The 144,179-nt window shown below is 40.4% G+C and overlaps 2 protein-coding genes and 2 pseudogenes across 14 annotated transcripts; 2 read left to right on the forward strand and 2 right to left on the reverse strand.

Annotated features, from left to right (window-relative positions):
• Nucleotides 1-32,324: 32,324 nt before the first annotated feature.
• Nucleotides 32,325-57,105, reverse strand: LOC309815738 (uncharacterized protein C2orf42 homolog). Of its 2 annotated transcripts, XM_082642704.1 has the most exons (9): nucleotides 57,019-57,105; nucleotides 55,401-56,235; nucleotides 54,580-54,690; nucleotides 52,516-52,620; nucleotides 49,850-49,954; nucleotides 46,772-46,879; nucleotides 43,318-43,418; nucleotides 41,813-41,975; nucleotides 32,325-33,498 (listed from the first exon to the last, which is right to left on the reverse strand). In XM_082642704.1, the coding sequence occupies exons 2-9, from the start codon at nucleotides 56,221-56,223 to the stop codon at nucleotides 33,290-33,292; spliced, it is 1,725 nt and encodes a 574-aa protein (XP_082498830.1). In that variant the 5' UTR covers nucleotides 56,224-56,235; nucleotides 57,019-57,105; the 3' UTR covers nucleotides 32,325-33,289. The 2 variants fall into 2 exon arrangements, with proteins under 2 accessions (XP_082498830.1, XP_082498831.1); XM_082642705.1 differs by lacking the exon at nucleotides 52,516-52,620.
• A 49-nt stretch (nucleotides 57,106-57,154) lies between these two features.
• On the reverse strand, nucleotides 57,155-116,563 carry TIA1 (TIA1 cytotoxic granule associated RNA binding protein; the record flags this gene model as incomplete). Of its 10 annotated transcripts, XM_082642711.1 has the most annotated exons (14): nucleotides 116,261-116,557; nucleotides 110,139-110,194; nucleotides 108,100-108,196; nucleotides 104,650-104,748; nucleotides 104,087-104,141; nucleotides 103,884-103,916; nucleotides 102,654-102,741; nucleotides 99,368-99,443; nucleotides 93,439-93,547; nucleotides 92,952-93,047; nucleotides 92,762-92,846; nucleotides 92,181-92,304; nucleotides 90,410-90,555; nucleotides 86,333-89,490 (listed from the first exon to the last, which is right to left on the reverse strand). In XM_082642711.1, exons 2-14 carry the CDS (start codon nucleotides 110,156-110,158, stop codon nucleotides 89,364-89,366), a joined length of 1,155 nt encoding a protein of 384 aa, XP_082498837.1. In that variant the 5' UTR covers nucleotides 110,159-110,194; nucleotides 116,261-116,557. The 10 variants fall into 10 exon arrangements, with proteins under 10 accessions (XP_082498833.1, XP_082498837.1, XP_082498836.1 ...); XM_082642707.1 differs by lacking the exons at nucleotides 86,333-89,490; nucleotides 110,139-110,194 and adding an exon at nucleotides 57,155-57,296 and having other exon boundaries at nucleotides 116,261-116,563; XM_082642710.1 differs by lacking the exon at nucleotides 110,139-110,194 and having other exon boundaries at nucleotides 90,410-90,552; nucleotides 116,261-116,561.
• On the forward strand, nucleotides 60,003-61,495 carry LOC309815545 (small ubiquitin-related modifier 1-like; annotated as a pseudogene). The gene has a single exon. The product of its transcript is annotated as a small ubiquitin-related modifier 1-like (transcript).
• A 2,083-nt stretch (nucleotides 116,564-118,646) lies between the features above and the next one.
• Nucleotides 118,647-119,815, forward strand: LOC309815525 (phagosome assembly factor 1-like; annotated as a pseudogene). Its single transcript has one exon. The product of its transcript is annotated as a phagosome assembly factor 1-like (transcript).
• Nucleotides 119,816-144,179: the final 24,364 nt, after the last annotated feature.

Below are 144,179 nucleotides of genomic sequence, written 5' to 3' on the forward strand. Positions count from 1 at the left end.
CTAAAATAATTTTTTAAAATAAACATTTTTGTGGGTAGTGGCTTGCAATGTAAAATTTATTTTTTACAAGTCACAGTTAAAAAAAAAAGTTTGAAAGCCACTGGCTAGGTGGACTGAGCTGGAATGCCTAGGTTTATAATCCTCTCCACATAATACTAGGTCTCAGCTGTCAGGGAATATCATGGGGGCTATTTAAAACCTGCCACCTAGGAGCATGAAACCAAAACCAAAAGCTGCAAAGAAAAGATTTAGAAACTTGGTTTTGAAAATATTTCTAAATTTTCTACATTAAAAGTTGTAAAGCAGAATTGAAAGGTAAAAAACAAGCTGAAAAAAAAATACTTGCACACAAATTTCAGAGTAAATGTTCTTAATATAAAAATGACTATACTAACACAACATTGCAAATCAACTATACTTCAATAAAATAAATGTTTAAAAATGATTATAAATCCAAAAAAAGGTCTAAATACCCAATAGAAGGAAAAGGGCAAAGGCAAATCATTTAAAAGAGGGAAATAAATGAAAATATGTACAACTTCACCAATAATGTTAATTAAAACAAAATATCATTTTTCACCTCCCAGTGTTTTTTAAATAGCCAGTTTTGTCAAAGATGTAAGAATATAAGAGGCATCACATACAGCTGGTGGGACTATAATTAGATAAACTGGAGAAAAAATTGGCAGTCCACACCAGGAGCCTTCAAAATCGTGTACCCTTTGACTCAATAATTCCTCTTCAAATAATTTATCTCAAGGAAACAATCATGGGTGTGTTCAAGGTTACCGACAATAGTAAAAACTGGGAAAACACCCTAACTGTCCAATAATAGGAATGTTATGATCTCCTTTGTGTAAAAATTGAAGTAAATAAATAAATAAATAAACAAACAAATAAATAAAATACACACATAGCAGAGACTCCTAGCTAAGCCCAGCCTGGTCTTAGAGTTTGGGCCATTTGTGGGGCTGGAAGGCTGGTAACTCCTCTGGGAGTTCATTTTCCTGAGCTGACAGGTGAAGGCAGGAGGAAGGAGGAGTTTGGGGAACACAGGATTGGGGTCCAGGAAAGGCAGACAATGGGACTGTTGAATATCAATGGAAAGAGAGACTTGAGACAGAAGCAGAAAAACTGTTTTCATGAGGGACTTTGTGAGACTTTAAGCTGTTGCCTGGGATGAACGAAAAAGATATCATAGGTGTGGTGGTAAAAACTCTTCTGGAGAAAAGTAAAGCAGATAAGAGAGTATAGGGAGTATGGGCGATGCGGGACTTTGCAGGTTTATTTAGGGTGGTCAGGGAAGACCCCTCTAATGGATTGACATTTGTCAGAGACCTGAAGGAAAGGTGAGAACTACCAAAGGAGTCTAGGCAGAGGGAACAGCAAGTGCAAAGTCCCTGAGGCAGCAACACACTTGCTGTGTTTGAGGACCAGCAAAGAGGCAGTATGGCTGGAGTGCAGTGAGCCAAGGGGAGAGTGAGAGAAGATAGGTCAGTGAGTAGCCAGGTCAGGTCATGTAGGACATTGTAGCTATTCTAAGGATTTGCCTTTTACTCTGAGTGAGTTGGGGAGCTACGGTGGGATTTTGGGTAGAGAAGGGACATGACCTGACTTACACTTTTAAAGCATCGCTCTGGAGAATGCAATGTAGATAATAGACTTAGGGGTCAGGTGTGAGGGCTAAAGATAGAAGTTGAAGACTAGTTAGGAGGCTACAGCAATAACCCAGGGAGAAGGCAGTGGCTTGGACCAGGGTGATGGCAGAGGAGGTGGTAAGAAGTATTCATATCCTAGATATATTTTGAAGGTAGACTGGCAGGATTTGCTAATGGATGGGGTGAGACATGTGGGCTTATGTGTGTTTGTGTGTGCGTGTGTGTGTCTACATTGGGACCCCCCATCATCTCAAGTGAATCAGATCGTCTGCATGCAGATAATTCATGATATTTCTTGAAAGTTCCCCAGGAGATTCTAACCAGGGTTGAAAACTACTGCTCTAAGTTGGTATAGGTAATAGGAGACTTTTGTTCTTTTTTAATCTTTATTTTCTACAATAAAAGTTGTAATAAGGGGGAAAGATATTTTAAACAAAACATCTCTCTTCCCCCACTCTGGGATATAAAATGTGGGTAAAATAACAACCATAGGGCTTTATCTTAATGATATCTCCATTTGCCAAATTCCTACCACCCTTCTACGACCAACATAAATGCTACCTTCTCTCTGGAGTCCCTCGAGCTTCCCCAACCCCTTGTGATGGCTAATTTTTGCCCATTCCTGTGGCCTGTGGCCCTTCCTCTTGGAGCTTAGTTCTCTAGTGTTTGTGTGCGGGAGTCTGCATTTTGGCTAGAGGGAGTGGTCTTGTAAACCCAGTGTGGAAGCTGTGAAAGCAGGCCCTGAGGGGTTCTATTTGTCTGGAGGCCACAATCCAACTGGAAGAAATGGTGGAGAGATGACCTGGAATATCAGCAGGGGGACACAGGCAGGCTGAAGGCCGGCCCTGGATCTGGGACAGGCTGCGGCCTCCCCTGAGGCACTTGGCTCCTGGTTCATCTGTCCTGAATCCCTAACTCTGGGGAGGCAGGGAGTGAGCTATTTGTGTAAGACTCTGGCCCTGGAATGCATCTCAAGTTCTCCGGCACCTCCCAATTTGGAGGCCTAGTAAAAAGCTAAGAAAAGAGGTGGGGAAAGTCTCTTACCCTCTTACACCTCTTCTCCACATGCACTCTTTAGTATCCTGCTTTTTAAACTTTCACGTCAAATTATGACTAGTTTCCCATGTCATTAAACATTCTTCAGAAATATAATTTTGATGACTACGTATTATTCCCACTACCTAACCATCCTTTAGTTATTTCCCCATTGTTTAAAATTTAGATTATTCTGGGAGGGGGGGGGAAGTAAAAAATAAATGAAAAAGAAAGAAATAAAAAGAAATAAAATTTAGATTATTTCTAGCTTTTACTACTATATTTAATACCATATATTTGATCTAAAAGGAAGACTTAGAACGCCGTCCCCAAATTTTGAGACTGCAACCAATAGGAAAAGCTCTTTCATTTTCCAAAGATTTCCCCACTTTTTTTTTTTTTTTTTCTGCTTTGGAAAGGCAATCACTCTTGCCAGCATCTGAGTAATATTATCTTTACTATTATTATTTAGATCTGTATATAGCTTTACGGCTCACAAAGCACTTTTTCACACGTCATCTAATCGACGCACCAATACTGTGAAACAGGTTGTTATTCCCACTTTACATTTGGAGAAATTGATGCTCGGAAAGGCTATGGGACCTGTTGAAGACAACAATTATTGAGTGTCAGAGCTGAGACTTGGGTCCAGGTCTTGGGACTCCTAAAACCATATCCTCTACGATATACAAAGTATTATGCTGGTGGTCGTGGGGGAGAGGTAGACAGCAGTAGAAGAAGGACAGGTATGGAACAACTGTACAAAGCAGAGTGGTCAGTGCCATTGATGAGATACAGATAAAGTGCTACCAACTGCGGCCTTGCAAGGACAAAGCGGTTCCTCTCACTGGGGGACATTGTAGAGGCTTTTAGAGAAAAAGGACTAAAAGTCAGGTCTTCAAGGATGATTAGGATCTGGATATTTAGAATAAGAAGGGGGCTTTCTAGGGGCGCAGTGAAAGGGAAAGGAAAGTGTGGCTGATTGGGGAAAGGACCAGTACAGGGAGTGGAAGATGGGGTGGGGATGGAAGGAATGGAATGGTAATTGTAGCCTCACAGAGGCTAGAGCCAGAAAGGCCTTGGAGCTCATCTGGTGGGGAAATCAGAGATGGGGAGGAATTTGCTGAAGGCAGTAACAGGCAAGGAAAGGGCAGGGTCTCGCTTCTACCCTGGTCTCTGGTCACCCAGGCCAGTGTTCCTTCCATGCAAGAGACGTTTATCCATCTCCAGAAACTAAGGGGCCATTTCCTTGGCATAGTCTTTGCGATGGATCAACGACCCGCAGCAGGATGAGGGATCAGCACCAGAGCTTGGGAGGAGACGGCCAGGGCCAGGAGGCTACTGCAGTGGCCTGGCAGGGTGACAGATGAGGCCCGAAGAAGGAGGAGTTAGAAGAACAAAGAGGAGGGATCAGAGAAATAAATATTGCAAAGGTCAGGCTGCCAGGACCCAGCACCTAATCTGATAAGGGAGGCAATCCAGAGGAAGGGACTAGACCTGAGTTTCCAGCCCCTCAGAGAAGGCAGCTTCGGTGGTGTGAGGAGACCAGAAGCGGAGAGAGGGTGAGAAGTCAGGTGAGGGGCCAGAGAGAATCGGTAGACCGTCTAGAAATCCTGCAGCATTGTCGGGCAGTCTGCACCTCGGCTACCGTTTGTGAAAGATATATATGTTGCTATAATTCTTCTGGAAAAATACGCAAGGAAGTGGTATCACTCGGGGCCTTGGGAGAAAAATGGGTGGTCAGCAGACAGGGGTCTGTTTTCTGTCCCTTTTAGATTATACCGTTGGACAATGAGCCATGGGCATGTAATAACCAACAGCAAAATAATTAGAAAAAGGTTTTCAAGTTGTGTAGAAAATGGAAGGAAAGAAGTAGGACAGTAACACAAAGGAGTAACAGCTTCTTATTTCCTTAGGAAAGGGAGACTTGAGCACCTTTGGAAGATGAAATTGAAAATGGGAGGGGGAGGGGGGAGGTGGAAAAGGGCCCGGGAGTGGAGTCGGGGGAGAGAGCTCCGAGGCTCAGGAGGAAGTCAGTCTCGCCAGGGAGGAGAAAAGACCTTCAGGAGGAGCAGGGTGGAAGGGAGGGAAATGGAGGGAACGTTGCCGGCGGATTCCATCTCAGAAAGCAGGCGTGATGAAGTGACACTGACACACCCGGCGGGCCGGCAAAGCGCTCCTGGGCCTGGGGAGAAGGACCTCTCCGACCTCACTGGTGAAAACGGGAATTGTTCCGGCTCTGGGGGCTGGATATTCAAGACAGCACCGTTTATGGTGGTGAAACACAGGAAACAAAGGGAAGAGCATAAACAACAGAATTATTAAGTAAACCGAGGTGTTTTCATGCCGTGGATTACTATTCAGCCATTATTAGAGTGAATCCCAACTGGGATTTGGGGTTTCCATGATATACTAGAAAAGCAAGACGCAGAGTAGTGTAGATTATATGAAGCCATTTTGGAAAACAAAAGGAAGTATTGTATGTGTGTGCGTGCGCGCGCGCGCGTGCGTGTGCCTGATTTTACGTGGTCATGGGGAAAATCACGTAAGTATATAGGTTAAAATTGGGATAGTGGAAGATGAGGAAGGGAGAGGGGGAAAATCCTTCCAACTTACACAGTAAAGAAGCAAGTGCAAAACAAAAGCAGAAACTACCGAGGACCCGAGATCGGCGATAAAGACCCTGAGACCAAGGGTCGGGGCGCAGTCAGAGGAGCACCAGAGCAGTGCAAGCGCCCGGCAGCGTCGTTTCCAATTCGTGGGCGTCTGTGCCGGCTTCCTCCCTGCTCTTTGTTAAGGAGGACGTGAAGAGGGGAGGGCGTGCCGCGCCGCCAGCGCCCGGGGAAGGGCAGGGGAGGGTGCGCGGGCGGGGCCCGGGACCCTGCCGGGCCTCGCCCCGCCGTCCGTCGGCCGGGCCCTGTGCCCGGTTTAGCGTTTCCCCGCGGGCGGCGCTCCCCTGCCTGGGCCGCCCCACGCCCCGCCGCCGCCGGGCAGCTGCCGCCTCCTGCTCAAAGATGCCTGCGCCGGGCGCGGAGCCCCGGGCCCCTGCATGCACCCCCGTCGGCCCTCTGTCCCCCTCTTCCTGCCGCCGCCCGCCGCCCCGCTTCCCTCCGAGCGGCCCTTTGCTCCGCAACCCCCCCCCTTTTTTTTAATCTCCTCTCCCTTCCGCCCCTCAGCTCCCGGTAACCTCTTATCTACTCTCTCCATCTCTACAAATTTGCCCGTTCTAGGTATCTGCTGTAAGGAATCGCACAATATTTCGCCTTTTGCGTCAGGTTTATTTTGCTTAGCATAATGTTTTCAAGATTCACTCATGTCGTAACGTATATGATGATTTCATTCCTTTTATTTTTAAAATTTTATTTATTTAATTTATTTATTTTTGGCTGTGTTGGGTCTTCGTTGCTGTGCCAGGGCTTTCTCTAGCTGCAGCGAGCAGGGGCTACTCTTCCATGTGGTGCGCGGGATTTTCATTGCGGTGGCTTCTCTCGTGGAGCACGCACTCTAGGCGCACAGTCTTAAGTAGTTGCGGCGCGCAGGCTCAGTAGTTGTGGCTCACGGGCTCTAGAGCACAGGCTCAGTAGTTGTGGCACGCGGGCGTAGTTGCTCCGTGGCATGTGGATCTTCCCAGACCAGGACTCGAACCCATATCCTCTGCATTGGCAGGCGGGTTCTTAACCACTGAGCCACCAGGGAAGCCCCTCATTCCTTTTATTTTTTATTTTATTTTATTTTTTGCGGTAAAAGGTACATAACCTGAAATTTACCATTTTAACCAAATTTAAGTGTACGGTTCAGTGACACTAAGTACATTCACATGGATGCGCAACCGTTGCCACTGTCCATCTCCAATACCCTTCCATTATCCCAAACTGAAACTATGTACCCATTAAACAGTAAGTCCTCCAACCCCTGGCAACCACCATTCTAATTAGTCTCTGTGAATTTAGGGCATCCATCACCTTTGTGGGGTATCTGCAATTGCCCGTGTTCCCTCTTTGGGGGTTTAAGGGGGACAAAGCCATACACTGGAGAATATCCAGATGTGGATAATGAGGATGAAAAACCTGGTCATAGGAGAAATCATATATAAGAAAGAGTAGAGGAAGCTAAGAATATTCAAGAAAGTGAGGTCCTAGGATGATTTTAATTCATGTTTTAAAAATAAATAAATAAAGGGAAGGCAGATATTTAAAAAAAAACTCTCAAAACCCTGGAGGTTTTACGTTAACAACAAATTTTTTAAAAGCCAACAACAGCCTCCCTTTCCTTCACCTGAGGACATATCAAGAAGATGGTTCACCATCTGCAAGCCAGGAAGAGGGTTGTCACTAGACAGTAAATCTGCTAGCACCTTGATCTTGGATTTCTCAGTCTCCAAAACTGTGAGAAATAAAAGTTTGTTGTTTACACCATCGAAAACAAAAAAGCCAACAATGTGATGTGACTGGAAAAGACTCAAGGGACCACAAAGACTCTTCACCCAAGTGAAGGATGGCAGTGGAGGAAAATGGTTAGAACTGTCCTGTCAATAAACATATAAAGTGATTCATATTTAAATTTTTCTAAAAATAAAAAAAGAGGAAAACAATAAAATAAAATAAAATAGGGAATTCCCTGGCAGTCCAGTGGTTAGGACTCTGCGCTTTCGCTGCCGAGGGCACGGGTTCGATCCCTGGTCAGGGAACTAAGATCCTGCAAGCCATGTGGCGTGGCCAAAGAAAATAAATATAAAATAAAATAAAATTTTCTAGTAGCCACATCAAAAAAATTTTTAAGCAGTAAAACATTTTACTTAGCCCAATGTATTAAAAATTATTATTTCAGCATATAATCAATTTAAAAATTAATCATGAGATCTCTCCCATTCTTTCATACTTGAGCTTCAAAATTAGGCTGGCCACATTTCAAGTGCTCAGTAGCCACATATGGCTACTGTACTGGACAGTGCACGGCTGGAACCTGGGATGGGTGTCAGACAGATATCAAGACCTATATTCCATCCCTTACTAAGGCTGTGTAATCACAAATTACTTGTTCTCTCTTAGCTGTTTCTTCATCTATAAAATGGAACTAACAACAGTACCCACCCTGTAGGGTAATTGTGAGGATTAATGGCACATGAAGCACTTAGTATGTGCTCAGTAAATGTTGATTATTATTAGTGGTAAATTAGGTGATGATTAATTTGAATTAATGAGATTTTGGTATTACTGTGAGTGTGACCTCATTCATTCCCATCAGATGGTGTGCTTTGGAGACAGTCCAGAGGGACAAAGTTAAAAGAAATGGACAAACTGGGAAAACTTATTTGCAACATATATGATAAGCAATATGTTATTTTCGATATGTAGGAAGTGCTTGCAAATAAAATGAGGAATATGACTGGGGAGTTCAAAAAAGGACACAAACATCTGAAGTTTTTTTGTTGTTTTTTTTTAAAGGAAGACACATTTGAAGTTAAATTCAACTATCCTAGGGACTGGATGAAAATAAACACATAATACCATTGTTCAGTAACAAATTGGCAACAACCAGAATTTGGTGGCACCTAATATTGAAGACGGTGTGAGGAGATCAACTCTCTATTCAAATCAAGATTTTCTGAAGTTTCCATCCTCAGATCTGATCCTAGATTGCCAGGGTAAACAAGCTGAGTTCTGGCTTCAAGGGGGCGCTAGCCAGACACCCTTTTCTACCCACCTTTTCCCTCTTCCAGGTGAAACTGAACAGCCACCAACACCTTCTAGCAAGCTTGATTTATGTTTCTTTATCACATGTGCAGTCACTTCATATTTGCTTTGCTAATAGTCCTTTACCACTGTTGTTGACATTTCACGTGGCTTGAAATAGCCCCAACATTGTTCCAAATTTGGGCAGGGCTAACTGACATTCTTACTTAAGCCACAAAACCCCCAGAATATTCTTAGGCTTCGGCTAACTCCTTCAGGAATGCTTTATCTGCCAGCAGGTTCAGCTACATATTTGCGGGGCCCAGTGTGAAATGAAAATGTGGGACCCCTTTTTCATAAAAGAAGGAAAAAATGCTTTTCCCTTTCTTCTGCAGTCTCTCTCTCAACCTGTTACCGTGTTTTTTATTTGCTATTTTTTTGTTGCACTCTCAGGCATGGGAATACACAGGGGGCAAGTGCAGACCCTCACAGGTGCCTGGGGCCCTGCATTCTCAGTCTGGGAAAACTTGATCTTCTTGATCTGGTAGGGGAAGAAACTAACTCAGTCTGGGAAAACTTGATCTACTTGATCTGGTAGGGGAAGAAACTAACTCAGACTGATCTAAGTCAGTCTTCCGCTCTCTGCATTCTGCTCTACAGCCGTACATTGAGGTGAAAGATGCCTCATGGTGCAGTCATCTCAAAGGGAGGGAGGGTTACAGGGTAACAGGAAACAGAGAAAAAAATATGTTGGTTAGGAGGTCAAAATATTATCCCTGTGCATCCATCAGTGTCTGAGAGTTGGGTTAATGAGTCAGCCCCCAGAGAGCTGATCCACTCTTCGTGTGTTAATAAATCAGGACTTGAGCCAGGCAGGCTGAGGGCCAGTCAGACTAAGCTCTGAGGTGAGTTGACACGACGGGGAATCTCTGTGGATGGCCGGCCAGTCTGACGGTGGTGACCCCATTCTGTATCCCTTCACACACTTCTAGGAAGTTCCTAGACTGTTCAGGGGCTCAAATAGGAGAGAGGACGGTTAGCTAAAATCCTGTTTTATTGCATCACAAGATGCCTCTCTTCAGGCACTACCAGGCCCTACTTTGGAGGGAAAAGCCTCCTGTACAGTCAGTAAAAGACAGTTATGTAGGAAGCCAGGGCTGAGGATGCCTTCAGTTACAGTTCAGGGACCAACGTGTCCCACTTCATGTAAAGCCAGTTTCTACACATGTATGTTCCCTGCCTCCCCCACTCCCTGGAAGTCCAGCATTAAAAGAAACCAATGCAGATCCCTCACTTTAGTCAGCCAAAGGATGAGAGATGATTCTTTCCTGACTCGGAGGGATGGGCCTAACACTCAAACACTGGCAACTACATGAACCAAAGAGGAAGGCAGGAGGCAGGGGCGGGAAAGCACCAAGCTGGACTCATTTGGTGTCCTTTCTGACATCTCCCCCAACCCCTGCAGTGCCCTTAGGGTTCAGCTCTTCCCTGGAAAAGCTCCCTCCTGTCTGGTCGTTATGGTCACCCTCTGCCCCACCTGGACCATGTTCCTGTGACCACTTGAGCTTTGAGAAAAAGAGTGAGAAAGTTGAGGGCTTCTTATTAGTCAACATCACTCTTTTCCTCTTGGCAGCATTTATATTATGAACCATCTTCTTCTGAAAAGGCTTTTTCCGCTTTTTCAGGGGGTGAGGATATATTATCTCTATTCTGGTTCATTCATTTGTTTATTCACTCAATCGGGCCTGTTGTATGCCAGGCATAGTAATGGATATGGGGACAAAAGGTAAGATCCTGGTGTCTGTCTTCAGGTTCATCACTCACAAAGGATCTCCCCTTTCCCTGACTACTTTTTTTTTTTTTTTTTTGCGGTATGCGGGCCTCTCACTGCTGTGGCCTCTCCCGTTGCGGAGCACAGGCTCCAGACGTGCAGGCTCAGCGGCCATAGCATACGGGCCCCGTTGCTCCGCTGCATGTGGGATCCTCCCAGACCGGGGCACAAACCCGCGTCCCCTGCATCGGCAGGCAGACTCTCAACCACTGCGCCACCAGGGAAGACCCTCCCTGGCTACTTTTCCACCTCCCCACTTCCTCCTCTTCTTCCTCTCGGAGCTTAAAGATGACATCTCCTGAGGCTTTTTCCTTTGGTCCTCTTCTTTTCTCCTGCATGCCTTCCTTCACTCCCATAAGTCCAATGCCACCCCAGTGCAAAAGTCTCTGAAATCCTACCCCCAGTTTAAAACTCTCTCCTGGCTTACATAATTGATTTTCCAACAACTGACCAGTTCTCCTGGATGTCCCACAGTAACTCAATTAATATGGTCCAAGAAAACAATTGTCTAACTTTCCATCACTCCCACCCCATCCTGCCTCATGCCTCCTGACCACCTTATCCTCCTGACTTGAATGCTTATGTGAGCATAAACAGTCTTTCCCAGGATAAAAAGTATGGTTTGACTCATTACCCATGGCCCTGCCTTTCCATAGCCAATCAGTGGTCAGTTTCTATAGATTCTACAGCCAGGCTGTGTCCCACAGATGTCTCTTTATTTTCATTCCCACCTCCACCCTGGCTGAGTCTCTCCTGGACTGCTAAAAAGCCTTCTATCTGGTTTCCATGCTTCTGGCTTTTCCTCTTTTTAATGCAGAGCTCCCAGCATGCCTTTTTCTTATCTGCAAGGTCTTCAGGGGTTCACCACTATCACCAGAATAAAATGCAGAATCCCAAACCTGACATCCAAGGCCTCATCAAAACAGCCCTGTCCTTTCCCACATATTCTACTTTTCCTCAACACAGGCCCTGAGCTTCAGCCAAAATGAACCACTATTTTCTCTTTTTTTGCTCATACTGTTTGTTCCACTTAACATGCTTTCCTAACTCCTATTTCTCCCAGTCCAAATCAAAGCCCAACTCAGATCTCTCCTATTCCATGAAGACCTTCTTTTCTCCCAAATAGTTGAATTTTTTTTTTCTTCTCTAAAGAATCACAGCCCTCAATGTGTACCTGAGAGCCACTCATCTTGTTGTCTTACCTCTCCTAATGAAGCATAATCTTGAGGCAAGAAGAGTTGATTTCCCATGGCTGCATCTTCCAGGGCCTAGCACAGAGCCTTATATCGAGTAGCAAAAAAATGAAGTAGAAAGAGCAAGAACTTAGAATGAGAAGGCCTGGTTACAAACTGTTAAACTTAGGTCACGTCACCTAATCTTTCTCAGCCTGTTTCCTTATCTGCTATTTCCTACCTCATGGGGTTTACTATACATCAAGTAGATATATATGTGAAAGGCTTTATAGATAGCAAAAATAACCTACATAAATTTATTTAGTCAATAATATCAATATTTATTTCATTGAAAGGGAAAAGGTTAAGGGAACATGGGAAGATATTCAGGAATAAGAAAGCACAGTGGTAAGCATTATCATAGAGGGCTTCTACTAAGTTGCCTAAAGATTCTCCCCTCCGATTGCACCTGGTCACACGGTGGAGACAAAGTCATCAGGCCCACTCCTAGCATGTATGAGGCTTGGGACAAGCATGTAAATGGAGACCCATATATCATATGCCACATACCTTCATGACAACAAAATTGCAAAATATGAATGAAACTATGGTTTTATACAATTGAAAGTCTCACCAAAGTCGACTGAATTTAATTACTTTCACATATATTGGAGTATACTCTGATAGACTAGTAATATAAAGTAATAAACAGAAACTTAATTCTTAAATTATCATACGTTCCATAAAATTATTTTTCTTGTACTCATTTTGGCAAAACCTCTAAAGATGTGTTATAAGTGTAAAATACACACAAGGATTTTGAAGACTCATTACAAAAAAAAAAGAAATGCAAAATACCTCATTGATAATTTTTGTATTGTTTACATATTGAAATGATAATATTTTGGATACATTGGGTTAAATAAAATATATTATTAAAATTAATTTCACCTATATCTTTTACTTTTTAAGATGTGCTACAGAAAATTTAAAGTTATGTTTTTAGCTTGTGTTGTATTTTTATTGCATAGTGCTGACCTAAGGATTAAAAATTAAAATGTATTTGAAGTGTATAAAATTTGAATAATTCATAAAATTTTAAACTAATGTAAAATATTAAAAAATTATTTTTCATGTTTTCACAAATATTTCTTCTAAGATATTGAAAAATATTAAAATTAAAAGGAAAAATATAAATTATAATTAATGATATCAAACATTTAAGTCAAAATTATTTAAATGAATTCAAAATTTTATTTAATTTTTTTAAAGTTTAAATATAATGACTTATAAGACCAGAACTATTTATAATTCTAGGAATATATATATATATTGATTTTACAAAGAATTATGCATGTTACAAATACATTTATGTAAATTTAAGAGTAATATGAGTGTTTAATATTGCAAAAGTTCATTTCCTAAGGTGTCATATGCAATGCTGTGAATATTTGGTAAGTCATGACTATGTCTGTAACCATGAACTAGAACACAAAGAAAGAAAATTGATAATCTGCACTACTGGGAAACCATACTTTATTTTTGCAAGAATCTGTTGTATCTCTGCTATGGTACGTTGATGGTAGAGAAGGCCTTATCCTAATCCCCAGAACTTGTGAATATGTTGCCTTTTATGGCAAGAGAAACTTTACAAGTGTGGCTAAGGATCCTGAGTGGGGGCATTATCTTCGTGGGCCCAGTGTAATCACAAGGGTCCTTATGAGGAGAAGGCAGGAAGGTCAGAGAGAGAAAGATAGATTGGAAGATTCTACATCACTGGCTTTGAATATGGAGGATGGGGCCATAAGCCAAGAAATACAATTGGCCTTTAGAAGCTAGAAAAGGCAAGGAACCAGATTTTCCTCTAGAGCTTCCAGAAGGAACTGAGACCTGCTGACACCTCAGTTTTAGGACTTCTGATCTCCAGAACTGTAGGATAATAAACTTGTGTTGTTTTAAGCCATTAAATTTGTGGTAATTTGTTACAGCTGCAATAGGAAACATACTCCTGCTATCTGAGAAGGATCCAACAATTAATTTGTTTTTTCTCGTAATAAAGTGGTCTGTTCCTCATATCTTCCCTGAACCCCAAAGCAATCTTCCAACAGAGAGGCACACAACCCACAACCTTCATAGCATCTGGATGCAGTCCCCTTTTGTGTTGAGGACACAGGTTAACAGATGGAGAAGACTGTTTCCAAAGGCCTGAATACAGTTAGTCATAAGAGTAGGTGTTTAGGGTTATGAGAGGGACTGGACTGGAACTGAATACAGGATCCTGAGTGACAAAGATTCCTGTGAGTTCTTTAAATAATTTATTATTTTATGTGTTTGTGATATATGGGGCCCTCTAAAGTATAGGTTACAGAGTAGGCACTTATTTAGTCTAAGCTCTAAAAGTAACAATTTGTTACAATTCAGTAACAAACCAGGGAAGAGTGAATTAGTTGGGTTTTGTTTGTTTGTTTGTTTAGCACTGGTCTAATTAATTTCAAATCTAGAAGCAAAGGCATTGACAGAAGACCTCTTTTTTTTTTGACTAAAAGATCACAGAATTGTCTTGTAAAAGTTTGCAAACCAATAGTTTGATTATACTCAATGGAGTAATTCTAGAGTTATTCCTTTAGAGGCTAGAGCAAGGAAAGAATGTTCACTATTTTAAAACATTGTTCTAGAAATTCTAGCCACTGCAGTAAGACAAAAGAAATAAGATAGTTGAAAGAAGACAAAAGTGTCAATATTTGCAGATGATATGCTACTTTACCTGAAAATATTAGAAAAATTTCTGAAAAACCACTAGCATTAATAGGCAAATTTTTTTTTAATTAATTTTATTTATTTATTTATTTATTTGCGGTACGCGGGCCTCTCACTGTTGTGGCCTCTCCTGTTGCGGATCACAGGCTCTGGACGCGCAGGCCCAGTGGCCACGGCCCATGGGCCCAGCCGCTCCGCGGCATGTGGGATCTTCCCGGACCGGGGCACGAACCCGTGTCCCCTGCATCGGCAGGCGGACTCTCGACCACTGCGCCACCAGGGAGGCCCAATAGGCAAATTCTTGATTATGTATATCCCAATTACAAAATATCTACAAAATAAACATACACAAAAGTGATAGATTTTCTATATGCCAATAATATAGTTAGAAAATATAATGGTAAAAAAAAAAAACCTCAGAAATATGCAGAGCCTATGTGAAGAAAACTATCAAACATTACCTAAAGACTTAAAAGAATAACTAGAAAAACATTCTGATTTGCATGGAAAAACTAAATATTATTCCAATGTGTGTGTTTCCAATACCACCAAATACTTCTCTAATTCTTAGTGGACACTGACTACAATTTAACTCAATTCTGACACTGTCTTCCTGGAGGTGGTGTCAGATCCCACAGGTTAAGGGCTCAGTCCCATAAGACTGCTCCCACTTCAGACACCAATTGCAAGTCCAGGTTGCTACCTGTGCTTCTGAGTGACCAGCTATAAATTGGGAGGCTCTCATGACCCCCTCCTTGAGTTCAATTAGTTTGCTACAGTGGGTCTCAGAATGCAGGAAAACAATTTACTTACTAGATTACTAGTTTATTACAAAGGATATTAAAGGATAGGAATGAACAGTCAGATGAAGAGATGCATGGGGCAAGGTTTGGAAGGGTCCAGAACACAGAAACTTCTATGCCCGTGGAGTTTGGCATATGCCACCCTCCTGGCAAATAGATACATTCTGATTAAGCAAACTGGAAGCTCTCTAAATCTCATCCTTTGGACTTTTTATGGAGGTTTCATTACATAGGTATTACTGATTAAATCACTGGCCATTGGTGATTGACTCAACCTCCAGCCCCTCTCCCCTTCCTGGTGGGTGGGACTGAAAGTTCCAACCTTCTAATAACGTGGCTGGTTCCCCTGGCAACCAGCCCTCACCCTTAGATGCTTTCCAAAAGTCACCTCATTAACATAAATTCCAGGGGACTTCCCTAGTAGTCCAGTGGTTAAGACTTCTCCTTCCAATGCAAGGGGTGTGGGTTCGATCCCTGGTTGGGAAGCTAAGATCCCGCATGTCTCACAGCCAAAAAAAAAAAAAAGACAAACCAAAACAGAAACAAATTTAATAAAGACTTTAAAAATGGTCCACATAAAAAAAAAATCTTAAAAAAAAAAAAGAAATACACACAAACTCCAGTGTGGTTCAAAGGGGATTGTTATGAATAACAAGACACTTTTTTGCTCTTATCATTTAGAAAAAAGTTCCAAGCATTTTAGAAATGGGATGAAGACAAATATATTTTTTTTATTATAAAATCACAATAACCCAATTACAAAGATGTCAATTTTTCTCTGTGGTAAACTGAGAAATGGTGCCCTCAAAGGATATACACGTCCTAATCTCTGGAACTTGTAAATGTTACCTTATTTGGAAAAACAGTCCTTGCAGATGTGATTAAATTAAGGATTTTGAGATGAGGGGACTGTCCTGGATTATCCAAGTGAGCCCCAAATGCCATCGCAGGTGCCCTTATGACATAGAGGCAGAGGGAGATTTGACACACACTGAGGAGGGGATGATGTGACCACGGAGATCAAGGTGATGCAGAATTTTATGTTATATGCACATCTGGTTAGAGAAATAACTTGAAAGACAGATCAAAAGTTAGCAGTAATTTTTTGTAGTGGGACGAGTATGGGCTATCTATATTTTCTTCTTGTTACTTACCTAGATTTTTTTTAAAACAATAAACATGCATTGGTTCTAAAAAAAAGTATTTAAATTTATGTGACTACTCTATTTAATTAGGAGCAATCAAAGTATCTTCAAAGTCAAGGAAGGCCAGTAGCCACCAGAAACAAGAGGCAATGAATGGATTCTCCCCTAGAGCCTCCAGATGGAGTGTGGCATTGTTGACACCTTCAGTTCTACTCAGTGACAGCGATTTCAGACTTCTGGCCTCCAGAACGATGAGAATTAATTTCTCATCGTTGTTGTTAAGCCATAAAGTCTGTGGTAATTTGTTATAGCAGCCATAGGAAACAAATACATCCTCAAATGGATGTATAATTAAATATAATTCAATTTTTCATCCAATTCCATTTTTCTAGAATCTGGAAAAATTATTCTAACATTCTGAGAGAATAAGAAAATTAACATGGCCAATACATTCTTGAAAAAAGGAACTGTAATGAAGAAGGACTTATACCAGTAGATATTTAAGTGTACGTTAATGAAATTGTGATTACTACATGAGAACAGAGAAGCCAATCCTCAGAATAGAATAAAGTCTAAAGTTAAATCCATCTATACATATATAAGGATTCAGAATACGATTAAGATAGCATTTCAAACTGGTGGGGTAAGTGTGGCTTGTTCAGTAAAGGATGTGATGTTGGGCAATTTGCTAATTACCCATTTGTAAAAAAAAAAAAAAAATTTAGATTACTTACCTCATATCATGTATCACCATTAATTCCAGAAAGACTAAATATTTATGTGTAAAAATATCTACCCAGAGAGAATTTTTAATAAATTATTGTAAATCCAAAGGATGACATACTAGGCAGTCATTTAAAACAATGAGAAAAATATTTTATGACACGGAGAGATGATTGCAACAAAAAAGCATGTACAGCACCATTCCATTCAGAATTTTATATTATATGCACATTTGGTTAGAGAAATAACATGAAAGACAGATCAAAAGTTAGCAGTAATTTTTTTCAATGGTACAATTATAGGCTATTTATATTTTCTTCTTTTTACTCATCTGGATTTTTTCTTTTTTTCAGTACGCGGGCCTCTCACCGCCGCAGCCCCTCCCGTTGCGGAGCACAGGCGCAGCCCCAGCGGCCACGGCTCACGGGCCCAGCCACCCTGCGGCACGCGGGTTCCTCCCGGACCGGGGCACGAACCCGCGTGCCCCACATCGGCAGGCGGACTCTCAACCACTGCGCCACCAGGGAAGCCCTGGATTTTTTTAAAATAATAAACGTGCATTGGTTCTGAAAAAAAAGTATTTAAATTTATGTGATTATTTAATTAGGAACAATCAAAGTATCTTCTTTTTCAAGATTAAATTCTAATATGCCCAGTTGCAAGGTATAGTTTTTCACTGAGCACCTACTATTTCTCAAGTTCTTTGTATATTATTTAATCTTTCACAATAATGTTATGGGACAGGTAATAAAAATATAAAATAATCCCCATTTTATGGATGAGGCATTGAAGGCCTAAAATCAAGCATCAGACTAGGATTTGAAGGCACATTTGTTTTCTGGGTTTTTTTTTTTTGCTTTTTAAAAATTAATTAATTAATTAATTGTTTTTTGCCTGCGTTGGGTCTTCGTTGCTGCTCACGGGCTTTCTCTAGTTGCGGAGAGCAGGGGCTACTCTTCGTTGTGGTGCACAGCTTCTTATTGTGGTGGCTTCTCTTGTAGCGGAGCACAGGCTTCAGTAGTTGTGGCTCGTGGGCTCTAGAGCGCAGGCTCAGTAGTTGTGGCACACGGGCTTAGTTGCTCCGCAGCATGTGGGATCTTCCCGGACTAGGGCTCAAACCTGTGTCCCCTGAATTAGCAGGCTGATTCTTAACCACTGTGCCACCCGGGAAGCCCGGCATGTCTGTTTTTAAGGTCCATGCCATCATTTGTAATACCAAAAGACTGGAAATAACCTAACTGTCCATCAGGTGAACCAGTTAAATTACAGTACATTCATACAATGTAAAACTCTGCAGCCATAAAAATAAAAATGAGAATGCTCTCTATACACTTATAAGGAAGTGTTTCCAAGACATAAGTGTTAAGTCAGGGGAAAACCCAACAAGGTGCAGGAGGTATGCATAGCATGGCACCATTTATGTTAGAATGGAGTAAAGAAGAGTACATGCCTGTTTTAGATTGTATATGCATAAAAACATCATTAGAGGGATAAACAAAAACCTAGTAACAGACTTATCTATTTGGGATGGGGGAAATGGACAGATGGGGCACAGGAACAGGAGAGAGACTTTTCACTGTATACCTTTTTATACTATTTTAGTTTTGAGCCATGTATATGAATTACCAATCCAAAAAAGTAAATACGTATAAACATTTTAAAAGCAGAATAATATTTTAAAAAACTCCTGTCCTTTCTGCTTTTCCACATGCCTTAGACATCTTTGGAAGGCAGTCTGCATCCGCTTTTCAATGAGACACGCAGGACAGCAGCAGGCCTCTGGACTCCTCCGGTGGCTGGAACAACAGCGTCAGCACACAGACCAGGAAGACTGCCTGGCCAGCAAGCAGCGCCAAGCCAAGCACAACCTCTTTCCTTATCCCTGACTTAGAAAAACAAAACCAATACACAAATCCACTCATCAGCATTTCTGTAGCCAGCTGTTAACCAATCCTCTTCCTGCCCTTTACTCTTTCTTTTCTTCCTTTTTCTAGAAAAACCTGGAAAGCTCTGCAAAACTTTGTAAAAGGACTTACTAGCTCTGGCTGCCTTGTTGTTTTCCTTCTCTCCTTTGGCCTGTGTCATCCTCTCAGGCAAGGACTGCAGTCTGACTTCCTGCCAGTTTGCCTGCTGGGTTCATTTCAGTGTCTTAAAAAAAAAAAACAAAAAAAAACACCAACTATATTTTCCTAAACCTACAAACCTCAAGTTAGAGGTCATTTTGTCCAACTTCATCCAAAGTAGAACATCCCAGTTGTAAAATTTAGCAGAGTAAATGTATTTGGTTTTAAGAACACAATCCCTTGGTTTCACTTTGTCTATCTAATCAACTTGGAGTGACAGCTCTCATAAAATATCTGCTCTTGCTAAGAATCCCACGGGGCAGGTCTATTTGTGTGTGGAGTTTAGCAGAGCAGAGGGCCCCAGTAAATTTCCATTTAGTAATTCAGTGACTGTCAATCGACACCTAATATGTATCCATGGCTGTCTGAGGCCCTGGGCTGAGGACATAAACAAACAGGACACTCGGCTCCAGCCCTCAATCTCTAATAACCCTGTTAGGGCACCTTCAGTTCATTAATGTGTCTGGACTCGTTCGTTTTGTTCTTTAAATCCATTTGCAAGGTAACAAGTATATCACTAAGTTGTGGACATTTTCATGGTTAGCTGTGTGTCAGAAATATGATGTACAAGAAGGGCTTTCTCCAGCCTCTCCCTTTTTTAAGATTTTGGGGAAATAGCTTTTACGTGACAAAGATCAGAGTCAGAGTTCAAACTCTAGGTAATGTACTCCACACAAGATTCTCTAACCTTTTAGGGTGTTAATTAGTTGTAACAGTGTCAGAGCGTTCAGCTTTCATTAGCTATAATTCCTTGGCTCATATGCAGGAAATTTGAGACATATGTCAGGTGCGTTCAATGAAAGGTTCTGCTCAAATCAAATGTGAGTCTAAAAGCAAGTCATTCTCAGTGACACTGAGCTTGGCAGGGATTCAGGTGTCTAGAACCATACCATATACCTCCCCTGAGGGTGCTGGGCCAGGACACTGCCATCGAGCGAGTGCTGCTAAATCTGCTGGGAACACAGGGCAGAAGGCCCCACGGGGACTGCAGGCCCGCTCCCTATTACACAGTGTACAGCATAACCACGAATGATACCATGAGATTCATTCTGCACTGGCTTATTCTCAGAGGAAAACCCCAACCAGATTGAGAATAAGGAACACCACAGACTGAAAGCAGCAGCCAGAAGCTACTGCACCACTGTGGCTTCCACAGATACATACAAAACACACTGGCAGGAAGGAGTGTTGTGTTTCTCAGGTTTCCTGTCAGGACATCCTGGCTTGAAACACAGTTTGTCACTGAAAAATATAAGCTAATTGGCAGATGGGAAACTGCCTGATTGTGTCCTTGAGAATCTCAGAAATCTGTCAGCTTGCAAAAGACAGCTCAAAAGCAGGTATGAAAATCACCCATTTCCATTAATAACAGGTAGATTTTCTTCCAGATAAAGAAGAACATGGGAACATGGGGGGTATGAATTGATTCAAGGAATGTGGCTTGGGGAAGTTTCCATGTACAGATCCTGAGCAGCAGGGCCCTGTCGGTTTTTTATTTTTGGCTGTGCCTCAAGGCTTCTGGGATCTTAGTTCCCTGACCAGGGGTCGAACCTGCACTCCCTGCAGAGTCCCAACTACTGAACCACCAGGGAATTCCCAGGGCCCTGACTTAAACAGCCTTGGACCAAATTTACAATAAGATTTGACAAACTCGGGGACTTCCCTGGTGGTCCAGTGGTAATGAATCCGCCTTCCAATGCAGGGGATGTGGGTCGGGGAACTAAGATCCCATGTGTCGCGGGCAACCAAGCCCAAGCGCCACAACTACTGATCCCACACCCCCTGAAGCCCCGTGCCACAACTAGAGAGAAGCCTGTGAGCCACAACAAAAGATCCCACACGCCTCAACGAAGATCCTGCGTGCTGCAACTAAGACCCGATGCAGCCAAAAAAGTAAAACGAAAAGAAATTGTTTAAAAAAAAAAAAAGATTTGACAAACTCAGGGTACAAGCATTGCAGCATAAGGTGGTAGGCCCCATGTTGCTTGTGATTCTGAAGATCACCTGTGAATTCCCCATTGCCCCATGGACTCTGCTATCCGCACTGAACAGTTCAGTTCAGCATAACCATAGAAGGCTATATATGGAACACTATAAGCCATCTCCCTGGGAGAACTGCAAGATAAAAGAGGATCCATTAAACGGAGAGCGTAGGCCAGGGCCCTGTTCTCCAGGTCTGTCATGGCAAGCTCCGGATTACACAGGGCACTCACACATTCGTTAATTTATTCCTTTACTCATTCAACAAGCATTCATAGCACACCTCTGAGGTTGCAAGCACTATGCTAGGTACTGGGAATGCAAAGGTGCATGAGACCCAGATCCCCGTCTTTGAGAAGTTGACAAATGGTTGTCAAATGGTGGAGAGCCAAGAACACCAACACTTAACAGTGAGGCGGTATGTGGATGTTTGCACCGAGTGTGCCTGCCTTGTTCCAAACGTGGTGGCACAAAGAGAGTTAGGGAAGAGTGATCAGAGACTGTGATGCTCGAGCTGAAAACCTGAAGAGTAAATACGAGCCAGCCACGGGAAGCAGGGGAAGGAAAGAATGTTCAGGCAGTGAGACCAACATGTGCAGAGGTAGAAGAGAGACAGTAGACATGGCTGTGTGGATGGAGAGTAGAGGGTGGAGTGGAAGAGTTGAGGGTGGATGAGGAAATTAGAACCAGGTGACCAAGGCTCTTGTTGTCATGCTTAGGCGGGGGCTGGGTCTCATGTGTGTTTTGTCCCCCATGGGGCTCAGAGACACTGGTAGATACATATTAGTTGCCAATAAATATCTGCAGACAATGAGGGGCCACTGATGGGTTTTAAGCAGGGGAGTAACATGACCAGGTCTGCATAGGAGACAGGCATATCCGGGGAAGACTTGAAGAGGCTTAGAGTGGAGGCAGGAAGACCATGGAGGCACCTGCAGTGACTGAGGTAAGAGATGAAAATGGGCTGAACTAAGGTAGTACCAGTGGGAGTGGAAAGAAGTGGGTGGACACAGGATGGGTACATCATATAGGAGAGAGGGGGCTGCCATTTTTAGATCAAAGAGTATGGATATATTTATCATGTCTCATGGGCACTGCCAGACCACATGTAGAAATTATTGGTCAACCTGAAGATTCTTCAAAACCAGAGACAGAGACTATAAAGCTGGTGGTCTCCACTGCCCATTACTGTGTCTGGGTGAGATGCCACTTCTCAGGTCCCCACAGAACTTCTCTTGTGCTTATACCCATTGCCTCTTCTGTGCAGAGGAAGCAAAAAGGGAAAACACTGTTCAGAAAAGGACACCTAATTATCTTTAAGTGACCAACCTCTGTCCACATGAACAGGTTGCGTTCTAAATGAAGAGGCCCCCATCTCTTTACAGAATGTCAAAGGGAACAACAGGGATCAATTCAAGTCCTTCTTGCACAGAAGAGGAAGCCAGAACTCCAAGGAGAAGAGAGACTTGCCCAAGGCCAGAGCTAGAGAGGAACAGAGATAGCCAAGAACACAAGTGTCACCCCCATTCCCCCCCACCAATAGAGGAAGTCCTTTAACTTTCTCCCAACCTTATCATTAACAGAGGGGGGAAGAGGAGGGGAGAGGTGAAGCCAGGAATGTAAGCTGAGCCAAGTTCAGTTACGGGCCACACCCACTTTCCCAGCTTCAAAGAGAACAGAGATGACTACTGGCTTTGACAACTGCAGGTCAGTGCAGACTTTTGAGGCCCTGTTGTACACCCCTCAGCCTTGTTCCAGTGGGTACTATCTGTTAACACGTGTAGTCACACTATCCACCTTGGATCTCTCCCTCCTCAACCACAAGCTTCTACTTCCTTGACTATTCTGTCTTATCATGCTCATAAGCCATCAAAACATTTTCAGAATGCCAATATTTTCGTCCCAATTTCACATCTGGCACCAAGAAGGAGTATGATAAACTTTATAGCTCTGAAAGCCTTGGTCAGAAAACAGTGCTGTGACACACAAGGTGGGCAGGCTGAGATCCCTCCTCAACTTCGTATCTCCAGCCTCACAGCCCCATCTGTGAACAGGGAACCTCCTGAGGAAACACATGTGGTCTCTGCAGATTCCACAGCCACCCTGTCTCAAGACCTGACTTCCTCCCGTCCCCTCCCCCACGCCCTGAGCAGGAAAAAGAGCGTAGAAAGTGCTTCTTTAGCTCCTTCCTCTTCCCCGCTTAGCTCTATCACATCTCACGAGGTCAACACCTATTTTCTTAGAACCATGATGTTTATATTTAGGGGTTTAGGGTACAATTCTGTTTTCCTCTAGCATTGCACCTGGTTTTTCTGGCTTTCAGAAGAAGTGTTCCATTCATAAATCATGGCTTATTTTTCCCCAGGCAGTGAGTCATATTCACAGACAAATTTTATCTCCTCCGTCACAAGTTGGTCAGCTCCCCCAACTCACAGAAAATGATCAAAGACTATGTGTACTTTTACTTTTATATTAGCTTGCACATAATTCATTAAAAATTTAGAAGAAAAACACCTCAGCACATCCTCCAACCTCCCCACCCCTTGCTTTAATTTTCTCCACAGCACATCTGACATACTGTACAGCCCTTCATCTAACCCTCCTTCTTTCCCTCCCTCCTTCCCTCTCTTCTTTCCTTCCTTCCTTTCATAGTCTTTCTTTCTCCTCACTAGAATGTAAACTTTTTGAAGGTAGGGCTTTTGTCTGTTTTGTTCATTTCTATATCCCTAGGACACAGCTCAGTGCCTGGCACATAGTAGAAACTCGATAAATGTTAAACGAACAAACTGTTGAATGAACAGTTGATTTTCCTTCCTTTTCTCTGGAGCCTACTGCTCCCTCTCCTGCCACAACAGTGTTTTTTCTTTGGCTAACAGCTAAGAGATCAGATGACCATGTATTTTACATCAGCTCTAGAGGGGAAGTTCACTGAAACGGCAGTGGGTATTTCTTCTCCACCTCCAACACTCCACCTATTGAAATCGTATCCATCTATCAAGTCCTACCAAACTCTTCTGTGGCACCATCTTTAACCTCCTACAGTAACGTCCCCTACCTCTGAAACCACAGCACTCAATGCCTGCCTCACTCATCTAGAATTTAGCACCTTCTGCCTTATGCTGATAATATAATTTTCCTGACTGTGACTGCAACAGGAAGGTCAACACTAAGACGAGGGTAGTATTTCCTTGGCAAAGCTGGCTTCCTGCCCCTGCTCCCCTTCCTTCTACCCTCTTTCCCACAGATCCCCACTTAGCAGTGCTTATCTTGCTGCATTGAACAAGGACCCAGATCTGGGCCTTACACTTTCAGGCTGGCCCATGTGAAGGGACCCACCTCTCAAACACCTATTAACCACGTTCACACAGAGGTCGCAGGGCATATACACCAAATGCCCGTGTGCTGATGCACCCCCAGGAACAGTGGACATTCTAGGGACTAGAATGCTTGAATTAGCCGGACCAGCTGATCTTTTCCTCATGGGCTAAAGAGTGCTTGGTAAACAGGGACTCAGAACAAAAGTGACCGACCTAAAGTCACCTCTCTCCTTTACGGCAGGGCCCCCCTTCCCTGCTACAGGAGCGGTCTGACCAAGGCAATCACAGCGCTCAAGTCCCCTTAGTCAAGACCTGCCCTTCCTCAGGCAGTACCAGGCCCACTTCTTTACTTCAGAGGATGGCCAAGTGCCTTCTGCGCAGTTCTCCAAACTGCTTTATATCTTAACCTAAATGACAACCACTTTCCAGCCCTTCCTTCCTGAGACTGCTCCCAGACATGTGATTAGCGTTCAGAGTGTCCTCAAACATTTGGGCAACAAATTTACAGACACATTCTAGGTTTACTTTCATGGACAGCTAATCATCCATTACATGTAGGTTTTACTGGTCTGAAAGCAAACTTATTTCCTGTCACTTAGGTATACAAGCTACATTTGACAAAATAGAAGACATTTCTCCAAATAAGCGCCTGATGGCCCATGCCTTGTAGATTTCAGTAAGTTCCTATGACAGTATAGAAAGGACTGCTTTGGCAGCAAAGAGGAAGAAAAAAAACTCACCCTCCATTTAAAGTGGCCCGGTTCAACTAACGAGGCTCATCTGCCTTTTTTTTTTAAAATTAATTAATTAATTAATTTATGGCTGTGTTGGGTCTTCGTTTCTGTGCGAGGGCTTTCTCTAGTTGTGGCAAGCAGGGACCACTCTTCATCGCGGTGCACGGGCCTCTCACTGTCGCGGCCTCTCTTGTTGCGGAGCACAGGCTCCAGCCACGCAGGCTCAGTAATTGTGGCTCACGGGCCCAGGTGCTCCACAGCATGTGGGATCCTCCCAGACCAGGGCTCGAACCCATGTCCGCTGCATTGGCAGGCAGACTCTCAACCACTGCGCCACCAGGGAACCCTCATCTGCTCTCTTGATCTAAAACACAAAAGCTATCTGCCTTGCTCAAAACCAAGGAGTATTTACCTACAAAGCCCTGAGTTTTGAGGAATGACTCCAAAATACCTGGGCCCTTATTAGTTTACCTTATCTTGGGAATTTCTCTATCTTTTGCTCTAGCCAAGTTCAAGAATTTACAAAACGAAAGAAAAGAAAAGAAAATGGAGAGGGGACTTCCGCGTTTGTTGCCTTTCTTTTGTCTCTTGCAGTTCCACATACGACTTAGCAGTGAGTATGGGCTGCCATTCTCAGGACATAATACAGAGAACACAGACCCCCCACCCCTGGAGGTAACAGTGAATCTAACCTACACAGGCACCACATTTCTGCCCTTTGCACCGTGGACTGGCAAATGAGCAATGGCTTGTAGATAGAGCAGGTGCAGGAGAGGTGGCTCCTGCCAGATGGTGCTAAAAAAAGGCCCAAGTCTGATACACAAGAGTCCTTCCATTAACCCATCCATGACCAAGGCAAAGTGTGTGGGTGGGGTTGATCTTTCTCTGACTTTTGGGGCTTCTAGATTCTCAAAGGGTACCCTTAAGTGATCCATTGCTTAACCTGCTTTTGCCTTGATACAAATGGCAGGGGTGGCCAAGAGACAGCGGATATGCAGGGGAAGCCTTTAGTGTAATATGCCTTCACTCATACCTTCTAGATGGTCCTGAGCTTCTCATATCCCAGAAAAGGGCTGACTAGGTACTGCCGCTTAGGTACTGCCGCTTTCCTGCCAGAGTCCTGCAGTGGAACTTTAGTATGGCCTCTGAGAGCACTTCGTCTACCATATTCTTTTTTTTTTTTTTTTTTTTTTTTTTTTGCGGTACGCGGGCCTCTCACTGTTGTGGCCTCCCCCGCTGCGGAGCACAGGCTCCAGAATCGCAGGCTCAGCGGCCATGGCTCATGGGCCCAGCCGCTCTGCGGCATGTGGGAGCCTCTCGGACCGGGGCACGAACCCGCGTCCCCTGCATCGGCAGGCAGACTCTCAACCACTGCGCCACCAGGGAAGCCCCCGTCTACCATATTCTTGCTGTAAGATGTGATGCATGCCATTTACCCTGCTGAACCACAGTTTCCTCCTCTATATAAAGGGATAATTCCACCTAGCTCACACAACCAGCTGTGGGAATCTAATGAGATAACTTGTGTGAAAAGGCAAATACAGTCTCCGATGCATGCTAAATAAGCACTCCAGGACACATTAGTTTTCTTCTTTCCAGGAGATAGTCTTGCATTCTGTTTACTCAGACCAACTTCCTATAAACTACTGGAGGCTAGCTTGTTCCCAGGGCTCGGGCCATTCCAGGAAAGATGTCTTGACCATAGCAGTGTAACATGAGATGAAAAATTCCAGGAAGGGGCACTAGAGGAGAAAGACAACTGAAGGGTGCCACAGGCAGAGTATGCCCTAGACAGGGCTCCCAGCAGGAAATCCTGCGGCTTCTCACTTCAGCAGTATCACAGATGCTTGGGCCCAGAGAAAATCCCCCTAACCACCCTTCCCTAAATTCTGACCAGACCCCAGGTTCAACTCATCAGATCATGGATGAACCCTCTGCCTTTTCCTCCAAACCCACTGGGCAGGCTGTGGAGCTCATACTAGGAAAAGGGAAGCTTCTGTCCATTAAAAATCAGTACAGGGAACCACACAAAGCCTTTTGTTTTAAGGACTACCCTGGGATTAATGCCCCTGCAAAGTGGCTCTAAGGACCCGGTGAGAAAAAGTGGAAAAGCAATTTTTATATTTTGACTGACCGACTACCACGTGCTAGACACAGACTAGTGAGTCTGTGGAGTGGATATTTTGCAAAGGAGAAAACCGACAGAGATATGAACGACTCGCTCAGGGCAAACAGGCTGGCTAGAGCCCACACTCCCTCTCGTTCCCCACCTGGCAGGACAGCCAGGGCGAGGCTCGGCCAATACCGGGAAAACGGGAGGGGCCCGGGTCCCCGGGCGCAGCTGCTCCTTCCCCGCAGAGCCGCGTGGTCTGCAGCTCAGGGTGCGGCCCGGCCCCACGTGCCCGCCGCCCCGGCGGACCCGTGGGCAGGAGTCCAGGATCGGCCCCGCCCGCGCGAGGGTGCCAAGAAGTCGGTGCCCGGCCTCAGAGCGGATCTGAAGGCACCTGGGGCACGCCTGGGAGCCCGGCCGGCTAACGACCTCTGGAAGGCCTCGCGCCGGGCCGCCGGCACCCCTCCCCTCCCAGCTCGCCTCGTCAGCACCTTTCCCGCAGCCCGGCCCGCCGCCCTGGCCCACCCCAGCCCCACAGTGGGTCACGAGGCAGCGCCTGAGCATCGTCGACGGGTGCGGCCCGGTCAGTCCCGGCGGGGCCAGCGCTCGGCGCCACCCCCCGCCCGCGCCCCCGCCCGGCGCGCGCCACGTCCCCGGCCCCGCCCCCGCGAGCCACGCGGGGAACCCCGGTGACGTCACCGTTCCCCAAGCTCTCGCCTTCCCGCTCTCTCCAGAAAAGACGCGAAGGTGGTGACGTGTCCTGGGGTTTAATGCGGCTGCGCAAGAGACGTCCGCAACAGAACGTCCTGCGGCGCCGCCTGGTGGAAGAAAAGCACCAAAGCCGCCGGAAGCGGCGGAGCGGGCGAGAGGAGAACGTGACTGACATCAGCTCGCGGAGCCGAGGGGACGGCCGCCGCGTGACCAGCCCCCGCCCTCGGCTCCCGGAGCCTTTCTCTTCCTCTTTTTTTTTTAGTACAGTGTGGAAGCTTGATTATTATGCCCCTTCTTTTAAGGTTAAAACTTTGCCTTGTCTCAAACTTATAAACAGAAGTTATATTGCTATAGAAAATTTGGAGGGGGGAATAAAGGAAAAGATATGAAGATAAGGAATAGCAGTACCCCTTTTCATATTTACTTCCAGGCTTTCTTTTACTTTAATCTTGCTGTATGGCAGCGTAAGCACAAAAGCTCTTAAGGAGGGACAAAAAGCAGCAAAGCTAAGTTAGAAAAACACGGTAGAGACTTTCCTGGTGGGGCAGTGGTTAAGAATCCGCCTGCCAATGCAGGGGACACGGGTTCGAGCCCTGATCCGGGAAGATCCCACATGCCGCGGAGCAACTAAGCCCATGCGCCACAGCTACTGAGCCTGCGCTCTAGAGCCTGCGAGCCACAACTACTGAGCCTGCCTTACCTAGAGTCTGTGCTCCGCAACAAGAGAAGCCACTGCAGTGAGAAGCCCGCGCACGGCTACAGAGAGTAGCGCCTGCTCACCGCAACTAGAAAAAACCTGCGCACAGCAACGGAGACCCAACGCAGCCAAAAGTAAATAAACAAGTAAGAAAACATGGTAGAAGAGAGAAGTGCAGAATAGGCGATTCGAAAGGGTAATAGTATTTAATAAGCGTCTAATAGACTATCTTATTTACTCTACACATCATCCAGACGAGGAAACTGGGGCTCAGAGAGTTAAATAATTTGCCCAAGGTTGCACGGTTAATAAGCGGGTAGCAGAGTGGGAGTTTGAACCCAGGGGTTAAAATCTGAACCTTAAGATGGTGGTCTGAGGAGAAGGGCGAAAAACGGCAGGGAACATATATGGTAGTGGACCGGCTTTGTACTTCTGTAACTGTCGGATGGGAACTAGTTCCTAGGAACATGGCTACTGCCTCCATCAGTTGGATCAGGTTTGCAGGAGCGTGCCATAAAGCAGCCCAGACTAATATGCTGCCTTGAAACACCTGGCTTATATGCAAGGGCCACTAGTTGCAGAGTGTCACCCACCTCCAGCACTGCCAGTGAAAGGTGGGGGTCAGCACCTGCTCAGGTATTAGGTCCTGCAACTCAAAGTGAGGCTTGCAGTCCAGCAGCGTTTCTTCAGTCCATCAACTTTCTTCATTCAGCTTGATGTTACACATGCGGAGTCTTGGACCCTACCCTGGAACTTCTGAATGAGAATATGCTTTTAAACTAGATCCCTGGGTGATTCCTATGCACACTAAAGAACTGTTGTTAACATGTCACCCTGCTCCCTTGGTGATACAGGTAGGATGGTAGAAAGATGTGAAGGGAGCTTGTGGCACCGGATGGTGGGAGGGCAGGGACAGGGAGGAGGTTTTGGTTTTCTGTTTTGGCTGCACCATGTGCCCTGTGGGATCTCAGTTCCCCGACCAGGGATTGAACCCAAGGCACGGCAGTGAAAGACTGGAATCCTAACCACTAGGCCACCAGGGAACTCCCTGTAAGGAGGTCTAAAAAGAGGATCAAATAAGGAGTATCAGCAAATATCACAAGATGTGAAGGAAGAAAACTAGGAAATCAGAATCAGGGAGATTAAAAAAAAAAAAAAGAGTATGTTGAGGGGGGAAGCAGGTCCATCTTGGGAAAACTCACCAAATACATAGACACAAGGGCTGTCCTCTGTGACTGACTTTCCTGTGTTGTCTGTGATTTATGCCTTAGAGGGTCCATTCACTCGAAGGGCTGGAGGAGGGCAGCCCCTGCCCATTCCCTCACCTTCAGCACAGAGAGTGGGATTTCTCTGAATTCTAGTGGAGGGCAAATTTTGGCCTGTTTCTGACATGGGACACCAGGCAGTGACAGTAGAGTGCTTCTTGGATGACATATACAGGTTGCACTCTGTAAGTGGCCAGTCCGGGGGGCTGGTGTGGGTGCATGTGTATGCACATGTGCGCTGGAGGGAAGGGAAGTGCTTGGCAGATAAGACATGACAGGAATCAGTGAAAGATGGGGTGGACACATGTGACCGGAAATTGCTAGGCCCAGAAAGTCACAGAGCTGATGACATCTGGTACCTTGAGAGAGCCAGGTGGCAGGTCTACAGAACTTCACTTAGGTGCGTGCTTCTTGGAGTCAGATTTTCTGGAGGTCTCTGAGTGGCCTATCACTCCTCTAAATAGTAGCAAGCTGTTGAGATGATAGCAGTTCTGGCAGAGGCAGGTGTGAACCAAAGTGTTCTGGGTGTAGGCATAGCAAGCTGTTCTCATGATGCCCATCATGTTAGGGGCCCCCCCCATGTTGCCTGGAGGAGGAGTTGAGATGCCATCCATCTCAGACCCATCAATACACTCAGTCTGAGGATGGTCCGTCTCTCTGTGCGGTAGACAGGAGGCTGTGTGGACCTGGAGGGTCTTGTGCTGCTCACTCCAGAACACAAACAGTGGCTGTAGCATGGGGAAGCAGCAGGAGGGCAGCCCTCAGAGCTGGGACATTCCAACGACTAATGGAGGTGTGCAGTGGACGGCACAGATGGGAGTATGTATGGGCGGGTGCAGGGTTTGAAGAGCACTGGCCTGATGGGAGTAGCTAGGACCACCCTACTCTTCTGGCATGGGGCAAGTCTGAAATGAGGTCAATACTGATGGTGTCCCAAAGGTGTCTGGATGCTGGGAGTGGGCGTAGCGACCCTACTGGTACTTCTAGGACCATGCTTGACCTGGTAGAGAGGGTATCAATGTAGAAAAGGTCAGTGTAACTCTGAACCCCATTTCAGATTTTGATGAACTGTGTTGGTGGGCTGGGGTGGTCCTGGGTGGAAGACCTTAGCGCTTGAGTGGGGGCCTCTTTTGGTGAATTATTTGCCCCAGCCGTGTGTTTTACGGCTCCTGTGGTTCTTCTGGCCCCTGTGGTTGGAGTCAAGTACTGCTAGACCCAGCCAGGATTTGCCTGTCACTCACAGGTTTGGCTTGATCAAAAAGCTGTGATTGATGTCCTCAAAGTACTCAGGTTGAAAGACTTCTCAGAATAGGCCAACCACTGTGTTTCCTCGGGTGTTTTTGCTTTTAAGGCAGACACTCTGCCGCACCTAGTGTTTTTTTTTTTTAATATTTATTTATTACTTATTTTTGGCTGCGGCATGTGGACTCCTAGTTGTGGCATGCATGTGGGATCTAGTTCCCTGACCAGGGATTGAACCCGTGCCCCCTGCATTGGGAGCACAGAGTCTTACCCACTGGACCACCAGGGAAGTCCCAAATAAACACAGACCTTCTAATACCCTTTTTTTGTGTGTGTGTGCTGTGCGCAGGCCCCTCACTGTTGTGGCCTCTCCCGTTGTGGAGCACAGGCTCCGGATGCGCAGGCTCAGCGGGCCCAGCCGCTCTGCGGCATGTGGGATCTTCCCAGACTGGGGCACGAACCCGTGTCCCCTGCATCGGCAGGTGGACTCTCAACCACTGCGCCACCAGGGAAGCCCCCGCACCTAGTTTTAATTTCTCCTCTTCTCTATACCTATCCAAGCCCTTCCTCTCCTTTATTTTATTTTATTTTATTTTGTCTGTGTGGCACGGTTTGTGGGATCTTAGTTCCCCGACCAGGGATCAAACCCATGCCCCCTGCAATGGAAGCGTGGAGTCCTAACCACTGGCCCGCCAGGGAATCCCCACCTTCCTCTCTGTTAAAGCCCAGCACAAGGTCTAATTCTCCATGGACCTCTGGACTCTCCTCAAGGATCTTCCCCATTGTCAGAAGCACTTGGGAGCTCTCCACACAAGCTAGCTCCTCAATCGTAGATAGACAACCCTTAATTTGCCTACCCATCCCCCTCTTGTAGGGGCACAGCTCCCCCTTTTACCAAAAATGATCACAGACTCCCCCACCCCCACCCCAGTTAGGCCCAGCAGAGCCTTTCTTTTGGGGACTTTGGACTTTGGATCAGGGAGAGTAGAGCGGCCAGTCCTGCTCTAGTGTGGAAGCGAAAGCCATACTTTCAGGTGCATTAGGAGGCAGAATTCCTACCAGAAGGAGATGCTCTGTGCTGAGAGAGAGTGAAGCCTCAGGAGAGGTGGAGATGGGTCAGATGGACCCTGGCTGCAGGGATTCTGAGGCCTAGCCACACCCCAGCTCCACCCCAGGATGGTTGTCCAGCCCTATTTTAATGTCCATGAACCAGTCATTCATTCGCATTTTGCCTGAGCTGGTTAGAGTTGGGTTTTTGTTATGTGCAATGAAAACAAAAAGCCTAACCTAAGGACTTTTCTTGTCTTCCCAAGGACAGTGAATTATAAGGAATTTATATTATAAAGCAACATGACAGAGTGGAAAGAACATGCACTTTGGAATAAAATGAAACATTTTTAATGCTGTTTCCAGCAAGATACTTAATCTCAAAGAGACTGTTTAAATTTATAAAAGAAGGGGTGATGGCTAAACTCAAAGAATGATGAGGACTAAATGAGAAAAATGATCAAATGAGAATCTAAATGAAAATGCCTAGGATGTAGTAGGCAAACAGGACACGTTCATTCCCTTCTTTTCTCCTTAAAGGCAGGCTTTCATTCTGTGTCTTTCAGTATCTCCGTTCTGTGATCAATGAATTAAAAAATAGGAATTGAATTTTACCACTTGTTAAACTTTTTGGAGAGTAAAGAAGGAAAGAAAAATCAAGTAAACAAGCAATTACAAGCATTAGTTTGAAATGTCAAATACTGCCTTGACACCTGGATCTCTTTTTCCTGTTTGACTATCACCTAAATCTCCCGAAAGGTTTATAATTTTATAATTAGGCCAACATGAGATATAATTTGGAAAAACGAGTGACACTGTGCTTTGAGAAGAGAATGAAAGGGCACGACTGGAATTCTGCCAGGATGATCGTCAACATTCTGCCCTAACCAGGGTATTATTAACTTTCCAACACTGTTGGTGTAAGGCGAGTGCTGCTAACTTCTTAGAGAATTAGGAAAAGGTTGAAACAAACTCTAAAGGTGAGTCCTTCGAGAAGGTATGTGGGCTGGTTTTCTTTTTGTTCCTTTAAAAACTAGCCAGGAATACCACCCAATTTATAATGAAGACTATACACAGCAGCACCAAAAGGGCTATGTACAAGAAGAGTTTTTCTTCAACAGAATCCACTTGAATGTGTTGAGAAACGGCATATTAGCTAAGAGTAGTTCACTAAGGAACAGAGCCATCTAAGTGCCTAACTAGTATTTAAAGTTGTCAAAGGGTGGGGATGTGCAAATTTAGCAGCGAAAGACTCTTTTGTTTTGCCTCAAGGGAAAGTGATGGTGGTCAGAGGGGCCAGTTCCAAAGGCTGGTCCAGGGGGGGCCGCTGTTCTTGGTACTCCGCCACATGCCCATTGCGGTGGTGACCATACTCAAACTTGATCCGCAGCTCGCCAATCTTGGATTGGGGAAGAATATCTGGGATCCACTCAATGATGAAAGGTGTTGGCTCCTTTTGATCTGGGGAAGTGTTGCCTGAAGAAAAGAAAGAAAAGAAAAGAAAAAAGATTGATTAGTACAACTCCAAAATAAATTTGAGTCTGGACAGGACTTCCCTGGTGGCACAATGGTTAAGAATCTGCCTGCCAATGCAGGGGACATGGGTTCGAGCCCTGGTCTGGGAAGGTCCCACATGCCGTGGAGCAACTAAGCCCGTGTGCCACAACTGCTTAAGCCCACGTGCCACAACTACTGAAGCCCGTGTGCCTAGAGCCCGTGTTCCGCCCCACGAGAAGCCACCACAATGAGAAGCCCACACACTGCAATGAAGAGTAGCCCCCGCTCGCCACAACTAGAGAAAGCCTGCGCGCAGCAACAAAGACCCAATGCAGCCAAAAATAAATTAATTAATTAAAAAAAATTGAGTCTGGACAGATCTTACCCTGTTCACAAATTTTAAAAGGAAATGAAAAAGAAGTTAAAAAAAAAACAAAACTGGGCTTCCCTGGTGGCGCAGTGGTTGAGAGTCCGCCTGCCGATGCAGGGGACACGGGTTCGTGCCCCAGTCCAGGAAGATCCCACATGCCGCGGAGCGGCTGGGCCCGTGAGCCATGGCCGCTGAGCCTGCGCGTCCGGAGCCTGTGCCCCGCAACGGGAGAGGCCACAACGGTGAGAGGCCCGCGTACCGCAAAAAAAACCCAAAAAAACAAAACCCAAAAACTATATGAGGAAAAAAAAGGGGGGGGGCCCAACAAGAAGAATCAAGGGAAGGGAAAAGTGATTACTGCTGTATCTATCCAAAACAAAGTTTCAGGGAACTGTCTGGCATCCTCAAATAAAATAAGACCCAGCTTTTATGAAAATAGGGCCAAAAGAATCATAAGGAGAGCCCAGACTAAGAGGAAAAGACAGCTGAGTGAGGTTAAAAGGGAGACTATCAAGAAAAGGTCAAGGTTTCAAGGAAACTAGAAAGAAACAATTAAAATCTACATGGTTCTAAAACATATTACAAATCCATAATAACAAAAGAGTGTGGTACTGGCATATGTCTAGACAGATTAACAAAACAAAACAGAAAGATCCAAAATGGATACAAAAAGAACAGGAATTTAAGATAAGGTAAAAATGGCATTTTCAATTAGTAAAAGAAATACAAGTGTTTCTTATAACAAATGGTGTGCATCAACTACATAATTATCTGGAAGAAAATAAAAGGCAGAATCTTACCTCATAACTTACATCAAGATAAAGTCCAGAAGATCAAAGATTTAAACGTGAAAAACTCAGGTTAAAGAATGCTTTTGAAAAAATGTAAAATACTAGCAGAATTAAAAATAAGCATATGGTATCACCTTCAAAACTATGGAGACAATTAAGCATAGATAACATAGTCCATTTAGCAAAAAACAGAAGAACAAAACAAGGAGACAAGACCAACTATATCAATTATAATAAAGGGGATAAACTATTGAAATTGGAGAAAAATCAAAACCAACAATATAATATTGATAAGAGGTTCAATGAGAACAAAGTGTCACAAAAAAGTTAAAAGGATGGCAAACATCAGAAAAATGTAAAACAAAACAAAGCTGGTGCCGCTGCTGTAATATTGAACAAAGATGAATTTAGGGCAAATGTTATTTTTACATTGATAAAGTATTGCTATAGACTGAATCTACATTCTCCCAAAATTTCTCCCAAATTTTGTATCCTTCCAAGATTCATAAATTGAAAACCTAATCCCTGATGTGATAGTACTTGGAGGTGGGGCCTTTGGGAGGTGATTAGGTCATGAGGGCAGATGAATGAGATTGAGTGCCCTTATTTTAGACCCCAGAGGCATCCTTGCCCTTTCTGTAATGTGAGGACACAGAGTGAAGACTGCTGATGGCCGTCTTTGAGCCGGGAAGCAGGCCCTCACCAGACATCGAATCTGTTGGTGCCTTGATCTTGGATTTCCCACCCCGCAGAACTGTGAGAAATAAATTTCTGTTGTTTGTAAGCCACCCAGTTTATGGTATTCTGTTATAGCAGCCCAAATGGACTAAGACAATATATTTACATTGACATCTGTCAATAACTCTGATGTACCAAAAACATTGCATTACAATACTCAAAGGCTTTTTGCAATATCAGAAGACATTTAGAGAAACATAACTGTAGTAGGAAGTTCTATCACAACTCTGCTATCTAAGTTGTATAAGTCTTAAAGCTATACAAGACTTTACATTGGATAAATAATAACATCTTTGCTAGCACAAATTAATATCATACATTAGGTTAGTGAGAAAATATTTTTAAATCCCTAAAATAAATAGAAATTGAAAAGGCACATCTTCTGACCTCAAAATAATAAAAGTAGAAATTGATACCTAAGAATATAAAAATCAAACCAACTCAACCAACTGGAAATTTTAAATACAAAGTGTTGGGGACACAGAGAAACTAAACTATGATTAGAGACTACTTAGATATTAATAATAATAAGAAGAACCTTAAATGTTCTTATTATCAAACATGAATTTTAAAAATTAACTGATAATTCCAAAAGGTATAAAAATTTAAAAATTCCAAGAAAATGTTAGAAAAATTTTTTAAAGAGTTAGGAGAAATTTTTACAGACAAAAGCATAAAATAGTTCAAAACAGACATTCAGATAAATACAAGAGCCAGTTCTTTGAAAAAGACAAAAAATTCTTGGAGTATATAACTATAGACCTAGGTTTTAAAAGTTATGTGATTATCCTCTATACGAAAAATTATAAAAATGTACACAATTTAAATTTTGGATGAAAATAGAAGAATTTTTTAGGAAAAAACAATTAAAATTGACTAAAGAAGAGGTAGAGACCGTGAGTACAAATATAAATCAGAAGAAATTAAACAAGTTTTTAGAGAACTGCCTGCAAGTAAAGGTTAGGTCCAAGAGAATAAATTCTTTCAAACATTCAAGGAACAGATATTTCCTAAGCTTTTTTTTGGTATGCGGGCCTCTCACTGTTGTGGCCTCTCCTGTTGCGGAGCACAGGCTCTGGACGCGCAGGCCCAGCGGCCATGGCTCACGGGCGCAGCCGCTCTGTGGCATGTGAGATCTTCCCGGACTGGGGCACGAACCCGTGTCCTCTGCATCAGCAGGCGGACTCTCAACCACTGCACCACCAGGGAAGCCCTAAGCTATGTTTTAAAATTAATTTTTATTGGAGTATAGTTGATTTACAATGTTGTGTTAGCTTCTGCTGTACAGCAAAGTGAATCAGTTATACATATCCACATATCCACTCTTTTTTAGGTTCTTTTCCCGTATAGGTCATTACAGAGAATTGAGTAGAGTTCCCTGTGCTATACAGTAGGCTCTTATTAGTCATCTATTTTATATATAGTAGTGTGTATATGTCAATCCCAAAATCCCAATTTACCCTTCCCCCCAAGATATTTAATTTGGTCCAAAGCTTTCTAAAATCATTTTCTATATAACTATTACAAAACCCCAAAAAAGACAGCCTCCAAAAAAGAAACCGTAGGCAGTTAATACTTATGAATCAATAATAAAAAATCCTAAGTAAAGTATTAGCAAGTAGACTCTACGTACATATTAAAATAAAAAAGACCACACAGGATTTATTCCAGAAAGGCAAGACTACTTCACTATTAGACATTTATTCATAAAACTCACATTGTAAATCAATTATACTTAAATAAAATAAATAAATTTCATTGCATTTGGGTCAAAACAGTTCATCTTTTGAGGTTTCTCAAAAGATGGTAAAAAGGTATTTCAAGGGACTTCCCTGGCGGTCCAGTGGCTAAGACTCCGCCTTCCAATGCAGGGGATACAGGTTTGATCCCTGGTCAGGGAACTAAGTTCCCACGTGCTGCGGGGTGTGGCCAAAAATTAAAAAAAAAAAAGTTATTTCAAAAAATTAAGTTCTAGGGAGTTCCCTGGTGGTCTAGTGGTTAGGATTCGGTGCTTTCACTACTGTGGCCCAGGTTTAATCTTGGGTTGGGGAACTCCCGCAAGCCATGTGGTGAGGCCAGAAAATAATACATAAATAAATAAAAATAATTTAAAAAACAACTACATTAAAAAAAAATCAATTCTAGTTCCTAATAAAAATACTTAATAAACCAATAATATGATATGCTGTTATAATAAAAAAATGTATCTGAAATAACCAATAGCTCATTACTTAATAGTGAAACACAGAGCATTTTTTTTTCCCCAGAAAACTTCTATGAAATGCTAATGGTATTCCCCTGAAAAGTGTTGACCGGTCAAATAAACTGGGGAAAACTTAAGTTAAATAAAGTTCAACAGGTATTTTAATTTCAGGATCTTTTTAATATGCAAATTTATAGGATGAGTTACTAAGAGAGATACATTATATTCTAAGACACTACTCCCTACTGCCTCCCTCCTCCAGTTGTAACATTATCTGCGATCTGAGTATATCACACAACCAGGGAAGTTCTCATGTGGCAAAGTTTCTTTTCCCAGCAAAAAAGTGATTACAAAATTGACTGAACATCTTACAGTCAAGGGTCTTAGAATCAAAGAAATACAGTATGTAGCATTTCTCAAACTTATCAGATCATGGAACACTTTTTTCACAGCATACTTATCACTATCTCTTCTTCAAGATAGAGTTGGAAAATGCTATGCTGGAGGAGTTTTTACTATAGTAAAAATGATAGTTTTACTATAGTAAAATGAAAATCTCAGCTGCTAGCTTTACTATTATTCATTGTTGCTCTTGAAGTTGTAGCTAATTTAACAAGAAAAACACAATGAGATATAAACATTTGATAGGAAACAAAATTATCATTATTTTTCAAGTGATATAATTGATTTCCCAGAAACAACAGGTAAACAACTATCATCACTACTAGGAATTCATTAAGGAGGGCAATTTGATAGTAATTATATCAAAATCAAGAGCTTTCCATACATTGGCAGTAACAAGTTAGACACACGATAAACACCTTATTCACAAGAGCAGCCAAAAATATATTTCACAAGAATTTGATAAAATAATTATAAATTCTAAATTTCTTGGTGACACAGTTCACTGCCCTGACAGTGCTTATAGCCTAGTCAGTGGAAAGACAGGTGAGTGTTGGATGGCTAGGAGTGAAGGCTCTGGAGTCCAAAACTGCCTGGAGTGGAGGACCAGCTCCACCACTTTACTAGCTGTGTAACTCTGGGCAGGTTACTGCACCTATCTTCACCTCAGTTTATTCATCTGTAAATGGGGATCACAGAATCTACCTCTGAGTGGGCTGATGAGCATTAAATGGATTAATCTAGGTAAAGAACTTAAAATAACAGCTGGCACAGAGTAGGTGCTCATTAAGTGCTACTTGTTATAGTTGTCATTATTATTATTGAATTATTATACCCAAGTTAAAAATAGACAAAGAAAAAGCAATTCATCAAATACAAATGACTAATATGAAAACTTACTCTCATTAACATTTGAGGGTAATGCAAATTAAAAGAATGATAGAACATTTTTTGGCTATCAAATCAATAAAGATTAAAAAAAGAAACTCTTGGGGACTTCCCTGGTGATGCAGTGGTTAAGAATCCGCCTGCCAATGCAGGGGACATGGGTTCGATCCCTGGTCTGGGAAGATCCCACATGCCATGGAGCAACTAAGCCCGTGCACCACAACTACTGAGCCCACATGCCACAACTACTGAAGCCCATGCACCTAGAGCTCATGCTCCACAACAAGAGAAGCCACCGCAATGATAAGCCCGTGCACTGCAATGAAGGGTAGCCCCCTGCAATGAAGAATAGCTCCCTGCTCACCACAACTGGAGAAAGCACATGGGCAGCAATGAAGACCCAACACAGCCAAAAGTAAAAAATAAAAAAATAAAAAAGAGAAACTCTTTCATGCATGGCTAGCAGGAGTAAACTGTAGAAATATTATGATCTTTCTGGAGGGCAGTGTGACAAAACCAATCAAAAGTCCTAAAAATGTACATAACCTTTGACCCTCCAGTTTAACTTTTAAGAATTTACCCAAAAGAATATCCTAAATAAATTAGGAAATAATTAAGGCTATAAAAGGTTTGTCTAAAAGGAAGTTAATTATAAAAGGAAGCATTGTTCATAATAGCAAAAAGTTTGAAACAACTTAAATTCAGGATTGACTAGAGTGAGATAACTTAATGAATTAATTTTATGAAGCTGTTTAAAAATGTTGTATTCACAATAGCCAAAAGGTTGAAGCAATCCAAGTATCCAAACAAATGAATGGATACACAAAATGTAGTAGATACATATAATGAAATATTTTTCAGCCTTAGAAAGAAAATTTGTCACATGCTACAACATGGATGAACCTTGAAGAGATTATGCTAAGTGAAATAAGCCAGTCACAAAAGGACAAAGATTGTATGATTCTAATTTGAGTAGTCAAATTCATACAGACAGAAAGTAGAATGGCAACCAGGTCTGGGGGGGAGGCAGGAATGCAGAGTTAGTATTTAATGGGTAGCTTCAGTTGAGAAAGATGAAAAAGTTCTGGAGATGGATGGTGGTGATGGTTGCACAACAATGCAAAAGTACTTAATGCCAGAAAACCTTATGCTTAAAAATGGTTAAAATGTTAAGTTTTATATTACATGTTTTATAATAATAAAAAAAGTTTAAAAAATAATGTTGAAGACAGAAATGGAAAGCTGTTCGTGATATATTTTTAAGTGAAAAAAGCTGCTGAGATATGATCCCATGTTTTAGAAACTCTTTTCCTTTTCTTTTTTAAAAAAAATTTATTTGTTTGTTTTTATTTTTGGCTGCGTTGGGTCTTTGTTGCTGCGCACGGGCTTTCTCTAGTTGCGGTGAGTGGGGGCCACTCTTCGTTGTGGTGCACAGGCTTCTCATTGCAGTAGCTTCTCTTGTTGCAGAGCACGGGCTCTAGGCACGCAGGCTTCAGCAGTTGTGGCACGTGGGCTCAGCAGTTGTGGTGCACAGGCTCTAGAGCGCAGGCTCAGTAGTTGTGGTGCACGGGCTCAGTTGCTCTGCGGCATGTGGGATCTTCCCGGGCCAGGGCTCGAACCCGTGTCCCTTGCATTGGCAGGCAGATTCTTAACCACTGCGCCACCAGGGAAGCCCCTAGAAACCCTTTTCATGCACAGAAAAAGAAGTCTGAAAGAGTATACACCAAAACCTTAATGATGATGTCATCTACAGTGGGTGGGATTACAGGTGGTTTTTATTTTTCTCCTCCTTTATGCTCTATAATGAAATCTATGATTTCTGTATAATGAACAGGTATTACTTCTCTAGTTTTATTTTTTTTAAATAAATTTATTTATTTTTGGCTGTGTTGGGTCTTTGTTGCTGTGCGTGGGCTTCCGCTAGTTGCACCGAGCGGGGGCTACTCTTCGTTGCTGCGCGTGGGCTTTCTCTAGTTGCGGCAAGCTGGGGCCACTCTTCGTTGCGGTGCGTGGGCTTCACATTGTGGTGGCTTCTCTTGTTGTGGAGCATGGGCTCTAGGTGTGCAGGCTTCAGTAGTTGTGTCACATGGCCTCAATAGTTGTGGCCTGTGGGTTCTAGAGCTCAGGCTCAGTAGTTGTGGCACATGGGCTTAACTGCTCTGTGGCATGTAGCATCTTCCAGGCCAGGACTTGAACCCATGTCCCTTGTATTGGCAGGCAGATTCTTAACCACTGCGCCACCAGGGAAGCCCTCTAATTTTTTAAATTTATTTATTTATCTATTTATCTATTTATTTATTAATTAATGGTACGCGGGCCTCTCACTGTTGTGGCCTCTCCCATTGCAGAGCACAGGCTCCGGACGTGCAGGCTCAGCGGCCATGGCTCACGGGCCCAGCCGATCCGCGGCATGTGGGATCTTCCCAGACCGGGGCACGAACCCCCGTCCCCTGCATCGGCAGGCAGACTCTCAACCACTGCGCCACCAGGGAAGCCCTAATTTTATTTTCAAAGTACTGGCTCAGATGAAACAAAACACCTTATCCCATGACTGCCTTTACAAAATGTGTGAATGTGTCTTCTTTGTTCAAGGTCAAGCCCCAAAGTTGAGGACAGCGTAATACACACAGGTGACCCTCAAAGGAAGGTGTGCTATTTTTTTTTTTTTTTTTTTGCGGTATGCGGGCCTCTCACTGTTGTGGCCTCTCCCGTTGCGGAGCACAGGCTCCGGACGCGCAGCCTCAGTGGCCATGGCTCATGGGCCCAGCCGCTCCGCGGCATGTGGGATCTTCCCGGACCGGGGCACGAACCCGTGTCCCCTGCATTGGCAGGCGGGCTCTCAACCACTGTGCCACCAGGGAAGCCCTGAAGGTGTGCTATTGAAACCACCAATTTACTTACCAACTTTGAGAAAAGTTTTTAGTTCCAAGGGTCGCAGCACTGGTTGCTTTTCTATACGACCATAGGTTTCTGCTATGCTCTCTACTTCTACCTTAGGGCATTTAAACAGCTCATAAGTCCCATCCCGGTTCTGGATAAAACTCCGGGTGATTTCCAAAGGCATCTGCATATGGAGACAATACCAAGAAAGGTGAGAAAGGAAAAACTTTCAAAGTAGACTAACATTGGATGACAACAGATTTTATTCATTCTTTCCTAAGTACACTCAAATTAACTAAAATTTCCCCTTGTGTTTTCAAGTAAATTTTTTCAACAGTTCCGCCTTTCCTTTTCTCTCTGTAACTTTCATTTGAACCCTTACCAAACCATACTGAACTGAACGCCTAATACCTTCATGGCTACATGACTGCTACTGGCACAGACCTGCTCTAAAATCATTTTTATTCCCTCCCCTACTGCTCTGCTAACAGCGATCTTCTCCTAAAAACCCTACCAGTGGCACCTATAGCTGACCCCACACCCTGTGTGCTTCCACCATCCTTGGGACTAAGCCAGAGCTTGAACTGAAGTTTGCCTTTGCCACTAAACAGCAGGCTGAGCTTCTCATAGCCTGTTTCTCATCTGCAAAATACTGTTAATACCAGTGCGTGGTTGTGAGATTGAATGGGGTGATACAGGTAAGTAACGTGCAACACAGAAGCTCCACGACTTGACTTTGCTCTGGGGCTGCTGCAGTGCCTCCCTGAACCCCACCCTTTTCAGGCTAGAAGCTGTTTCTGCGACATCCTGCATTTAAAGAAGTTCCTCAAGTGTCTTTGGTGCGAACATAGGCCTTTCCTAAAGTTCCTATGTAAGTTCTATAGTTACCAAACAATTTATTTTTCCGAACATAACAGTGCCTTGCAATTCAGCTAATCTTAATTATTAAATCACATGATGCTGAGTTTTCCACACTATTCCATTATCATAGGAAGGGAAAATCCTCACATTTTTAGGATCTGCTTGAAAAAAATGTTTAAAAATGTCTAACATTGCCCCTGTGAGAAAGAACACAAACTAATTAAGAATCATTTCTCTAATGAGAACTAAATTGCAGTTTGGAGAGGAACATTGAATTGTGCTGGACCCACGGACTTCACAAATAGTATATCATCTCAGATTATATATACACTTTCTAGCTGCTTGCCAGTTAACCTAGGGCTCACCATGGCTAGTAGGGGATCATTATTTAATTTACAAGAAAGAGCATCCCTGTTTTCTGATCCCAAAGGCAAAGAAAAAAGGATACTCCAATTTAAGACACATCCTCAAGCTACAGGGAATACCTATTAAAATCAGAGTTGGAACAATAAAGCCATGAATATTTCTGAATAATCTCTTAGTATGAAAAAAAGGAATTCTCTTTGGTGTCCATGACTCAAGGAGCTGGTGCAAACATACTTCCCGCACTTGCTTCCCTCTCTTCCCCTCTCTGCCCTCCCACTATTGTAGAAATAAACTCTTACCTCTGGGGTATCTAAGATTTGTTTAACTTGCAGGATATTCGTGATATGCCAGGTATACTTGGAAAAGGTTCCCAGTGGCAAAGCATCTTTGCGAACAAAAGCTTCAAGGTAAAAAGGGGGTAAAATTAGACTATCGAAAAATAACATGCTCTTTCACTGAATTTGTTATCCAGTTTCTGGAGAGTTCAGTGAAGTGATATTCCTGCCTTATAGAATCTTAGTCCTCTAAAAAAGGTATTTTATACACACACACACACACACACACACACACACACACACACACACACACGTTTTAGGTTGGCCAAAAGGTTTGTTCGTTCTTTTCCGTAAGATGGCTCTAGTATTGCTTAGTGGTCTTTAACTTCATTTGAAAAAATCTTGTTAGATTGTATTGTGACAACTGTCATATCAGTTGCATTTAAAAAAACTTATCAAAATTGGTGAATTTCTGTGTAGCCATTTTAATATTGAAGATGGAAGAAAAAAAGCAACATTTTCTGCATATTATGTTTTATTATTTCAAGAAAGGTAAACACGCAACTGAAACACAAAAAAAGATTTGTGCAGTGTATGGAGAAGGTGCTGTGACTGATTGAATGTGTCAGAAGTGATTTGTGGAGTTCTGTGCTGGAGATTTCTTGCTGGACGATGCTCCACGATCGGGTAGACCAGTTGAAGCTGATAGTGATCAAATAGAGATATTAATTGAGAACAATCAACAGTATACCACGCGGGAGATAGCCGACATACTCAAAATATCCAAATTAAGCGTTGAAAATCATTTGCAGCAGCTTGGTTATGTTAATCGCTTTGATGTTTGGGTTCCACGTAAGTTAAGTGAAAAAAACCTTCTTGACTGTATTTCCTCATGCAATTCTCTACTGAAACGTAATGAAAATGTTCTGTTTTTAAAACAAATTGTGATGGGTGATGAGAAGTGGGTACTGTACAATAATGTGGAATGGAAGAGATTGTGGGACAAGTGAAATGAACCACCACCAACGACACCAAAGGCCGGTCTTCATCCAAAGAAGGTGACGTTGTGTATGTGGTGGGATTGGAAGGGTGTCATCTATTATGAGCTCCTTCCGGAAAACCAGACGATTAACTCCAACAAGTACTGCTCCCAATTAGACCAACTGAAAGCAGCACTCAATGAAAAGTGTCTGGAATTAGTCAACAGAAAACGCTTCATCTTCCATCAGAATAACGCAAGACTGCATGTTTCTTTGATGACCAGGCAAAAACTGTTAGAGCTTGGCTGGGAAGTTCTGATTCATCCACCGTATTCACCAGACATTGCACCTTCAGATTTCCATTTATTTCGGTCTTTGGAGAATTCTCTTAATGGAAAAAATTTCAATTCCCTGGAAGACTGTAAAAGACACCTAGAACAGTTCTTTGCTCAAAAAGATAAAAAGTTTTGGGAAGATGTGGGATTATGAAGTTGCCTGAAAAATGGCAGAAGGTAGTGGAACAAAAGGGTGAATACGTTGTTCAATAAAGTTCTTGGTGAAAATGAAAAATGTGTCTTTTATTTTTATTTAAAAACCGAAGGAACTTTTTTGCCCACCCAATATATATATTTTTTGGCCATGCCGCGCAGCTTGAGGGAACTTAGTTACCCCATCAGGGATCGAACCTAGCCCGGGCAGTGAAAGTGCTAAGTCCTAACCACTGGACCGCCAGGGAATTCCCTAAAAAAGGAATTCTAGAAGCAAATCTATAATAGAGTTTTGGCAGAAATGTGATGAATCAAATGATAAGGATTTCTGCTATAAAAAGTCTCTGATGCTTCTTTTGAGATACTACTTATTTTTGACATCTTGGAAACTTGTTTGTTTGGTAAGTCTACACACAGAGGACTCTATTATAAAACAGCCTCTTACACCTTTAGATAAGTCAGAGGTCAAATCATAGTCCTTAAAATAACTACATAGAGTTTAAGCCTGCTCACGTGGTTGCCAATCTATTGCCCTGCCTCCCAGATTATAAAGGGGTTCCACTGAAGGACCCCCAAATATCTAAGCAACGGGTTAAAATTAATGTATTAGGCCTAAAATGGTTTGTTTTTGTTTTTGCTTTGGCTGCACTACTCAGCATGCGGGATCTTAGTTCCCTGACCAGGGATTGAACCCATGTCCCCTTCAGTGGAAGTGTGGAGTCCTAACCACTGGACTGCTAGGAAATTCCAGGCCTAAAGTTTAAACTGGAAGCATCAACACTGTCTCAAGGGACTTCCCTGGTGGCACAGTGGTTAAAAATCTGCCTGCCAACGCAGGGGACACTGGTTGGAGCCCTGGTCCGGGAAGATCTCACATGCTACGGAGCAACTAAGCCCGTGCGCCACAACTACTGAACCTGTGCTCTAGACCCTGTGAGCCACAACTACTGAGCCCACGTGCCACAACTAATGAAGCCCATGCACCTAGAGCTCATGCTCGGCAACAAGAGAAGCCACCAGCCCCTGCTCGCCGCAACTAGAGAAAGCCCGTGTGCAACAACGAAGACCCAACATAGTCAAAAAAAAAAAAAAAAGATAAAAAAAATACTGTCTCAAAAGTCAGATAGATAAGATAAGGTGTAAAGACAGAGGTTGTTATGGCCCTAAACAGAGAGATTCACAGCTGTACTATTCAAAGACAGAATTAAACATCAGTACTGGGAATTCCCTGGAGGTTCCGTGGTTAGGACTCTGAGCTTCCACTGCAGGGGCACAGGTTCGATCCCTGGTCAAGAACTAAGATCCCGCATGCTGAGTGGCTCGGCCAAAAAACAAACAAACAGAAACACTTCAGTCCCTATTACATCATCAAATAACAATTTACTGAAGAAATAGCTCTGATTTCTAGCTGTAGTTACGCTTGGGCTATTTGTCTCTGAGCAATCTTTTCCTTCTCCTTTTCTCTCCCTTATTTCCTTATACTACCAGATAAGTATCTGGAGATCTCTAGTAGAAAGATATTATATAAAGCCAAGAAATAAGTATCAGAATACTGTAATTATAAAATGTTCCAAGCCTGAGAATCACTCTAAAAATAAAATCTCCCTTCATCATAAATGGGGAATCATGAAAAACAAGTTTTAGTTTTTGACACATACTGTAATATGCTTCCAAAAAGCCAGCCCAAACAACAATTGGAGCCTGCAATGCATTTGTTGAAATTGGCTCATATCTAGAAAATATCCAACTTCTTGGTGGGCACCTTCATTGTGCTTCATCGGTGATTCTTTTACCAACATTGTGCTTTCGGAATCTTTCCATCAGCTCCTACTAGCACAAGCACGGGGCCTTTGAAGAGTGTGATCATTATTCTAAGAGCTGATGGGCTAAGGCTTCATGCTCTGAGCATGTAACTAGAAGTCCTAATCATGAAAATTCCACACAATTTTTCCAAACATTATTCTCTAAGGTCAAGACATCTATTGCTATTCCTGAGGAAAAATCGCATACCTGTGGTAGAGTTGGGAAGCCGTTTTTTTGCACTTCCTATGGATATTCTCTGTTGCAGGGCATCAAAAAAGGACTGAGGAATGTGGAACACCAGTGGCTCTGGTTTGCCTATAGGAAATAAGAAGAAGCTCATTTAAGGAGACTCAGTGGGCTTTCTGGTGTGTAGGGGAAGGTGGAAGAAATGGAATTGATGGGTAGTAATAACTAAAAATACCACTGAGATTTCTTCATACAGAGGCAAAAGAAGGCTTTGATTGACCTTTATGAGTCAAGCACTGTCACCTGCCCTACTCTTTTTTTTTTTTTTTTTTTTTTGCGGTATGCGGGCCTCTCACTGTTGTGACCTCTCCCGTTGCGGAGCACAGGCTCCGGACGCACAGGCCCAGCGGCCATGGCTCACGGGCCCAGCCGCTCCGCGGCACGTGGGATCCTCCCAGACCGGGGCACGAATCCGTATCCCCTGCATCGGCAGGCGGACTCTCAACCACTGCGCCACCAGGGAGGCCCACCTGCCCTACTCTTGATCCCTTGCAGTTATAACAAATACAGCACACTCTTGTCATCTACCGAAGATAACTTGTCAAATCCCTAATTTTGCAAACACTGCCACAGCACAGACTGCTCCCTTTAAAGAGGACGTGAAATGAGATGAGAACATTGAGGCTGAGTTGAGAAGGTAAACTTGATTCATGGCTGCTCGCTATCCCAGGCACCTGCTGTTTGCATTCATTTTCTCAGATGGTCAGGACTGCCAGTGCCAGAGACTGCAAAGTTAGGACATTTTATACAATCAGCATCAGTCTCCTCTCTGATGTGAAGACAGGCAAACTGTTTGAAAATACGTAACCAACCTGTTTTAAAAAGTTGCAAGACATTAGGTCAACAGAAAGAGTGTTCAGGGGAGAGGGTGAAAGAGTTCAGAGTTTTCCTTAAAAACTCTGCCCAAGAAGCAAGCTCCAACAGAGGGAAAACATCCAGAACCACATGGCTTAACATGTAACTTCCACCTGCCTGTAGAAAGGGTAGTTCTTAAAGACAGTTCAGCTGCCTTTCTGAAATAAAGATCAAGCCGAGAAAAATGAAAATGAAAGGTTTTCTAGAATTCCATATTAAGGTTTTACATTCTATCAATTGATTTTACCTACTTAATTGAATGCAGAATGCCCATGACAAAACTGTCACTGCTTTTGAGCCACTAAAAATTTTTTTTTTAATTTTTATTTATTTATTTTTGACTGCATTGGGTCTTAGTTGCGGCACGCGGGATCTTTTGTTGCGGTGCGTGGGCTCTTCATTGCGGTGTGCAGGCTTCTCTCTAGTTGTGGCGTGTGGGTTTTCTCTCTCTAGTTGTGGCGCATGGGTTCCAGAGTGCGTGGGATCTGTAGTTGTGGCGCCCGGGATCCAGAGTGTGTGGGCTCTCTAGTTGAGGGGCTCGGGCCTTAGTTGCCCCACGGCATGTGGGCTCTTAGTTCCCCTACGAGGGATCGAACCAGCACCCCCTGCATTGGAAGGCAGATTCTTTACCACTGGACCACCAGGGAAGTCCCAAGCCACTAAAATATTAATATCTGGGCAGTTTGGAGAAGTCACTACAGAAAGGTTTTTTAAATCTTTCATCTTGAAATTAGATTATGGGCTATCTGCAGAGATCATTACAACTCTAAAACTGCTAACTTACCACAACTCAGCTGATGGGATGCTAGGGTTTAGGTAAATTAATCTTGAAAAGCCCTTATAAAAGACACAGAATCACAGTCCAGGAGAGAGCTGATGGTGACTTTGACAAAGGTGGTGGTAATGGAGATGGTGAGAGGGGGTGTTACAAGGAATGGGATGAAGAAGGACCTCAGTTTATAGTTTACATTATTGTCAATGTTCTATTTTAAGTTCTGGGAGGTGGGTTAGTAGGTATTTATTATATGATTTAAAACAATATATAAATAAATTTTTAAAAGAAAAGAAAAACAGACTTTCTCTTTAACCTTCCCTAGCTTATTTTGTTTTTCTGAAAGTAACTTCTGAAGTTTTATTTATTCTGAATTAATATAAATAGAACTAAGCATGTATTTCAACACCTCCATTCTTGTCCCTTTCTTCACCATGAAGCCACAACTGATCTAATCCTTCAAAACTTATGTCCTCCTACTGAGTGTCTGCTGTTGGGCTACTATTCAGTTTGGGGTGTTTTATTTTTAAAATGATATTCATAAACTTCAACATATTCAGCAAAGAACATCAAAATGATGTGAGGTTTGTAAATATGCCACGAGGAGTGTTTGAAGACCTGAGATGTATCACTTAGAAAAGAGAAGACCTGTCAGGCAGAGCAAAGGGTGTGTGCAGTGGCAGGGACTGTTATTTGAAAACAGGAACAGACTTATTCCATGTGACTAGAGCACAGAACTAGAACCAACAGGAAGTATTATCAGCAAACAGTTCCACTTAGTATGAGGAAGACCTTCCTCACAGTTGTCACTGTCTAACAATGTCATGAGCTGCCTCAAAAAGCAGTGAGCTGCTCGTCACTGCACAAAGCCTGGAAAACGATCCATCAAGGATGCTTTTAAGGCAACGGGCAAGGCTTGGTTGGATGGTCCACCTCTGAAACTGCTGAGGTTCTATGAGGCTATCACGATCAACCCAAATCCAGCTTGTGTTCTCCAATCTTCCTTAGCATGTCCGTGTAATTTTATATGACTATCTTAGTCTCACAGGTTTAGATTTTTTCTAAACTATTTCCTCCCTTGCTTTAAGTTTGAGGATTAGAATGATCTTCTAAGGCTTTGGTATCTCCCTTGCCAAATACACACCCATGCATACCCCAAGACCAAGGCTCTCTACCTTTACTTATTATTTGCTGTGGTTTTTCTCTTCCATCTCTAAATTCATTTTGCTGGTCCTGCATTTTGATTATGTGATTATTCCTTTATTTCATTTAGATTTCTACTCTCTTGCGGCCCAGTGCGCTCTAGACTAAAGCCCAATTACTTTTTCTATCAAAACAGGGTAGAACTATAACACAATTACTTTAATTTCTCCTACTTTCAGCAATAGCCCAGTTGGATGACCAATACTTACCATCAAACTGATAGTGCATGGTTTGATGGATGCGTTCTGTGACACTGGCCAGCCAGTCTTGGAAGGATAAGGTCACTTGTGCCTCATCTAACAGCTGACTACAGCCTAGGGAAAAACAAAACAAAACTCTTCATTAACTTTTTTCTTACAGAGTTTAACAGTTAATTGAAGTTTGAAAAAGCTAAGGAGTTTATACATAAAAGAGGAACAAGCTGAAATTCAAAGAAAGTAGATACAATAAGTGAAATGGAATATTGCAGGATTGTTTTCAAGAATCCAACTAGAAAAAAAAAGGAATAGAAAGCTCTGAGAGACTAATGGGTTTAAGATTATTAACCACAAAAAATTTGCAGCCTTTCAACATCAAACTGCAAATTGAAGAATGGTCTTGTATAATGGCTGTTTTAGAGCCATTAATTGGCCCTATTCCTGATGAATATGTCTATATACCCAATGACCTACCATGCTATTCTATTTCTTCTCCTGAAATGTTTTCATATGACTGAAGTATATATCCCGTTTTATTATTTTTTTTTTAAAAATAAATTTATTTATTTTATTTTTGGCTGTGTTGCGTCTTTGTTGTGGTGCGTGGGCTTCTCATTGCGGGGGCCTCCCTTGTTGCGGAGCACAGGGTCTAGGCACACAGGCTTTAGTAGTTGTGGCTCGCAGGCTGTAGAGCGCAGACTCAGTAGTTGTGGCACACAAGCTTAGTTGCTCCGCGGCATGTGGGATCTTCCCAGACCAGGGCTCGAACCTGTGTCCCCTGCATTGGCAGGCGGATTCTTAACTACTGTGTCATCAGGGAAGCCCTATCCCCTTTTATAAAGAGATAATGATGCCAAAACTACTATTCATTTAAATTACAATTCTAATAAATAAATGCATATAGTGACAATTTGGATTAAAAGCTGTTTTCTTTTTTCTTTGCACTAAAGTGATAAAAATTTGTTTAAAATCTTCTACCAGATACTTTTTTTTTTTTTTTTTGCGGTACGCTGGCCTCTCACTGTTGTGGCCTCTCCCGTTGCGGAGCACAGGCTCCGGACGCACAGGCTCAGCGGCCATGGCTTACGGGCCCAGCCGCTCCGTGGCATGTGGGATCTTCCTGGACCGGGGCACGAACCCGTGTCCCCTGCATCGGCTGGCGGACTCTCAACCACTGCGCCACCAGGGAAGCCCTACCACATACTTTTGATTTGTTTACTTCTTGACCTTCCAAAAACATTTATTCTTGGACTGTGTCAGTTCTTAATTAATTAAGATTTGGTCTTGTATTGTTTGCTAATTATGTATAGGTCTTGTCTTCAAAACCAGAGTATGAGGGCAGGGATAATGTCTAAATTTTAATCACCCAGCCATATTATATGAGAAAATGTTGACCCCCAAACATACAAACTTAACTATTCTGAGTAGAAAATTGACATACATAAATTTATAAGTTATATTCAAATTAAGTCATTCTGTCTCTTAAATGTTACTGCTTTTAGGTGTTTTCAAAGTTCAGTAACTTTAGAGAACAGACTATATTTGTCTTTCTCAACAAATATTTATCAGTATAATTGTAAGATATGTTTCTTCTTCAATTTGGAGCCCCTATACCAAATTGCATATGGGTAGTCAGCAACAAAAGGAAAATATTTTACAAAATACGTGCTGCCAAAACATGTCAGTAATTTTTGTTGCATTTGTTATTTAAAGACAATTTGGGGGGGACTTCCCTGGTGGCACAGTGGTTAAGAATCCGCCTGCCAATGCAGGGGACACTGGTTCCAGCCCTGGTCTGGGAAGATCCCACATGCCGCGGAGCAACTAAGCCCGTGCGCCCCAACTACTGAAGCCCGTGCGCCTAGAGCCTGTGCTCTGCAACAAGAGAAGCCACCGCAGTGAGAAGCCTGCGCACCAAAATGAAGAGTAGCCCCGCTAGCCGCAACTAGGGAAAGCCCGTGTGCAGCAACGAAGACCTAATACAGCCAAAAGAAACCACCTTACAATGGAGTGGACGCAGGTTTGATCCCTGGTTGGGGAACTAAGATACCCCAAGCCACGGGGCAACTAAGCCCAGGTGCCACAACTACTGGATTCGCGAGCGTCAACTAGGGAGCCCGTGTGCCACAAACTACAGAGCCCATGCATTCTGGAACCTGCATGCCACAACTACAGAGCCCACGCGCCCTGGAGCATGTGCGCCACAGCTAGAGAGAAGCCTGCACACCACAACGAAGAGCCCGCGTGCCGCCACGAAAGATCCGCACACCTCAACAAAGATCCCAGGTGCCGCAACTAAGACACGATGCAGCCAAAAATAAATAAAATAAATAAGTAAATAATAAATAAATCTTAAAAAAAAAGACAATTTGGTTTTGAGCCTGATTTGAGACCAGTGGGACCGACAGCACAGATCTTAGTCTCAGTGCCTGCTAGTATTTATCTAGGGGGACAATATGCAGCATTTCTTTTGATTATATTGCTTTGGGCATCATTTTTTTTTTTTTTTTTTTTTGCCACCCTGCTCAGCCTGTGGGATCTGACCAGGGATCCAACCCACGCCCCTTGCATTGGTAGCGCAGAGTCTTAACCCCTGGACCACCAGGGAAGTCCCCTCTTTGGGCTTCTTCAGGATGATTTTCCAACTCTTTAGCCTATCCTGGGGAAGAGAAACTTACCCTGCCTTTTTAATGAAGAAGCAACCACAGGCTTTTTCAGGCCACTTTTCCTTAGATTACTGCTCACTGCATCTTGAGGCAGCAGTGAACTGTTCGTCTGTGCACCTAAACCACAAATCATTATAGTGTTTAATAAAATGTCTGCAGAATATAAATCGATGCAATATTAATTTCTGAAGTCTAAAACATATAAAAAGTCTTTGCTAATTTCTAAGTTAGCTTCAGTTTCTAGAAAGAATTAGCATTAGCCCTTATATATAACATTTTAAGTGTCTCACACTCTTTACAGGAAGTTGGTGGGGGAACTAGAAGTGAAAGGAAGAAAAAAATTCACCCTTTGTTCCCACCTTTCAGACAATCACTATCAATTTTCTGGTGAACTACTGTCCATTTTCTTTTTTGTAAATAGTTTATTTTGCTGGTTTTGTGCTTTAAGTAGCTCTAATTATACCGGGATTGCCAGATCTGGCAAAAAAAATTTTTTTTGAACTTCAAACAAACAAATAATTTTTTAGTATAAATATGTTCCAAAGATTGCATGGGAAGTACTTATACCAAAAAATTATTCACTGTTTATCTGAAATTCAAATTGAACTGAGCATTATGTACTCTATCTGGCTACCCGAGTGAGCTAACATTTCTCCAAACTCTGGTCATTTTTCATGGCTGCCTGCTGTTCTATCAAGTGGTTTATCATGGGTCATTTAACTATTCCCAGTGGCTGGCCCTTAGTTGTTTCTAATTTTTCAATATTATAAATAACTACACAATAGGCATCTCTGGACAAAATGCTTTTCCTGTACAAAGGATTATTTCCTTAAAAAAAGATTATTTAGAAGTGGGATTACTGAGAGGGTAAAAAGAATTTTTTTTTAATTTCAAATTTTCCTGGGAAAGACCCATAATCAAACATTTAACCATGATCTCTGCTCTATATTGCTGCCAGAATTACCCCTCAAAAACACAGAAATAACCATGTCACTTTGTTTCTCCATCTTTCTCCAACTTCCCAGCACCTGAACGCCTGTGCCTGACCATCTGACCCACCTGCAGCAATACTCCCTCTATGGGCAGGAACATTTTTTAAGGTTCTTAACAGATACTACAAATGATTAAAGCAACGTACACTACACTAGCCATGCTGAAGAACACTGATTTTACCTTTGCCTGTGGTCTCATCACTTAAATATCTTTGCTAATTTGGTATCCCAAGGTATCTTGTTTTAATTCTGCATTTATAAAATGTTTGCATTTCTCTCTTCACTAGTGCATTTGGAGTTTGGTTCTCAGGTGCGGACCGGTAATATTTTCCTTTTGTTTACAGCCTAGGTCTTTTTTTTTTTTAATTATTTTTTAAAATATTTTTTTATTTGGCTGCGCTGGGTCTTAGTTGTGGCAGGTGGGATCTTCATTGCCACATGTGGGATCTTTAGCTGTGGCATGCTAATTCTTAGCTGAGGCATGTGGGATCTAGTTCCCTGACCAGGGATCGAACTCAGGGTCCCTGCATTGGGAGCGCAGAGCCTTAGCCACTGGACCACCAGGGAAGTCCCTAGAGCCTAGGTCTTTTAACACTTACCGACTAGGACACTTCAGCATTTTCATACTGATTTATATGAGTCTTTAACTGACACTGATATATTTGAATTTAAAAAGAAAAAAGATACATATATGGTGCCACCTGCTGAAAATGCAGATATCAAACTATATTGCTAAATTATCGTGGAAAATATAATTAACCGTTGTCACAAATTTAAAAAATATATATCTATTGATGAAAATTTCATAACACTGTCCTAAGGCAGAGTAAGGTGTAAGACTAGTCTGATTGATTAAGGGATGAGCAAACTAAAAGTGGAGTTTGGTCAGATCTTATACTTGGCCAGTAGAACCGACTCTTAGCTTCACTTGAGAAAGAATCATCAAGGGAGAGTAAAACTTTTTTCAGGAAACAACAACAACATTATTTCTTATACTTGCTGAGATTCAGTGCAACACATAAAACACAGTAAAACCACCTCTAAAGGTAACATCACCAAACAAACCAACCAAACAGCTTCTCACCAGATACGTCCTCCTTCTTCCTCTTCTTTGGCTTAGAGGCAGTAGACTCACAAGCTGACACTGTTGATTCTGAATGGCAACCTAGCTGGGGCACAATAACCTCCTTTAGACCTAAAATATAACAAATTTCTGAATTATTAATACTACCCAAGAGTAAGTATGGGTCCCTATCTAGAGAAAATTAATTTCTAGAAATCCAAATCCCCAAAACAAATTATAGAGTGACCGTCTGCTTTAAAATCAGTTCCTTTAAAGAACTCTCCCAAACATATGTTTTTGTTCATAGACCATTAATACGATAAAAGGCTCTCCAGAGAAATGTAAAACTAAAAGTTGGGAGCTGCTGCCAACTAAAGATCGTTCAGAAATGAAAATAAAAAGCATCTACAAGATAAAAATGTTAAAAACATAAGATGATGTAGAAACATTTAAAGATCTTTTGAGCAAGGTACTAGTTTTACCCATCTTCAAAGATAAGAAACAAGCAAGCAAGACAAAATAAAAGGGATTTTGTTTGTTTTTTCTTTGTTTTTACTAACATAAGGCATCTGTGGAGTAAAAAAATCAAAGCAAAGCTAACTTTGCTTGATTCATTGTTTCAATGAAAATGCACAAGTAGTCTCTTGATCATTAATTTCAACTAACCAACCAACCAAACTTTATGCAAGTATGCTCACTGGGATTAAAAGAAGGAATGCTTTTCATTTGATTTATCTAGCAACTGCTTCTGAAGGTTGCTAGGACAATCTCCAAACGCCATCAGTGGGACACTTTCATTGCCATTTTAGAAAAACAGAGTAACTGCCAACGACACCACCTACCGCTGGAATCAAAATTTAGGAAGTCTGAGAATTCCTGAGCCAATGTCTCATCACTGGCAAAGGCACAGATGCAAGCAAAGAAATGAATGCATCTCTGGACCGCCTCATCCTTGGAGGCATTCGACTTCTGTGATTTCAGAGTCTGGCAGGAGCAGAAGAAACGGCGCTCAGGCAGGCTTTTGGCACTGATTTTCTGCACAAACGATGTATGCAAATACCCCAAACTATGCTTCTGGCTTGCCTTGCATTTCACCACCAAAATGTTTTTAGTGATCCTCTGTACAAGGGGACCTGTGGGTTCTGTGGCCAACTGCCAGATGGTTTGCTTGGTTTCTGGGGAGGCCTGCACTGCATTCAGGACCGAGCTCTTTAGCGTCAGAGGGGTGGCCTCTGCCTGGCAGTTCACGGCCAGCTTGATGTGCTGGCACTGGTTTTCCACAACACCCTGGGTGGCAGCTTTCAAGCATGCAGGGACGTAACACCGTCCAGAGCTCAGCTGAGTGATGATGGTCCCATCCACTGTCTGGATGGTTGTCTCTGAAACACCTAGCTCCACAAAGCATCGGTAATCGGGGCCCCGGTCTCTTTGCCGCACCGAGTAGACTTGCAGATCAGAGCCTGTTATGATTTTGACAGCTTCAACACTAGGCTGCTTCCGTGAGCCATACCGGAATATGGTTCCACATGTCTTGTTCTTACAGCTCAGTCCCCGGGTTCCATTGTATGTGCCACAGCGGGGACACTTCCTGATTCCCCTCAATGTGGCCTTCCCCAAATCAGATAAGAAAGCTGGGACTTTTGTCCTTAGAGAGTTTGGTTCCATTTTTCACAGGTCCTAGAAAAGGCAATAAGCCCATCAGCGTGAGTATACATGCACACACACACACGAAGTTAAAATCGCTTATGAAATTTAGTATACAAAGTAAAATGTAAGAAGCTATCCACTATTTTCAAATTGTACCCTCAAAGAGAACATCCACTTAAACCCTCAAGCAAAATAAAAGTGGGAGGAGATATGGGGATACATGTATATGTACAGCTGATACACTCTGTTATAAAAGCAGAAACTAACACACCATTGTAAAGCAATTATACTCCAATAAAGATGTTAAAAAAAAAAGTGGAGGAAACTTTGCCTTTCACATTTCACATCTCTCTCTCTCTACATATATATATATATATATATATATATATATATATATATAATTTTTTTTTTTGGCCGCATCTCATGGCATGCGGAACTTTCCTGACCAGGGATCGAACTTGTGCTGCCCCTGCAGTGGAAGCATGGAGTTTTAACCACTGGACCACCAGGGAAGCCCTCTCACTATATTTTTTAAGTCCTAATGTAATAACTGAAGCATTTTTCTAGATTCAATCCTGTTCTATACAACCTAGATTAGTTAACCTATATCTTTTTGGGGGGGGGGCACGCCACGTGTCTTGCGGGGATCCTCAGCGGTGAAAGCGCAGAGTCCTAACCACTGGACCACCAGGGAATTCCCTAGTTAACCTAATCTTTACATGCACAGATGTTTGACTTGAGCAAAGACTGGAGAATGGGAAAGGTGAGTTCTTTCCCTTCCACCACTCCCCACAAAACCCAGCCCAATCCTACCTCTATCAGTTGCCAGAGCATCCAGAAAAAGCGTAACCTGAATTCATAAGACCTAAAAGGTGTTTCATTAGTTTGTGATGATCATATAGGACAGACGAAGACATAATCATGTGCATAGTAAATGACACTGCTTAACTCAAAGTCTTCTGAAGTTTGAGCTCTGTGGTGTAACAATGCAGACATTCTGCCTTCTCCTTCTCAACCAGCCAATGGCAAAGCTCATGTCCAATGTTCCACAGTCAAAGATTCCCACTGCCCTAAGTGGAGACCTTGGCAGTCTATAAGTAAAACAGGAAAAAAATATTAAAGTTATACAAAGACAGAATGATTCTTTCCTCCTAGAAAAGGAATCTAAGTCTTTCACAAATACTTGAGACATATTTGATAGAAATTGTTATAGTTGCTTTATACTTTGAATAGCAAGAAGGTAAAACGGTGTTAATGTCATTACACAGGGAGTTGCCAAGAACACCTAGAGCCATAGTATATAACTGGTTGAACACTCATCCTTCCTAATAGTAATGCACTGCATTTTTAGAGTACTTTATGCTTTTCAAAGTGATTTCACATTCATTACTTCATTTGAACCTCACCATATTAGTATCTTATTTGAGCCAAACAACAATTGCTCTTCAGATGAAAATCAAAAAGTTAAGTAACTTGCCTGAGGCCACCCAGCAAAATCAGCAATGTGGTTTCTACTAACCCAGTGTCTGCTAAAAAGAGTGTGAATCTGTTTTTGACTTCCCCCAATATTACGAAAATTTTCAGACATATAAAAATATTGAATTATACAGTCAACCTTCATATACCCACCCACTAGATTCTACAATTAACATTTTACTATATTTGCTTTATTACATACCTATCCATCCCTTTCTCCATCTATCAATCCCTTTCATATTTTAACGCCTTTCAAAGTAAGTTACAGGCATCAGATCGGCATGCATATTATTAACTAAAGTTTAATATTTTTAATGCTTTTTAGAAAGGTAAATCTGCTTGTGATTTTGAAGTAGGGTGTTAGCTTTGCTTTTCCTCCCTGACCCCAAAGAATGGTCCTTTTTTTTTTTTTTTCCCTGCTGCGTTGGGTCTTCGTTGCTGCATGCGAGCTTTCTCTTGTTGCGGAGAGTGGGGGCTACTCATCGTTGTGGTGCGCGGGCTTCGCATTGCGGTGGCTTCTCTCGTTGCGGAGCACAGGCTCCAGGCGTGTGGGCTTCAGTAGTTGCAGCACCCGGGCTCAGCAGCGGTGGTGCATGGGCTTAGTTGCTCCGCGGCATTTGGGATCTTCCCAGAGCAGCGCTCAAACTTGCATTGGCAGGCGGATTCTTTATATATATATATATATATATATATATATATATATATATATATATATATATATATATATATATATATATATATATATATATATTTGTTTATTTATTTATGGCTGCGTTGGGTCTTCGTTGCTGCGTATGGGCTTTCTCTAGTTGCGGTGAGCGGGGGCTACTCTCCGTTGCGGTGTGCGGGTTTCTTATTGTGGTGGCTTCTCTTGTTGGGGAGCACGGGCTCTAGGCACGCGGGCTTCAGTAGTTGTGCCACGTGGGCTCGTGGCTCGCGGGCTCCAGAGTGCAGGCTCAGTAGTTTTGGCACATGGTCTTAGTTGCTCCCCAGCATATGGATCTTTCCGGACCAGGGATCAAACCCTTGTCTCAGGCTTCCCTGGTGGCGCAGTGGTTGAGAGTCCATCTGCCAATGCAGGGGACACAGGTTCGTGCCCTGGTCCGGGAAGATCCCACGTGCTGCGGAGCGGCTGGGCCCATGAGCCATGGCCGCTGAGCCTGCGCGTCCAGAGCCTGTGCTCCGCAACGGGGGAGGCCACAACAGTGAGAGGCCCGCGTACCACAAAAAAAAAACAAACAAAAAAACACAAACCCTTGTCCCCTGCATTGGCAGGCAGATTCTTAACCACTGCGCCACCAGGGGAGTCCCAAGAATGGTCTTGATATAAGACTCTCCCTTCACATCTTCTATAGTCCACTGATTAACAAACTGGAAAGTACAAATAAAAAAAGCCTAAGGGCTTCCCTGGTGGCCCAGTGGTTGAGAGTCCGCCTGCCGATGCGGGGGACATGGGTTCGTGCCCAGTCCGCGAGGATCCCACATGCCGCAAAAAAAAAAAAGGCCTAAGCATGCCCACCTTCTCATTGGCTATGAACTAATCCCCAACTGTAATATCTGCTGAGTGAATAAAGCTTTGTGAAATATGATTTACAGCAGGGGTCTCCACCTTGGCACTACAGACGTGTAGGGCTGGGTAACTCTTTGTTACAGGGGGCTATCCTATGCATCACAGGATGTTTAGTAGCATCGCGGGTCTCCACCACCAGATGCCAGTAGCAGTCAACACACTTTCCCTAAGTTGTAAAAAAACAAAAATGTCTCCAGATATTGCTAAATGTGCTCCTGGGGGCAAAACACCTGTTAAAAACCACTGACCTAGAGACATTAGCCTGTTTACACAGCATTTCCTTCTTAGGTCAATAAACTTTTTTGATAGGTACTGTCATTCAGCCAAATATGGGTTCTTAGGAGAAAATGTTGTTCCAAAGTCAATTATCTCTGTGACCAAGTCTTTTAACTTCTGAGCTTCAGATTGTTTTATATATAAATCAATTTTTAAAAAACTTTTTTATTTTTAATATTTATTTATTTTATTTTGGCCGAGTCCGGTCTTTGTTGTGGCACATGGAATCTTCGTTGTGGCATGTGGGATCTTTTTGTTGCGGCGCACGGGCTTCTCTCTCGTTATGGTGTTTTCTCTTTTCAGGTTGTGGCGCGGGCTCCAGAGTGGACGGGCTCTGTAGTTTGCAGCACAGCAAGCTCTCTAGTTGAGGCACGCGAGCTCAGTAGTTGTGGCACGTGGGCTTAGTTGCCCTGTGGCATGTGGGATCTTAGTTCACCGACCAGGGATTGAAGCCACATCCCCTGCATTGTAAGGCAGATTCTTTACCACTGGACCACGAAGGAAGTCCCATATAATTCAATTTCAAAATTACACTGATGATGATGATGTCATATTATCATTAAAGTGTAAAAACAGAACAACTTTGCTCATTAAGGGAGGAATTATTTGCCAGTTATAGTTTATTTTGTAAATAAATCATGTAGAGCCGCGGTGTTGTGCTGTGGGGAAGGGAGACGTATTTGTAAACCCCGGAGCGAGGTTCTGCCTACCCGAGGCCGCTGCTGTGCAGAGACCCCAGGGGAAACCACCGTCACCATGTCTGACCAGAAGGCAAAACCTTCAACCGAGGACTTGGGGGATAAGAAGGAAGGAGAATATATTAAACTCAAAGTCATCGGACAGGATAGCAGTGAGATTCACTTCAAAGTGAAAATGACAACACATCTCAAGAAACTCAAAGAATCATACTGTCAAAGACACAGAGTTCCCATGAATTCACTCAGGTTTCTCTTTGAATTGCTGATAATCACACTCCAAAAGAACTGGGAATGGAGGAAGAAGATGTGATTGAAGTTTATCAGGAACAAACAGGGGGTCATTTAATGATTTAGATATTTTTATTTTTTTTCTTTTCTCTTAATCCTTTATTTTTAAAAGTAGTTCTTTTGTAATGTGGTGTTCAAAACAGAATTGAAAACTGGCACCCCATCTCTTTAGAACATCTGGTAATTTGAATTCTAGTGCCCATTATTCATTATTGTTTGTTTTCATTGTGCTGATTTTTGGTGATCAAACCTCAGCCCTGTTCATATTGCCCTCTCCTTTTTAAAAATTACATGTGTGCACAGAGAGGCTGTCTTTTCCAGGACTGTGCACTTACAGGCTTGTGATAAATAAGATTGACTAATGTGGGTGTTCATAATGACTTTCCAATTGGCCCTGAAGTTCTAGCATGTGATCGTTTCACTCCTGGACTGTGACTTTCAGTGGGAGATGGAAGTTTTTCAGAGAACTGAACTGTGGAAAAATGACCTTTCCTTAACTTGAAGCTACTTTTAAAGTCTGAGGGTCTGGACCAAAAGAAGAGGAATAGCAGGTTGGAGTCAAGGTGACAGAGCTGGTGAAAATAATGACTAACTCCAAAGATGGCTTCACTGAAGAGAAAGCATTTTAAGATGAAAGAAAAATCTTGTCAGAAGATCCCAGAAAAGTTCTAATTTTCATTAGCAGTTAAAGTTATTCATGCAGAAGTGTATACAGCAGAACGCTGCTCTTTTTGACTTTATTTGTACTTTTTGGCCTGGGATATGGGTTTTAAATGGACATTGTCTGTACCAGCTTCATTAAAATAAACAAAATATTTATTAAAAAAACAACAAAAAAATCATGTAAATCTATGATCTTTTCAAAAATGCAAATTGAAAAAAATGTTAAAAGACGAGAGTCATCTTACAGAATAACAGTGCAAAAGCAAACTAAAAAGCTAAAGACCCTTTTATGCTATTATCACTACCACTATCCCTACATGCCCCCCCAAATCCTCACTGTTCAAGAGTAAATGCAGTTAACAGGCTGCCACATATCCATCAGATTATTTTCTTTATAAATAAACAAATACATATATGTACGGATGTGGGTTTTTGTTTTTAGAAAAATTGAATTATATTATACTCATTGTTCTGAAGTTTGCCTTCTTAACATTTTTCCATAGATTTCTTCCCATGTCAGCACAAATGGCTTTAACACCATCTTTAGCTGCTGAACAGTAATCTGTAGTGTGAATAGACCATAGTTGAACCAGCTCTACCAGTGGGTTTTTAGTTCTAGACAATGCTGCAATGAACATCCTAAACATTGACCTCAGTACATAGATGCAAGTATTTCAGTAGAAAAGATTCTGAACATTGTTTTTAGTTTTCTTAATTTATTGGGTACAGAAGATTTTATTGGGAGAAAAAAGTTCTACTTCTAAAAATATTATCATCATTAAATATATCTTATTCATTCTATCTCACTTTCTATACTCAAATACATTCCAGGCAGATAAAACATTCAAATACAAAAGATGGAACTGCTAACGCAGTAGAACAAAAGGAGAGAATTTTTTTCTTAAAATATTTTTTAAGGATATCAGATTGAGGATGGCCTAAATGACACAAAACCCAGAATCCAGAAAATATTAAATATTAAATCCAGAAATGATTAATTTTTTCCTATTTATTTCAGTGGTTTTATTTTAAACTTATTTATTGAGGCATATTTTACATACAGTAAGATTCACCCATTTTAAATGTACAATTCAATAATATTTATAAAATGTATAGAGTTAGGTATCCATCACTACAATTAAGTTTTAGAACACCTCCATCACCCCAGAAAGATCCCTCTTGCCTTTTGGAGTCAATCACCATGCCCACCCTTAGGCAACCACTAATCTACTTTCTGTCGCTATAGATTTACCTTTTCTGGACACTTCATATGGATGGAAGCATACGATATGTGGCCTTTTATGTCTGCCTTCTTTCATTCAACATGGTGTTTTCAAGGTGCGACCCCATTGTAGCATATATCAGTACTGCATTCCTTTATATTGCTGAACAGTATTCCATTGTATGGTTATATCATTGTTTATCCATTTACCACCTTATAGATACTTGGATTGCTTCCACTTCAGGGCTATCACGAACACTGTTGAGAACATTAACATGCAAGTCTTTGTGTAGACAAATGTCTTCATTTCTCTTGGGTAGATACCTAGAATTAGAATTACTGGGTGGTAGCGTAAGTTTACGTACAAGTTTTTAAGAAACCGCCAAACTGTTTTCCAAAGTGACTGTGCCATTATACATTTACATCAGCAACATATGAGGGTTCCTTTCTCCATTTCCTGGCCAACATGTGTTACTGTCTCCTTGGTTATAGCCATTTGACTATAGTGGGTGTGAAGTGGTATCTCACTTGGTTTTTATTGCATTTCCCTAATGAATAATGATGTTGGCGAAATTTCACGTGCTTACTTAGCCATACGTCTATCTTTTTGGGGAAATAACTATTCAAATATTTGGCCCATTTAAAAATTATGACTCATGATATTTGATTACATAAAAATGAAATTTTTCTGCATGGAAAAAAGTACCTTAAACTAAGTCCGAAGATGAAAACAAACTAAGCAACAAAAGCAGTGCAAGACTTGTATGATGAAAACTACAAACCATAATTGAAAGAAATTAAAGACCTAAAAAATGGAAAGACATCTTTTCATGTTCATGAACCAGAAGACTTGATATTGTTAAGAGGCACTCTTCCTCAAATTGATCTACAGATACAATGTAATGTATCCCTATCGAAATCCCAGATACCTTTTTTTGCAGAAATTGACAAGATGATTCTAAAATTCATAGGGAAATGCAAGGGACCTGGAAGAGCCAGAACAATCTTGAGAAAGAACAAAGTAGAAGGACTTACACTTCCTGATTTCAAAATTTACTACAGGGCAAATTAAGACAATGTGGACAGAGAAGGACAAATACTGTATTACATCACTTATATGTAGAACCTAAAAAAGCCAAACTCATAGAAGCAGAATAGAATGGTAGCTGCCAGGGGACTAGGGGATTGGAGAAATGGGGAGATGTTAGTGAAAGGGTACAAACTCTTCCAGTTATAAGATGAATAAGTTCTGGGGATCTAATACACAGCGTACTAATTATAGTTAGCAATACTGCATTATATACTTGACAGTTGCTAAGAGTAGATCTTAAATGTTCTTACCACAAACAAGAAATGGTAATTACGTGATGTGATGGAAGCGTTAGCTAATGCTATGGTGGTAATCATTTTGCAATATAAGTGTATCACACTTTAAACTTACACAATGTTATATGTCAATTACATCTCAAAAAACCTGGAGGAAAAAAGGACAATGTGACTTAGACATACAGATATACAAATCAGTGAAAGAGAACTGAGAATTCAAAAGTGAACCCTCAAAAAAGAAAAAAAAAGTGAACCCTCACATTTATGGTCAGTTGATGTTCAACAAGGATGCCAAGATCATTTAATGGGAAAATAACAGTCCTATCGACAAGTGGTGCTGGAACAACTGAATAGCCACCTGCAAAAAAAATGAAGTTGGACCCCTGCCTCACACTGTGTATAAAAATTAACAAAGTGGATCATAGACATCAATGTAAGAGCTAAAACTCTTAGGAAGAAACACAGGCATAAATCTTCATGACTGGGACTTCCTTGGTGATCCAGGGGGGAGGACTCCACGCTCCCAATGTGGGGGGCCCGGGTTCAATCCCTGGTTGGGGAACTAGATCCCGCATGCATGCCACACTGGGAGTTCGCATGCCACAACTAAAAACAGTGCCGCAACTAAAGGACCCTGCATGCCACAATGAAGACCCCGCATGCTGCACCTGACACCCAGCGCAGCCAAAATAAATAAACAAATAAATAAATATTTTAAAAATATAAATAAATAAACAAATAAACCTCGAGACCTTGGATTAGGCAATGCTTTCTTAGATATAACACCAAAAGCATAAGTGACAAAAGAAAAAAAATAGAAACATTGGTCTTCATCAAAATTAAAAACATTTGTGCTTCAAAGGACACATCAAGAAAGTTAAAAGATAGGGACTTCCCTGGTGGCACCGTGGTTAAGAATCTGCCTGCCAATGCAGGGGACATGGGTTTGATCCCTGGTCTGGGAAGATCCCACATGCCGTGGAGCAACTAATCCCATAAGCTGCAACTACTGAGCACAAAAGCCACAACTACTGAAGCCCGCACACTCTAGGGCCCACATGCCGCAACTACCGAGCCCGCGTGCTGCAACTACTGGAGCCTGCGTGCCTAGAGCCTATGCTCCGAAACAAGAGAAGCCTCCGCAATGAGAAGCCTGTGCATTGCAACAAAGAGTAGCCCCTGCTCGTCACAACTAGAGAAAGCCCACACGCAGTAATGAAGACCCAATGCAACCAAAAAATAAATAAAATTAAAAAAAGAAGAAACTGAAAAGATAACCTACAGAATGGGAGAAAATATTTTCAAGTCATATATATGATAAGTGACTTATAAGTTAACAATAAAAAGACAAATAACCCAATTTAAAAATGGGCCAATGAGACTCTCCCTTGTGAGAGCACCAGATTCACAACTAACTGCTGAACAATCATCGAAAGGAAGACACTGGAACTAACCAAAAAAGATACCCCACATCCAAATACAAAGGAGAAGCCACAATGAGACGGTAGGAGGGGCGCAATCACAATAAAATCAAATCCCGTAACTGCTGGGTGGGTGAATCGCAAACTAGAGAACACTTAAACCACAGAAGTCCACCCACTGGAGTGAAGGTTCTCAGCCCCACGTCAGGGTTCCCAACCAGGGGGTCTGGCAGTGGGAGGAGGAATTCCTAGAGGATCAGACTTTGAAGGCTAACGGGATTTGATTCCAGGACTTTGACAGGACTGCAGGGAAACAGAGACTCCACTCTTGGAGGGCACACACAAAGTAGTGTGAGCGTCAGGACCCAGGGGAAGGAACAGTGACCCCATAGGAGACTGAACCAGACCTACCTGCTAGTGTTGGAGGGTCTCCTGCTGAGGCGGGAGGTGGCTGTGGCTCACCGTGAGGACAAGGACACTGGCAGCAGAAGTTCTGGGAAGTACTCCTTGGCGTGAGCCCTCCCAGGGTCCGCTATTAGCCCCACAAAAGAGCCCGGGTAGGCTCCAGTGTTGGGTCGCCTCAGGCCAAACAACCAACAGGGAGGGAACCCAGCCCCACCTATTAGCAGACAAGCGGATTAAAGTTTTACTGAGCTCTGTCCACCAGAGCAACACCCAGCTCTACCCACCACCAGTCCCCCCCATCAGGAAACTTGCATAAGCCTCTTAGATAGCTTCATCCAACAGAGGGCAGACAGTAGAAGCAAGAAGAACTACAATCCTGCAGCCTGTGGAACAAAACCCACATTCACAGAAAGACAGACAAGATGAAAAGGCAGAGGGCTATGTACCAGATGAAGGAACAAGATAAAACCCCAGACAAACAACTAATTGAAGTGGAGATAGGCAACCTTCCAGAAAAAGAATTCAGAATAATGATAGTGAAGATGATCCAGGACCTTGGAAAAAGAATGGACGCAAAGATCGAGAAGATGCAAGAAATGTTTAACAAAGACCTAGAAGAATTAAAGAACAAACACCAGAAGAATTAAAGAACAAACAGAGGTGAACAATACAATAACTGAAATGAAAAATACACTAGAAGGAATCAATAGCAGAATAACTGAGGCAGAAGAACGGATAAGTGACCTGGAAGACAGAATGGTGGAATTCACTGCCACAGAACAGAATAAAGAAAAAAGAATGAAAAGAAATGAAGACAGCCTAAGAGATCTCTGGGACAACATTAAATGCAACAACATTTGCATTATAGGGGTCCCAGAAGGAGAAGAGAGCGAGAAAGGACCCGAGAAAATATCTGAAGAGATTATAGTCAAAAACTTCCCTAACATGGGAAAGGAAATAGCCATCCAAGTCCAGGAGGTGCAGAGAGTACCAGGCAGGATAAATCCAAGGAGAAACACGCCGAGACATATAGTAATCAAATTGACAATAATTAAAGACAAAGAAAATTATTGAAAGCAGCAAGGGAAAAACAACAAATAACATACAAGGGAACTCCCATATGGTTAACAGCTTATTTCTCAGCAGAAACTCTACAAGGCAGAAGGGAGTGGCATGATACATTTAAAGTGATGAAAGGGAAGAACCTACAACCAAGATTACTCTACCTGGCAAAGATCTCATTCAGATTCGACAGAGAAGCTAAGAGAATTCAGCACCACCAAACTAGCTCTACAACAAATGCTAAAGGAACTTCTCTAAGTGGGAAACACAAGAGAAGAAAAGGACCTACAAAAACAAACCCATAACAATTAAGAAAATGGTAATAGGAACATACATATCATACATAACGTTACCTTAAACGTGAATGGATTAAATGCTCCAACCAAAAGACACAGGCTCGCTGAATGGATACAGAATCAAGACCCATATATATGCTGTCTACAAGAGACCAACTTCAGACCTAGGGACACATATAGACTGAAAGTCAGGGGATGGAAAAAGATATTCCATGCAAATGGAAATCAAAAAAAAGCTGGAGTAGCAATACTCATATCAAATAAAATAGACTTTAAAATAAAGAATGTTACAAGATGGGCTTCCCTGGTGGCGCAGTGGTTGACAGTCTGCCTGCTAATGCAGGGGACACGGGTTCGAGCCCTGGTCTGGGAGGATCCCACATGCTGTGGAGCAACTAGGCCCGTGAACCACAACTACTGAGCCTGCACGTCTGGAGCCTGTGCTCCGCAACAAGAGAGGCCACGATAGTGAGAGGCCCGTGCACCGCGATGAAGAGTGGCCCCCACTTGCCACAACTAGAGAAAGCCCTCGCACAGAAACGAAGACCCAACACAGCAAAAATAAATAAATTAATTAATAAACTCCTACCCCTAACATCTTCTTTAAAAAATAATAATAATAACGTTACAAGAGACAAGGAAGGACACTACATAATGATCAAGGGATCAATCCAAGAAGAAGATATAACAATTATAACTATATATGCACCCAACATAGGAGCACCTCAATACATAAGGCAACAGCTAACAGCTATAAAAGAGGAAATTGACAGTAACATAATAATAGTGGGGGACTTTAACACCTCACTTACACCAACGGACAGATCATCCAAAGAGAAAATTAATAAAGAAACAGAAGCTTTAAATGACACAACAGACCAGATAGATTTAATTGGTATCTATAGGACATTCCATCCAAAAACAGCAGATTACACTTTCTTCTCAAGCACGCACGGAACATTCTCCAGGACAGATCACATCTTGGGCCACAAATCAAGCGTCAGTAAATTTAAGAAAACTGAAATCATATCAAGCATCTTTTCCCACCACAACGCTATGAGATTAGAAATCAATTACAGGGAAGAAAACATAAAAAACATAAATACATGGAGGTTAAACAGTGCATTCTAAATAACAAAGAGATCACTGAAGAAATCAAAGGGAAATAAAAAAATACCTAGAGACAAATTACAATGAAAACACAAAGATCCAAAACCTATGGGATGCAGCAAAAGCAGTTCTAAGAGTGAAGTTTATAGCAATACAAGCCTACCTCAAGAAACAAGAAAAATCTCAAATAAACAATCTAAACTTACACCTAAAGGAACTAGAGAAAGAAGAACAAATGAAACCCAAAGTTAGTGGAAGGAAAGAAATTATAAAGGTCAGAGCAGAAATAAATGAAACAGAAACAAAGAAAACAATAGCAAAGATCAATAAAACTAAAAGTTGTTTTTTTGAGAAGATAAACAAAATTGATAAACCATTAGCCAGACTCATCAAGAAAAAGAGGGAAGGCTTCCCTGGTGGCACAGTGGTTGAGAGTCCGCCTGCTGATGCAGGGGACACGGGTTCCTGCCCTGGTCCGGGAAGATCCCACATGCCGTGGAGCGGCTGGGCCCGTGAGCCATGGCCGCTGAGCCTGCACATCCGGAGCCTGTGTTCCACAATGGGAGAGGCCACAACAGTGAGAGGCCTGCGTACCACAAAAAAAAAAAAAAAAAAAAAAAGAGGGAGAGGACTCAAATCAATAAAATTAGAAATGAAAAAACGGAAGTTACAACAGACACCGCAGAAATACAAAGCATCCTAAGAGACTACTACAAGCAACTCTATGCCAATAAAATGGACAACCTGGGGCTTCCCTGGTGGCGCAGTGGTTGAGAGTCCGCCTGCTGATGCAGGGGACACGGGTTCGTGCCCCGGTCTGGGAAGATCCCACATGCCGCGGAGCAGCTGGGCCCGTGAGCCATGGCCGCTGAGCCTGCGCGTCCGGAGCCTGTGCTCTGCAACGGGAGAGGCCACGGCAGTGAGAAGCCCGCGTACCGCAAAAAAAAAAAAAAAAAAAAAAAAAAGGACAACCTGGAAGAAATGGACAAATTCTTAGAAAGGTAAAATCTTCCAAGACTGAACCAGGAAGAAATAGAAAATATGAACAGACAAATCACAAGTAATGAAATTGAAATTGTGATTAAAAATCTTCAAACAAACAAAAGTCCAGGACAAGATGCCTTCACAGGTGAATTTTATCAAACATTTAGAGAAGAGCTAACACCCATCCTTCTCAAACTCTTCCAAAAAATTGCAGAGGAAGGAACACTCCCAGACTCATTCTATGAGGCCACCATCACCCTGATACCAAAACCAGACAAAGATACTACAAGAAAAGAAAATTACAGACCAATATCACTGATGAATATAGATGCAAAAATCCTCAACAAAATACTAGCAAACAGAATCCAACAACACATTAAAAAGATCATACACCATGATCAAGTGGGATTTATGCCAGGGATTCAAGAATTCTTCAATATACACAAAACAATCAATGTGATACACCATATTAACAAATTGAAGAATAAAAACCATATGATCATCTCAATAGATGCAGAAAAAGCTTCTGACAAAATTCAACACCCATTTATGATAAAAGCTCTCCAGAAACTGGGCATAGAGGGAACCTACCTCAACATAATAAAGGCCATATATGACAAACCCACAGCAAACATCATTCTCAATGGTGAAAAACTGAAAGCATTTCCTCTAAGATCAGGAACAAGACAAGGATGTCCATTCTCACCACTGTTATTCAACATAGTTTTGGAAGTCCTAGACACAGCAATCAGAGAAGAAAAAGAAATAAAAGGAATACAAATTGGAAAAGAAGAAGTAAAACTGTCACTGTTTGCAGATGACATGATACTATACATAGAGAATCCTAAAGATGCCACCAGAAAATTACTAGAGCTAATCAATGAATTTGGTAAAGTTGCAGGATACAAAATTAATGCACAGAAATCTCTTCCATTCCTATACACTAACGATGAAAAATCTGAGAGAGAAATGAAGGAAACACTCCCATTTACCATTGCAACAAAAGGAATAAAATACCTAGGAATAAACCTACCTAGGGAGACAAAAGACCTGTATGCAGAAAACTATAAGACACTGATGAAAGAAATTAAAGATGATACAAACAGGTGGAGAGATATACCATGTTCTTGGATTGGAAGAATCAATATTGTGAAAATGACTATACTACCCAAATCAATCTACAGATTCAATGCAATCCCTATCAAATTACCAATGGCATTTTTTTACAGAACTAGAACAAAATATCTTTTTTTTAAACATCTTTATTGGAGTATAACTGCTTTACAATGGTGTGTTAGTTTCTGCTTTATAACAAAGTGAATCAGTTATACATATACATATGTCCCCATGTCTCTTCCCTCTTGCATCTCCCTCCCTTCCACCCTCCCTATCCCACCCCTCTAGGTCGTCACAAAGCACCGAGCTGATCTGCCTGTGCTATGCGGCTGCTTCCCACTAGCTATTTATTTTACGTTTGGTAATATATATATGTCCATGCCACTCTCTCACTTTGTCCCAGCTTACCCTTCCCCCTCCCCGTATCCTCAAGTCCATTCTCTAGTAGGTCTGTGTCTTAAAAAAATCTTAAAATTTGTATGGAGACACAAAAGACCCCGAATAGCCAAAGCAGTCTTGAGGGAAAAAAATGGAGCTGGAGGAAGCAGACTCCCTGACTTTAGACTATACTACAAAGCTACAGTAATCAAGACAATATGGACTTCCCTGGTGGCACAGTGGTTAAGAATCCCCCTGCCAATGCAGGGGACATGGGTTTGAGCCCTGGTCCGGGAAGATCCCAGATGCCTCGGAGCAACTAAGCCCGTGCGCCACAACTACTGAGCCTGTGCTCTAGAGCCCGTGCTCCGCAACAAGAGAAGCCACCACAATAAGAAAAAGTAGTCCCGTTCGCCACAACTTGAGAAAGCTTGTGCGCAGCAATGAAGATCCAGCACAGTCAAAAATAAATAAACAAATGAATAAAATTTTAAAAAAAGACAATATGGTACTGGCACAAAAAAAAAGAAATATAGGTCAATGGAACAGGATAGAAAGCCCAGAGATAAACCCACGCACCTATGGTCAACTAATCTATGACAAAGGAGGCAAGGATATACAATGGAGAAAAGACAGCCTCTTCAGTAAGTGGTGCTGGGAAAACTGGACAGCTACATGTTAAAGAATGAAATTAGAACACTCCCTAACACCATACACAAAAGTAAACTCAAAATGGATTAGAGACCTAAATGTAAAACTGGACACTATAAAACTCTTAGAGGAAAACATAGGAAGAACACTCTTTGACATAAATTACAACAAGATCTTTTTTCATCCACTTTCCAGAGTAATGGAAATAAAAACAAAAATAAACAAATGGGGCCTAATGAAACTTAAAAGCTTTTGCAAAGCAAAGGAAACTACAAACAAGATGAAGAGACAGCCCTCAGAATGGGAGAAAATATTTGCAAGTGAATCAACAAAGGATTAATCTCCAAAATATATAAACAGCTCATGCAGCTCAATATTAAAAAAACAAACAACCCAATCAAAAAATGGGCAGAAGACCTAAATAGATATTTCTCCAAAGAAGACATACAGATGGCCAGGAAGCACATGAAAAGCTGCTCAACATCACTAATTATTAGAGAAATGCAAATCAAAACTGCAATGAGGTATTACCTCACACCAGTTAGAATGGGCATCATCAGAAAATCTACAAACAACAAATGTTGGAGAGGGTGTGGAGAAAAGGGAACCCTCTTGCACTGTTGGTGGGAATGTAAATTGATACAGCCACTATGGAGAACAGTATGAAGGTTCCTTAAAAGACTAAAAATAGAATTACCATATGACCCAGCAGTCCCACTACTGGGCATATACCCAGAGAAAACCATAATTCAAAAAGACACATGCAAGCTGTGACAAAGTGAAAGAGCGGCATGGACATATATACACTACCAAACGTAAGGTAGATAGCTAGTGGGAAGCAGCTGCATAGCACAGGGAGATCAGCTCGGTGCTTTGTGACTGCCTGGAGGGGTGGGATAGGGAGGGTGGGAGGGAGACGCAAAAGGGAGGGGATATGGAAACATATGTATATGTATAACTGATTAAATTTGTTATAAAGCAAAAAAAAAAAAAAAAAAAAAAGACACATGCACCCCAGTGTTCACTGCAGCACTATTTACAATAGCCAGGTCATGGAAGCAACCTAAATGCCCAACGACAGATGAATGGATAAAGAAGATGTGGTACATATATACAATGGAATATTACTCACCCATAAAAAGGAATGAAATTGGGTCATTTGTAGAGACGTGGATGGATCTAGAGACTGTCATACAGAGTGAAGTAAGTCAGAAAGAGAAAAGCAAATATCATATATTAACGCATATATGTGGAACTTAGAAAAATGGTACAGATGAACCTGTTTGCAGGACAGAAATAGACACAGAAGGAGAGAACAAACATATGGACACCAAGTGGGGAAAGCGGCGGGGGTGGTGGTGGTGGTGTGATGAATTGGGCGACTGGGATTTACATGTATACACTAATATGTATAAAATGGATAACTAACAAGAACCTGCTGTATAAAAAAATAAATTAAAGAAAATTCAAAAAAATTAAAATGGGCCAATGATCTGAATGGATACGTCTCCAAAGAAGATATACAGATAGCCAATAAACACATGAAAAGATGTTCAATATCACGTCATTAAGGAAATGCAAATCAAAATGTCAGTGAGATGCCACTTCACAGCCACTAAGATGACTAAAAAAAGATAGACAATAACAAGGGTATAGAAAAACTGGAACCTTCATACATTGTTGATGGTATTACAAAATGGTGCAGCCACTTTGGAAAATTGATCGTTCTTCAAAATGTCAGAGTTACCCTATGACTCCCAAGAGAATCTATATCTATATCTATATCTATCTATCTATATCTATATTTATATCTATATATGCCCAATGGAATTGAAAACATACAAAAATTTGTACTGATGTTCACTGTAGTAGTACTCATAAAAGCCAGAAAGTAGAATCAATCCAAATGTCCAACAACTGATGAATGGGTAAACAAAATATGATATATCCATTCAATGAAATATTATTTGGCCATAAAAGGGAATGAAGTTCTGATACATGCTACAGCATGGATGAATGAGCCTTGATATATTAGGCTAAGTGAAAGAAGCCAGACATAAAAAGCTTTATATTCCATTTAAATGAAACATCTAGGATAAGCAAACGCACAGAGACAGAAAGAGGAGTTGTTGCTAGTGTTGAAAGGGGGGACTGGGAGTGACTGCCATTGAGTGTGATGTTTCTTTCTGGGGTAATGAAAGGTTGCACTACTCTGTGAATACACTAAAAATCGCTGAATTGTAACATTTTAAAAGGGTGAATTTTATGTTATGTGATTTATGTTTCAATAAATCTGTCATTAAAAATAAAGGGAAAATATTTGGAACACAAATAACAAAGGGTTAATTTCCTAAAATAAGAATTTTTACAAATCAATAAGAAAAAAGAAGCAAACCCACTAGAAAAAGTGAGCAAAGGGCATAAAAAGACAGCTTATGAAAAAGAAAAAAAAATGATTTTTTTGGCGGTGTGGCTTGTGAGATCTTATTTCCCCAACCAGGGATCGAACCCAGGCTCCCAGCAGTGGAAGAACGGAGTCCTAACCACTGGACTCCCAGGGAATTCCCGAAAAATGATTTTAAACGTCCAAAATTCAACCTTACAATAAGCAAGAGGCAAATTAAAACAAGACTTCAGCAAAGTGACATAAAAGATAAATGTTATCACATGAGGATGTGGAGAAATAGGCAGTGTACATTATTGTGGGAGTGTAAACTGCAATATCGTCTTTAAAGAGATGTAAATAAAATAAACTTAAAACACACTTTGACTTAGCAATTCCACTTTTAAGATTTCATGAGTTCTAGTCTCACATGAACACAAAACATGTACGATGGTACTCCATGCAATGCTGTCCATAACTGCACAAGAACAGAAGCAGCCTAAGAGCTAACGAAATAAATCATGGTGTAACCATACAATATGCTACTACAGAGCCACTAAAACGAATCAGATTTATATGTATTGATAAGGAACAAATATCAAGATACACTGTGGAGTAAAAAAAAGGTATAATTCTTCGTGTATAATGTGATACTCTTGGTTTAAAAAAGAAAAAAGACAGGGGAGATACACACATACAGAATATGTTGCCTCAGAAGAAGTGACTGGGGACTTGAGAAATAGAAAGTGGGAAGGAGATATACATTTCACCGTTCCATACGATTTGAATTTTAAACTTGTACTAGTATCACTTATTACAGATTCTATATTGAAAGCATATATAAACAAGTAACACAATTTGTAAATGATAGGGATAGAGTAGGATTAGTTAGTTTAGAAATCCCACTACGGGATTAAAGACAGAAAGGGAATTTTAAGGGAGTCTGGGAGACTGTTGTAAGCTAATGACCCCTCAGGAAAAGAATCCAGTAACCTAGCAACAATCTACACTACCTTGAAGGAAGACCAGGTGCATCCAAGCACCAGACACACTCAAGCCACAAATCCTGGTAGTTACAACACAAGACAATAGATATGGGGTCTGAATCTTGTTACATGAAGTCAGAGAGTTAATGATCCTTGAAGAGTAGCATTTCTGCAAGTAGCCAAGACAGGAATATAGATGAAAGGGGAAAGAAACTAGGTGAGAGGGGACATTATACAAAAACTTGAGATGCATTACCATATCTTAGTATAATTTACCACCCTTTTGCTAATGTACATATGATTTAAATAGCGCCAAGGCAGTCTGGGTTAGACCAGATAGGGTCAAAGGAGGAACTGATGATGTAAGCCTTGACGTCTGCCCAAGACTGAGGAAGAAGGCGGTGTTCTCCCCTCCCCATTTTTTCTTTGATTATAAAAATATAGCCCTCTTTGTTCTCAGGGCTGTGCTCCCCTGCTGTCCAGCTCGTATCTCTCACAAGCCTCCTATGCTAATAAACTCACTCTTCACCGGCCACTTTGCCTCACGCTGAATTCTCTGAGCTTCAGTAAGTCCTGACACCAGGTGAGCAGTTTCAACTAAAAGACAGTGGGTTCGAGTCCCCTCCTAAGTCAGGGATTGTGGGTTCAATTCCCAATGTGAGGTGCAGGGGGGTTGGAGTCCCGGTCTGAGTTTTGGTTGGGTCCCACCCAAGAAGGAGTGCAGTTTCATAAAGAACCTGCATTTGAATCCTGCCTAAAAAAGCGTCTCCTCTCCCTGGCAAGTTTACTAAACAGCCTCCTCAGATGGTGTAAACGGACTAGTGCTGGAAGAGCTACCCCACAAACACTCCCTGTAGTGCTGGGTTTTCAGCCCCGTACTATTCGGCTGTAGAGCTATATACAGTTTGGTGAATGCTGTTTAAGGCTTGTGAAGCACAGTAAGTGAAGAGAACGATCACCATAAATAAAACAAACTTGCTAACGTTTACTGAGTACAAGTAAGCTTTTCCCATGCATTTACTCTTGTATGCTCACCACGATCCTGTGAAGTAGGTATTATTTTATCTTAGAGATGAAGAAACTGGCTCAGAGAAAGTAGTTATTTGATTAATGTCCCTCAGCCAGCCTCTACTTAATCTAACGTGAGTTTGGAATCTGTTGGATTCCGTCAAACCGCAAGTGAGAGGAAGTGGCAGGACTAGAAGCCAGGACTCTCAACTCCAGGTCCAGGGTGCTTCCATTGCCCCGCACTGCCTCGGAATAGTGGAGAAAGACCTCCGGGGCCATGCAGACAAGACCCCTGTCACCCGGCCTGCGGGACCCACACCTCCCACCTGGCTTCCGGGATGCGGCCAGCCCCCGGACTCACCCAGCCGGGGACCTGCTTCCCGGCATCCTCCCCGCGCGACCGCTCACTTCCGGTCCTAAGTAGGCCCAAGCAGAAGCATCACCTGCCTGGCACCCTGCTCTTGGGAAACGCTATCCGCCGGGATTCCCAGCTCTACGCCCTTGTCCCATTGCCGCCCCCGCCTTCTGTCAACACAGCCCCCTTACCTGCCCTGCGCCCCCCACCCCGCCGTCCCAGGCCCCCAGCTGATGACCGCCCTCACCTCCTCTCTCTTCGCCTGCCACGGCCTTTTACAAACGCGGCCAAACTGTTCGCTGTAACGACAGTCGTTATTGGTCAGAGCCGCCCACGCGCGGCGAGAGCCCGCCCACCTCAGCTCGCGTTGTCTGACGGGAGTTGTAGTTTCCTCCTCCTGGAGGCGGCTGACAATTGGGGAATCCGGTGGTGGAATCTGCGCCTACCTGGCGGCTGTACTACTTAGGTTCTTTGCTGTGGAAAGAGTGCTTCTGGCCAACCCTGCTGGCACTGGAAAGCACAGACAACTCTAGGGCTGGTCATGACTGTTTCAGGCCTGAGTGAGTCCTATTTCTGAGTAGAATTCCATTGGTCATTGATGCAAAAATCGCCTTAGATTTTCTACATTATTAGCAGGTGCCGGCTGCGATTTAGTGTTTTGTCAAGGGGGTCTTGTCCACCAAAGTATTCGCTGTTTCTATCACTTGTGTGTTTGCATCAAGTTATCTTTTTCTCCCTTAATTATACTCCGACATATTACTTGAACGTTTTCCCGTATAAGGCGTTGGAATTGGGTTCTGGTATGACCTAGTTTTGGTCCTTGGAATCGCACAGAATAAATCTAATAAATAAGTCTAATCAAATAAATAAATTTGTGCTCCTGAGTACAAATGTGTTAAGGGTGAGGCCTGTGTTTGTGTGTTGGGAAACTCTGGAATGAGATTTCCTGCACCTTTAGCCTTCATCCTGCTACTTATTAGTGGTGGCACTGTGGGCTGGTTGCCTGAGAACTGTCAACGGAAATAATAAAAATATTTAAAATAAAATAAAAATGTGAGAGCTGTGAGTTTCAGTATTATTCAGGGACTTACTTAGGACTATAGTCAGAGAGACAACCTCTCAGATAGCTTTGAGGAAGTGATCTGAAGAGGTATGGGGGAGGTTGGTACATCTGTGATTTTGGAGAAGGGGTATGTGCAATCAAGCACACAGCTTGGTAGAAGATTGCTGCTGGTCACAAGGCAAAGATAATGATTTCAGTGTTTTTCTAAGTATGGGAAGATGCAAGAAACTGGGTTCATAATATCTTCCGAAAATATCTATATGAAGTCCTATTCTGCCAGTTTTCCCAGAGCATGGAGTGCCCCATTTCTGATCTCCACCCTGAACTCCTTTCAGGGTGTGTTGAAGGTCAGTGACTGCAGTGGCTAATGGCTTAATCCTTGTTGAACCAGAAGGTGAGTGACATTCTTTAGCTGGTAGAACCGTAGTCTTCTCAACTGTTAATAAGGGAAGTGGTCCCTTTCATGACTAAGGTTTGCTATGTTGTTTCTTAAACTGGAGGTAGGGGGAGAAGGGCACAGTTTTTTCCAGGAAAGTTTTCCAATTTTGTCTTTCCACTTCAATTATAAGGTTTTAAGTGATCATCAGTATATCCTGTATCATCTAGATGATCACCTGATGATACTGTGGGGTTTCAATGCCTGGTTGTGTTTATGATTGTATTAGTACCAAGTGATTATCTAAAGCAGTTGTTCTCAACTGGGAGCACTGCTACACATCTAGTAGATGCCATGGAAGATCCTGCAATGCACAGGACAGCCCTTACAACAAAGAATTATCTGGACCAAATTGTCAGTAGTGCCACAACTGAGAGACCCTGTTGTAAAGAGACAGTGTTTAAATATTTTTCAATGGCATTGCCCAAATGTGTCCTAAGAGATCTGTGGGTTTTCTGCTGAGACACATTATCTGTTCCAGTCAGAAAGGAAGCTATCAAGCAACCCCATTCTAAAAGAGGTTTCTTTCTTCCAAGCCAGACACTTAGGGTTCTTCCATTCCTTCTTCAAAGAAGGGTCTTTGAAGAAACATTGCCATCATCGAAGTCCTTTCTGAGCCCTCTTCTAATAAACAGGATTCTCAGAATTGCACAGTATTCTCAAGTTATGGTTCATTATGGTATGTTAATTTTCAGTATGTTAATATTTTTTACCCAGTCACTTTACTTAATTCTCTAATTTTTTTAATATATATAGACTATTTTTTTAAAGTTTATTTTTGTCTGCATCGGGTCTCAGTTGCAGCACGCAGGCTGTCTAGTGGCGCACAGGCTCCAGAGTGTGCGGGCTCTGTAGTTTGTGGCGTGCGGGCTCAGTTGCCCCGTGGCATGTGGGATCTTAGTTCCCCAACCAGGGATCAAGCCCACATCCCCTGCACTGGAAGGCGGATTCTTGACCACTGGACCACCAGGGAAGTCCCTGCCCATTAATTTCTAACCTTTCTTTTCTAATATAAGCATTTAAGGGTATACATTACTTTCAAAGTGCCATTTTACTTGCATTCCACAAATTTTGATATACAGTATTTTTATTTTCTTTGAATTTTAAATAATTTAAAATTTTCACTATGGCATCTTCTTTGACTCATAAGTTATTTATACATGCGTTTTCGTAATTGATTTCTAACCTAACTTTTTTATGGTCAGAAAACATGATAAGCTACTTTTTTTGATCTCATAGAAACTCTGCTTTATTTATTTATTTGTTAATAGATGAATAATAGCTTCTGATATTTAAAGGCATTTCCAAAAAAAAAGAAGTTGTGTGGTATTTGCACATTAGAACAAATATTCACAATTTTTTGATTTTTGCCAATTGGCAATAATTATTCTTCAACTTCCCTTACCCTTCTAACTCTTGTGACCTTTTAAAACCAACATTTTCTTAAGTATTCCATGTGTGCTTGAGAACAGATGTGTATATATTTTCTTTGCTATTAATTTGGCTACATCAGCTTCATTTAGGGTTTCCTGGTATATATCTTTCTGCATACTTTTGTTTTAGATGTTGCTTCTAAGCAGTGCATCTAGATTTTAAAAATCCAATTAGACAATCTCTTTTATCAGCTTAGTACATTTATTGTGCTTGTTAATCCATTTGGAATTATTTCTACCATCTACCATCTAAGATTGGTTTGTCTGGCTTTCTCTATGTTTCTTTTCTTTTTCTGCCTTCTTTTGGATTTCTTTTGTTACCTCCTCTTTTGGAAGTTATATGCTCTATTTTTATTATCTTAGTGACGATCCTTTACATTTTAACTCAAGGCCAAAGCTAATACATTTTTCTGCTATTCTCCTGAAAAAAATACAGTGATCTTAGAACACTTTAACCACCTCCTGTCATATATATTATTATTATCCAGTATTTTATTTTAGTTCTCCCTTAGAAGAAGGCACTATTATTGTTGCTTTAGATTAAAATACATATGTATAAATTTCTTTGCTTACCATTTCTTTTTGCAGCTCAGACATTTGTTTCAGGATTTTTTTCTCCCTGAAATATATGCTTTAGAAGTTCATTTAGTATTGGATTTATTGTTGGCAAATTCTCTTGGCTTTTCTTTTTCTATTTCATCCTCATTCTTGTATGATTGCTTTAGGTTGGTTGTTTCTTTCAGCACATTGAAGGTATCCCTCTGAATTCTGGCCTATCGTCTTGCTGTTGAAACATCTGATGTCAATCTAATTGTCATATCATTGTAGTAGTCTTCTTTTTTCTCCCACTCTCTGCTGCTTTTAAAATCTGTCTTTGATAATCTGCAATTTGACTATATATGTAAGCATGGACTTCATTTTATTTATCCTTCTTGGGATTCATTGTGGATCTTGTCTGAGAATTCCTACCTTTCAATAATTCGGGAAAATTCTCAGCCCTATCGCTTCGAATATTTCCCATCCCAAATTGTTTTCTCTCTTTATGGAACTCCAGTTTAAATATATTTTAGATTTCCCATTCTATTCTCCATGCTCTCTTCATATTTTCTACCTCTTTGTCTCTGCACTGTTGTACTGTTCCAATTCACAGATTTCTTCAGCTGTGTCTAATTTGGTTGTGTCAGTCCACTGAATTTTTAATTTTAGCTGTTGTTTTTAATTTCTAGAGGTTCTATTAGTTTCTTTAAAAATTCTGCCTAATCATTCAATAATCACTTCTTCCTTGCTCATATTTTTACTGCACCTTTTACTTCTAAAGACGTATGATATATAGTTATTACATATTCAACATGTAATTATTATAATGTCTAAAAGTCCTTGGAGCTCAAATGGACAAAGGATACAGGCAGGTCAGAAAAGAAACACAAACAGCCAACTATCATGGGAACAAATCACTAACTTTACTTACAATCAGGGAAATAAAAGAGATCATTTTACATGCATGAGATTGGCAAAAATAAAGGCTTAATAACAATCAGCACTGGTAAAAGTAGGGGGGGCAAACGAGTGCTTTTCGACATTATTGGTTGGAGTGTAAAATGGTACAGCTTTTAAGAGCTGTACCATTATAACTGTACCATTATAAAGAGCTGTACATTATAAAGTACCAATATAATTTGACAATATATATCATACAGTTTTTACAATTTATATTCTTTAATCCATCATTCAATTCTGAGTATCCTAGAGAAACAGTACACACCTGCACACAAACGCATTCTTTAACTGTTGTTCCGATTTTCTATGTAAAACGGAGGTGAATGTTTTTTGTTGTCTATTTCCGAATGAGTGAAGAGTGGGGTTGTTTTTTTGGTGGTCACTTACTTATCTTTGTGATTTATTCATAGTTTATTGTATTGAGATTTTTAAAAATTATTGCTTTCTTAAACCCATCTCCTCTTTCCTCTCTCCTTCCGTCTATAGCCTACTGAATCGGGAAGGCAGAGGCTGCACTAGTTAACTATCCCCACCTCCCACTCCTTAACCCAATACAGTCCACATTTTGCTCCTACTACTTCACTGAAAATGCTCTATTTTTTTTTTTTTTTTTTTGCGGTACGCGGGCCCCTCACTGTTGTGGACTCTCCCATTGCGGAGCACAGGCTCCGGACTCGCAGGCTCAGCGGCCATGGCTCACGGGCCCAGCCGCTCCGCGGCATGTGGGATCTTCCAGGACCGGGGCACGAACCCGTGTCCCCTGCATCAGCAGGCGGACTCTCAACCACTGCGCCACCAGGGAAGCCCAAAATGCTCATTTTTAAAGTCACCAATTACTTCCTCATTGCTAAATCCAGTGGACTTTTTTTCACTTGTTTTTTCCCCCTCTGCCAAATTTGACTCTTGACTACTCCTTGAATGTTTTCCTCCTTGATTTCTGCAACATCATGGACCCTCAGTATTTCTCCCACCTGTCAGGCAGCTCTTCCTCATTCTCCTTTGCAAGCTTCTCTGTCTCTGCCCCCCCTTCAATACTGACAGACCTAAGAGTTCTGTCCTCAGTCCTCTTCTCACTCTAGCGTCTCTCTGGGTGATTGCCACTCCATGGGTTGAACTACCACCTAAATGCTGATGACTCCCATCTCTATTTCAGCCTGGATCTCCCTTCCAAATTCCATATCATTACCTACTGGCTATTTCTACCTGAATGTCACACATGTCCAAGCGCCACATTTTGAAAGGCAGGCCTCATTAGCTTTCATCTTCTGCCCTCTAACTAGCATCTATCCTCACTCACCCTCGCAGACTGCTCTTCTTCCTTTTCCTACCCCAGTAACTAGCCCCAACCATCCATCTAATTGCTCATGCCAGGAACCTGGAAGACATCTTGACTAAAAACAAATTAGATCAATGGCTCCCTAGGACCTTTAAGATTAAAAAAAAGTTCAAATTACTTGGCATGGCATAAAGAATTGGCCCTGGTTTGGTCCTTTAGTTTTAGCTCTTATCACCTCATACCCAGTACTCTAGCTGGTAGTACTATCAGCACATGGTAGAAATCCATTTGGTTAAAACAAGATTGAGATAATTAAATTAATTGACTGATTTACTACCTACTGGGTATATACAGCACTGAAGAAAACAGTCACCAGCTTTTAGTGGGCAACACAGGTTTTAACAATATAATCGCACAAATACATAATTTAAAATGATGACAAATGCTATAAAGGAAAAGTAAACATAAGATGGCTTGAGAGGCTACTGATTTAGATTGTGGGTAAAGAAGGGAAGGCATTTTAGAGGAAGGGACATTTAAGTGGAGAGTTGAAGACAAAGAGCAGACAAAAGGCATTCACATGGCAGGGCTCTGCAATGGGAGTCTTGGTCCCCAGTCCACTCTTCTTGGCCTTGCTTTGTGAAACATTTCTTCTTTGTCAGTTGGCTCAATGTTAGGCTTTGTCAATAGAGGGCACTGGGGGAACATGGCAAGGTGATGATGACAGGAAGGCACATTCCTTATGGGTTCTGGTTCTCTCTTTTTATTCAGTGTGCAAGCCAATGGATCAGTGTACAGAAGACCCAGTGGCGATCGCGTCAGTGGTTCTCTGGACCTGCCCCGGCTGCACCCTCAGGCCACACTTTACTTACCTGCAGCTGCTTCCATGGCAGCTTTGGCTGCACCACTCTCGAGGACTGACAGATAAAATACAGGACACCCAGTTAAACAACAAATAACTTTTAGTATGTTTCTTGCAATATTTGCAATTGTGCTTTCACTTGCTAATTCTGGCAACCCTATAGCTCCCCTACCTGGTGGACCATTTCTAAAGATTATCTCCAGCCCACCCACCTCTGGCCAATGGCAGGCAGCTTCTAAGGACCAGCTCTGGCCCACGCCCTCTGGCATGTCTGTTCACCAGGTGGCACGTTCCTATGATAATCAAGCCCACTTTGAAGAGGTGAGAAACTCAGTGCTCTCCTAAACCCTTAGTTTCTGCATTGTCCACTCTGTCCATAAATAGTAGCTGCTTTTTTTTGCACCTGCAATTTCTGGATCCCTTTTAGTAGTTAACCACTTTTTATTATTTAACAACTATTCACATTAAAATTTCCCTTTTCAAATTTTAGTGTTGGCTTCTGTCTCCCTGACTGGACCTTAACTGATATAAAGTGTTTACTTATTCAGGAAACTGTAAGATGAGTGTGGAGTGGAAGGGCTTATGGGAGACTGGAGAATGGCTTGCTGTGAAGTTGGGTAAGCACAGATTGCACTTTAGAAGGCTCTGCAGGCCACATTAAAGATGTTAGATTACTGGGCTTCCCTGGTGGCGCAGTGGTTGAGAGTCCGCCTGCCGATGCAGGGGACATGGGTTCGTGCCCCGGTCCGGGAAGATCCCACATGCCGTGGAGCGGCTGGGCCTGTGAGCCATGGCCGCCGAGCCTGCGCGTCTGGAGCCTGTGCTCCGCAACGGGAGAGGCCACAACAGTGAGAGGCCAGTGTACCGCAAAAAAAAAAAAAAAAAAAAATGTTAGATTACTGCTAAATACAATTTGAAACAAAGACTTTCAAGCAGGGGAGTGTCATGATCAGATTTACATCTGTTAAAAGATTCCTTTGGTCTTCTGATTCTGGTTGAAATGTTAGCAGCCTGGTTCTGGATCTTTCCACTTCTCCTGGAAACCACAGGGAGCGACAAGGAAAACATATGACCAACTGACTCCCACAAACAGTTATCTTAAGTGAAACTAGGAATGCAAAGAAAACTTATACATTCCACATTGAGTGGAAGTGTGGTGCTGGATGGGAGGCCAACTGAGTGCCATGGGGGAAGGACAGGGAGTGAGGAGGGGGCTGGTAGTGGCAGACCTCAGAAATCACTCGCAAATATTCACTCTGAGAAGAGAGCCAAACCCTGAGTGGAGCCTGCTGTGGGGAGGACTGAACAAGCATATGAGTGTGGGAGAGGCAGGGAGGGAAGGTGTGTGAAGTGCCTAAGGGGTCCAGAGGTGATGTCTTTCAGAAAGCAAGTTAGGGGATGTCCTTGAAGACATGAGTTAGGTCCCTTAATGTAGCAGATGAAGGAACCAAGGGAGCTCAGAGCTGGCACAGAACTTCTGAACAAGATCACATCCCAGAGAAGACCCATGGCTACACTTTTAAGGAGACAATTCATTGTAGCCACAGAGGGAGGTGAGAAATCTTGACAAGGTTTTTCCCCTTCATCCTCCTGCTGGTACTTGGTCTAGGAAAAACCAATTGTTTCAAATATGAACAAATAGGAATAAGCACAGCATTTGTACCAAGATACTGTAATTAAAAATAAGACAGCAAAACTTACCTAGAGTTTCCCTGGAGAAGACTCACAGGAAAAATATTCCCACAAAGCAGTTGAAAATAACATAGACATTCCAATATGAATTTTAAAAATCTAATGAAGTAAATGCAGCTAAGAAAAACAAGAATTCAGGGAAGAGACAACCCTGAAGTCAAACAAAAATTGGTGGAATTTAGAAAAGAGAAAAAAAATTTTTTTTCAGAAATGAAGATTACATTAAAAGGAACACAAGTGAGTCTGGATACCACAGGAAGCATATTAAGAAGCGGAGATTAGAAAAGAAAAAAGCAACAAAAAGATAAAAATAATTAAGAACAAATGATAGAAACCGATGTCAGGCAGAGGAAATCCAACACACAATTGGAATTGCCAAAGAAAACCAAAGCAGTGGAATAGTATTGATACAAATATTTGTGAATGTAATTCAGGAAAACATGATCTTGATGCATGTACTTGGCTCAGGGAATGTTTCCTTTCTTATAGAATGCTTTCCCTGACAATTGTCTCTTTCCATTTGCCTGATTTTCTTCCAGTATTTAGTCTTTTCACTTGCTCCATAGTTCCATAAAACATCTCACAATACACGGGCTGGCGTCTCAGATAACCTTAAGTCTAGCCCTCTGACCATCAGTCTGGATTGGCTGCCAGGTAGCTTCACAGCTGCAATCCTGGGACTTCCCGTTATCTCACTCGTGTTTGATCCCGTTTCTAGATGCTACATCATATTTTTTCTTTGATTTACTCTTATTTTGATGGAGTTTATCCAGTAACTGAGAATCACTGAACAGGAAGAAAATCTTTTGAGAACTTGCATGTCTAATAATGTCTTTATTCTATTGTCACCCAAGACATAATTCATTCTAACTTTTGAAGACAGCACCCCATTGATCCCTAGGTTCCAATGTTGCCATTGAGTATTTTCCTCGATCCTTTTTCTACCTGGTAAATTTCTGAATATTCTCTTTATAGGTCTGGCATCCTAAAATTTCATAGTGGTATGGCATCGTATGGGTCTTTTATATTTATTGTGTAAATTCAACATTAGCTTTTTTTAAATCTTGAAACTCAAAATTTCATCAGGGAAATTTTCCTTTATTTAATAAATTCTACCCAATCCTCTATTTTCTGTTTTCTTCCTGGAACTCCTATTGATTTAATATTAAACCTCCTGAATTGATCCATATTTATTTTTTTCCCTACACTTTTGATTTATTATAGAACATATCATCTTTTAATATTCTCACTGAATGTATTCATATTCTAATTTCTTGTTGTGACATTTTATTAGTATCCTGTTCTAATTTCTTGAGTACAGTATCTTATTTGAGGATATGATAGTTGTTGAAGTTTTCTGCTTCTTGAGAGTTGCTTTTATTTAGCTCTACCTTTTACAATCAAGGTTTTTCTCAATTTCTGGTGATCTTTGGCTGTCTTTATTTAGAAGTGAAGCACTAAAAACCTGTTTGGAAGGTTTGTGTATGTGGGCAGGGCTTACTGATTGGTATGCTCCACTGTAAGGGGACTCTTGGCCAGTTACTTTTTGGAGGGGACCCTCAAATATCAGCATCTGTCTTTTTTCCTGTTGCGGAGCACAGGCTCTGGACGCGCAGGCCCAGCGGCCATGGCTCACGGGCCCAGCCGCTCCGCGGCATGTGGGATCCTCCCGGACAGGGGCACGAACCCGCGTCCCCTGCATCGGCAGGCGGACTCTCAACCACTGCGCCACCAGGGAAGCCCTCAGCATCTGTCTTTTCACTCAAGAGTTGCTTAGTTTTTCCACAGTAGGAGCCTCCAAATCTTGCCTGGTGTGTTTAAGTGTGGCTGTTGGTTTTCTAGAGCTGAACACAAATAAGGAGCTAGGGATCTCATTTATCTGGTATATAAAACTGCTTAATAACTATTTTCTGCACAGCCTCTCACCCAAGCTTATTAACCCTGAGTCAGAAATCTACTTTTCCCTTTTCTAGGTGAATCACTATCAGAATAACTTCAGCCTTCAACTTTAGAGACCATAGTGTAAAGTCCTATTCAACTCAGAAACATTCACATACATTTTATCAAGGCTCTTAAATTAAAATTTGTTGTTTTGGAGGTATGTCCTTCAAGTTCTAAATAGTCAAAATGCAGTGACTAGAAAAAACGTAACAACCCCCTACAAAAAGATTTTGTTTTTTAGAAATCATCACTCTTTCATTGAAAGGGTTTGTTCTTTATTTCCTACAAACACATTTTATTTTTCCAATTCAACTGTAACCTCAAGAGCACCCTGTAGCTCTTGGTAAACTTAACTCTCTTTGTGTATGCAAACTAGTCCTTATCAACCGCCTTCTCAAAAGTAATAGAACTCTAGCACATACAAAAGGAAGCTGAGTAAGCACAGGAACAAAACAGGAGAAGAATAAAACTAGAATGTGAACCTCATTTTCAACAGGGAGAGAATATTAACAAGGAAAATGAGATCCTGATTTCATAGTGAGTTAAATCTACAGCAATTCTTTGTGGTATCAAACAGTAACCCAATGCAAACCATGGTTTCTGAAATAAGATTAAAAAGAAATCTAACAAATACCTGAGTGAATACAACAATATGACTAGACCAAAAAGAAAAAAAAATCTCTCACACACAATAATCACTGCAAGAAAATCCCAAAGGTTATAGAAAACATAAAGGAACTTTAATATCCAAACAGTCAGGGCAAAGAATACTGGATTAATGACCCATTAAGTGTGAACCACTTTAGGTTCTTTACAGTACCAGATGTATTTTAAAGTAAAATCTGAATGCATATTGCAGAGGATGAGTCCATTTAAAAAACTTTAATTTCCTTACCTGATACTAATACCAGTATGATTTTTAGACTGTAAATTTTTTTTAAATGATTTAACACTGAGAGTAAGATTTAAAGCAAAGTTAGCAATGTTCCTGAATTGCAAATTTGTTCAGTAGTAATAAGCCTTTGAGTAATGCTACTTTCTTCTCAAAAAGTAGTCAATGTACATTTTAGAATTGTGTAATAAGAAAATATTGGCTAATAAAAAGTGTTATTTCTTTAGATAGTCAAGATGAAAGAAAAACTATACTTTTGCTTGGATTATTTATGCCCAAATAATTTACCCTGCAATCCACAGATGTATAGGACATAAAATACTTTTGAATAAGAGAAAAGTGAGGGTCCTAAAATAGGAACATAAACCAGAAGAATCTAAAAACAGCATCCTGTTATTTTATTTTTTGAGTATTTAAGCTGCTTTTGGTTGCATGCCCTGATCTGTAGAAGGTTAATTAACAAGGAAATAAAATTTCCAAGTGTTTAAAAAATTTACTCATCTTCCATAAAGCAACTTTTAATGTATCAACACTTAGAAAATACACAGTGACTTGATGAAACATCAGTACAACTGCATAGAATTGAGCTCCAGAGAACTATACATTTATGAGCTGTCTTTCCTGGGCTCTGGTTTACAGAAGTATCGGCTTAGAGACCAGCTTAGAGCCATCTGCTCCTACCTGGAGGATACAGGCCAGGAAACTCTTAGGATTCCATGGGCCTTTTCTGTTCCTAAATACAACACCAGGAGCTCTCTGGTCTTAAAAACAACCAAGCATCCAAATATGTAGACTGGGGACCCTTCCCCTTTGTGAGTCAAAGAAGAGGAGAGTTTGTGACTTTCGCTGAAAACAAAACAAAACAAAATCTCCCACAATTCTTCTAAGAGACTGAAATATACTAGAAATTTCAAAACTAGAACAATGCCATCAAAGATTAAACCTCTTAATGCTCGGAGCCACCCCAAAATAATAAAATTGGGAACTCCAGGAAAACAGGTACCAAAAGAATCAAAGTAATGATTGCACTGAGGATTCTCCTCTTTGAAGGCTGTTTAAGGAGGTAGGATTTCACGGTTTTTTGTTTGTTTATCTTTTGGCCTCTGAACATTTAAAAAATGCTTTGCCCGGCTGGTCATTCAGGCTAATTTTGGAGTTCACAAGAAACCCCAAGCCTGACATAAGGATATTCTACAGTTTCACAGCTATCATTTGTACATATTAAAATCAAGTTGATTTACTCTTTTTGAGTAAATATAACTAGAATATGGCAAATTAATATATTTCTTTACATACAACTTTGTGTCTCAAAGTTCTTGAAAAACAAGAGCAGATGACTTTGTATTCAAAGACTACCAAAGTGTGTATTTGATATTCACATGCAAACAAAACCTTATAAATCTCCTGTCAACTCTGCATGATGCCTTTAAGGAGGAAATGACATACAAAGTTTGCTAACTGTGCAAAATATTAAATTGCTAAAACATTTTACATAATGAAATGATATATGTAAATGTAGAAGTTGACACATGAAATTAACATGAGTTCATAAGAACTTATCACATTTCATAGATTTTCTTTAGTAACAAGTTTTTGTTTTTATATTTCCTGGTACACAGCAAAGTTCATCGCAGAAGATAAAAACCCTTTTAAACAAATTCAACAGGGAATTCTTGAGGCACCTTCTCATATAAAACACAAGATGAATGCAATTATCAATCCATCTGAGAAAAGTTTTCAATCTAAAGATCATTTTTTTCCATTTAAGTATATTTTATAGAACTTTAATAAGGCAAGACAAATTTGTGAAAAAAATGTAGATACAAAAATGATGTAAACTAATAACTTATATTTAAAAACCCCAAAGGGAAAACAGTGGAGATGGGACAGCTCAAACAATGCCTATTTCAAAAAAACCTAAAATAGAATTGTGCATAAGCTGAAGATTACAAAGAACTTCTAGACTCTGCACAGTTTTGGTTTTCCTTTTTTCTTTTTTTTTTACATCTTTATATTACATGTTTTAAATCATATCAGGAATGCAAACTAGAACTGCACACTACTTCAGTGGAAAAAAGTTCAACATTGTGCAATTTTCTGCCTCAATTTTAAAAAAGTGGCAGCAATCCCTGCATTTGTATTTGAAACAAGGATTTGAGAAACTTTATCAAAAAAGGTAATGAAGGCAAAAATTGGCAGACATCCAGCATATTGTTTCTTTTTAAAACAATGCGGATGGTAAGTAATTTCATGATTAAAAAATGAATCTTTTAAATAAATACATTGTATCTGACATTTGCACTGACTGATTTGATAAATCTTTAAGTAAACAACGGCTTTACTACACTCCCTGTAGCCTTAAGCCACTGGCTTTAGATTCTGGAGTCCTTTTTCACTGGGTTTCATACCCTGCAACTCGATACCCTGCAGGCTGATTAGGCATCATGCTGCCATTCTGTCCTGGAGGCGGCTGCACTCCATAATTTGGTCCCATCCATGGTGCAGAAGACTGTGTCTGACTGGTGGAGAATGTGAAAGAAGCAGAGGGGAGGGGAAATCCACTGGTTAAAATAAAATGTAATGCCAAGAATAAATAACACATACGTCGGAAATATCCTTTTTCTTAAGCCCAAATATAAGAATAATAGTTATGCCAGAGAAAGCAAAGGCAAAAGGTTTTTTCTTTTAAGAACAAGTATCCTTGTAGCTTTAATTTGTACAGTTTAATTCTGTTAGTTTAATTATAGCTAAGAAAATATCCTTTATCTATAAACATTTATTCCCTTGAACTCAGAAAATCTCATCTCTAATCTCAGAAAACTGTCCATCTGGGGTTTGACATATGTCGAACAAGCCACTACCTGAAGGAAACGTGATCATTTGGTATGATACGGACTTGCATTTATATTACTCAAAGAAGAAATTAAGATAATTATTAGTATATGTAAACTCATACATTTTTTCAACATTACAAGATTCTTTTTAATAAAAATGGCAAAGCGTTTTAATTTCCAGTTTGTTTTTCAGAAATTTAAGTAAAACTGTAATTCAGGATGTATAAAGAAGCTTTCATATAACAATGTATGAATAAACCCTCTTGCACAAAAAAAAGCATAATGAATAAAGCAACTAGGATCAAAATAACTATCCAATAAGCCTAGCAACTATTAAGTTCTTATTTCCTTACTTAAATATTTGTTGATTCATTGCCAAGCATTACCAAAATTCTCATAACACTGGTTATAAATCAAGACAACACATTTCTAGGGAAAATTTTAAAGATATACACTTAAAACTATAAAGTAAAAACCTCTCTAAGTCTTTCAAAGGCTATGCTTTAGAAAGAAGGCACATTACCTACTAATTACTTAAAATCTCTTCCCAAGTTCTTGACATTTTCAAAGGCTAATAATAAAGGAAAAGAACAAGTATGCTTACTTAAATCCCTGCTGGTTCCATGGCTGGCCATACATTCCATATGCAGGTACTTGCCAACCATTAGGCATATATTGGCCAATTTGTTGTGCATTCCCATACCACTGGCCCCACTGGCCATAAGCTTGTGGATATCCAATTTGATTCTGCTATTAAGTAAAATTGTAACAGATAATTTAATATTATTTAAAGTTATAGGTGCATATACAGTCCTAATATACCACAAATACATAGCCATAACACATAGGGCCATCATTACAATTAAAACTAAAGGACAGGGCTTCCCTGGTGGCACAATGGTTGAGAATCCGCCTGCCAATGCAGGGGACACAGGATCGATCCCTGGTCTGGGAAGATCCCACATGATGCAGAGCAACTAAGCCCCGGGCGCTACAACTACTGAGCCTGTGCTCTAGAGCCTGCGAGCCACAACTACTGAGCCCATGTGCTGCAACTACTGAAGCCTGAGTGCCTAGAGCGTGTGCTCTGCAACGAGAAGCCACCGCAATGAGAAGCCCGCGCACCTCAACAAAGAATAGCCCCCACTTGCGGCAACTAGAGAAACCCCGTGCGCAGCAACAAAGACTCAACACAACCAAAAATAAATAAATAAAATAAATAAATTTATATATATATTAAAAAGAAAAGACTAAAGGACAAAGAAAAGTTTATAAAGTCACGGCTAATAAAAAAAAAGTGAGGTTATACTGCTTTAACTCTACAATGATGCTCTAAATGGCATACTCTTTGTAAGGCAGTAGGTTAGGGTTAGGGTTATTAAACTCAGGATAATGTTTAGGTGTTTTGTAAATTATCCATATGACTATTTCCTTTAGCTAGGGAAGATAGGGAAGATAAAGACTATTTATTCCTATATTCAGTTTACTTAAGAAAGTTATATAGTTTAGGATTTTCTTACTCCTATCTTGATGCTCCATTTCCTCATAGAAATGTTTGTGGGATCAAGTTTGAACCACTAGAACTGCCTGGAAAAACAAAGGCAGCAAAATCTGGAAGAAAATGCCAAGGTCCTAAATATATTCATAGCTTTTGTTTCACCTGAATCAAACATGCTTGTGAGGACTTCCCTGGTGGCGCAGTGGTTAAGAATCCACCTGCCAATGCTGGGGACACGGGTTCAAGCTCTGGTCCGGGAAGATCCCACATGCCGTGGAGCAACTAAGCCCATGTGCCACAACTAGTGAGCCTGCACTCTAGAGCCTGTGAGCCACAACTACTGAGCCCATGTGCCACAACTACTGAAGCCCCCGCACCTAGAGCCCATGCTCTGCAATGAGAAGCCACCGCAGTGAGAAGCCTGTGCATGCAACAAAGAGTAGCCTCCACTCGCCGCAACTAGAGAAAGCCCACGCGCAGCAACAAGGACCCAATGCAGCCAAAAATGGATGGATGGATGGATGGATAGATAGATAGATAAATAAGTAAATTAATTAAGTAATAATAATAAAAAACCATGCTTGTGAGTTCTCCAAATAGTATGTGAATAAATCTACTAAGTATTAGAAAAAATTTAATACCCTGTTAAGTTTGTTGCAGCATTTTAAAATCCACTGTGTGAGCATGAGTCAATTGAGGTGGTCACATTCATCATGTCACCCCTGCATCTATGTACCACTACTCTGGAACTATAATACATGAAGAGCCCTTATATGCTATCATTTTAGCTAGAAGCATTAATGACGATTATCAACAATTTCATTTAAAAATACCTATTAGCCCAGCAATTACTCTACAAAGTCAAGAACCTTCTTACCTGTTGCACGGGATTTATCATATCAAGAGTTTCTTTGCCCCAGTAGCATTTCACAACATGGCCTTCAATGGTAGTTCCATTAACAGAAACAATTGCATGTGCTGCACTTTCATGGGAATTGAACCTATTGAAAATAATATCAAGAATTACCAATATAAATTGTTTAGTATACATATAGCTGATTCACTTCATTATACAGCAGAAACTAACACAACACTGTAAAGCAATTATACTCCAATAAAGATGTTAAAAATGAATAAAGTGCTTATGAATAAAACCTATTTTTAAAAATCAAACTGAGCCTGAAGTATAACAGGAAGTTAATATAAAAGAATCAATAAAATAGCATATTTTCATTTTTTTCCCCCTCAAAGATCTTATAGTTCTGGGGAAACTTCTTTTAATAGAATGTTTTATTTGCCTTGTGTTGGAAGGAGAGAGCTATTAAAAAAGTGGCAAATATGATAAACACTAGAGAAACTTCTATTTCTTTATAACCAAAGTAAATTTTAAAGAAAACCACTAAGTTAAATGTTCAAAAATGATCTGGGGGGAAACATTTTTTTAAAAACCACCCGTACCGAACAAAAGAATATCCTTTATCTGGAAAGACTCGAATTTCCATTATTTGTCCAAATGGCGAAAAAGTCTGACGCATTAGTTGTTCTGTTAGACAAAAAACAAAAACAACCCACATTAAAATCCTACAAGTACCAAGCCTTTTAGTTTAAAAATTAATCTCAAGATGCCACATAGGTAAAGCCCCCATACCTGTTAGTCCAGAAGTGACACCTCCACAATATACAGTACAGTTGCTTGGACTAGACTGATTTACGACCTCATCATATGATAGCTGTTTGGTGTTTGCTGGGGAGGAAAAATTTAATATTTTTAATTCATTAAATAAAATGTTCATTCAGAAAGAGTAAAGCAACATTAACTACACTACTGTAATGGTAATATTTACCTTGATCAAAATGCTTATTTAATACATATTACATTTGATTGAGGATTAAACCTCCCCCAAGAATGTCTAAAAATTACTCAATATTCTCTATTTAACAGGAGACTTGACATTAGAGATATAATTTATTATTTATAATTACAAAAATGAAAACTAAGTACATTTTTGAACAGTAGTCTTGATTTGCTTCTCATCTATTTCTGCAATAAGTCTCCGGGAACAGCTCTAACATTTAAAATCTAGTGTATTTTCCTCCAAAATTCCACATTTCCTTTTCTTCTCCAATTCACCTACACTCATATGTACTCTTTGGAGCTGGAGGCTTTCGGGTTGCCCAGTTAGTTCTGATTTGTCTTCCACCAAGCCACTGGCCACCCATCTGTTGAATGGCGTTTTCAGCATCCTGTTCCACACAACATTAGAAATGACAAAGAAGCCACTATTAGTTGACGTTAAACAATTGTCAGCAATAGAGAAAACTCAAGGATAGTTGCTTTTCACAAATGTTTTTTGAATGAAATGCTTTGTGAAATACACAATATATGACAGCTTTCCTAAAACACAATGGTGTTTTTAAACTGTCTTTCTTTTACTTGGATATCAGACTTTGGGAATGTTAATCACCTGAAAGACTCGAGCCCAAAAGCCCTTATGAGGCAGCCATTGTAAAGTTCATGGAACAACCCATACTATTATGGATGAAAATTGCACTTTATACAATCCGACATGCTTTTAATGACAGTGTTTGGTTTCTCAGTCATCTTACAAGTAAATACTGAACAGCTATCATGTTCTAGACAGCAGGTTAAGTGCTAGGGAAACATTGGTCAATGAGGTAGACATGGTCTCTGCTGCCATAGAACTTACATTCTTTTGCGGGGGACAAATTAAGTAATTACAGATTGTGGTAAATGCCATGACAGAAACAAAAGGTTGAGAGAGAGAATATCCCATGCTGACATACAGGCATGGGAATCTACTTTAGAGCAGCATGATTAGGGAAGGTCTCTGAAATGACATTTAAGCTGAAATAGAGAGGAAGAGGAGCTAGAAAAGTCAAAACACTAGGGTGTTCCTGGTAGAGGGAAAAGCACTGCAAGGTGTGTTAAGGCAGGAAAGTGTTTGGTACGCATCTTAAAGAAGCATGAGAAAGATGACTAGTTTTACTGGAATCTAGTGTGCAAAAAAGGAAAACTGCCAAAGGAAAAAACTGATTATTTTAGGAAAGATTATCATGATCCGATTTATGTTTTAAGAAGGCCGTTCTTATGTTTTAAGAAGGAGAACAGTTTGGGAGATAGTAAAAGGAAAAAGACACTTTATGAGACTAATGCAATATCCAGATTAAAAAAACAGTCAGTGACCAGGACTATTGCAGTAGCAGTGGATGTAATCTAAAGGAAGAGTCAAGAGAATTGGTGGGGAGGGATGTGCACAGTAAGTCAAAGGGGAGGAATCAAAGATAATTCCTAGGTTTTGCCTGGGCAGTAGGGAGGATAGTGCTAGCATTAATGGAAATGAGAAGCCTGGGAGGGAGGAGGGCAACAAGTTTGAGGAAGAAACAAAGACGATTTAAGACACATTAAGTTTGATATATCTGTAAGACATCTAAATGAAGACCATTTGTTAGTGTGAAGTAAACGGAGCTGGAGATATAAGATTCAGAGTCATGAAGAAAGACCAGAGAGAAAAGAAAGCATGCTGGGATAGAGCCCTGAAAAACAGCAAAATCTGAAATCTGGGTAAAGGAGAGATCACTAGCTAAGGTGACTAAGAAGGAATAGCCAGTGATGAAGGAAGAAACCGTCAAAAATCTACTGTCAGAGTCAAGCAAGCAGAAGTCAAGAGGTGAACTTGAAAAGGGCAGTGCTGGTATAGAGTAAGAACAAAAGCCAGCTTAAGAGTAGACTAAAAGGGACTTCCCTGGTGGTGCAGTGGTTAAGAATCTGCCTGCCAATGCAGGGGACATGGGTTCGAGCCCTGGTCCGGGAAGATCCCACATGCCACGGAGCAACTAAGCCCGTGCACCACAACTACTGAGGCTGCACTCTAGAGCCTGCACGCCTAGAGCCCGCGAGCCACAACTACTGAGCCCGCGCACCCACAGCCCATGCTCTGCAACAAGAGAAGCCACCACAATGAAAAGCCCGTGCACTGCAACGAAGAGTAGCCCCCGCTCACTGCAACTGGAGAAAGCCCGCACACAGCAACGAAGACCCAACGCAGCCAAAAGTAAATAAGTATACAAAAAAATAAATAAACTTATTAAAAAAAAAGTACAGTGAAAAGTAGATGGGGTTCAGCTTTGGTTTGCATATGTCAAATGTCAGCTTAAATTAGCACAAAAGAACAGTCAAACTAAAAGCTGTTCTTGAGACACATAAAAAGGAAATGCATATTCTTAAAAAAGAAACAAATATTGCTTACCACACTAACAAACTCCATACGATGTTTAATTACTGTTGTGGGTTGAACTGTGTCTCTTAAATTTATATGAAGTCCTACCTACCCTGCCCCATAACTGTGAATGTGACCTTATTTGGAAATAGGGTCTTTGCAGATGTATTAGTTAAGATGAGGTCAATACAAATTAGGGTGGGCCCTTTAAGAAGGGCCGTTGTAAGAAGAGGAGAAGCTAACGTGGACACATACAGAGGGAAGAAGGCCGCGTGAAGACCAAGGCAGAGACTGGAGTGATGCAGCCACAAGCCAAGGATACCAAGACTGCCAGTCACCACCAGAAACTAAGAAGAGGGAAAGAAGGATTCTTCCACAGTCTTCTGATGGAACATGGCCATGATGACAACTTGATTTTGGACTTCTATCCTCCAGAACTTTGAAAGAATACATTTTTGTTGTTTTAAGTCATTCAGCTACTTTGATACAGCAGCCCTAGAAAACAAATACAATTACTTGCTCACAGAAGAGGGAAAATTTTTTCTGTGGGGTGTATGTGTATTGTGAGTGGGAGACAAAGAAGTGGAAGAATATGCAAACAACTCTTTTGAGAAGTTGGATTCTGAATTATTAAGAGAAATAGGGATGCAGATAAGGAAGGGATATGGAGTTAAGTTTATTAAGAGACATGTTTTTTGGTTGATGGGAACGATTCATTGAAGAGGGAAAGACTGATGACACAGGACAAAAGAACAAGCAGAGCACATATTATACAATTCCATTTATAAAAAATGTTTGGAACAGGAAAATCTAAAGAGACAGAAGGTGGATTTAATAGTTGCTCAAGGCTGAGGGGAGAGGGTGTAGAAGAAAACAGCTAGTGACTGCTAGTGAGTACGTAGTTTCTTTTCAGGGTCATGAAAATATTCTAAAATGGTGGTGATAGCTGCATAACTGTGAATAGTCCAAAATCCAATGAGTCATATACCTTTAATGAGTGGATTTTATGGTATGTGCATTATATCTCAATAAAGCTTCAGTCGGGGAAAAAACCAGAATAACCACGTGGTCAAAGTCCTTAAAAAGGACGGAATGGTGGGAAGCCAATCCTAAGTGATTTGGTCTTTTACAGGACCTTTCCTCCACTGTAACAGGAGGAAGAGGGAGGGGGTGAGTGCATTTAATGTAGGTTTGGTGGCTGAAAGCTCAGGGAATTCCTGAATGATAGCTTCTGTTTTCTCAGCTGAAGCTCAGGGTGTTGATGGAGAAAAGAGTGAGGAATATCCGAGGAGAAATGAGGGGGCATGAAATAGTTACCAAAGAACAGGAAATCAAATTTACTAGAGAAACACAGGTTTGCAAAGACAGTAACATGTACTCATCTAATGTGTGACCATTAAATTAGAAGCAAAACACTGACTCAGTTTTTCTCTAGCAATACTCAATTACTTCAGAGTAGGCAGAGAGGCTATGTTCAACCAGTACTGGAGTTTGCCTAGCACACACAACACAGGAAGAGGCAAGGGAGCCAGGGGTATTTTCAGGCAGCGCTGTGGCACTGAGAATGCCTGCCAATCACATATCCCAAATGTACAGAAACTGAAATATAAATTTGGGAAGATCACATTAAATCACTTACTCAAAGTTACACCTATCATATGATGATTGTCAGGATTACAATCCATCTATGGTTAACTCCAGAGGCCACACACAGACATCGTTTGCTATCTAACTTTCATACTAAATATGCATTAAATAGTGACTTTCATATAGCAAGGGTATATATTCCATCATCTCAAATGGAAAAAATGAGCTCTTAGTCAACCCAAAGCCCTCAACCTATTTCCCCAAGTAGCACAAGACACTAATATCCTATTTATCAATCCTTTAAGGAACTCATACTAATTGTGGCTATCAATCCATTGTATGAGGTATTTTTCTACCTTTCCTAAATATTATGCTGTGATTAACAGTAAAGCTTTGAGAACCAGCTACATTCTCATAGTTTTTATTTCCTTACCTCATCTTATACTTGGTAGATGGGACACATACATGACGGAGATTTTACCCCTTCACCTCTCAACATGCTTTACCATGTGCAACTTTTCTTCTAATATACGGATTTTTCCTGACCTCTTAGGCTAACCTACTTCTTAGAAGACATTTTCACTTCATGAGAGGAAGATGATAGCTATACATTTAAACAATGTGATTGCAAGATATGATGTTACTGTGCAAACAGCGGACATACCATTACAGTGCATTCTACCCTCTTTTGCCTTAACTTACAAGCCGTATAAACATTTTTAGGGCAGATTTTTTTATTTGAAAAGTAAATTTGGGGCAAAATGGTTGCAAGCTGGCTGCTATACCAAGTATCTGGATAGTAAGAGTTCATAGGGAGGAATAACCAAACAGTTTCAAAGTAAGCAGACAGAAGAACTAGAAAAAAACAAGACAATTTGACACTATTTGGCGTAACTGCGAACGGGTGTATTTTTTTTTTTATCGGGGTATTTTTAAAAGACTCAGAATGATGCTCATAAATTTGACCTGAAGTCATCAAGAAATGATATCTATTTCAAATACTCCATTTACTAAAGTAAGAAAATCCTTTCTAAAATACATTTTATATTATCAAAAATTTCAGTGGCTCATTCTAAGGCACTCTTACACAGAAAGTACAATATTTTTGTAGTAATCGTTGGCAAACAACAGTCGTAACATAGAGGCAATACAATAAAATCTAAGGTTAATGAAACCTTAGTGTATATTCCAAGATTAGTGCATTAAATTCTCCTACCATCCATCCCTATATTTTTAGAAATGTGATTATCTCTGCATTTAATTGTTTGGAACCTTGAGTTATCACACTAAAAAAATTATTTATTTGAATCTGTAAATATTTATAAGGTTCAAACTTCAAACAGTACAATAGAGATAGAAGCCTCCTGCCCTGCTGCCCATCTGCCTAACTCTCATTACCTACCCTCCAAACAGGAAACCCTACAAGTTTCTTGTTATCCCTGAAAGGGGAAAAGAAATCTCTCTGTCTCTCTCTTTCTCTCTCTCTCTCTCTCTCTCTCACACACACACACACACACACAGACACACACACACTTCTTTTTTACACAAAAGAGCTTTTTCACCTGACAATATACCATGGAAGTCTTTCCATAACCGGTACTTACAGAGCTTCCTCATTCATTTTCTTTTTTGTAAACAACAGCACAGTATTATATTGTATGGAGAACATACCAAAGATTTTATCCAGCCATCACACTACATATGAGCCTTTTCCTTCTTTATACCCTTTCACCTCTCATTTGACAAAATGCGCTATCCTTCCTTTTCTCTGCAAAACCCAGAAATTTCAAGTCCATGCAAATTCATGTTCAGTAATGTTTACTGAATGAAGGAAATGATGAGACATTTTCACATTAATATACAATTTTAAGAAAAGTTCCCACCCATTGGAACATTTTATTAGCTACTTTTGAATTACCATGGGAATGTAAAACAGGGACATAATGAATTAAATATATAAATGAGATAGTCAATATCTAACTTTGGCTGATGATTTAAACAACTCTACTTTCTATATTCTGAAAACATTTTATCAGTAGTTTGCATGCATCAGGTGCTAAATAAATGCTGACTAAATGACCAAACAGGAGAAAAAAGATATCCTCTAGTAAAGGTATTAATTATCAGTGAAATGAACAAATGGCAGATGAGGAAAATGATTAACAATTGAAACAAAATGAATATTTTTATCCTTTACTCTTATAGCACCACGCATGCATTTTTTATTTATTTAGCTCACCCATTTGTTGAAAAAGGAGACAAAGCCATATCCCTTAGACTTTCCTGTTGCCATGTCTTTTACCACTCGGGCATCTCTGAAATCAGAAACAATCGGAAGTTTAGGTTTGCAAACGCTCCTCTGGATATCAAGTGAGAATTTCATACACAACTCATTTTCATGTTTCATCTTCATTAAAATGAACCTTTAATGCAAATTCACCTTTTATTCTATAAAATTTATCATGTATTAGCAAATGAGGCTTAATTTTATAAACATGCAAATCAATAACTTCTTAAATATATATGTATACATTGTACAGAAGCTGCCTCCCACTTCAAAGTTTTTAAATTTTTAAATATTAAGCATGGTAAAAGCAGCTATTCACATGAATTTTACTTAACTTATAGGGTTCACAGGCACACTAAATGAATGGCTTTCTTTAACCATGCAATTTATAATTTGCTATTTGATACTATATACTTACTACCTAATCATTAAAAAATTAAAATAGAAAACTGGAAACTAAAAGAATGAAAAAGTTGTATATTCCCTAAATTAATTAAATTTTTTCATTTTCTCAGATCAGTTCATACCCCCCTTCCGGACTATGGGTAAATTTTGAGAACTTGACTTTTCAGAAATGTTAAATCATTGAAGAAAAATACTAGACACACATTTTAGTTTTATACTATATAAGAGAAGATTTTATACTAAATTCTAAAATAGCAATCATATAAGATTGATTGGAAACTATAAGATATAAAAGCAAAATTTTAAAAAGTCAGAAAGTAAAAAAGCACGCCAACATTTATCCACTGTGAACCGTAGCTTGTAGTTAGCCAGGGCAATTCTGTCCATTCTTCAGAGATACTCTGCAAAATAACCAGAGCCCTATTATTTGAGATTGAGTAAAAAACCCAGCCATGATAGCTAAAACTCCATACCTCAAAAAATTGGACTCAAATTGTGCTTCACAGGCAATCTGCTTTTAAGTTAGCCAGGTATGTCACAATGCTTGTTCTCTCAGGACACATGAACAAAACAGGCACTTTTACAACAAAAACCCAAGTCAGAAAGCCATGCAATATAATTTTATATTAAAGTATACATAAGCATATTTTGATCAATTTAGGAGTGATTTATTAAGTGTTTAGGGTCAAAATGACAAAGAGGTGATGGTGAAAGGGGAAAACTAATGCAAGCCACTTCTCAATATGTAAAAATACTTATTAAAATTATCTGTATGGTACACATGCATTTAATTTGTAGCTGATTCATTTCTATAGCAAAATTTGTTAGACTACCCTAAACTCAAGGAACAGGAAAAGTTTAAGCTATATAAATTAGGGAAAGAAAGTACTGTATTTTATATACTAAATATTTTAATAGGCCAACATTTACTACACACCTTTTATAAATCAAGCACTGTCGTAGGATCTCTACGGGGAATACCTGACTATCATGAGAACCTTTCAATATATATATTTATCAACTTATCTCCTTTAATTGAAAAAAATCAGGAAATGATGCTACCAACTGAAAATGGTTCCTTCAAATTTAGAAACACTAACTCTTTGGGTAGCCTAAAGCTTAGACATTATCTCGACTGAAAATTATAAGACGTAAGGCCTTACCAAGAAAAAATGATATATACATCAGTAATCACAGTTGACTCTAAGAAAATCTACAGACTATAATTATGATACCAACATATTTAACAAAAAGAAATTATTGATCCTTGATTAAAAAGTAATGAAATTACTAAAATTTGAATGTCATTTAACTTAAACTCACCAATTGTTAAACAATCTTTATCTAATGCCAAACTAAAATTCCCATGCTTTCAGAAAAGCTACTGCAATCAAAATCGAAACATTTAATAAAATAGCATTTAATCTGTTAAAATGTTAGAAAAGGCTTTTCTTTTTAAAGGTAAGTTTCAGGAAATGTTAGCCAAAATATATTTAATTCTTACTTATATCTGAAAGGATTCTCTAAGGAAGAAGCAGCAAAGATCTATATCAGAGTTCTTTAATCTTTTATGGTCCTGTGACTAATCTGAAAATAGGATAAAACTTACAAAGATACTCCACACCAAAATGAAAACAAGCATAAAATTTTGCATAGAGATTTACAGAAACTGAGAGGCCAAAAAGGTTAAGACCTTTCCAATCTCTAGATATTTGAAAGCCAGCTAGAAAGCCAGCTAACCATAATCAAAGCCCTAAAGCAGATTAAAAGGAACAATCAAGAAATTAGAACTTAATTTTCCTAAAGTCAGTTCTAAGAGACAAAGAAAAATGTCACCTAACAGAAGAGTCTACTTGTAAACCCTAATCATGTGACTGCCTTTAAAGTTGGCCCCTTACTTATGGTCATTCCTTGGTCACTATGCATTTTCATCCTCCTACCAATAAACTAAAACTCTTCAAACGAAAACTTCCAAAATTCAACACCAATACCACCAGCTTTTACTGTCCAGTCTCCTTCTCATCTCTGCTGTTCGTCTGTTCATCAAACCAAACCAAAGCTAACATTTCCTTTTTCCTACTCTTCTAGCTGGAATAACAATAATAAAGCAACGAGAAACTCTAAAAATTTTGTATTCTAAATTCAACGATTACTGCTAAGAAAGTGCAATCATCAACTTATTATTCTTACTCTATTACAGGCATGCTTTTCAAAATATAAAGTTCTTTTATGATGAATACTCCTTGAGTGAGCTTTTTATAAAAGGCCTAAACTATACAATTAATAACAAATGCAAGCAAGACAGTGCTTCACAAAACACTAAAAGGCATTATTATTATTGTTAATAGCAACAGCAACAACAAAAGGATAGATACCTGGGAATTAACATTTAATAACTGCGTTTTGGCTTGAATTGTTAAGGTTTCTTTTTGTTAAAATATATTAACAGAAAATGCATGGTATCATAGAAGTGCCAAAGGGTCTAAATTCCTTAGTCATAGCACAAGTTCACTAAAGATTATGACCAAGCTAGCAAGACACTCATATAAGAAACAATAGGCACAACAGCACATTTGTCTCTTAAAAGCTAAAGCTAATTGAAAAAGAATTCTAAGATAACTGAAGACCAAAGATTTATTTATCAATGGGAAAATAATCTTTGGCTGTTAACTGCTTGAATAGTCTCTAAACAATACACTTATTCAAATGAATATTAATATATCACATTCAAGTGTTGAAATTAATGTCCAAAATTCATAATAGATTTTCAAACTACTTCTACGTAAGATTGTTTCTAATATAAAGCATTTTAAATTTATCTTCTGTTACTTACGATATTCTTCCAAATGGTGCAAAAGCAGCTTTTATATCTTCAGTTGTAATTTCTGGACTGAGATCACCAACAAAGACATGGAAATGATCTTATAAGGGGAAGGAAGGGGAAGTGAAAAGAAAAATAAAATTTTAGAATTTAAAAAAATGCTAAAATCTATTCAGTAAAGCATTCTTAAAATAATTTATGGATTATAGTAAAGTATAACACTATCCTATACCTAGACAAATCCTATCAGTTTTAAACATAATGAATCAAGGTGGCAATACAGGAAAGATTCTCCTAAGGACTATGATATATCTAATGGGAAACTGACAGTTATATTTCTACTTATAGCCAATTATTATACTGGCCTAAAAAATAAACTAATAATAGTAAGTTTTGCAATATATATATATATATATTTATGACTTCATTACCATTCTAATAGTACTTATTTACATTTATTCAGTTTACCTATGTGATATACTTGGTTTAACCATATTTTGTGAAGAACAATCAAAGAAATACCTTGCATTGCAACAGTTTGATGTTAAAGTATTTGACAGTTTTCTCAAAAGCCAACAGTTCTGGTTGCCCAGACATTACACCATTCAGTTTATGTGAATCCATGTGCAAGTGAACTAAGACTGAAGGCAACAGAATGAAAACAGTAATCCCTTCACTTTATATCAGAGCCATTAAAAAAGCACTGGAGAGAAAAAACGTTCCCATACGTGAAGTTTTCTTAAAAAGACAATGCTCAAAAAAAAAGGAGACACTTTAAAAATACAAAATAGTTGGATCAACACTTTAAATGGACATATATATCAATTCTGACAAAGTATATTTGGAAAGAAAAGTTACCCCTATTTGGCAGGCCTTAAGCAACACGTTGGGTTGCCACTTGGGAAACACAGTTTCAGGAGCAACTCAAGCAATCAGAAGATCTGGTATGAAGCACAGATCATGACCTCAAGGAAACAGGGTATCTTGCCCTTCAGTGGTGAAAGTATTTCTAAGGCATCAGCTGCTATCAATGGGGATCAGAGAACTTAAAATACCACCAAAGTAGTGGACAAACCACACTTGGTCAACAGTGGGAAAAAGGGGGAAAAATATTGCCAGAGAGACAAATAGAAATACGACCCCTCCCTCCCCGCTCCCCCCAATATCAAACAAAAAAACTTCAGGTGGTTAGTGAATACCATTTCAAGAGATTTCATTTTATGTTTAAGAAGATACAATTACCTTGTGAACGCTGTGTGCTGACAACGGTACTACCTGATGACAAAGATTAGATTTGTTCTTAAATTTATTAACACAAACACAGTCAATCATATCTTAGGATAACGATCAAAACATTACTGCAAATGTATGATGTTTATATGCTTTACAATAAAACTACTATGTACAATAAACACAAAAGTTCAAAGAGTATAAAATATACTTACTGCTTGTATCTTTCTTTTGACTGCTGGGGGTTGTTGCCCAATTCACTTTGACTTCCTAAAAAAATGTTTCTACATTTATACTCCATAAAAATAAAGGTAATAATCAGATATTACAATATTTGCATCTATGAACACATAGGTATATGTTTGAGATGAAGTATTCAAACTTTCTGGTCAAAATTTCAATACTTATTTTTTAATGTACACTTATACGAATAATGTTAGCAAATCCTAACCATACATACTTCTTTGTTAACATTCAACTAACCTTTCTAAAGTACCAATAAATTTTTTTCTTTTATTCTTCCCCATTAGTATCCAATGTTCCTAGGTCTTTCATCAAAGCTTGAATAATTCAACAAATATCTTAGTATTTACCACGTACAAGGCACCATGAAGAATACTAACATAAACATACCCTCTAAATGCTTTATCCCAGCTTCTTAATATTAAATGTGATCATTTTCTGTAAAGCGAATACAATGCTTCTAAAAAGGAAACAAAACCGTATACAACTTAGAATTTTCCAGTGCAAGTCACCTTCTTTAATTATGACAGCTTACCTTACCCATTATCTTCCGCCCATTCATAGCAGCTAGTGCTGCAGCTGCATGACGATGCTCATAAAACTCCACAAAACAATATGGATCATTTCCAGCTGTCTGTTGAAGAAGAAACACAAAAGCCAATTTTAAGTTTTATACTCCCAATACCTTCAAACTATACAAAGTTTTATACATCTCAGTATCAGGCCATGGAGAACGAAGGGTCTTTTCTGCAAGTAAATGTTTCGATAAGGCAGTAAACACTAAAAAATGAACTATTTTTATAGAAAGCTATCTTCTTCAACAGCTTATGCTATATTACTATATATAATTTAATCTTTTATTAATGACTAAGTGTTCTAATTAACCTTCTTAAACCTGTTACTAAAATGTAAGTAAACAGGCTCTGAAAACTGAAGAGGTTCTCTGGTAAGTAAAGTTTTAGAATAGGTTTTAGAATGTGGACTCTCTGACATCAAAATTTTTGCCTGCTTAGAAATCTTTTAAAAATAAAAATTCTCGGGAATTCCCTGGCAGTCCAATGGTTAGGACTCAGCGCTTCCACTGCAGGGGGCACAGGTTCAATCCCTGGTCAGGGAACTAAGATCCTACGAGCCGCGGTGCGGCCAAAAAAGAAAAAAGAAACCTCTCTCCTCTTTTCTACTGGTGTTCCAAGTAGTTGAGGTCTGATGACAGGTGAAGCCTGGATGTTTTCTTATAAATTAAAGAAGCAGAAAAAACACCCAATATTTTACACCTATCAGTACAAAATACCAAATGACTTTTTAATTCTTTCCATAATCTCCTAAGCAGAACTGTTAAAATAAGAAACTAATTCAAAAGACTAGAATGATAACAGAAGAAAGAAATATGCCATTTTGTTTCAAGCACAATTAACAGTTAAAAAAAGTCACTGGCAATGATTTTAAAGAATTTTAGAGCAAGGAGGCAACCACAAAATTGATGGCATTGAAACTATCCATTATTTTATTTTAAAAACATTAGAGAATATAAAAATGTTTTTAAAATTGTATAATCAAACTAATACTATATTTAATGCGAATTCTATTACCAAGATCAATGTTGACAGGCATCAGAATGTGGTTAGAAAAGTGGCTTACACCTAAGAGTAAGACAAGTAAATAAGAATGTTCATTTTACTTAATTTGTACCCAGAAAAAAAAAAACAACTACTTTTTAGATTAAAAAAAAATTCTAAGCATATACATTATCAGCCTTTATACTCTAGGGGGTATAAAATTCCTAAATATGAACATCAGTGCATCAGTGTGGACAGATGGGAATTTAGACTTTAATAATAATAAAATAATGATAAGGAGGAGGAGAAGGAATAGTTAATCTAAGCCTTTGAGTGACCAAAATCCAAAATTTATACAAAGTGGCAGAGGTAACCTAGCTAGCCTTTTCTGTAGGTCCAGCAGTCATTAACATTTTGCCTAGTGATCTTTAACAGGCAAATATCTAGAAAGACAAAGAGAGAACAGCAGCCTACAGACCTATGGAAAGAAGAGATCAATCTGGGTTTACATCCTTGCTTTGCCCCATTTCTGTATATATTAAATAGGAAGGGCTTCCCTGGTGGCGCAGTGGTTAAGAATCTGCCTGCCAACGCAGGGGACACTTCGAGCCCCGGTCCGGGAAGATCCCACATGCCGCGGAGCAACTAAGCCCGTACGCCACAACTACTGAGCCTGCGCTCTAGAGCCCATGAGCCACAACTACTGAAGCCCGTGAGCCTAGAGCCCATGCTCTGCAACAAGAGAAGCCACCACAATGAGAAGCCTGCACACCGCAACGAAGAGTAGCCCCCACTTGCCTCAACTAGAGAAAGCCGTGCATAGCAACAAAGAACCAAAGAAGCCAAAAGTAAATAAATAAAATTTTAAAAAATAATAAAAAAGGAATAACATCTGCTTTGTAATGTTTCTATTGAGCATTTGTGATAAGGCATCAGCATTAAAATAACAGGCAGTAGGCATTCCATAAATGCTATCACTAAGATAAGGAAGGAGCCCCAGATGAAAGATTGGTTTTAAATTCTCCATCATAGTCCCCTATCTCTCCCTCTTATCTTTCTCTAAGGGTACAGAAATCTTTCCTTCTTTATCCAAAGGCATACAGATATTAAATGTGATAAGAAAACACTTTAGAAGAGTGTAAAGGACAAAAAACATCTGTTGAATCCATCTATATTATTTGTAGGTGACCCTACCACATTAGGAGAAAGTTTTTTTTTTTTTTAGTTTTTGGCTGCACCCCGCGCCAGATGAGATCTTAATTCCCTGACCAGGGATCGAACCGGCATTGGAAGGCAGAGTCTTAACCACTGGACCACTGGGGAAATCCCAGGAGAAAGGTTTGACATTTTAAAATCCGAGACAACAAACCAAAGCCAACTGGCTAAATAATTATTTTTTAAAATACCAAGTAAAAAAAAGTTAAACTGAAATACAATAGAAGAGAAAGTAGTAGATACAGACACATATATGATTTTCTTTCCTGGAGAAAAGAAAACCAAAAGTTTAAAGGTAGGCGAGACCAGGGATAAAAGGATTTCTCTTTAGCACTGTTTTTCTCATCAAAAGAATTTTAAGGTGCCTTTTATAAATTTATTTAGTTTGGGCTGCCTTTGGTCTTTGCTGTGCACGGGCTTTCTCTAGTTGTGGCGAGCGGGGACTACTCTTTGTTGCTGTGCACAGGCTTCTCATTGCAGTGGCTTCTCCTGTTGCGGAGCACAGGCTCTAGGCGTGCGGGCTTCAGTAGTTGTGGCATGCAGGCTCTAGAGCGCAGGCTCAGTAGTTGTGGCGCATGGGCTTAGCTGCTCCACTGCATGTGGGATCTTCCCGGACCAAGGCTCGAACCCGTGTCCCCTGAGTTGGCAGGCGGATTCCCAACCACTGAACCACCAGGGAAGCCCCAAGGTGCCTTTTAACACACATTATGACTCAGGATTAATACCAATTAGATGAGTGAATTCTGTTTTTTCTATACATTAAGGTCTGATGGATGGGCATTGCCACAATACAAGAAAAACATGAATCATGACCTTTAAAATTAAGTTAAAAACACTTTCACAGTATCAAAGTCTATTATTTTTTTTACCCAATTTCCCATTTTAATTGTAATAACTGAATTTCTAGTTTAGCCAATCAACTGATACCACATATAAAACAAACAATTCTGATGCCTCAATACACTTTAAAACAAGAGCCCACATATAGTTGTCATCTGCTTTAGACATGATTAGTACCATTCTCTTCTTTCTTTACTTACTAAAACAAACTTCGTGGCCAAAACGGATTCATTACAAATTTACTAAAACCCCTATGAATTTAGACTGTGTAAACCAATTTAAGAGTTCCTGGAAGTAACGGATTTAAATAATGTATCATGGACAACCTCAAAGAAAAGAAAAAAAAGAAAGTTAACTAAATAAAATACCCTTACATCCATAATCATTTTGCAGTTTTTACAAGGTCCAATCTGGCTAAAGAGCTGGAGAATTAAAGCTTCTGTCACATCTCGGGAAAGGTTACCGACATATCTGAAACACAAAGAAAAACAATTCATCATTTTAAATTTGCTTCTTTTGCATCAGTTCCTAAAGCTGATTACTGGAGAGTGAATATGGGGAATAGGTAGACCTTTGGGATCTACTATTTGGGAACTTTTTAAAAGTTTGTGAAAACTTCAAAATCTCTTTCAAAACATATGGAAGATATGTTACTTGCAAATATATTAATGAGACACTGTTAGTAGAGGGGAAGCTAGTGTGTGTGTGTTTTTATTCAAGGTTGTACAAATAAAACCTGTTGCTTGTTTCTAAGTTTCTAGGCTTACCTTAGGAAGATATGCCCAAAATCTCTCAAATGAATCATTAAATATGTAGAACATTTTATACAATCAATCCTGGAAAGCTTTGCAACTATTTCTACTTCTACAGTATTACTGAGAACATTAAATTTTCTTCAATTTTTAATTCACATGATTTCCCTAAAACTGTCCAACTTAGGTATACTTTGGCTTACACAGTAAACATATTTTTGAAAAATCATGGATAAATCACTTATCAGGTGTTGTACATGCTCACAAAAGAATCGGAAACCTTTCAATGAGAAACCTTCCACTGATCAGTGATAGTAGAAAGGGAGTAGAAAGAGTCTAGGAGAGACTTTTAACAGATAATATGAAGTGGTGACTAACAAACTTAATTAGTGTAAATAATGTATTATAAGACCACATGACTGGGATGATTCTTACTTTTTCTGGGGGAAGGGGAATGATCCTTATTTAAAGGGTTTATAAATAAATTTTCAAAATGGGATTTTAAAATGATATTACCTCCAGACATGTTAGAGTTAGAGGTTTATTACTTCTGAAATCAGAGAACGTTGTCTCCCAACAACTGTAGTTTCTCATTCTTCTGCTAAGAATCCTTCAGGGAATGTGATGAAAGGTATGGACTCTCTCCCCAGAAAAATAAACATCTATACATGCCAGAAAGTGTGGATTCAATTCCTTCCCTCAATTTACCCATTCAACAGAATATTGAATGCTTACTGTGAAGGCACAGGTATAGGTTAAAATGGCAAAGGGAGAAGTGCTGAATCTTAAGGAACAATGAACAATTCCTTATAGAAAAATGCTAGTCAATAAATGTAGACAGAGAGCATTAAATTAGCAATGTGTAAGCCCGACTGAAAAATTGACTCAGGCATGAACCATTAATGGATATAAAACTATTAGGTGAAAGGTTGGTAAGAAAATGGATATTTGCAGGGTGCCTAAGTTATCACTAGATCACTTAACAATTGCAAAGGGAAAACCCACCTTAAAAGTGAGAGCTTTTGGCCACTTTGACCCAGTGTTCAAACTTTAAATCATTTTATGGATAAACAATGAGACATTGTATGTACAATATGAATTATATAATATCATCTATGAAGTATTCAAATCAGAAAGATCTAATTGAATCTAGCTAAGCTTAAATTTAGATCTAAGTTTACAGGATATTGGGCATATAAAACAATTACACAAATCCAGAAGTGGGATATTATATAAGGCGACTTATTTGATTATCTTCAAAAGATTATTGTCCTAAAAAAAAGTAAAAAGAGGGGAAGACTGTGTTTGATTAAGAGGGACTTAAAAGACACTGACAACCTAATACAATGAATAATCCTTGACTGAATTCTAGATTAGGGTTGGGGGGGCAATAGCTGTTTCTTACAGAATTCTAACTAATAAATGTAGAAGAAATGAGAGAGATCACCATTAAAATACCTTAGTAATAATCGCTACTGACAAGAATTCTTTGATACACCTCCCTCTCTGAAGTGAAGCTTAATTTCCCTCTCCTTGAGGGTCGGCTACTCTTAGTGACTCAATTCTAACTGACAGAGTATGTCGAGAAAAACAGTAGTCACTGTACAGTGGAGAAACAGTACCCTTCAAAAGTGCCACAGTAATGAAAGATATCTCCTTACATATTACAGGATAGAGACATGACAACTGAACACAATGTGGTATCTTGGATTAGATCCTGGAATAGAAAAAGGACATTAGTGGCGTGGGGAAATGGTAATAAAACTTGTAGTTAACAGTACTGTACCCATGTTAATTTCTTAGTTGTGATAACTATATCATGGTTATATAAGTAAGATGTTAACATTAAGAGAAGCTGGGTGAAGGTCAAATGAGAACTCTGTACTATCTCTGCAACTCTTCTGTATCTATTCTTACCTGACTCTTGTGCCTATAAGAAATCCTAAGGATTGCGTATGTCTAAATGAAAAAAATGGCTCTTCTGAAAATTTAATTCTAACATCTGCTTTGCTAAAGGTAGATAATCTAGTGACAAGCTGAACAGTATTTAGGGAACCCGGAGTCTATCATTTACTCTTTGCAAGACTTTAAGCTTTTCTCAGAAATATTTTCTAAGTGATGTACGTAGTTTGAAGATAGCTAATAATAATAATAAAACATACTTTAAAAAGCACTAAGGGGCCTCCCTGGTGGCGCAGTGGTTGAGAGTCCGCCTGCCGATGCAGGGGATACGGGTTCGTGCCCCGGTCTGGGAGGATCCCATATGCCGCGGAGCGGCTGGGCCCGTGAGCCATGGCCGCTGGGCCTGCGCGTCCGGAGCCTGTGCTCCGCAACGGGAGAGGCCACAACAGTGAGAGGCCCGCATACCGCAAAAAGAAAAAAAAAAAAAAAAAAGCACTAAGGTCTGTATTGCCTTTATATTTGTTTATTTAATGTGGTCTGCTGTATACTATATGTTCCAGGAGGCTTTATCAATTAACTCTACACACAGCTGTTTAGAGAAAGTCTCTTCAGAGGAAGTTACACAACAACTTGCTCTCAACCTTCCACACCATTACAATAAACTACAAGTAACATATATACTTGTAGTTCATTCCCATTTTTATATAAAAATGTTTCTTTAGTTGTCCCATACTTTGTCACATACTATTCTGTTTCTGAAGTGAAAGGATTTCCTCTTAACAGCATGGATTTAAGTTACCTGTGTAACAGATTTTTTTTCTTTTAGGCTGCCAAATATCTTCCTGCTTTTAGAGAAATCCTCACCCTGTGGCAAAGCCTGACTCCTCTTCAGAAGATGAAAAGGCTAAATATGGTTATATAGTCTCCCTTGCATGTGATCTGGGCTAGCTCAATTACACATACCAGTCCTGAACACAGAAGACAAAGACAGGCGTGAAAGAAGCAGAGGCTGAAGAGAATCCACTTTGGTGGCAAACAGCCCCATGCCTAGTGAAAGTGGGAGCTGTAGTATCAGGTCCTCAGTAGGTGTAGCAGTAGTATCCTTTCTGGGATGATCTGTGGCTTGATTAGGACTGTAGGCCTGACAGTTAGCTGTCTCTCTTTCCTGAACATTTTCTAAGCCAGGTTCCATAACCTTCCTGCAAATTCTGGGAGTGTCCAATATCTTTTTAAACAAATTCCTTTTATGCCTGAATGCTTTGCAGCTTGCGTTTAAGAAAATTCTGAGTGATACAAAAATTGATACTGGAGCAGTTGTAAGCCAAGATTCTCTGTCACAATGTCAACTGGACTATTAAACAATAATGTAAATTTCTTACATTTATGTAGTTTTAATTTTTCAAGATGCTTTTTATTCAAGAGCATTAAAATATCCCTTCTGTGTGTTCCATGAACTTTTTGTTAACAGCACAGACTGAAGTATCCCATGTTGATATTTATTATATCACCTCTGAGATCATGTACCAATCTTGTGCAGAACTGGAAAGTAAACATCCTCCTTGGGCAACTGGATAAAATATGAGTATAAACTGTGTATTAGTTAACAATGCTGACTCAATGTAGTCTCCTTAATATGAAAATTATATTGCCGTTACACAAGAGAATGCCCCTATTCTTAGATGTATTTAGCTCCTAAGTGTCATGATGTCTTCTCAAATGGTTCAGCAAATTTGGCTAACTATTAGCAATTGGTAAAGCCACATGAAAGTTATCTAAGTCTACAACGTACTATTTTTGCTATTTTCCATAGGTTTTAAATTTTTCAAAATAAAAAGCTTCCTGAGGGACTTCCTTGGTGGTCCAGTGGGTAAGACTCCATGTTCCCAGTGCAGGAGCCCCGGGTTCGATCCCTGGTCGAGGAACTAGATCCCACGTGCATCCACAGCTAAGAAATCTACATGCTACAACAAAGATCCCATGTACAGTAAAAATAAAAAATAAATAAATCTAAAAAAAAAAAAAAAAAAAAAAAAAGCTTCCTGAGAAAATTCAATGGAAAAAGTCATCAATGCTAGTGAAAACTTGACAGTTCTGGGATAGGATTTCATGTCAATTTAATATATATTTTTAAAGCTGATACTAAGTTCAAACATTTATAACATCGGAATCCAAAACATTTTAAATATTCATTTTGATTAGTACAGCTCTAGAAAATGTAAGCTACAAAGAAAAATTTACAAGGCAGAATGCTGTATTGGGTTTGTTATGAGCCACAATCAATGTATAAAAATGCAGACTTTGATATGAGGCCTCTGAAAATCTGAGTGAAAAACATGAATACGTTTTAATCTAATGATAAATTTCGTTGAGTAGAGATTTTTAGTTTCATTCATACTATATCTCTACTATCTAGAACCCTGCCTGGAATATTTAAGTGCTCTATAAATATTTGTCAAAGAGGTAACTGTACTCTCTCAGAATTACTTCTGAACATTTGCAATTTGCTAGGGAATTAACCCATTTTGCCTGAGTCACTCTAGTTCAGGGGGAAAAGGTGTATGTCTCCTACTAATTATGAAATTATGACAAGAGTATATTATACATCACAGGGAATACAGTCAATATTTTATAAAATAACTATAAATGGAGTATAACCTTTAAGAATTGTGAATCACTATACTGTACACCTGTAACTTATATAATATTGTACATCAACTATATTCAATTAAAAAAAAGAAATTATGTATGACAGTAAATGCTTGCTGTACATAATACAAATACTATATACCAGCATCATAACCTTACTATTATTTAACAACTGTCTGCTCTTCACAAAGGACACTCTGTTGCGTGATAGCTGAAACCCTCTTATTTTATCAGCTAGCACCTACTTCACTTGGAGATCAGACCACATGCAGCCAGCCATCTCTTGGTACTCCCAGGGGATTGGTTCCTGGACCTGCCCCCTCCCATGGTTACCAAAACCCATGGATGCTCAGGTTTCTTACAACTGGCCCACCATATCTGAGGGTTCCACTTCAGTGGATACAGAGGGCCAACTGTACATAAACCAGTCTGAACAAAAGTATCTAACACTACCCATGTTAGTGTTAGATATCCATGTTAGAGATATCCATGCTCTCAGGACAGTTCTCGTTTTAAACTATATTTTACAACAAACTAACATTCTAGATGGCTGATAATTGCGTTTGCAAATTAAAGTTATTGCTGACTTCACTCTCACATTCAACAGCTAAACCACTGGCAATTCCCATAGCTCTGTTTTCAAAACATTTCCAGAATCAAACCACTTCTCACAATACGGTTGACCCTTGAACAACATGGGTTTGAACTGCGTGGATCCACTTATACACATGGAATTTTTTCACTAAATATGTACTACATGATTCACGGTTGGTTGAATCCACAGAAGCAGAGGTCTGACTGTAAAAGTTATACATGGATTTTTGACGGCTTGAGGGCTGGAGCTCCTAATCCTTGCATTGTCCAAGGGTCAACTGTATATTTCCAGAGTACTGATGACAAGAAATTGCATACTGGCAGTCTCTAACAAGGCACTGCTGAACACTCATTTGTGGCAAAGGAAGGCACTTCCTCTGAGCCATTCAGGTACACAGGCAATACTGAAATCAGACGGTATCTTACCCTCAAGAATGAGTAAAATCTTGATTCACTGCTTGAAACTGTACCAGTTTTTAAAACAAATTTATTGATCACTTACCATGGACCAGACATTGCTAAGAACATATTAAAAGCCTCTGACTCCCAAGGTTATTCAAACAAACATTTTATATTAAAAATAAAAACACTGCTGGGAAAAATGAGGGATGAGCACCTACTCATATTTAATCAAGATTGGTCTGACTGGAAGAATGGGAGTTTTGGTTGAGAAAGGCAGAAGCGAGGGAGGGGCTAATAGGAAATGTTAAAGCATGGACTACTTTGGGGAAAAGATTCTTGGATGGGGTGTTCTAGTAAAGCATACAAGGCAAAATTAGTCATAAATGTAAGTGTCAAGAGTTGAGGACAGTAGAGTTGCAGGATGATGAACAAAAGGGTATATGACTTGGGATGAGTTACTTTAATTCTAAGCTTAGCTTTTCCTCAGCTGTAAAATGGATCCATTTACTGCAGAATTCTGATGAGGATTACACAAGCTCATAAAGCACTTAACAGAGAACACATGGCAAACGATAAGTATTCAATAAATAAATAATAAATAAATAATAAATTTAAAAAAAAAACTTCATTAATTCTCCTGCAATGGTTGGTCCCCTGTCCCCAAGCTAGTACTGCTTACTTTTGTAGACTGGCCTAGGAAAGCTTAAGTTGTCTTCATTATTTGATATTCCCAAATCAACGTACTAAAAAGGTTAAGTTCTCAGATTATTTTTGGCAGTTTCTGAAATTAAAAATTTCAAAATAAGAATCTTTAAGACATTATAAAAGATGAGCAGTTCTTAATCCAATATGCTGCTGGCTATCATACGTCTAGCGAAGAGGCAAGAGGGAAAAAAGGTTTCCATAGACTCTATGGGGCTTATGATTTTTTAGGGAGTATTCATCTACAGATACAATCTTGCAAAAGACCAAAGTCATGCGTTAATTGCTGCATCCTATTAAAAAGACACATAATGTAACAGATTATGAGATAAACTATCAAAAAAGTTTACCTATTCATTAAGAAAACAAGTGTAACTATATCTCTCATATAGATTACAAAACGGAAACTATTTTGTTGGCGAAAAAAATAATTGATTACGTTGTACTTCATAACAACTGCGATATCCAGAGAGTTGCAAAATGAAAGCTGAGTGTATTTTTATTGCCTTGAGTTCTCAAACTGCCAGTATTCTAAGAATAAAAACAAAAAAGCTACGTCAAAAACTCATCGGGCTTTTTCTTCTTTTCGAGAAAAGCAACAAAGGCACGATCACCTCAGCGGATAATATTTCGAAAAAAACAAAGGAGAGGGGGCGGGGAGAGCAACACGACAAAGAAAAGATCCCAAACTAAGATCACTTAACACTAAGTCTAAAAATTCTCAGAGGTGACTAAATATGTTAAGGTACTTATCAATTGTTGCTTCATTAAAAACTCCCCGCTCCTTCAACGACATGTCAATCAGAAAAGTAGCAAGCGACGATAAAAATGCATCATATCCACTTCCCCTCCGTTGATATATACCTCCGGGGGAGAGTTCCATTTTTAAAAAGCAGTTTCAAGATCCTTAAGGGGTCCGACTTGGGGCTTTTTGATCGGGGGAGGGGGTGCCACAGAAGGAAAGCCACAGAGAAGTTCAAGAAAAAACATTTGGCTTTTTTCCAGTTGGCAACTGCGAGAATAAAGTTTAAGTCCCTGAAAATCAGTGTAAGCATTTTCAAGACAAAAATTCTTATCAACGGAAGTCAATGAAAGGAAGAGTTTCTAGAGAAAATCAAAGTAAAATGAAAGGGAGACGGCTGTAAAAATCAAAAGAGGTTAATCGAGAAGCGGGGGAGGGGGAGGGGGGAGAGAAGAAGAGCTTAGAACAAAAAGGCTAGCCGAGTTCTAAAAACAGGTTTGAATGAAAATCTTTTCTCCACGCCTAAGACCACAGAGGGCCCGGGACGAAGCCAAACGCCACGCTGTTGGGTAGTTACGGTGCAGGGACTAATTTAGAGGGCTGAGCCCCGTCTCCGTCCATCTCGTCTCCTCACAGCCCGGGTCTCGGTCCCTAGGCATCCCGGTGAGCGCTAGGGAGAGGAACCATGATATCGCGGCGTCCGCGGGGAACAATAGGCTGGGGAGCGGCGCAGAGCCGAAGCTTTGCTCCGGGACCAACACCATCCCGCCCCCCTCATCGCTGCCCCAGACTCACAGAGTCTTAGGCATTTCGTCCTCCATGGCTGCTGCTGTCGCGGCGGCGCCTCCGGGTCCAGCTCTCTACCCTTTACTACCTCACAAATCTTTTGAGCTGCTATGTCTGTGAAATAGCTAGGTTTCTCGGCCGACCGGAGGTTACTCCGCCCCCTGCTTCGGCGGCAATTACACTAAACCACCCGGCCCAGAGCGAACAATGAAGCCCCAACACAAGATGGCGGCGAGCCGGGAGCCCTGGAGCAGCCAGCGAAGTGACCCGGGCCGCGCAGGCGCAGGAGAATCTTGCACTTTCAACCTCCTGGCCGCCAGGCTGCACCTCAGTCCTTATATTCACTCGTTGCGCAGCCGCTCTTCCAGCGACGCTCGGGGATGTCTCAGACTGCGCAGGCGTAAAGGTTAACTAGTTCATGACTTGAGTAAACTTTTTTGAATTCCACTCCAGATTCGAATGTGTCAACAGTAATTTACAGTGAAATATAGATCTTCATGGAAATGAAAAATTGTGTTTCCAGAAGAAGAAAGATTATAAAAGTTATTTAAGGCAAGGGATAAAAGCTGGATGCGCCGCCCGGGAATCGAACCCGGGTCGCAAGAATGGGAATCTTGCATGATACCACTACACCAGCGGCGCTTACGGTATATTGCATTGCTGAAATGCCTTAGGATTACGTACAAGCAAACGTTTATTCCCGGAAGACTTGTTTATTTATTTAAAAATAAAAGTTTATTGAGAGTCCATATAATCTGTTACTTTTCATATAAGAAATGATTTCTTTTCTCTTATTCCGATACAGTTGAATGGATGTTCCTGCTTTTTCTGTACGGAAAAAATCTCATTAAAAAAAATTTTTTTTTAACTTAAAAGAGTTTCAAGGGACTTCCCTGGAGGTGCAGTGGCGGGACTCGGCGCTTCCACTGCAGGGGGCTTGGGTTCCATCCCTGATCAGGGAAATAAAACCCGCAAGCCACACAGCGCGGCCAAAAAACAAAAAGTTTCATTAAGACTTTGTCTTCTTCATATATACACTACCAAATGTAAAACCGATAGCTAGTGGGAAGCAGCCGAATAAGCACAGGGAGATCAGCTCGGTGCTTTGTGACCACCTAGAGGGGTGGGATAGGGAAGGTGGGAGGGAGGGAGACGCAAGAGGGAAGAGATATGGGGATATATGTATAGCTGATTCACTTTATTATAAAGCAGAAAGTAACACACCATTGTAAAGCAATTATACTCCAATAAAGATGTTAAAAAAAAAAAGAATTTGTCTTCTTGGTATTAACCAAATTTTTGAGAGCCTGGAATGTATTTCTAGATCTTAGCGGAATTTTTCTTTATATTTGAATTTCCTTGGTATATTTAATGTATACTGGAAAATATTTAAGAAATAGTTATTTAATGCAAATAGGTCCCAAGAATTCTAAAACCAACTGACTCAGAATATATACAAATTTCAGCCCTCTTCCAGGGAAGCAGAAAAATTAGGGCTCTGAAATGTACTTCAGTATACTCATTATGTATTTTGTATTGCATTTTATAAGTTATGTAAAAGTTTTTAAACATTGAGAAATGTACATGCCCCAAAATGTGGTGTTTTCTTTGGATTAGTTCCTTTAGACTTCGATACTTTTGGATAACCATTTTTAGAATTGTCTTTAGAATCTGGTGCACATTCTTGGGATTTTATTCAAAGATATCAAATATTAGTCTTTTGGGGATGAATAAGACAAATGTTAATAGTGGATAATATTTTTAAACAACTTTTTGAGATGTAATTCACATAACATACATTTCTTCCATTTAAAATGTACAGTTTGGGAGTTCCCTGGTTGCCTAATGGTTAGAATTCTGGGCTTTCATTACCACAGCCTGGGTTCAACCCCTGGTCACGGAATTGAAATCCCCCAAGCTGGCAGCCAAAAAGAAAAAAAAAAAAAAAAAAGGAAAAAAATGTATAAAGATAGAATGTACAGTTCAGTGTTTTTTTTAGTGTAATCAGAGAGATGTGCAACCATCTCTATAATCAATGTTAGAACATTTTCACCGCCGAAAAAATGAAACCCTTACCAATTAGAAGTCACTTCCTATTCCCCATTCCACCCACCGCCACAGCCCACTAATCTTCTGTCTCTATAGATTTGTCTATTCTGGACATTATATTGTCCACGAAAAATTTGATTAATAGTCAATCTAAGAAAGAAATAGAGAATTTTATTTGAGCCAACCTGAGGATTATAGCCTGGGAGACAATCTTTCAGAAATCTCTGAGGACTTTTCTGTCCATTAGAAGTTAATGCACAGGGCCTCCCGAGGCTGCTGGCAGTCAGGTGAGCTCTGGTCTGTCTGCTCTGCGGCAGGGAGGCCGCCGGATCAGCGAACCAAACCAATGTTGGGTGTGGAGGTGGTGCCTCAGCGTTCTCTGGGAAACGAGCAATGGGAATTTGCACTGGTCTCCTCTAAGCCATCACCTCATCTTTAACCTGGCTCAGGATGGGATCAAACTATCAGAGACTTAAGGTGATCGAAATGTATGACTTGACTAAAGTAAAGTTAAAATATTGTCGTGTGCATTTCAATTTTCAAGCCATAGCTCCCACCATTGAGCAGACTGACCAGTCTTTCGATGCAACCCATCCTGGAGTGTACAACTCCACTGAGCAGCTCTTCCACCTCAACTTCACAGGACTGTCTTTCTCTTTTCAGCTAGATTCATGGACCAAGGCTCCCAAGTACGAACCCAGTTTTGCCCATGGTCTAGCTTCTCTCCAGACAACCCATGAAGCAATTGTGAAACGAATGCACTTCTACAGTGGAAACAGCCTACAGGATACCAAGGTTCCCATGATGCCTCTGAACTGTTTCCTGGGCAATGTGTGTGCTGAGAGTATAGATGTTCTTTGAGATGGAACTGGACCCTCAGGTTTATGACTTTGCTTACTTGCCACAGGTTGCGGACCCAGCGTATTAGCAGATGCCAAGATGTGGGTATTTGAATTCTTAGTGTTTTTTGGCAGTTCCTGCCAAGATGTTCTTAGCATGCTTAGCTCTCCACACAAGGTCTTCTACAAGTCAGAAGACAAAATGAAGATTCATTCTCCTTCTCCTGATAAGCAAGTTCCATCCAAGTGCAATGACTACTTTTTTAACTACTTCACTCTTGGAGTGGACATCCTCTTTGACGCGAATACACTCAAAGTGAAGAACTTTGTCCTACACACCAATTACCCTGGACATTATAATTTTAACATTTATCACCACTGTGAGTTCAAGAGCCCACTAACTGTAAAGAGAGAAAATGCAGATGGTCAGACAGAAACATGAATGACCTACAGCAAGGGGGGCAACATCCAAGAGCTTCTGGGCCATCCTGTGGAGAAGGCTGTTGCCCTGCACAGGTCCTCCTCCCCAGGCAACACCAACCCATTTGGCTCCACATTCTGCTTTGGTCTTCAGCGGATGATCTTTGAGGTCATGCAGAACAACCACATTGCCTCGGTGATCATTTATGGCCCTCCCAGGCCTGGTGCACACCTGAGGGCCACGGAGCTCCGCTAGGATCCTCACCACCCATGCCCCTCTGCCCCATGGAACTGTGTATCGCCTCCTATTCAGCAGGCCACCCTGTGGGTTTTCTTGGACACCTTGTCAGTGTGAAGGGCTGTCGTGATATTTTGAGCTGGAGCTCAGGCTGGGTGCTCTGCCATGGAGTGAGGGGCCCAGATATTCCTCTGTCCATTCTCAGCCTGCTGGTGCCAACAGGGGACACAGACTGCAAAGAGAAGCACAAACTCTGAGCCTTGATTCCTGGACCCAGGAGCTCTTGGCTAACATGTAAGGGGAGAGTGTTCTGTCTCCCCTGACCCACACACATTGGGAAAACTTGGGGCTCTTTCTGTGGCTGAGGACCCAGGCGCCCAGGAAAAGGACAAGGTCCTGCCTTTGGCCCCACATTGCCACATGACCCTTAAGGCAAGCAGGTAGCATGTCCATAGTACTTGGTTGCAACTTTTGTACTATATCCATTTTAGTTACTGGATGAGCTGGCTGTGGTCAAGGTGGCCCACCTGCCCGTCCCTGTTTCTTTCATGCATGCACTCCCTGCAAGGCCCAGTAGGCACACCCAACTGGTTGAAACACAACTTTCTCCCATCAAGGTACGTGCCCAGGCCTGCTTCCCACCTCTCTTGGAGCCAGGCTCCAAGGCTGCCTGTTCCCCTACTCTGCCCCAACCTGGCTGGCAGGGCTGCATGTTTCCATCCTGTTTGCCTCTTTTATTTAATGTCAGAGCTGTAGCCAGAGACAACTTCCTTCTTTTTTGTGTTTCAGCATTCTGCTCTGCACTGTGGGCTTGACTCCCCTTCCCCGACTCTGGGCAGTGTCCGCTGGCCAGGCCCATTCATAGCTCAAGTCCTCTGGGGCTCAAGGAGGGCTGGGCTGCTCAGTCTCTTTGTGGAATTTGCTAAGGAAAGTAGTATATGTGCTTTAAAAATATTAATCCTTTTGAAAAGAATTGAGAAAAGAAATGTATAATTTTATTCCATCTTTAATTATTTTCATTTAGCAACTTGTGATACATAGATGACAATTTTGTGAGTTTTTCAAATGTGTGTACAGATTTTTGTAAGTACAGCTCTTTTGTAATTAATTCATGTACAGCCTCATCCTGTATAGTTTAACAGTGAATTTGTGGGGCACCTGCCTTGGGCTCCTGTGTAGTGCCTAGGCCCACAGCCAGGCTTGTGTGGCATTCCCATGACTTTGTGACTGATTGGTGTCTTCCCATGTGGACTGTGGCCTGGACAGAGACCGCCCCCCCACAACCCACTGTGGGGTAGCCAGGACTGTTCCCATCCTCTTAGAATGGGAGAACCTTCCTCATGCCCTTCCTGTACCCCTCCTCCAATAAAGACCTATGCCCTTAGCAACAGCTCACCATGTGCTGTTGCTGGGATGTTTGTACTTTAAAAAAATAAATAAATAAAAGAGAATGCACAGTTATATACATTTTGAAGGCAAAGAGTTATATATCAAAAGATGTATTGACAGTTTACATAGTCCAGATCTGCGTGTACAAGGCAAGTAGTGAGTCATCTTGATTAAGGATTAAGAAAGGAATGTGGGGATTCCCTGGCGGTCCAATGGTTAGGACTCAGCACTTTCACTGCCCAGACTGTGTTCAATCCCTGGTCGGGGAACTAAGATCCTGCAAGCTGTGTGCTGCAGCCAAAAAATAATAGCAATAAATAAAAGATAAGAAAAGAAAAAAAAAAGAAGAAAAGAAACAAAATACACTTGAGCTGGAAATGAAAACCCTCTTTAGTTGAGAAGGAAAAGAAATAAAACACCCCCATGTTCAATGCTGCCTCATCCCTCATGTTATGTCTCATCCCTCATGTTATATCCTAAGGAATTACCTTTCTGGTGCCAGGAAGAATCGCTCTTTACCATCAAGCAGGCATTCCTGTGTCTTTTAAGGAGATCTGGTTTATGTATAATTGTAGAAGCACAATGCACACTAAAAAGGAGTATTGGCCCAAATGAGCAGAGAGAAAGTTTTACGTTTAAAATTTTTTTGTCCTGCCTTAAAAATAGTTTTATTTCATCAATTCCCTCTTTTGATCATTAATGTTTTGATAGAAAGCATTAGGTGATCAAATATTTGGTCCCTTGATGCCACCTGTGGTTGCCTACCTGCCCTGGGTCTGTCATGTCCCTCCATTGCCAGTTCTAAAAGCCTGGTTCTTTCTTTCCTTTTCAGGGGATTGTAGTGGTGTAATGTCTGTCAAGGACTGACAGTGAATTCCAAGTTGCCCAGTAGGACTTATGTCAATTTTACATTGCACGTGCATTGTGCATGTTCATTATTTTATAGAGAACTATAGATGTAATCAATAGTTTCAATCAGTTTAGATATTATTATTTTAGTAGAAGTTGGTGATACATAGCACGAAATGCAAGAAACCATCACTTTATAAGCTACACAAACTGTAATCAAAATTACCAACAGGAGTAAGAATGCCATTAGTAAAGATTTAAAGCAGGACCCCCCCCGAACCAAACCTTTTTCCTAGTATTTCTCCTAAACTGGGAAGAAGATCATTTAGAGTGGAAATTTGCGTTTTCATATGTGTCACAATATGGGTTATATTAGAAGACTCTTGGGAAGTGGTTAAAATATCTAGGGCCATGTGATTTTATAGGACCTCTTTTCTCATCGTGGAAACTTCTGAACTGAGCAAGCTAATGGCTTGGTTACTATCATTTAAGGCTTGCTGGGTGAATTTTGTTAAAGCCTCTGTGAATATGACATCTTCTATTCCAAGTGAAGGAATAAATATTGTGACCAAACGATCATACTAGTGGAAGACTGATTGATCTCAATGTGTTCACATTAAAGGCAGATTGGCAGGGACAGTTTCAAAGGCTACCTCTAGGTGACCTTGCGCATGAGTAAAACCAATTGTTCATCTTCCTAACCAACCTGGGGAGAGCCAAGGCCATAAAATTGTTCGATAAATCCACTGGATCCTGGTAGGAGCTAAGTTATATATATATATATATATATATATATATATATATATATATATATATATAATATTTATTTATTTATTTATATCCATTATCTCTTTTTTAATTAATTTATTTTATTTTTGTTATATTTTTGGCTGCACTGGGTCTTTGTTGCTGTGCACGGGCTTTCTCTAGTTGTGGTGAGCGGGGGCTACTCTTCGTTGCGATATGCGGGCTGCTCATTGCAGTGGCCTCTCCTGCTGCAGAGCACAGGCTCCAGGTGCCTGGGCCTCAGTAGCTGTGGCACGTGGGCTCAGTAGTTGTGGCACATGGGCTTAGCTGCTCCGTGGCATGTAGGATCTTCCCGGACCAGGGCTTGAACTCGTGTCCTCTAGCATTGGCAGGCGGACTCCCAGCCACTGTGTTAAGCCCTAAGTAATATATTTAATATCTAGTGAAAAGGAGTATTTATAGTCAGGTTCTGAACAAATGTCATTAATTGGCTGAATAAGAGGGTCCCACTTAGTGATATCAGTGGTAGCTGGCACAGTCCTAGCGTATCTTTCTTCTAAAATAAAATTTCTAAGGGCCATCCAGTTAGAGCCTTGGAGAGAAGAAATCCACCAAGGTACACCCGGAAGAATCTGTCGTAGATTATTGACTGTAAAACCAAGAACTGAATTAATTTTAAACCCTATTTAGACTTTGTGCCCATGATAGAAAAAAACTGATATATGCAAAAGTCCACGAAGTCAATAAAACACTATAAATAATCTTATAAGTCAGGTCCAGCATCTCAAGATAGCTGTCTACTTCTGATGTCATTGTCTTCTTGTCCTAGTGTGAGTGTAGTTTCTCTTCTATTTGAGCACTGCTTTAAAGTGAGTTGAGATCAGAAATCTTCTCTATAGACCAGCCCAGTGCAGGGCCCTTCTAAAGTGGGAAATAAGAATCCAAAAGTCAATTTCCTTTAGTTTTACTGTGTATGAGCTAGTCAAGTGTACCTAGTAAGGGTCTTTCTATCTAGGTTGGAGATGGCCCTTTAAATAATGTCTTTCCCAGTATGCATAATCTGCCTGGTTGCAGGTCATGGGGCACCTGATCTTTGCCCAAAGACAGACTACTGGGATAAGCTTCAGAAAGAAACTTAGAATGTCCTTTAAAAATTTAATTAAACTGGGCTTCCCTGGTGGCGCAGTGGTTGAGAGTCCGCCTGCCGATGCAGGGGACACGGGTTTGTGCCCCGGTCTGGGAGGATCCCACATGCCGCGGAGCGGCTGGGCCCGTGAGCCATGGCCGCTGAGCCTGCGCGTCCGGAGCCTGTGCTCCGCAACGGGAGAGGCCACAACAGTGAGAGGCCCGCATACCGCAAAAAAAAAAAAAAAAAAAAAAATTTAATTAAACTTTACAATAATATAACATAGTAATGAGGAGCCCTTCAGGAAGTGAGTCTTAGGTAGTAAACATAAAACCCCAAAGACACGAAAAGTGCTAGAATTTAATATCCACAAGTAATTTTTCTCTCTAAAATTATCCTCATTTCCACCAAATATAGCCAAATTAAGACTAATATGTTTGCAAAATAAGCCTGGCTTCAATAAACTTATCTTAATTATTTAATAAGTGTAATTGATTATATAGGCTCTTTAAATTGGCTTTGCTGGAAGTTTTCATAAGGAATCTCAGGTTAAACTTTTAAAAGGCCTGTCAAGGGTGGGCAAGCCACGTCAAAGGCTTGCTATCAGATTCTGCCTGTGGTATCTATAGATTTGGGTGAATTCCTCTCTTCTCAAGGTCCCCAAAATATCTTGAGATTCCTGCACCAGCCAGCAGGTGGACTTCTTTATTTACCTGGTAAGACTGCTGAGAACACTGAAAGCAGGGTACCAGGTTGTTTTCCAAGGGACTTTATAGCTCCGTAAAATTCACCTTAGTTCTTTAAAGTTATTTGGTCATATCTGATTCTATCATATTCTGTAATACAACATTCCAGTCAAAGCCATGGTAATATAACCAATGTTTCCAATTATGTCCTGTTATAAGGAGAACAGATTCTTATTGAACTTATACAAATAACTATATTGCCTAAAAATGAGAATATTCACTAAGAGTTTCCAAATTCTGGAGTAATTAAGTTGAGAGAAAGGATAAATATTTCAATTCTGCTTAAAAACGTACAACTTACCAAGTTGCTATAAGTCATTATTAGCTTAAGAGGAAAGATTTCCTTAAAACTGGAAAACAAAGATTAAAAACCAAAAATATTTCAGACAAAAAGCCATAAAAATTATAACCATATTCATCAGTTTACTCAGTCCTATGTAGCTAATCCTTGTTGACCTTGACCATCTGTTAACAGTTCATGAAGCCATTTGGTTTTCCATTAGAACTCTTTAATTTCTTACCCAGATTAGTGGTATGATTTGAAAGATATCAGAAACCTGTACTTGTCAAAAGGTTCTTTCTATGAATATTCTTGAAGATGAAGCATTTTTTTTCCAAAAGCATCAGAGTACAACAATAGCTGTCCGTAAATGATAAAAAGACTTTAAAAGGTATGGTTAAAGATCTAATTACAATGCAATTGACAAAGAAACTTGGTTTCATCAAATCAAGTTCTTTTTCTTGCTGACAATTTTTTTAACAGAGATTGTAAGATCTTATTTGACTACTAGTAAACGTGGTATTTAATGTTGATGGTTCCACAGACATATCTGTATCAGTTAAACCAAAAAATTTAAACTAATTTTGATACCAAATATTAATTTAACATTGAATATTTTCCAGATCATGTGAACCTGAAATTCATTTGGGTTAGCTTCTTTTATATTTCTGAGTATTTACATAACAGCTTAGTTTTATTTAAGCCAATTAAATAGAGCTAATTTACATTAATTGGCATTTAATTTTGGTAAAGCCATCCGAAGGTAAAGGTATATCATATCTATAACGTACACACATATAGACAGACACAGCCAAAGATCTCATAGCTTCATTTTCAAGTCTAGTCATGAATCATTATATATACTCACTAGTTTGTAAATAACAATTGGAGTAAGTTAAGTTTATCTGCATGAGTTTAAAAAGGCCTCTTTTCCACCTTTTTTCCTCTCAGTCTCAGGAACTGGAGATGGTTTAGATAAGAGTAAGGTAAGAGTTCCTGAGAGTCCTGGTAGAACACTTACATCTCAAGGCATAGGGAGAGAAAAGCAAGTCCCTCCTAGAAGATCTTTTTCCCTTAGGGTCCGAATTCTGAAAAGATGTTTATCAAGCTGGCATTATATAACGGCATATGCAAAGCCAATTTGGGAATGTCAGAAAGAGCCCCATCTTGGTCATTTTCAGGCCGTGACTTTCCACAGTTCCCAACTAAGTAAGCTCTTGAAGGTATCAGTTCCATAAGTGTAATACATAAGCCCAGCTGGGCTTCCCATAGGTGCCTGTCTCTCAGGGAGCTGTTTGGCCTTTGAGGAACAATTTCCCATTATTAATTTGGTAGCCTAATTCAACAACTTTCTGAGAACAGTGTGGTGGATCAAATATGTGCTGCTTCTGAGTCTAGCTCCTCAGAGAGTTAACCTTGGATTGGTTTGATTCTTTTACATGTCTCTGTTCTCCCTCTGATAGTCTAAAACTGCTTTGGGTGCTAGAGCACTAGATGATCAGTTTTTGCATCATGTGTCTCAGGAAGAGCAGAAATGACTTAATAGTTGTACTGGGATTCCCTGTGAGACTGCTCCATGTCACAAGGATTAATCCTGAGAAATTTCCACTAAGTTCTCAGTAGCCTGAGGACACCTTGTGGCTAGAAGGAGCAAATGTCCCTTTTCTTCGGAGTGGAATAATTCAGCCTCTCATTTCACTAGCCGTTTGTTCAGACCATATATCTACTTGATTTTCAATTAAGCCAAATTTGATAAAAACCTGGCCACCTATCTGGGTTTCTCTGAGCCTCCCACCCAGATCCCCTTAAGTCCCTGCCTAAGAAATGTACCAGTGCTCTTTAAGACTCCAAGTCTTAAGTAAAATCAGCTTGAATAAAATTTGTAGGACCATCACTTAAAACAATAAGATCTGGATATCAGGAGAACTCACTGGAACACCTGCAAAGTACTGAGAAGCCAGTGGAACTCAAAGGGCCTGAGCTGGTACTGAACAACAACCAGTTCAGGTAGTCTCCAGGTGTCCTCTGATGGGTATCTCTGATATCCTGCTGGCTATGCCATGCAAATGTCTATGAAAAATTATTAGTAGTCAATCTAAGAAGGAAATAAAGAATTTTATTCAATCCAATAGAAGACAGTCTTTCAGAAAGCTCTGAGGACTGTTTTGCCCATTAGAAGTTAAAGCACAGTTATATACATTTTGGAGACAAAAGGTTATATATCAAATGATGTATTGACAGTCTACGTAGTTCAGATCTCCTTGTATAAGGCAAGAAATGGGTAATTGGTGACCCCTTACAAGATTAAAAAATAAATGTTATATCCTAAGAAGTTACCTTGCTGGCACCAGGAAAAAATTGTTTTTATGGTTGAGCAGGCATTCCTACATCTGCTAAAGAGATCTGCTTAATGTATCATACAGATGTACAGTGCAAGAGGGGTAGTAGCCCAAACAGGCAGAGAGAGAATTTTATGTTTAAAAATTTTCTTGTCCTGCCTTAAAAATAATATTATTTCATCAGTATAAACAGAAGCATAAAATGTGCGGTCCTTTGTGACAGGCTTATTTCACTTAGCATTATGCTTTTATGGTTCATCTATGTTATAGCATGTACCAATACTCCATTCCTGGGCTTCCCTGGTGGCGCAGTGGTTAAGAATCCCCCTGCCAAGGCAGGGGACACGGATTCGAGCCCTGGTCCAGGAAGATCCCACATGCCGCAGAGCAACTAAGCCCGTGTGCCACAACTACTGAGCCCATGCGCCACAACTACTGAGGCCTGCGCACCTAGAGCCCGTGCTCTGGAACAAGGGAAGCCACTGCAATGAGAAGCCCGCTCACCCAACGAAGAGTAGCCCTCTCTCTATGAAACTAAAGAAAGCCCGTGTGCATCAGCGAAGACCCAACGCAACAAAAATTAAAAGAAAAGACTTCATTCCTTTTTTTTCCAAATAAAATTCCTTCCAATGGATATAGCAGAAGTATTTTTTTAAGCTTTGAAAAGTTTGTTAAAACTTTATTATTTTATTATATATTATATATATTTTAAAAGCTTTATTAAAAACTTTAATAAAGTATTAAAGTTACAACTGTGTTGTCTTAAATTAGAAATAACATCCAGAAAAGAATCAGGGTTATCTTGAAGCAAAAAGATAGCTTTATTGTTCACAAGCTTTGCAAACTGGGGATACACAGCCCTCAGCTGAAACTGAAATTGTGTTCCCAGTGGGGGAAAGGGGTGAGGGATTTTTAGAAGTGAAACCCTCAGAAGCCATAGCTGGGAGACTTGTAAGGGGATTGGATGGCCCTTGCAGACTGACTACAAGTCCTCCCATCATAATCAATGATTGGCTATCATTGGAGCTTCTTGATTGGGGCCTTTCTAAGTAGGACCCTTAGCAGAATAAAAGTCTTTAAAGTTTTTGTTCGTAGTTTTTCTACGAACACAGAGTATGTGACTGAACCCCAGGTCTGTCATGACTACCTGCCCCATTTTATTTTGGGCCCCTGTAAGCCACACTGGTCCATTTTCTATGTTCTTCCTTGGGAGATTTCTCTTATTTTTTACTTTTTCTTAAAGGACCTTATTTTATTTTCAGAAAAGTAACACATGCTCACTGTCACAAGTGAAACAATGTAGATAAATAAGGAAATGATTAATAATCACCTTATCCTTCCCCCATTAGTTTGTAAGCTTCCGCATCTTACTTTGCATGCATACAGATGCACATGTATGTAAATACTTCGGGGTTTTGTTTTTTTAAAAATGTGGATACACCATGGATATTACTTACAACTTTCTTTTCTCACTTAAACTTGCATCATAGACATTCTCCAGTTCAACTAATATGGATCTAATTAATTGTTATTTTAAAAGCAGCAAAGAGTCCACAGAATATGCCACAATTTTTTCAGTGGCAAATTGAATAAGTGATAAATGGCATTCACTGACATACATTCAGGTCTCACCTGTTTTTTATTTGTTTTTGTACCTTTTAATCTCCCTCACCTATTTCACTCCTTTCCATGATCTTCTCTCCTCTGACAATTACCTGTTCATTCTCTGTAACTATGATTCTGTTTCTGTTTTGTTATGTGTATTCATTTGTTTTGTTTTTTAGATTCCACATATATGTGAAATCCTACAGTGTTTATCTTTCACTGTCTGATATGTTTCAGTTAGCATAATACCCTCTGGGTCCATCCATGATATCACAAATGTCATGATTACATTCTTTTTTCTGGCTCAGTAATATTCCTTTATATATATTATGTATGATATATTCCTTGCTACGTAATATATAAGAAGGAATATCTAATATATACCTTTTTTTTTTTGTGGTACATGGGCCTCTCACTGTTGTGGCCTCTCCTGTTGTGGAGCACAGGCTCCAGACGCGCAGGCTCAGCAGCCATGGCTCACGGGCCTAGCTGCTCTGAGCGCGGCATGTGGAATCTTCCCGGACCGGGGCACGAACCTGTGTCCCTTGCATCGGCAGGCGGACTCTCAACCACTGCGCCACCAGGGAAGCCCTAATATATACTTTTATATATATCTAATATATTTCTTTCTATATATTTATTCTATATATATTTATTTTACATATTCATTATATATAGTAAATATATATATCTATATGTATGTATATTTATATACTTCTCTATCCATTCATCTATTGATGGGCACTTAAGATGCTTCCAAGCTAAACGTCTATCAACAGAGGAATGAATGAAGAAGATATGATACATATATACAATGGAATATTACTCAGCCATAAAAAAGAATGGAATAATGCCATTTGAAGCAACATGGATGGACCTAGAGATTGTCATACTGAGTGAAGTAAGTCAGAGAAAGACAAATATCATATGATATCACTTATATGTGGAATCTAAGAAAAGGGTGCAAACGAACTTATCTACGAAACAGAAATAGAGTCACAGATGCAGAAAACAAACTTATAGTTACCAGGGGGTATGGTTGGGGAGGGAAAAGTTGGAAGATTGGAATTGACACATACACACTACTATACGTAAAATAGGTAACAAATAAGGACATGCTTTATAGCACAGGGAACTCTATTCAATACTCTGTAACGGCCTATATGGGAAAAGAATAAAAGAAAGAGTGGATATATGTATATATATAACTGATTTACTTTGCTGTACACCTGAAACTAATACAGTGTAAATCAACTATACTCCAATAAAATTTTTAATAAAAAGATGCTTCCATATCTCGGCTATTGTAAATAATGCTGCAATGAACATGAGGGTGCACATATCTTTTTGAATTAGTGTTTTGTTTTTTTCTGATAAATACTCAGAAGTGAAGCAGCTGGATTGTATAGTAGTTATATTGTAAATTTCTTTTTGCAGTGGGGGATGCGGCCCACCTTGTGGGATTAGTTCCCCTACCAGGGATCGAACTCAGGTCCTCGGCAATGAAAGCACAGAGTCCTAACCACTGGGCAGCCAGGGAATTCTTTAAAATTATTTTTGAATATTCAAATTGTTTGCCACACTGGCTGCCCAGGTCATATGCCCACCATCAGTGCACAGCAGTTTCCTTTTCTCTACATCCTCACCAACACTTGTTATTTGCTGTAATTTTTTTGTTTGTTTGTTTTGGCTATACTGCTTGACTTGTGGGTTCTTAGTTCCCCCACCAGGGATCGAACCCAGGCCCTTGGCAGTGAGAGTATGGAGTCCTAACCACTGAACCACTGGGGAATTTCCCATTGTTGTCATTCTGATGATACCCATTCTGACAGGTGTGAGGTGATATCTCATTGTGATTTTTATTTGCATTCCTGATGATTAGTGAAGTTGAGCATCTTTTCATGTGCCTACTGACAATCTATATGTCCTCTTTGGAAAAATGTCTATTCAGGTTCTCTACCTATTTTTTAATGGGGTCATTTGTTTTTTTGATTTTGAGTTATGTGAGTTCTTTGTATATTTTGGATATTAACTCCTTATTGTGTATAACATTTGCAAATATGTTCTCCAGTTGAGTTGGTGACCTTTTCATTTTGTTGATAGTTTCTTTCTCTGTGGAAAACTTAGTAGTTCGATGTAGTCCCATTTATTTATTTTTGCTTTTGCTTCCCTTGCCTGAGGAAACACATCCAAAAAATATTGCTAAGACCAATGTCAAAGAGTTATATGTTTTCTTCAAGAAGTTTTATCATTTCAGGTTTTACATTTAGGTCTTTAATCCATTTTGAATTTATTTTTTTGCATGCTGTGAGAAAGTACTCCAGTTTAATTATTTTGCATGTAGCTCTGTAAAAAAAGAGCTACATGCAAAATAATTTTTTTTAAGTTTATTTATTTTTGGCTGTGTTGGGTCTTTGTTGCTGCGCGTGGGCTTTCTCTAGTTGCGGCGTGCAGGGGCTACTCTGTGTTGCAGTGCGTGGGCTTCTCATTGTGGTGGCTTCTCTTGTTGCAGAGCACGGGCTCTAGGCATGCGGCCTTCAGTAGTTGTGGCTCACAGGCTCAGCTGTGGCTCTCGGGCTCTAGAGTGCAGGCTCAGTAGTTGTGGAGCACGGGCTTGGTTGCTCCGCGGCATGTGGGATCCTCCTGGACCACGACTCGAACCTGTGTTCCCTGCATTGGCAGGGGGATTCTTAACCACTGTGCCACCAGGGAAGTCCCTTTTTTTAAAAAATAAATTTATTTATTTATTGGCTGAGTTGAGTCTTTGTAGTTGTCCACATTTCCCATTGCCATTTATTGAAGATGTTCTTTCCCCATTGTATGTTCTTGCCTCCTTTGTCATAGACTGATTGCCCATAAAAGTGTGGGTTCATTTCTGGGCTCTCCATTTTGTTCCATTGATCTATCTGTCATTTTTTTGTGCCATTATCATACTGTTTTCATTACTGTGGCTTTGTAGTATAGTCTGAAGTCAAGGAGTATGATACCTGAAGTTCTGTTCTTTCTCAAGATTGTTTTGTCTCTTCAGGGTTTTTTGTGTCTCCATAAAAATTTAAAAATTATTTGCTCTTGTTCTGGTAAAAATGCCCTTGGTATTTTTTTCTCAGACATTTTAACTTTTTAATTTTTATTTTTTATTAGAGTATAATTGATTTACAATGTTGTGTTAGTTTCTGCTGTAAAATGAAGTGAATCAGCTATATGTATACCTATATACCCTCCCTCTTGGACCTCCCTCCCACACCCCCATCCCACCAATTATGTCATCACAGAACACCGAGCTGAGTTTCCTGTGCTTTATAGCATGTTCCCACTAGCTATCTATTTTACATGGTAGTGTATATACGTTAATCCTAATCTCCCATTTTGTCCCACTCTCCCCTTCCTGCTCCTGTGTCCACATGTCTGTTCTCTATGTCTACATCTCTATTCCTGCCCTGCAAATAGGTACATCTGTACCATTTTTCTAGATTCCACATATATGTGTTAATATATGATATTTGTTTTTCTCTTTCTGGCTTACTTCGCTATGTATGACAAACTCTAGGTCCATCCACGTCTCTACAAATGACCAAATTTTGTTCCTTTTTATGGCTGAGTAATATTCCACTGTATATATGTACCACATCTTCTTTATCCATTCATCTGCTGTTTGACATTTAGGTTGTTTCCATGTCCTGGCTATTGTAAATAGTGCTGCAACGAACATTGGGGTACATGTGTCCTTTTGAATTATGGTTTTCTCAGGGTATATGCCCAGTAGTGGGATTGCTGGGTCATATGGTAGTTCTAGTTTTAATTTTTTTAAGGAACTTCCATACTGTTCTCCACAGTGGCTGTATCAATTTACATTCCCACCAACAGTGCAAGAGGGTTCCCTTTTCTCCACACCCTTTTCTCAGCATTTATTGTTTGTAGAATATTTGATGATGGTCATTCTGACTAGTGTGAAGATACCTGATTGCAGTTTTCTTTTCTTTAACATCTTTATTGGAGTATAATTGCTTTACAGTGTTGTGTTAGTTTCTGCTGTACAACAAAGTGAATCAGCTATATGTATACATATACCCCCATATCTCCTCCCTCTTGTGTCTCCTTCCCACCCTCCCTATCCCACCCCTCTAGGTGGTCACAAAGCACCGAACTGATCTCCTTGTGATATGCGGCTGCTTCCCACTAGCTAGCTATTTTACATTTGGTAGTATATATGAGTCCATGCCACTCTCTCACTTCATCACAGCTTACCCTTCCCCCTCCCCATGTCCTCAAGTCCATTCTCTACGGCTGCATCTTTATTCCTGTCCTGACCCTAGGTTCTTCAGAACCTTTTTTTTTTTTTAGATTACACATATATGTGTTAGCATAGGGTATTTGTTTTTCTCTTTCTGACTTACTTTGCTCTGTATGACAGACTCCAGGTCCATCCACCTCACTACAAACAACTCAATTTTGTTTCTTTTTATGGCTGAGTAATATTCCGTAGTATACATGTGCCACATCTTCTTTATTCATTCATCTGTCGATGGACACTTAAGTTGCTTCCATGTCCTGGCTATTGTAAAGAGAGCTGCAGTGAACACTGCAGTACATGAGTCGTTTTGAATTATGGTTTTCTCTGGGTATATGCCCCAAAGTGGGAGTGCTGGGTAGTATGGTAGTTCTATTTTTAGTTTTTTAAGGAACCCCCATACTGTTCTCCATTGTGGCTGTATCAATTCACATTCCCACCAACAGTGCAAGAGGGTTCCCTTTTCTCCACACCCTCTCCAGCATTTATTGTTTCTAGATTTTTTGATGATGGCCATTCTGGCAGGTGTGAGGTGATACCTCATTGAAGTTTTGATTTGCATTTCTCTAATGATTAGTGATGTTGAGCATCCTTTCATGTGTTTGTTGGCAATCTGTATATCTTCTTTGGAGAAATGTCTATTTAGGTCTTTTGCCCATTTTTGGATTGGGTTGTTGTTTTCTTGATACTGAGCTGCATGAGCTGCTTGTAAATTTTGGAGATTAATCCTTTGTCAGTCGCTTCATTTGCAAATATTTTTCTCCCATTCTGAGGGTCTTTTCGTCATGTTTATGGTTTCCTTTGCTGTGCAAAAGCTTTTAAGTTTCATTAGGTCCTATTTGTTTACTTTTGTTTTTATTTCCATTTCCCTAGGAGGTGGGTCAAAAAGGATCTTGCTGTGATTTATGTCACAGAGTGTTCTGCCTATGTTTTCCTCTAAGAGTTTTATAGTGTCTGGCCTTACGTTTAGGTCTTTAACCCATTTTGAGTTTATTTTTGTGTATGGTGTTAGGGAGTGTTCTAATTTCACTCTTTTACATGTAGCTGTCTGGTTTTCCCAGCACCACTTATTGAAGAGGCTGTCTTTTCTCCACTGTATATTCTTACCTCCTTTGTCAAAAATAAGGTGGCCATATGTGCGTGGGTTTATCTCTGGGCCTTCTATGCTGTTCCATTGATCTATCTTTCTGTTTTTGTGCCAGTACCATACTGTCTTGATTACTGAAGCTTTGTAGTATAGTCTGAAGTCCAGGAGCCTGATTCCTCCAGCTTCGTTTTTCTTTCTCAAGATTGCTTTGGCTATTCAGGAACTTTTGTGTTTCCATTTTGTGAAAAATGCCATGGGTAGTTAGATAGGGATTGCATTGAATCTGTAGATTGCTTTGGGTAGTATAGTCATTTTCACAATGTTGATTCTTCCAATCCAAGAACATGGTATATCTCTCCATTTGTTTGTATCATCTTTAATTTCTTTCATCAGTGCCTTATAGTTTTCTGCATAGAGGTGTTTTGTCTCCTTAGGTAGGTTTATTCCTAGGTATTTTATTCTTTTTGTTGCAGTGGTAAATGGGAGTGTTTCCTTCATTTCTCTTTCAGATTTTTCATCAGTATTGTATAGGAATGCAAGAGATTTCTGTGCATGAATTTTGTATCTTGCTACTTAACCAAATTCATTGGTTAGCTCTAGTAGTTTTCAGGTAGCATATTTAGGATCCTCCATGTATAGTATCATGACTTCTGCAAACAGTGACAGTTTACTTCTTCTTTTCCGATTTGGATTCCTTTTATTTCTTTTTCTTCTCTGATTGCTGTGGCTAAAACTTCCAAAACTATATTGAATAACAGTGGTGAGAGTGGACAACTTTGTCTTGTTCCTGATCTTAGAAGAAATGGTTTCAGTATTTCACCATTGAGGACGATGTTGGCTGTGGGTTTGTCATATATGGCCTTTATTATGTTGAGGTAAGTTCCCTCTGTGCCTACTTTCTGGAGGGTTTTTATCGTAAATGGGTGTTGAATTTTGTCAAAAGCTTTTTCTGCATCTATTGAGATGATCATATGGTTTTTCTTCTTCAATTTGTTAATATGGTGTATCACATTGATTGATTTGCATATACTGAAGAATCCTTGCATTCCTGGGATAAACCCCACTTGATCAAGGTGTATGATCCTTTTAATGTGCTGTTGGATTCTGTTTGCTCGTATTTTGTTGAGGATTTTTGCATGTATGTTCATCAGTGATATTGGCATGTAGTTTTCTTTCTTCGTGACATCTTTGTCTGGTTTTGGTATGAGGGTGATGGTGGCTTCGTAGAATGACTTTGGGAGTGTTCCTCCCTCTGTTATATTTTGGAAGAGTTTGAGAAGTATAGGTGTTAGCTCTTCTCTAAATGTTTGATAGAATTCACCTGTGAAGCCATCTGGTCCTCGGTTTTTGTTTGTTGGAAGATTTTTAATCACAGTTTCAATTTCAGTGCTTGTGATTGGTCTGTTTATACTTTCTATTTCTTCCTGGTTCAGTCTCAGAAGGTTGTGATTTTCTAAGAAATTGTCCATCTCTTCCAGGTTGTCCATTTTATTGGCATATAGTTGCTTGTAGTAATCTCTCATGATCCTTTGTATTTCTGCAGTGTCAGTTGTTACTTCTCCTCTTTCATTTCGAATTCTGTTGATTTGAGCCTTCTCCCTTTTTTCCTTGATGAATCTGGCTAATGGTTTATCAATTTTGTTTATCTTCTCAAAGAACAAGCTTTTCGTTTTGTTGATCTTTGCTACTGTTTCCTTCATTTCTTTTTCATTTATTTCTCATCTGATCTTTATGATTTCTTTCCTTGTGCTAACTTTGGGGTTTTTTGTTATTCTTTCTCTAATTGCTTTAGGTGTAAGGTTAGGTCGTTTATTTGAGATGTTTCTTGTTTTTTGTTTTTGCAGTACACGGGCCTCTCACTGTTACGGCCTCTCCCACTGCGGAGCACAGGCTCCGGATGCGCAAGCTCAGCGGCCATGGCTCACGGGCCCAGCCACTCCGCGATATGTGGGATCCTCCCAGACCAGGGCACAAGCCTGTGTCCCCTGCATCGGCAGGTGGACTGGCAACCACTGTGCCACCAGGGAAGCCCTGTTTCTTGTTTTCTGAGGTGGGATTGTATTGCTATAAACTTCCCTCTTAGAACTGCTTTTGCTACATCCCATAAGTTTTGGGCCTTCGTGTTTTCATTGTCATTTGTTTCTAGGTATTTTTTGATTTCCTCTTTGATTTCTTCAGTGATCTCTTGGTTATTTAGTAGTGTATTGTTTAGCCTGCATGTGTTTGTATTTTTTACAGATTTTTTCCTGTAATTGATATCTAGTCTCATAGCATTGTGGTTGGAAAAGATACTTGATACGGTTTCAATTTTCTTAAATTTACAAAGGCTTGATTTGTGACCCAGATATGATCTATCTTGGAGAATGTTCTATGAGCACTTGAGAAGAAAGTTTATTCTGTTGTTTTTGGATGGAATGTCCTATAAATATCAATTAAGTCCATCTTGTTTAATGTATCATTTAAAGCTTGTGCTTCCTTATTTATTTTCATTTTGGATGATCTGTCCACTGGTGAAAGTGGGGTGTTAAAATCCCCTACTATGATTGTGTTACTCTTGATTTCCCCTTTTATGGCTGTTAGTATTTGCCTTATGTACTGAGGTGCTCCTATGTTGGGTGCATAAATATTTACAATTGTTATATCTTCTTCTTGGATTGATCGCTTGATCATTATCTAGTATCCTTCTTTGTCTCTTGTAATAGTCTTTATTTTAAAGTCCATTTTGTCTGATATGAGAATTGCTACTCCAGCTTTCTTTTGATTTCCATTTGCATGGAATATCTTTTTCCATCCCCTCAATTTCAGTCTGTATGTGTCCCTAGGTCTGAAGTGGGTCTCTTGTAGACAGCATATATATGGGTCTTGTTTTTGTATCCATTCCGCCAGTCTATGTCTTTTGGTTGGAGCATTTAATCCATTTACATTTAAGGTAGTTATTGATATGTATATTCCTATTACCATTTTCTTAATTGTTTTGGGTTTGTTATTGTAGGTCTTTTCCTTCTCATGTGTTTCCTGCCTCGAGAAGTTCCTTTTGCATTTGCTGTAAAGCTGGTTTGGTGGTGTTGAATTCTCCTAGCTTTTGCTTGTTTGTAAAGTTTTTAATTTCTCCATCAAATCTGAATGAGATCCTTGCTGGGTAGAATCATCTTTGTTATAGGTTTTTCCTTTACATCACTTTAAATATGTCCTGCCACTCCCTTCTGGCTTGCAGAGTTTCTGCTGAAAGATCAGCTGTTAACCTTATGGGGATTCCCTTGTATGTTATTTTTCCCTTGCTGCTTTTAATATTTTTTCTTTGTATTTAATTTTTTTTAAATTTTATTTTTGGCTGTGTTGGGTCTTCATTTCTGTGCGAGGGCTTCCTCTAGTTGCGGCGAGCGGAGGCCACTCTTCATCGCGGTGCGCGGGCCTCTCACTATTGCGGCCTCTCCCGTTGCGGAGCAGAGGCTCCAGACGCGCAGGCTCAGTAGTTGTGGCTCATTGGACCCAGCCACTCCGCGGCATGTGGGATCCTCCCAGACCAGGGCTCAAACCCGGGTCCTCTGCATTGGCAGGCAGACTCTCAACCACTGTGCCACCAGGGAAGCCCTGTATTTAATTTTTGATAGTTTGATTAATAAGTGTCTTGGCATGTTTCTCCTTGGATTTATCCTGTATGGGACTCTCTGCACTTCCTGCACTTGATTGACTATTTCCTTTCCCATATTAGGGAAGTTTTCAACTGTAATCTCTTCAAATATTTTCTCAGTCCCTTTCTTTTTCTCTTCTTCTTTTGGGACCCCTATAATTCGAATGTTGGTGCATTTAATATTGTCCCAGAAGTCTCTGAGACTGTCCTCAATTCTTTTCATTCTTTTTCCTTTATTCTGCTCTGTGGTAGTTATTTCCACTATTTTATCTTCCAGGTCACTCATCCATTCTTCTGCCTCAGTTATTCTGCTACTGATTCCTTCTAGAGAATTTTTAATTTCATTTATTGTGTTGTTCACCACTGTTTGTTTGCTCTTTAGTTCTTCTAGGTCCTTGTTAAATGTTTCTTGTACTTTCTCCTTTCCGTTTCCAAGATTTTGGATCATCTTTACTCTCATTACTCTGAATTCTTTTTCAGGTAGACTGCCTATTTCCTCATCAGTTGTTTGGTCTGGTGGGTTTTTACCTTGCTCCTTCATCTGCTGTGTGTTTCTGGGTCTTCTCATTTTGCTTAACTTACTGTGTTTGGGGTCTCCTTTTCGCAAGCTGCAATGTTCGTAGTTCTTGTTGAGTTTTGGTGTCTGCCCTCAGTGGCTAAAGTTGGTTCAATGGGTTGTGTAGGTTTTCTGGTGGAGGAGACTGGTGCCTGTGTTCTGGTGGATGAGGCTGGATCTTGTCTTTCTGGTGGGCAGGACCACATCCGGTGGTGTGTTTTGGGGGTGTCTGTGACCTTATTATGATTTTAGGCAGCCTGTATGCTAATGGGTGGGGTTGTGTTCCTATCTTGCAAGTTGTTTGTCATAGGGTGTCCAGCACTGTAGCTTGCTGGTTGTTGAGTGGAGCTGGGTTTTGGGTTGAAATAGAGATCTCTGGGACAGCTTTCGCTGTTTGTTATTACGTGGAGCTGGGAGGTCTATGGTGGATCAATATCCTGAACTCGGCTCTCTCACCGCAGAGGCACAGGCCTGACACCTGGCCACGGCACCAAGACCCTGTCAGCTACATGGCTTTACCCTGTGCTCCATTTTCCAGCTCTGTTCATCCACTGCTCTGGTGGCCACAGGGGGAAGAAGGGTAAGGAATGATGGAGAGGCACAAGGGAGATTCATGTCTCATCTTAATTCCCTTCCTGTCAGCTCTGCCTTGATCTCCTGTTTTCTCCCTCTTTCTCATTTATCCATGAACTCACTTCCATAATTTAAAGTAAAATACTTGTATTTGAGGATTTTCACTCTTCTTTTCTCCGTTTTGCAAAAGGGGAAGATGATCTTACTTTGTATTCCTTCCTTATCTCTTCAAGTTAAAAACAGGAAACTTCTAGTGTTGGAGGGTCTCCTGAAGAGGCAGGGGTGGCTGTGGCTTGCCGTGGGGACAAGGACACTGGCAGCAGAACTTCTGTGAAGTACTCCTTGGCGTGAGCCCTCCCAGAGTCTGCCATTAGCCCCACCAAAGAGTTGGCATACGGGTCTTATTTTTGTATCCATTCAGCCAGTCTGTGTCTTTTGGTTGAGGTATTTAATCCATTTACATTCAAGGTTATTATTGATATGTATGTTCCTATTACCATTTTCTTAATTATTTTAGGTTTTTTTGTGTGTGTCTTTTTCTTCTCTTGTGTTTCCCACCTAGAGAAGTTCTTTTAGCACTGTTGTAAACCTGGTTTGGTGGTGCTGAATTCTCTCAGCGTTTGCTTGTCTGTAAAGCTTTTGATTTCTCCATTGAATCTGAATGAGATCTTTGCTGGGTAGAGTAATCTTGGTTGTAGGTTTTTCTCTTTCATCACTTGAAATATATCCTGCCACTCCCTTCTGGCCTGCAGAGTTTCTGCTGAAAAATCAGCTGGTAAACTTATGGGGATTCCCTTGTACATTATTTTTTGCTTTTCCCTTGTTGCTTTTAATATTTTTTTCTTTGAATTTAATTTTTGTTAGTTTGATTAATATGTGTCTTGCTGTGTTTATCCTAGAGTTTATCCTGTATGGGACTCTCTGTGCTTCCTGGACTTGGGTGGCTATTTCCTTTCCCACGTTAAGGAAGTTTTTGACTATAATCTCTTCAAATATTTTCTCAGACCCTTTCTTTTTCTCTTCCTCTTCTGGGCCACCTATAATTCAAATGTTGATGCAGTTAATGTTGTCTCAGAGGTCTCTGAGATTGTCTTCAATTCCTTTCATTTTTTTTCTTTTTTCTGCTCCTCGGCAGTTATTTCCACCGTTCTGTCTTCCAGCTCACTTATTTGTTCTTCTACCTCAGTTTTTCTGTTATTGATTTCTTCTAGTATATTTTTCATTTCAGTTATTGTGTTGTTCATCTCTGTTTGTTTGTTCTTTACTTCTTCTAGGTCTTTGTTAAAACTTTCTTGCATTTTCTTGATCCATGCCTCCATTCTATTTCCAAGATTCTGTATCATCTTTACTATTATTACTCTAAATTCTTTTTCAGGTAGGTTGCCTATTTCCTCTTCATTATTTGGTCTTGTAGGTTTTTACCTTGCTCCTTCATCTGTAACATATTTCTTTGTTGTCTCATTTTGGTTTGTTTTGATGGATGGGATTGTGTTCTTGTCTTACTGCTTGTTTGCCCTGAGGCCTCCAGCACTGGAGTTTGCAGGCTGTTGGGTAGAGCCGGGTCTTAATGCCGAGATGAGGACCTCTGGGAGACCTCACTCTGATGAATATTCCCTGGGTCTGAGGTTCTCTGTTAGTGCAGTGGTTCAGACTCAGGGCTACCACCACAGGAGCTCAGGCCTGACCTCCGGCCCATGAACCGAGATCCTGCAAGCTGCACAGGGTGGAAAAAAAAAAAAAAGGAGAACAATAACAAAGAGTAAAAAAATAAAATAAGATTAGAAAACTAACAGATATGTTAGGAAAAATAAAAATATAGATGGAACAACAACAAGAAGGTAAAACAAAACCACAATAGCAAAAAAAGAGGGAAAAAAATTCTGGAAAAGGCTGTGGCTGTGGGGGGAGGGGCTTAGGCAGGGGCAGGCTTTAGGAGGCATGGTCTAGGCTCAGGACCCATGTGTCCGGAAAAGGCCATCAGGGAGTGGGGGTGGAGCTTAGGATCAGTGAGACTGGAGGAGCCCCAGAGTGCCTCCTGCCTTGGAGAGTGGAGGACCAGGCCCGGGACCCCAGGAGGCTTCTTGGGCCCAAGTGGGTAAGGGAAAGTAGCCACATCTCCCCTGAGCCTCTGATTCTGGAGGGTCCCTCCCCATCCACCTCTCCTCTTCTTCTCCTCCCACACTCCCTCACATACCCCTAGGACCCACGCAGCTGGAGGGGGTCCCAGAAGGCAGAGGACCCAACCCAGGACAACAGCAGGCTTCCCTGGGCCCTACTGGGTAGGAGAAATGCTAGTCACGTCCCCCCCAATCCTCTGAACCCCCAAGGGTCCTTCCAGGTGTGGGAGCCCCTCCCCTCTCCCAGCCACCCCTCAGGGGCGCCTGTCCTGTCCAGCCTCCATTTCTCCTCCCCCTCTCTCACTCCCACATCCTACCTGGTCACTGGGGGGTTCCTCCCACCCCTCAGTGTTGAGGTCCCCCACCAGCATCTGGTAGGTACCTAGTTGTGGGGAGATGTGAACTCCACGTCTCCCACTCCACCTTCTTGACTCTGCCCCTGCCATTGGTATTTTGATAGGTATTGCATTGAATCTGTATACTGCCTTGGACAATCTATGCTTGTTTTAACAATACAAAATCTTCCAATCCATGAACATGGTATATCTTTCCATCTGTTTGTGTCATTTTCAATTTCTTTCATCAGCATTTCATAGGTAGGTTTATTCCTAGGTGTTTTATTCTTTTATTCTTTTTTGGCACACCATGCAGCTTGCAGGACCTTAGTCCCAAGACCAGGGATTCAACCTAGGGTCATGGCAGTGAAAGTGCCAAGTCCTAACCACTGGACTGCCAGGGAACTCCCATTTTATTCTTTTTTATGTGACTGTAAATAAGACCGTTTTCATAATTTCTTTTTCTGATAGTTCATTGTTAGTATATGGAAATGCAACAGATTTATGTATACTAATTTTGTATTCTGCAACTTGACAAAATTCCTTGATGAGCTCTAGATGGTGGCATCTTCAGGATTTTCTGTGTATGGTATCATGTCATCTGCAGACAGTGACAATGTTACTTCTTCCTTTCCAATTTGGATTCCTTTTATTTCTTATTCTTGTTTGATTGCTGTTGCTAGGACTTCCAATACTAGTTGAATGAAAGTGTCAAGAGTGAGCATCCTTGTCTTACTCCTGGTCTTAGAGGAAATGCTTTCAGCTTTTCATCATTGATTATGATGTTAGTTGTGGGTTTCTCATATATGGCCTTTATTATGTTGAGGTATGTAACATCTATACCCACTTTGTTCAGAGTTTTAATCATAAATGGGTGTCAAATTATGTTGAAAGTATTTTTCTGCATCTATTGAGATGATCATATGGTTTTTATTTTTCAGTTAGTTACTGTGGTGTATCACATTTACTGATTATAAGATATTGAACTATCCTTGCATCCCTGGGCTAAATGCCACTTGATCTTGTTGTATAATCCTTTTAAAGTATTTTTGGATTCAGTTTGCTCATATTTTGTTGAGGATTTTTGCATCTATGCTCATCAGTGACATTAGCCTGTAATTTTCTTTTTGTGTGTGGTATCTTTGCCTGGTTTTAGTGTCAGCGTGATGCTGGCCTCATAGAATGAATTTGGAGGTGTTCCTTCCTCTGCAATTTTTTAGAATAGTTTGAGAATGATAGATATTAACTCTTCCCTAAACATTTGGTAGAATTCACCTGTGACATTATCTGATCCTGTACTTTTGTTTGTTGGGAGTGTTTTGATTACTGATTTAATTTCATTACTGGTAATTGGTTTGTTCATATTTTCCATTTCTTCCTGATTCAGCCTTGGGATATTGCACATTCTTAGGATTTTGTCCATTTCTTCTAGGCTGTCCATTTAATTGGCATATAATTGTTCATAGTACTCTCTTATGAGGCTTTGTATTTGTGTGGCATTTGTTGTATCCTCTCCTTTTTCATTTCTGATTTTATTTATTTGGGCCCTCTCTCTTCTTTTTCTTGATGAGTCTGGCTCAAGGTTTATCAATTTTGTTTTATCTTTTCAACAAACCAGCTCTTAGTTTCACTAGTAATTTCTATTGTTTTTTAGTTTCTATTTATTTAATTCTGCTCTGTTATTTATGATTCTTTCCTTCTAGTAACTTTGGATTTGTTTGTTCTTTTACTAGTTCCCTTAAGTGTAAGGTTAGGTTATTTATTAGAGAATTTTCTTGTTTCCTGAGGTGGGATTCTATTGCTATAAACTTCCCTCTTGCAACGGTTTTTGCTGGGTCTCATATCTTTTGGGTCATTGCGTTTTTGTTTTCTCATTTGTCTTCAGGTATTTCTTGATTTCCTCTTTGATTTCTTCAGTGACCCATTGGTTGTTCAGTAGCATATTGGTTAACCTCCACGTGTTTGTACTGTGTTTTTGCACTTTTTTGTTTCTTGTAGTTGATTTCTAGTCTCATAGTGTTGTGGTTGGAAAAGATGTTTGACATGATTTCAATCTTTTAAACTTTTCTGAGACTTATTTTGTGGACTACCATGTGATCTGTCCTGGAGAATGTTCCTGGTGTACTTGAAAAGAATGTGTATTCTTCTGTTTTGAATGCAATTTTCTTTATATATCTATTAAGTCAAACTGGTTTACTGTGTTGTTTAAGAACAGTGTTTCTATATTGATGTTCTGTCTGGAGATGTGTCCATTGATGTGATATTGGTGTTTAATTCCCCAATATTTTTGTGTTCCAGTGAATTTCTCCCTTATGTCTGCTAGTATTTTACACCTGTTCCCCTCCCCCCCACTACAAACAATGTTGCAGTAAGCATCCTGGTTCATATACCCTTATGACTAATTATTTTATCTTTGTAGATTTCCAAACATGGGATTTATAAATTAAATATTGGGTTGGCCAAAAAGTTCATTCCGTTTTTTTCCATACCATCTTACAGAAAAACCCAAATGAACTTTTTGGCCAACCCAATATTATCTTTTTATGTATCCTAATAAATAATTGTTTTTAAAAGGTTTTAGTCTTTCACACCCCCACCAACAAAGTCAGTACCTGAGATCTATGTCTACTCCACCTTTTTTTCTGCATTAAGATGTTATTATTCTTATTAGTTTCCCCTAATATGATTGATGAAAACTGGTATCTCCTTGTTTG

The sequence above is a fragment of the Mesoplodon mirus genome (genome assembly GCF_964341445.2).
Source record: "Mesoplodon mirus genome assembly, chromosome: 14".
NCBI classification, from domain to species: domain Eukaryota; kingdom Metazoa; phylum Chordata; class Mammalia; order Artiodactyla; family Ziphiidae; genus Mesoplodon; species Mesoplodon mirus.

Coding starts and splice junctions, on each gene's coding strand:
- LOC309815738 (XM_082642704.1), bottom strand. CDS start 56,223: ATGGAACCAAACTCTCTAAGGACAAAAGTCCCAGCTTTCTTATCTGAT. Junction 46,880..49,849: donor CATGCACTATCAGTTTGATG/GTAAGTATTGGT, acceptor TATTTCCTATAG/GCAAACCAGAGCCACTGGTG. Junction 33,499..41,812: donor AAAAACTTTTCTCAAAGTTG/GTAAGTAAATTG, acceptor TCTTTTCTTCAG/GCAACACTTCCCCAGATCAA.